The sequence below is a fragment of the Callorhinus ursinus genome, unplaced genomic scaffold (assembly GCF_003265705.2).
Source record: "Callorhinus ursinus isolate GAN/ISIS: 27379988/994484 unplaced genomic scaffold, GSC_fseal_2.0 scaffold1, whole genome shotgun sequence".
Classification (NCBI taxonomy): domain Eukaryota; kingdom Metazoa; phylum Chordata; class Mammalia; order Carnivora; family Otariidae; genus Callorhinus; species Callorhinus ursinus.
In genome coordinates this window covers 140,864,049-140,985,944 of record NW_027397063.1, presented here as the reverse complement: position 1 = coordinate 140,985,944, position 121,896 = coordinate 140,864,049, and the positions used below count along the sequence as shown (strand labels likewise).

The window sequence follows — 121,896 nt, the reverse complement described above, 5'->3', positions numbered from 1 at the left end:
AGTGGGAACTTCTACCCTAACTTTTATATGGTAATCTGCTTTCTTTATGCATTCCTAAACAATATATTTGTTTTTGCCTGTTTTTGAACCTCTTTTCATCACATCGTATGTGCAGTTTTATGTCTGGCTTCTTTCACTCAATATTATGCTTCTAAGATTCATCTGTAGCTATATTTCACCCATTTTCATTACTGCATAAAATTACATTTACAAAAATACACCACAATATATTGATTTATTCTACTGCTGGTGGACATTAAGTTGTGTTTAATTTGGGTCCATTATGAACAATATTGATAAGAAATTTTCTTGTACATGTCTCCTAGAGCACATGTGCATAGATTTCTCTAGGTTTCATACCTTAGAGTGGGAAACCTGAGTCATGGGTATATGTATCTTCAAGTCTTCTAGTAAACTGTTTCTCAGAGTGATTGTGCCAATTTAATTACTTTCCAGTGGTGCAGTTCTTGTTGCTCAACATCTTTGCCAACAGTTGATATTTGTTAGACTCTAAAAGCTTTGCAGATCTGATAGATACGTAGTAGTGGTATTTCACTATGGTTTTACTTTGCATTTCTCTGATTACTAATTAGGTTGTGCACCCTCATGTTTCTTGCTTATTCAGGTTTCTTCTTTTGTGAAGGGCCTTTTTAAGTCTCTTGCCATTTTTCTACTGTGTTGTCTATTTTGTATTGATTTGAAGAAATTAATAAAAGTCTCCTCTGAATATTAGACTTTTGTTGGGTCTAAACATTTCAAATATTTTCCACTATAAAGTTTGCTTTTTCACTCTTTTAATGATCTATTTTAATGAACTGATGTTCTAAATTTTAATGTGGTGAAATTTCTCAGTCTTTTCTTTATTCCATGGTCATGTAGATATTTTCCTTTATTATCTTCTAAAAGCTTTATAGATTTGCTTTTCACATTTGGATACACCTGAATTTGATTTTTTAAATACAGTTTTAGGTAGGGGTCCAATTTTGTTTTATTTCTCATGAAAACACTATTGTCCTATTACCATTTGTAGGAAGGTCATCTTTTCCTCACTGCTATGTTATGCCATCTTTGTCATATATTAAGTGTCCATATGTGCTTTTGTGATTCTCAGCTAAATCAAATTATGGTCAGAAAACACATTACATGCTTTTAATTTCTTGAAAACTTTCAAAATCTTATTCTATGTCTAGTTATAATGACTATTTTTTAAATGTTCCCCAAGTACTTGAAAAAAAAAAAACCACCATGTATTTTGCAGCTACTTGTTAAATATTTACATGGTATATCTTTTCCCCTCTTTTTATCTTTTTTGATAATCTTAGATTTTAGTTGTGTCTTTCTATAAATATTATTTATTGGAATTTTAAAATTCTGTCTTACAATCTTTGCTGACTTTTTGAAGCGCTTAGTCCATTTACATTTAATACAATTGTTGATATACTTGTGTTCAAATATACTACATTTCTCTGTCTTTTGAACTCATTCTTCTTGTTCTATATTTCTCTTTTATCTTCTTTCTTATCTTACTTTTTTTGATTGTCTAATTATTTATTAGCATATTTCTCCCATCCTAGTTTGGAATATACTCTGTTTCTGTCCTGCTAGTGGCAATCGTAGTAATTAATTCATGAATTCTTAACTTATCAAAGTCTAATAACAATACAAACTTTTATTTTCCTTTTGAATAAAAGTAAAGCTTTAGAACACTTACTCGACTCACATCTTCCCAACTTACATATTATTGTTGTCTAGTATTTATCTAGCATTTTCATTGTTTTTAGTAGGAGGGATAATTCAAATAACCTAGCTTGTAACTGTTGGAAATCTTGGGATTTTTTTTAAAAAAAATTTTAATTAAACCTCAGCCTATGTTCAGCTCCAGGCTGAGGATGTGTCTTACTAATTTTACATCCCCAGTACTTAGGAAAGTGACCTCACCTAAGGCAAACACTCTAGCAAACCAAGGCTCTGCTTACATCTTCCCATCTGTGTTGGCTGAATGTTCCTGAATGTTCTTGGCCATCTATGTCTGTGTGTTACACAGTTTAATGGATTAAAATGTCAGGGTAGGGGATGCCTGGGTGGTTCAGTCTGTTAAGCAACTGCCTTCTGCTCAGGTCATGATCCCAGGGTACTGGGATCAAGCCCTGCATTGGGCTCCTTGCTCAGCAGGGAGCCTGCTTCTCCCTCTGCTTCTCCCTCTGCCTGCCATTCCCCCTGCTTGTGCTCTCTCTTTCTGTCAAACAAATAAAACCTTTAAAAAAACATCAGGGTAGTGTTTATGGTGGAGACGTTTTAAGGATCCTGCAGTTTCCAGATATTTATATAGTCAAAACACTGTTCTGTCTCTTGTTTCCCTTCAGCACTTAGATATACTCACATAATCTCAGTCAGAGAGATTCCAGTGCCATTTCTTATGGGTGAGGCTGAGAAGCTAGCTCTGACTCTCCATCTGCCCTGGACCTCTCAGATTTGCTCCTATCTTGTAATTGGACCACCAGGTGAACTTTGAAACTAGACTAGTGAAATTTTCAAGGGCATTTGCACTGAATAAATTTCTGAAAACTCTGGGCAATGCAAGCTGTGTATATTGCATCACTTTTTCAGTGGTTCCCATGATAATTTGGGAAATGCATCTGTATGGAAGTAAACGTGGGGTGTGTTAGTTTGCTAGGTGCTGTAACAAAGTACTACAAACTAGGTGGCCTAAAATAACAGGAATGTATTCTATCCTAGTTCTGGAGGCCAGAGTCCAAAATCAAGAATTAATAGGGCTATGCTGTCTCTGAAGGTTCCAGAGAAGAATCCTTCTTTGCCCTTTTCTAGTTTTTGGTACTTGCCAGCAATACTTGGCATTCCTTGGCTTGCAACCACATCATTCCAATTTCTGCCTCTGTCTTCACAAAGCTGCCTCTCACTCTGTGTGTGTTTTCACATGACATTCTTCTCCCTGTGTGTTTATGTCCAAATTTCCTTCATGTTTTTATCATTGGATTAGGGCCCACTTAAAGCCAGTATGACTGTGTTTTAATTTGATTGGCCTGCACCCTATTTCCAAATAAGGTCACATATGCAGGTACCATGGGTTAGAACTTCAACGTATCTTTTCTTTGGTGGGGGGGGTGCACAATTCAACTTACAGCCTGGGGCAAAAAATGTATCAAGAATATCTCTGAGAATAATATCATTTACTTAATAAAACTAGTCTGATGATTGGGTACATTTAATTCTTCCACATAACATAAAAATAAGCCAGTCCCCAAGCTCTCTGTCTATCCAGCTGTCTTAGATGGCATTTTCATTGACTGCATGGGATTTAGATGTTGAAGTGACACCATTAATATCTGTGCTCCCTTGTTCAGTGGAACCAGTGAGGAAGAGCCATTTTGTTGAATTCATCCTTAAGATACAAACCAAACATCTGATTTGTGCTGGGACAGCCCAACCCTCAGCTATTCCATCATTGTCTTATTAACCTACATCTGTGGGTGCTGACAAACCCCAACAAACATCTTGACAGCCTTTCAGCCTCTAATAGGCCAACAGTAACAGAGAAAGGAGATCAAGACCTCAGAAAATCTGTACCCATGAGGCATGTATGGTGGACTAGTCTTTAGGCTTTGTAATCATATAAATGGGGAATCTTATGAAGTGATCAAATATATGTCAACAGATTGACCTGATCCTTGTCATTGTGGCAGGAAATGTACCAAGGGCTAATAGAAGATCATGGCTGTCACTATGATCCTTATGTCCTATGTTGTCACACAAACTCCTTGCTCTCCTTCATCTTAAAACCCACCACATTTTTTGGCCTGAATATTCTTTTCTGACAACCCTTTCTCCATTCACTGTATAAATCCAATTAATCATTTGGGGCTTAGTTTCCATTATCTCTTGTACTTAGAGTGTGCCTGTCATATAAAAGGTACTTAATTGTAGGATGTATTTAAGAAAATATTGACCATACCTTTTATCTTCCAGATCATCTTTTTCAAAATGTTCCTTTTCTTTTGATTATACTAATTATGGAATCTTGGCCCAAGGGCAATGTGAAAACTTTCCTTCTTAAAGTCTGACCATGAGATGTGAAACAGGTTCTGGAATGTATCCAAAAGCTACCTCTTTAGCTACACAGCAGAAAAGTCTGGCCATTGTAACTTCAGGAGAGAGTGTTTTCCTTTTCTAAATTAGGGCAGACCACCAATGAGTTCTACAACAAGAAATGCAAGGGCTATAGAGAATGTCCATTTTGTTTCCCACTTCCCACCACTTTTACAACTGGGGAAACTGAGGGTCAGAGGGGAAAGAGTGTGGTGCAAGCAGCATGGCAATTGGTGTAATACTTAGGATTAGAACAAACTTTCAGGACAGTGTTCCTTCCTGCTCCACCCAGATTCAAGCTCAAACTGCAAAATAATATCAGGAACTCTGAAAATGAAGAAATGATTTATGACACATGTCAGTATCACATAATTTTTAAAAATGATGCTTTAAGATGTAACATTGGTCTTGATATACCTTTAAAAATATTAATTTTAATGGATATCTCAAAGGCCTTTCATGACATAGACCACAGGTGTTACCTTGGGCAGGAGCAATTGTCTGGCAGCTCTCAACATGCAGTCATGCAAAAATCCTAAATAACATTGTCAATCTCAGTGTGGTGTTTCACAGAGGACTAACATGGACTTTCAGCAACATCCTTGCCATATATTTTTGGAAGTTCTGGTCCTGAGAAGTTTATCACAGTAAATGTAAGCTCTGGTCACAATTAAAATAAAAGGACCAGGGACATTTTCTGGAAAGTAAGAGAGATCAAAAGGGTTGCCACAGTGGAGATGCTCTTGGCTCCTGACTCCCGTTGGTTTTGAGGGCTTCTCCGAAGGTGGGCACCAAATGCATTCTCTGCCCAGTTCTGACACTGTGACCAGTGGCATGCATTGATGAGGTGGTAACTGGGTGCCACCTGCAATGGGAAAGAGTTATCAAAGAGCAGAAGGTCACATCAGAACTGGGTAGGTCCGTGCTGGAGTGTCCTCACTATGGCCCAGGGGCAATTGCTTTCTTATTGGTAGCTTCATCTTCATTCTGCATTAAGCTAGATGTGCTCATGTTGACTTGATCACTAAGGCCTCTAGTGACACTGTCATAGGATGGTGGGAAAGATGTGGTAGATGCAGTTTCAGATTTGTCTGGGAGTGTGCAATTTTCATTTGCCATGAATATAGCAAAGGCTTCACCTGGGGGTGACACAGCCTCCTCCTCAGCCCTGAGCACACCTGGGGGGTTGGAGATTGTCACGGAACGGTGTAACACATAGCTCCGATAGGCCTTTTGAATGACAGTAGCTGAAATGTCTTCCTGCTTCCACCGGAGGGTGGTTGCTATTGGTTCATAGGATGTTTTTGAAACATTAGTTGCCATAAACTTCTCTTCAATATTTGCCTTCAGAGAATCCAACTCCCCAGATTCTCCCAGAACATTCTTAGTGAAGGCAAAAAGAATGTCCAAACAGTGAATCTTATCTCCAGGGACCAAGGGAAGGTCCATCTGGATTAATATATTCCGATTGGGTTTTGGGATTCGCAGGGGGCCTGAAAGGGTGTCTGCAAAGTCTGAGAGGGCAGAAAAGGTAATAAACTGAGTGGCTTCTGGGTCAAACTTCTCCCAGGTCTCATAGAACATGTCAAAGTCATCCTCACTCAAAGGTTCACTGCTCTCCTGCGTGGCTACATTGAAGTTCTCCAGAATCACTGCAATGTACATGTTGACCACGATGAGGAAGGAGATGATAATGTATGTTGTGAAGAAGAGGATGCCCACAGCTGGGTTCCCACAGTTCCCCCGGGAGCCATTGCTGTTGGGCAGATTGGGGTCACAGTAAGGGGGTCCTGTGTTGAGGATAGGACTGAGGAGGCCATCCCAGCCAGCTGATGTGGTGATCTGGAAGAGGCACAGCATGCTGTTGGCGAAGGTCTGGAAGTTGAACATGTCGTCGATGCCAGCCTCCCAACTTACATGGGGGAAGCTTGCCATGCCGAAGATGGAGTAGATGAACATGACAAGGAAGAGCAGCAGCCCTATGTTGAAGAGGGCAGGCAGGGACATCATGAGGGCAAAGAGCAGTGTGCGGATTCCCTTGGCTGCTCGTATCAGCCTGAGGATGCGACCAATTCGGGCCAGGCGGATGACTCGGAAGAGTGTTGGGGAGAAGTAATTTTCAAGTGACGTAAGAATCACAGAAAATATCAGGCCTTTAGAAGAGGGGGAAATGATCTAATTAGTACTTGCAAGCATGAGCCCTGACAAAGCTGGCTGCAGTCACACTCTCCCATCTCTGCTCTCCGTGTAAGCATTTGTATTCAAGGACTCTGGGCACTCTGAGCCTTGCACAGTGGCTGGCATAAAGTTGGGGCTCAGGGTGCCTGGGTGGCTCAGTCAATTAAGTGTCTGGGTTAAGATGCCTGGGATTGAGCCCCACATCTGGCTCTCTGCTCAGCGAGGAGCCTGCTTCTCCCTCTCCCTCTGCCTGCCACTCTGCCTACTTGTGCTTTCTCTCTCTCTCTGTCAAATAAATAAATAAAATCTTAAAAAAAAAGTAGGAGCTCAGTATGTGCTCATTGCATAAATCTTTTCTCTCTCAAGTAAGTCCCACACTTCCCACCATGTTCTTATCTTTCTTTCCCTCCACCCAGAATGTCTTCTTAGTCAACTTCCATGGTCAAAACCCTATCTTCTGCAGCCTAGTTTAACTGGAAGTGACTGCCCCATATTCCACATGTACACGGCCCTTGTCTGTTTTTTGTCTATGACACAGGCCCTACTCTTCCCTGAGAATTCAGCCTTGGGACATGCCTTTTTCTGGTCCTGTGCTCTGTGAAGGCCAGGATCCCCTGTGATTCCTCTCCCCCTCTCCTACTGTGAAGATTGACTCAGTTCCTGGCACATGGTCCTGTGGATAATTGTACAGAGCCTGGTGTTAATTATAAGGGAGTCTGAAGAGTCAGGCAACTTGCTGACAGCTAAAGTAGACTGGCTTTGAATGGCCAGCTGTCTGCAAAATGGCTTTTATTTGTTTCATTCATCTCCAGCTGGGTTTGAACTCTATGTTAGGGCCTGGAGATGGGCTTGTTTAGGGTCAGTTATGGCCCTCCCACCCCCAACTATGAACAAAGTTGGAAAGATGAAGAATGTATATGTCTCCCTATGTGATATCTAACTTGAAGATTTGTGAAGCTTGATCTTGGGGCCTATTGGGACCACAAAAGATTAGGTGAAGCCTTTAGGTCAGACAGGATTCAAAACCTCTTAGGACAAATGGTGAGGAGTGTGGTGGCAAGCTCTCTCTCCTTGCCAGGTTTCCCTTGACCCTCTTCCCCTTCTTGCCTTTTGTCATATGAATATGGGTGGTCACAGTATTGTGTTGGAAGGAAGAAGGAAATGGGAAGAGATTTGGGAAATAATTATAATATTGTATTATAAAATCTTTAAGAAAGCCCCTTTCTTAAAGCTAGTTTAACAGGGATATTTTTCCACAGCAAGGGGTATGTGTCTGTATAATCTACTAAGATCCTGCCAGCCAACCAGTCTACATAATACTTCAAGGGAGTGTGAGTCTTCATACTTGCAACAGTTAGATACTCAATCCATGTCTTGCTAGTGGGAAAGAAGAAAGGGAGAGAGGAAGGGCAGAAGGATGAAGAGGTGGGTTCTTTCACTTGTTTTCCAGCTGTCTCTATGACTGATTTCTAACCAGTGGATGGTGTTGCTGTGTAAGTCATAGGAACTGGTAGTTAAGGTGTCCCCAGCATAGAATGGAGTACTTTGAGTATATTTTATTTCTATAGTGTTGATATGGGAAGTCACATAAGCAAGCTCTTTTCTCTACTATAAAGTCAAAATGACCTTTAGAGTTTCTCACTTTGGAAAGCAAACAAACAAAACAAATCTCCAACCAAAAACAGCCAGCAACAGGAAAACAAAACAGACAACAAAAATAAACATAAACCTCCCAAACAAATAAACACAACCCAAGGCTGTGTTTCAGCACCAGGGTGGGGAGATTGACTAAGAGCTGCCAAGTTTTATTTAGATGCTGTTAGCTCTTGATGGTAAATCAATGGAAAATTAAATCTACGGCTATGCTCTGACATGAAAAGTAAGCAGGTCATGATATAACAGGTCAGGATATATTTATAATGCAAAGTAAAGCTGGTGCACTGGGATTTGGCCTTTGTAGGGCCAAACTTTGCCTAAACCACAAGAAGGCTAAGGACATTCTCTTGGTTGTTGGTAGAAGGCAGCTAGTTCCTTAGAAGGACATTAGCCTGTACAATGGCACTAAATTCATACCTTTCAATAGTTACCCTGAATGTAAATGGGTTCAATGCCCCAATCAAAAGACACAGGCTATCAGATTGGATTAAAAAACAAGACCCATCAATATGCTGTCTGCAAGAGACTCATTTTAGACCCAAAGACACCCCCAGATTGAAAGTGAGGGGGTGGAAAACCATTTACCATGCTAATGGACACCAAAAGAAAGCTGGGGTGGCAATCCTTATATCAGACAAATTAGATTTTAAAACAAAGACTGTAATAAGAGATGAAGAAGGACACTATATCCTACTTAAAGGGTCTATCCAACAAGAAGATCTAACAATTGTAAATATCTACGCCGCTAACGTGGGAGCAGCCAATTATATAAGGCAATTAATAACAAAAGCAAAGAAACACATTGACAACAATACAATAATAGTGGGGGACTTTAACACCCCCCTAACTGAAATGGACAGATCATCTAAGCAAAAGATCAACAAGGAAATAAAGACTTTAAATGAAACACTGGACCAAATGGACTTTACAGACATATTCAGAACATTCCATCCCAAAGCAACAGAATACACATTCTTCTCTAGTGACCATGGAACATTCTCCAGAATTGATCACATCCTAGGTCACAAATTAGGTCTCAACCAGTACAAAAAAAGATTGGGATTTTTCCCTGCATATTTTCAGACCACAATGCTTTGAAACTAGAACTCAATCACAAGAGGAAAGTCGGAAAGAACTCAAATACATGGAGGCTAAAGAGCATCCTACTAAAGAATGAAGGGGTCAACCAGGAAATTAAAGAAGAATTTAAAAAATTCATGGAAACCCATGAAAATGAAAACACAACTGTTCAAAATCTTTGGGATACAGCAAAGGCAGTCCTGAGAGGAAAGTATATAGCAATACAAGCCTTTCTCAAGAAAGAAGAAAGGTCTCAAATACACAGCCTAACCCTACATCTAAAGGAGCTGGAGAAAGAACAGCAAATAAAGCCTAAGCCCAGCAGGAGAAGAGAAATAATAAAGATCAGAGCAGAAATCAATGAAATAGAAACCAAAAGAACAGTAGAACAGATCAACGAAACTAGGAGCTGGTTCTTTGAAAGAATTCACAAGATTGATAAACTCCTGGCCAAACTTATCAAAAAGAAAAGAGAAATGACCCAAATCAACAAAATCATGAATGAAAGAGGAGAGATCACAACCAACACCAAAGAAATACAAACAATTATAAGAACATATTATGAGCAACTCTATGCCAACAAATTAGATAACCTGGAAGAAATGGGTGCATTCCTAGAGATGTATCAACTACGAAAATTGAACCAGAAAGAACTAGAAAACCTGAACAGACCTAAAACCACTAAGGAAATTGAAGCAGTCATCAAAAATCTCCCAAGAAACAAAAGCCCAGGCCAGATGGCTTCCCAGGGAATTCTATCAGACATTTAAAGAAGAATTAATACCTATTCTTCTGAAACTGTTCCAAAAAATAGAAGTGGAAGGAAAACTTCCAAACTCATTTTATGAGGCCAGCATTACTTTGATCCCCAAACCAGACAAAGACCCCATCAAAAAGAAGAATTACAGACCAATATCCTTGATGAACATGGATGCAAAAATTCTCACCAAAATACTAGCCAATAGGATCCAACAGTACATTAAAAGGATTATTCACCACAACCAAGTGGGATTTATCCCTGGGCTGCAAGGCTGGTTCAACATCCACAAATCAATCAATGTGATACAATACATTAAAAAAAGAAAGAACAAGAATCATATGATCCTCTCAATAGATGCAGAAAAAGCATTTGACAAAGTACAGCATCCTTTCTTGATCGAAACTCTTCAGAGTATAGGGATAGAGGGTACATACCTCAATATCATAAAAGCCATCTATGAAAAACCTACAGCGAATATCATTCTCAATGGGGAAAAGCTGAGAGCTTTTCCCCTAAGGTCAGGAACACGGCAGGGATGTCCACTCTCACCACTGCTATTCAACATAGTATTAGAAGTCCTAGCCACAGCAATCAGACAACAAAAAGAAATCAAAGGCATCCAAATCGGCAAAGAGGAAGTCAAACTCTCACTCTCTGCAGATGATATGATACTGTATGTGGAAAACCCAAAAGACTCCACCCCAAAATTGCTAGAACTCATACAGGAATTCAGTAAAGTGGCAGGATATAAAATCAATGCACAGAAATCAGTGGCATTCCTATACACCAACAACAAGACAGAAGAGAGACAAATCAAGGAGTCGATCCATTTACAACTGCACCCAAAACCATAAGATACCTAGGAATAAATTTAAAAGGATCTGTACTCAGAAAACTATAAAATACTCATGAAAGAAATTGAAGAAGACACAAAGAAATGGAAAAACGTTCCATGCTCATGGATTGGAAGAACAAACATTGTGAAGATGTCAGTGCTACCTAGAGCAATCTACACATTCAATGCAATCTCCATCAAAATACCATCCACTTTTTTCAAAGAAATGGAACAAATAATCCTAAAATTTGTATGGAACCAGAAGAGACCCCGAATAGCCAGAGGAATATTGAAAAAGAAAAGCAAAGCTGGCGGCATCACAATTCCGGACTTCCAGCTCTATTACAAAGCTGTCATCATCAAGACAGTATGGTACTGGCACAAAAACAGAGACATAGATCAATGGAACAGAATAGAGAGCCCAGAAATGGACCCTCAACTCTATGGTCAACTCATCTTTGACAAAGCAGGAAAGAATCCAATGGCAAAAAGACAGTCTCTTCAACAAATGGTGTTGGGAAAATTGGACAGCCACATGCAGAAGAATGAAACTGGACCATTTCCTTACACCACACACAAAAATAGACTCCAAATGGTTGAAAGACCTAAATGTGAGACAGGAGTCCATCAAAATCCTAAAGGAGAACACAGGCAGCAACCTCTTCGACCTCAGGCGCAGCAACTTCTTCCTAGAAACATCACCAAAGGCAAGGGAAGCAAGGGCAAAAATGAACTATTGGGATTTCATCAAGATAAAAAGCTTTTGCACAGCAAAAGAAACAGTCCACAAAACCAAAAGACAACCGACAGAATGGGAGAAAATATTTGCAAATGACCTATCAGATAAAGGGCTAGTATCCAAAATCTATAAAGAACTTATCAAACTCAACACCCAAAGAACAAATAATCCAGTCAAGAAATGGGCAGAAGACATGAACAGACATTTTTCCAAAGAAGACATCCAAATGGCCAACAGACACATGAAAAAGTGCTCCACATCGCTTGGCATCAGGGAAATCCAAACCAAAACCTCAATGAGATACCACCTCACACTAGTCAGAATGGCTAAAATTAACAAGTCAGGGAACGACAGATGTTGGTGGGGATGTGGAGAAAGGGGAACCCTCCTACACTGTTGGTGGGAATGCAAGCTGGTGCAACCCCTCTGGAAAACAGTATGGAGGTTCCTCAAACAGTTGAAAATAGAGCTACCATACGATCCAGCAATTGCACTACTGGGTATTTACCACAAAGATACAAATGTAGGGATCCGAAGGGGTACGTGCACCCCATTGTTTATAGCAGCAATGTCCACAATAGCCAAACTATGAAAAGAGCCAAGATGTCCATCGACAGATGAATGGATAAAGAAGAAGTGGTATATATACACAATGGAATATTATGCAGCCATCAAAAGGAATGAGATCTTGCCATTTGCAGCGATGTGGATAGAACTGGACGGTGTTATGCTGAGTGAAATAAGTCAATCAGAGAAAGACATGTATCATATGACCTCACTGATATGAGGAATTCTTAATCTCAGGAAACAAACTGAGGGTTGCTGGAGTGGTGGGGGGTGGGAGGGATTGGGTGGCTGGGTGATAGACATTGGGGAGGGTATGTGCTATGGTGAGCACTGTGAATTGTACAAGACTGATGAATCATAGATCTGTACTTCTGAAACAAATAATGCAACATATGTTAAGAAAAAAAAGAAGATAGGGGAAGAATGAAGGGGAGTAAGTAGGAGGGGGAGACGAACCATTAGAGACGATGGACTCTGAAAAACAAACTGAGGGTTCTAGGGGGAGTGGGGGGATGGGTTAGCCTGGTGATGGGTATTAAAGAGGGCACATTCTGCGTGGAGCACTGGGTGTTATGCACAAACAATGAATCATGGAACACTACATCAAAAACTAATGATGTAATGTATGGTGATTAACATAACAATAAAAATTATTAAAAAAGAAGGACATTAGTCTGGTCTAAATTCAGCTCTACCCTTTACAAACTATATGACCTTGCATAACTTTCTTAATCTGTAAGGCTCAATTTTAAATGTATAAAATGAGGATAATAACACTCCTTCAGAGAGCTGTTGTGAAGATCCAAGGAGCCCAGCCCAGTCCTCAGAAGTACCAGCAAGCACTCAACTGTGGTGGCTCCATTCCCCACTTTAGCTTCTGACTTTATGAGTTTTCTCTGAACATTCATTGGACCCCAGATACTGGGCCTATCATTCAAACACCCAGACTAGGCCCTAAGAGCATTGATCTCTTGGCATTGATCTTTGACTTGTCTATCACTCACATTCCCTAAGTGGACAGTTATATAAAGATTTAATTGCAGATCCTTGACTTAAGAATCTCCTTTGAACATTCTTAGTGTTTGCTCACTCTTCTGGCCACCTCCTTTTCCAGAAAGTATTTAATGACTCACCTCACATCAAGATAAGGCCCACTGGAAGTTCTATCATCTTATATTCTCTGGAGGAGTGATTGTCCCCATCAGCCCCAAAGTTCAGGCAATGGGCTATGCATACAGTAGGTGCCTAAAAACACTTTGAGACAGCATGGAGAAGGCCAGTGGAAACTCTCCACTTCACAGAGAGGACAGGGCATTTTAAATCTGCCATTCTTGGAAAGCAGCAAATACTGGGATCCTCTAACATATAATGTGTATTGAAAAAGTTTGTTTGTTGCCCTCTTGGTTTTGAAAAAAAAAGCAACCCAAACAACCCCAGACAGAGTCTGGACTTCCCCACCGCATGTAAGCCCACTTACTCCCAATGGAGAGGACCACGACAATGAAGTCAAACACATTCCAGCCGTTGGTGAAGTAGTAATGCCGCAAGGCAAACATCTTCATGACACACTCTCCCGTGAAGACAGCCACAAAGAACTGATTGATTTTGTTAAGGATTTTTGTCTTTTCTTCACTCTGCTCATCAGTCTCCACCATCATGGTGATCATGTTGAGGCAGATGAGGACCATGATGACAATGTCGAAAGCTTGTCTGGTCACAATGTCAAAGACAAAGCCCTGGTACTTGTTCTGAAAAAACAAGAGTTGGTCCATCAGGGCCATTCTGGCCAACATACAAGAGGGATCTGGAGAGGCTGCATTCTCCATAGATGGCTTTCTAAAATCTGTCTCTTATCTTCCTCACACCCCATCCAAACAGAAGCCAAGTCCTGTCCTTACTCCTTCCAAAATCTTATTCTTAGTTGATTCTACTTCAGTGCCTCAAGTCCTCGTTGCCTTTCCCACCCCTTTGAAGTCACCGGGCACTTTTTCCTCACTGGTGCACCATTTGCAAGCTCTTCCCATCCCATCTCTTGGCTATCTAAATCCCAATAGTCCTGAGTGATCCATTTTTCTTAAGCCCCACTCCTTCCAGGGAGATCTCCCTAATCACCTAATCACATCACAACATATTGCCTATTTCCTCTCTCTTCCCACAGCCTTTGTAGTCAGTCTTGAGTTCTAGCATTTCATGTGTGCTTCTCTTCTTCTCTACTAAATAGTGAGCTCTTTGAAGATGGGGCCATGTCTTATTTAACATTGTGTTCCCATAGTGCCTGCACAGCATGAGTTCAAGAACCGCAAACTCAGTGGCTGCTCATTCTCCCCCACCCCAGGTACTCCAGGGCAAGAGGGTAAGCTTGGAGTCCTTCTTGTTTCCCACTGTAACTTCCAGACCTTTGCTCCTCCTGCATCTTGCAAAACCCTTCCTCCTTCAAAGCTTGTGTCATCTAAGTAGTTCACCATCACCTCCTCTTCATTGCTGCCACTTACCAACCTCCTGGTCCTTCGGCTTCATTACTGAGGAGTGAGGCTTTTGGCCAGACTTGCCCACTCTTGGCTACTACCTCTTGGTTCCTTAGCTAAATCTCTAATGACCTACCTGTTCCTAGCTTAAAGGAAAAAAATCTTCCTGAACCTTACTTCTCCCTCCAGCTACCACCCTACTTCTCCCCAAACTTTCACAGCCAAATTCTTGAAGGCATTTTGTGCAGTCATTGTTCCCACTTACTCCTCAATTCACCTCCAAATGGCTTTTGTCCCCATCCTGTCACTGAGATGGTTCTCGTTAAGATCACCAATGACCTCCAGAATGTAAGTTCGAGGACACATTTTTGGCATTGCTTGCCACACCTGCCACCTTGAAACTCTCCTTTCTTAGTCTCCATCGTGCCTTACTTCCCTGGTTCTTTTCTTGTCTTTCTGGCTATTCTGTTTTGAGTCTTCTTTATGCAACCCTTAGATGTTAGAGAACCTCAAGGCTCAGTCCTAGGCACCATTTGCTCTTCATCTCATTCTTTCTCTCTTAGGACTCTCTCCAACCTGTGAATTGGTATGTGTGTGATTTTCACTAATTTTTAAGAATAATTTTTTTATCATGTTATGTTAGTCACCATTAAGTACATCATTAGTTTTTGATGTAGTGTTCCATGATTCATTGTTTGTGTATAACACCCATTTTTTCCCAATGTCACAGGACTATAGTCTCTTTGAGGGCAGGAACTTTGTATGTGTTGCTCACTGCTCTATCCCCAGTGTCTGCAGAGTATCTGGCATGCAATAGATGCTCAATAAATAGATGAATGAATGGATAACAGAATGGACAGCTCTGAACTACCCACACCTCAAATAAAATTAGAAGGCCACTCTATTGTATACAACAGGCACTTACTGAATGTATACTATGTGCTGGGCTCTGCATGAGTGGAGGCAGAGAGGACCCTGTCATGAGTCTCATCAGGGAGCTCACAGGAGCTGCAAAGCAGACATGGGGGAGAAGGGCTGTGACAGACGCTGGGTCTTGCTTTCTGTTTCCTGGTGGGGAGAAGTTGCTATCCTGTGGGTTAGAGCAAAGAATCAGACCCAAGTGGGTCTGGTCTGGCTCTGGGCATAACTGCTGGCCCATGTCTTTTCTGGAGTGGGAGGGGTATTGAAGAACCACCAATAACTTCCATTTCATCACTGAAAATGGTGAAAAAATAAAGGGCCGTTCGTGACCACACAACCGTTAATTAAACAGAGCAGGTGACAACATTACTAAGTTGTAGGCATTGAGTTTGCCCTGGATATTTGGATGCTGGGGAATGGAGCAGCTTGCTGGCTGCTCTTGGCTTAACCTGTGAGCAGGGTTCATTTCTTTGCAACCCTCAGTGCTCTCAGAGATGATGAAGTGAGTGACTGATGATGTGATATTCTAGAGCCTATTATTTTCCTATAAAGTGAAGTATATGAAACCTGCTTTTAGTAATTTCTATAGCAGGGAATGTTATAGAATAAAATTTCCCAGTCTTGTGGAAGCTGTAGTCTTTGCTATGGATGAAGCATACAATTTAGAACTTGAGCTATGCCAGTGGTGAGGAGGAGTGTGTGTGTGTGTGTGTGTGTGTGTGTGTGTGTGTGTGTGTGTGTGTGTATTCCAGGTTGGTCCTGCTGTGAAATGGCACCCATGAATCTGTGGGGCAGAATTCCTGTGTCAATGCTCAGCTTATCTGACCAGCTCAACCTGTTGGGACTGCTAAGGGAAGAAGATGAGCATTCCAGTGCCAATAATCTAGTGAAAAGCGAGCTGGATCTGGGAAGATGAATCTTAGGTAGGAGTGGAAATTTCTCGTTTTCCTTGTGTTTCTTTCTTGGTTCTGGACTTTGAGGAAGGCAGATGATCAGGCTTGTCCCACTGGGTGGTGGGTGCCAAGATATTGCCTGCCATATGGATACTGGCCAGGAGCAAGGATGGGCCAAGATTTGTAGGCCCTGGAGATGAGCCAAATGCAGTTGCTGCTTGGGCCCCTGCTCTGCTAATCAGATGCATAGGGTCCTTTGGGACCCCTAAGACTTCAAAGTCTTGTTTAAATGTTCCAGCCTTGCCTCGGCTATGATAAGGGGAACAAAGGGAAAAAAAGTGTTGGTTATGCTAGGAATAGAGTATTAAGGAGAGAGCCACATTCCTCCACTAAAGCTAGTACAGTATTGATAGTTAATTAGTAATACACCCCTTCCCATCCAAAGGGATGATGAATCTCAGAAACACAGTTGGGCTGTGAGGTCTCACTTCCCTTATCTATGTGGTGGGCCTCCCCCATTGCCATCCTTGGAGGGTCTTGGTTATGGCTTGATTAGGAGAAATGGTGATTTTGTCATAGGTCTTCCTGCCCAACCATTGACTTCCACTCCTACTGTAGTGCCTGGAATTTCAACATTAGGTTCCTACCTTTGTATTAAGATAGTGTCCTCTCCAGTGTCACTTTTTGAAATGCAGTTCATCCTATCCCAGTGAAATTGTCCTCCTTGAGAGGAGGAAGCTATGGTGGCCTGTGGGGTTAGTTGATAAAAGAGGAGAATCTGAGATGTTATAGAGAGACTGAGCAGTGTGTAGGGCAAGGTATTAACAATTGCCATGATTTTGCCAAGGGATGTCCCTAGCACAGACTCCTTAGTGTCCGGTTCAGGAGTAGATTCAGCATCAGTCCAGCCACCAGTGAAGGCCAGCAGGGACTCAGCTGCTTGTTTCTCTGTAAGTCTCAGGATCCTCCTCCCCTGACTTGATGCTGATTGGTTGGACTCAGCCATTTACCTACATCTTTTAATTCTGAGCCTGTTCCTGCCCATTAGACTGGCTGACAGAGGGGTACTCCCTGAGCCTTAGGGCTCACTCAACCTCAGTTATCTTGATCTGATGGGGGATTTGGAAGGAAATCTCTGCCCCTACAGAGGTGTGAACGTCCTATCACCCCTCATTATAACACCTCTTATCAGAATTGAGCACAGTGATACATTTATGACCACTGTTTCCAAGTAAAGTATATCCAAAGGTCATAGCATTTTTTTTCTCCCGTAAATGTTTTCAAGACTATGTGCTCATGAAGTTTTTAGTAACTTAGACAAACCCCATGCCTTGATTTAGAAATCCTAATGCCTTGACCAACAGAATATATGTTTCCCTAATTCTAGGGAAAGGTCCTCTCCTTTGTTATAGGTCCTTAGGCTTTGCCCTGGTAGTGGTGGTGGTGGGGCCTAATGGCATAGTGTCCTAGACAGCACCTGTAGTTTTCTTCACAGATACTGCATCTTAACCACAGAAAGGTTACGTAAATGGACAAGATGTCAATTCCATTCTGATGGCTCAGAAATTCTTGGAAGAATTTCCATTGTACATTTCCTACATAGCAATACTCCCACTCTCAAACCTGTTCATCCACTCTCAGCAGAGGCCAACTAGAGGTTTGACATTTTCCACTGAGAAAGACTGAGAAGAACTTAGGTGATAATACATAAGGTTTGAGTGTTACATTTCATGGGGGAATAAAAGGGCATGTCTCTTAGGGTTTTTGTGAATAAAGGAATCAAACGAGTATAGCTCTAAGTTTTGGTCAATCTTTAAACACAATAATGGGATAACTTTTGGTTCCTATTGACCATGACTATGACTGGCCAGGATCCCAGGGGCCAGGATCCCAGGGGCTTGGGTTTTGTCCATTTCCTGTCTACTGTAGGCATGGTGTGGAATGTAGGGTGAGGCTGGAGATTTACTGCAACCTAGATCATGATGCATAACCACACAAACACTTCATCTCAGGGCTCTTACCACCTTTAGTATCATTTAGCCTAACCTTCAATCCTGTGATTTAAACTTAAACTGGTTGGGGAACTCAGTACTTCCCTAAACAGGTCTATCTGGAGTACCTGTGGGAGATATATACACTCCAGAAGACCAGAGTTTCTTCTTTTAGACTTCTCCTTCCTTGGGCCTGGGAACTCTCATTATGTCATCCCCAAATTCAACCCAGATTTCCCCCTTCACAGAGAGTGCTGGCTAACCCCTACCCACCATAGGCATAAGCTATTGGTTGGATTTCCAGACACACTCTGCTTCAGGGAAGCTCTGGGGCTCACCAGGGGTCGTGGGATAGGCTTCTGGGGCTTCTTGGAGCCCAGCTTCTTCATGGCATTGTAGTACTTCTTTTGCTCCTCTGTCATGAAGATGTCCTGGCCCCCTAGGTACAGGAAAGGATAACATACCACTGTTATTAAAGCAACAAGAACTCCCAGGGATACCAAAATCAGAGCATGCTGGAGAAGAAGAACATCTCCACCTTCTCCCTTTTCTGCAGAAAGAAATGTCAAGGCCAGAATCAAGCAGTGTCCTGCCCAGGTGCCACAACCAGTGACAGAGTGGGTGGGACTGAGCTTCAGCTCTGACTCCCTGCCTGAGTCTCTGGAACAAAGCCTGTTTGTTTCTCTTTGGCAGGAACCCAGAGGTGCTGCTTGGGCAGAGGGTGGGAAGAATTTGGGAGCAGAACCTAAGGGGAAGGTAAATATCAGTTTAAATCTGAGCCTTGCATCCAGCCTGATCATTTTAGTCAAATCCACTGGGCTTCTGGAAGCATAGTTCCTGTCAGGGGCAGGAGTTTCCCTCAGGGCCTTCTGCAGCAAAGACCTTGAGATCCAGACCCTTGACCCCTTCCTGGTGAGGAGGAGCTAAGGACAGTTCCTGCCTTATCCAAGGGTCTTGGGAGAACTCTTCATTGGCTCTCTTGAGGTCCTGCCATTTGCATTGCCTCTATTGTTAGAGTGCCAGAATTTCCACCATCGAAAATGCCTTCCTCCCTTAGTTTTGGGTTTTCTTTGAGGACCCTCTAGACCTCCTTCCAACCCCTCACTTTTCACTTCCTGGCATAATTTGAATTCTTCCCATTTCCATAGCATGTTTGTGTAACTGAGTTCACTGCAAATGCTCAGGAAATGGGCTGAGATCTCTGGGATTTGAGAGGAGATTTTAGAAAATCTGTGGATACAGAGAGCCTCCAGGGAGAGACATCTCAGTGGGGCAGGGGCAGAGGGTTGCGAGCACTGGGTGGAGCCACACTGAAAATTCTGGGCAAGGAGTCAGCAAATATAGTTCCCCCTCCCCAACTTCATCACTGGCTTATCTCATTCTATCACCTAACATGGCCAACTCCCTGTCAAGGTCTTACTCAATTTCCTCATCTATAAAATGGGAGAAGGGATTGCTTGAATGGTCTCAGAGCCTTCTAGGGTGCTGATGACATTGATCAGCACTTCACAGCTGTCTTGCTGAGCCCCTCTGGGGTAGAGAAGGGCTGCCCACTTCTTATGCCCAGAACTCTGGCCAAGGACTTTCTATAGGTGGGAGGCCTATGCCATTAGACATTTATTTTAAATTATAATAGTTTAGTAGCTCAGTCCTAAACTAGGTGCTTCTTTTATTTATTAATGTTTTTATTTATTTATTTGAGAGAGAGAGAGTGAGAGAAAGCGAGAGCAAGAGCGCACGCGCGGGCGCAAGAAAGAGAGAGAGAGAGAGAGCAGGGGGAGGGGCAGAGGGAGAAGGAGAAGCAGAATCTCTGCTGAGTGGGGAGCCCAACTCAGGGCTCAATCCCAGAACCCTGAGATCATGACCTTAGATGAAGGCAGACACTTAACTGACTGAGCTACCCAGGCACCCCTAAACTAGGTGCTTCTTGTACAGGTTTTTACTTTCCCCTCACCAGAATCCTATGAGTATTATTAACTCCATTGAATGGATGAGAAAGATTTTTTAGAAATTGCCAGGGTCAGCTATCTAGTGAGTGGCTGAGTTGGGAATGCAAGCCCAGGTTTGTATGATGCCAAAACCAATGCTGGGCTCTCAGTACTATGCTATGTGACTTATCCATATGACCCTGTTTTTTCCTCTGGATCTCAGCTTACATTAGTCCAAAGTGGTGCTTTATCTACCTCAAAGGAATGGAGGGTGTTAAATGAAAGGATTAATACAGGTAACAAAAAAGCATTTTACACCTTTAATGCCCTAATATTTTAATGTAAATATGAAAGGTTATCTGGGATTCGGTTCCTCTTCATCAGAGTCAGGATCCATGGAGGCAAGGGTCTTCCTCCCCATCCCAAGAAGGGTTGGGATTCTGCCAACACTGGAGCTCTAGCCCTTGCCAAGGCCTCCTGACCCAGTGCTTCTGGGGGTCAGAGCTCCAGACAGAGGCAGAAAGTGCTGGAGCCCTTTCTTTCCCTGTTGATGTTTTCCGAAGGTCACCTGGGATATACCCAGCACACCTGGTTCCAGCTGGGAAGACCTTTGGGCACTCTGGGAGAGTGGAAGGGGACCCGGACAGAATCAGGGATGTTGTTGACACAGAGAAATGCAACTCTTCCAGCAGCAGCCCAGGACACCAGGCAGGGGTGAGGGCTGCAATCAGGGTGCAAAGGTGGGTATTGGTGTTAAAGGCCAAAACTGGGCTCCTGGTCAGATGTGAGGGCTAGGAATAGTGTTGGCTTTAGTTATGAAGCCAGGGGATAGGGAGTGGAAGATTCGTGGAAACACCTGAGCCCCACTTATCTTTTTTTTCTGTTGATTGAAGTTGTCAATTATGACCCCAACGAAAAGATTGAGTGTGAAGAAGCCGCCAAAAATGATGAAGATGACGAAGTACAAGTACATGTACACATTGTCCTCCCACTTGGGCTGCAAGTTTACCTGTGAACAGACAAGGTGAAACATGAGGAGCAGGTGGGTGTATGTTTGTGTTCATCCCTGAGACAAGAACCTGGGTATGGGTGGGTGGTTTATTCAGGAGTCAGGAAGCAGGACTGAGGGAGGGGGAGGGTAAGCAGAAGAAAAGCCAAAGAGGGTGTTGATAAGCAGGCCATCATTGCGGGGCAACTGACGGTCCATCCTGTTGGGGTTCTCCAATGAATTGTGTAGAATGCACCTCAGAATTGTACCTCTAAGGGATTGGGAAGCTGGAGCATTTATCTATAGACTTCCCAAACTTATCTGTGAGGGTTGCCCCTGTGGACATTCAATCCCCCACCCTTGGGGGAGGGGCTGCTGAGCAAGCTCTGATGCACTGAAGAAAGTCAAGTCTCAAAGAATCAGAAGCACAGCATGGGAGTGAACTCAAGAGGTGGGCTGAGGGGACTGGAGCAGGGCATCAGCTCTGCCACGGCAGCAAAGGGTCTTTCCTCAACAGCACCCATCTCCTCGCCCTGCTGCCATGACATACCCTTGTTGTAGCCACCACCCTACTCCTCCCTCTGCCCAGGGAATGCCCTCACACACAGTCCTGGAGATGTTATCTGATATTTTCCTCAATGGTGAGCAGGAGAACTTGAAAAGCCTGGGGAGTGTGCCTGGTAGGGAAACAGGTGAGGTTGGCTTAAACATTCAATAGAGGGCCAGCTGGACACTGCTCTAGGGAGGGATAAAGCCAGGCTGTCAGGGGACTGCTTTTTCTGGTACCAAAGCCACCTTCAGTCCATTTCAAATAGACTGATATGAGTGGGATGCACCGAAGGGAAGGCAGTAGGCACAGCAGGCTGAGACTCACATCTCGGGCATCAACAGCTGCATACATGATGTCCATCCAGCCTTTAAAGGTTGCCTAGGAACAAGGAGCAGAGGCCACTCAGTGTCTGCGCATTGTCTACACTGAACTCTGTTTTGATTCACTTATTTGTCTGTTTTTCTCACAGAGCATGGGCCCCCCTGGAGGCAGTTCTCTATATCTGCCAGGGCTAAGCACAGCGCCTGGCCCACCACAGCTACTCAGGGATTATTTGTTGAACCAATGCATGAACAAACAGTGGGATGTAGGAAGGTGTGGGTAACTGCATGACAAATGTATAAGCAATTGCATCAACACCTGACTGGATGGAGGCAAGGTATGGATGAATGGGAGTGTGAATGTGTTTGCCTGTCATCACCACCAGCACTCTCTTTCATTATAATAGACCTGTAATACAATTTATTACTGTCTAGGAGAGGATCTGTAGTAGAAGACTGAACAGGTGGCTATATCATGTCTGTTTTGTACAAATAGTGAATTCTAAGTCATCACCTGATACAACTGCACTGCAGGTTCATCCCTTTATTCTATGCTGCCAGCCCACACTTGTCTAATTGTACCACTGTGACATTGCTTTCATGGGTAAGGTCCTTTAGCCTCATGCTAGTCTGTAGGAAGAGGTAGTGACTTCAGCTCACACTGATTGCTACCCCTTGCAAAGTCTCTACATAGCAACTTCTGGAAGACACCAGACCCTCTACATTATCAAGTAGCCAAAGGAAGAGACATGGTTGATCTCCAGACTTACCACCTGCAGAAGTGCTAGGTAACCCATTGCAACATTATCAAAGTTGACTTTCACGTTGACCCAGAAGAAGCTGCCAGTGTGGTTCTGATCTTTACAGTCAGATATGTTATTCACAATAGACAAAGGCACAAGAGAAAGGTATTCATTGGTTTTGTTGATGCACCGCCCAAACTTCCCCGCAAAGAAGTTCACACCCATGATGCTGAAGATGAGCCAGAAGATGAGGCAGACGAGGAGGACATTCATGATGGATGGGATGGCACCCACCAGGGCATCTACCACCACCTGTGCGGGGGGAATGCAAAAGGATCTGGAACCCTTCTTGCTGGATCCCACTTCTGTCTACACTCAATCTGCTTCATGAGCCAGTGGCCTTTGGAAGCAGCAAGAGAAGTGGGTTAATTAGGGCAATAATTCAGACTCAGAAGACTGAGAGATACTGGGCAGCTGAAGATGGGTTTCGATCTTCTCCCTAAACATTCTGGGCAGGTTTTAGGGTATTTTCCCAGGATTGAGAAGATGGATGAACTTATAGTACACACATGCTTTTTTAGGGGTATGAGTATGTGTGTTGTGCTTGCACATACAGACTTCTAGGACCTTGCTTTATTCTTCTTAAATACTATTTTAAAGGGACTTTTAAAAATATAGTTCAAGGTATGCCTTAGTCAAGAATCAGTGAAAATTGAAATCCATATTCACAAACTTGCTTATTTGTAAAGCAGCAAACTAGAGATAAAATAAAACAAATTTCAAACTATTTCAGTCATAAGTTCCTAGTGTTTGTGAAGGCACAAGTGAATTTTTAAAGTCCACTTTTATTTTTGAAGATAGAATGTCTTCTTTGAGTCAATGGTGGAAGAAAGCAAAACCTCATTTTTAGTACCTGGAGCCTTTTGTAATTAAGAAGGGGAGGGGGACAAATTAACAGTCCCTTGCCCCCCACCCCAGTAATTCAAGGGCCTGGCTTGTGAGCATTCCATTGTGAGGAAGAGAGTGAGGGCAAGGTGGAGGTGACAGTGATGGGCAAGGAAAGGGGTGGATGAAAGGGAAGAATCCATAGGACCTCATGACTACGTTGTGTTGGAGAGGATGCATTCCAGCGGATGGTGGCCATGTGCTGGAGCTGATGGTGCCACCACCTTTAAATGGAGTGTCAGAGGAAAGGCTCATTTGTCTTGGGAAAATGAAGGGTTTGGGTTGTTCTGGAGATTTTGGCAAAAAGGACAATAGGCAGGGTGGGGAGATGGAGGTAAGAGATGTTGAAGCAGGATCACTTCACTATGAGCAGGAAAGTGTGAGTCTGAGTGTTGATAGACATGATATTTGAGTTGAGAAGGGAAAGAGTGCTCATAAAGGGACACGAAGGAAAACCAGAGCATTAGGACACGGCAGCACCACCAAAATCCCAGCGGGAAGCGAGGACCCAGAGCCCACCTGTTAGGGTAGGTCCAGAGCTCAGGTTCAGGAGCATGGAAGGTGTGGGACGGGGGAAGGGTACCAAATGCTGCAGACCAGAGCAGTTTGGAGATAGGTCTTACCCGCATGCCTTCGAATCGAGACAGAGCCCGCAGGGGCCTCAGGGCACGGAGGGTCCGAAGGGCTTTGATGGATGCCACATCAGAATACTGCAGGATTTTCGCTATAAGGCTTGTCAGGGAGATCTGAGTGCAGGCAGAGAGAAAAGCATTACACTAGGTTCCAGAAGTTACTGGTAGAAGGAGACAGGGAATCCCTCCTATGCTCTACCCTGTCCAAGCCATCATCCTGGCTTCCATCTTATTTTGAACTCCAGTGAAAGGTCTAGAGAGAGTTCAGTCTCTTTCCCTTATTAAAGATTTCATTCATCACTTCTCTGAACCTCTGGGAAAGAAAACCTCAGTCTTCCACATCACCATGTTGAGGTGTGTAGGTGGTCAAGCTCCCAATGTATTATATCAGCCCTCCTTTTCCCCTCCAGAGGCACCAGCCAGACTTCAACAGGCTTGAAACTCTGATTTTCAGAGACTTGGAGAGATGATTTCCTTCATGGGGGTTATGCTGAAAGTCTATTTTGAAGAACGCAAAGTGAGTCTCAATTGTATTAGCTCATAAAAGTGGAGGGCAAAGAGTCCTGCTCTCAGTGGGGTCTAGTTCCCTCTCAACTCCTGATTTTTTTGTGTGGTTTTGGGTCAGTACTTTGCTAGTCCAGGTCATATTTTCCCCCTGTATAAAATGAGGGCGTCAAAGGAAGAGTGAGTGGCATGGGTTCATGAAATCCAGCTTTGACAGATGGCTGAGATATAATAACTGGGTTGTGATTCCCTGTTGGTCTTCTTTTAAAGTGTTGGACCAAGGACTGTGAAGGACACAAATTGACATGGACAAATGCTCACACCTTCCGGGAACTTTGAAGGTGCCGGGGTGTTACCATACACATGGGCTTGGCTTGCTGGAGACTGTGACCCAATCCTGGAAGGTCCCAACTGCACCTGAATTCAGGCTTAGCCTATCCTGGCAACTAGGTGAGGAGGTACACCAGACCTTCAGAAAGAAAGGGGTCTACATTTGGATGCTAGAGCCTCAAACAATGTCTATTCTCTGAATGGGCGGCTTATTCCACCAGGACAAAGAACTGGAATGGAAAAACAAAAAACAAAAAAAGAAACACCTTTCTTCATCCATGTAGGACTCCAGACACCAGCAGGTGGCACCTAGCAGTCTGGCTGACAGAAGGTGGGGAGGTTTGGGGCCAGTTTCATGCTGGACCCTATTCAGTCTTTTGTTCAGCCTCCTGGGAAAGCTGCCTCATGTGAAAAATCTATAGTTGGAGCAATCAGGGTCTGGGGTCTCTCCATCAAAGCCCTCCACCCAAGCCCAGATCCACTCCCTCTGCTTGGGCTACTAGCCTCCCAACTGGTCTGTAGTACTACATCCATTCTCCAATGCAAATTTGATTATAATCATGTGTGTCTCTCACTCCCAGACTTCACTGGTGCTTTATCACCCTCAGGTTAAGTTCCGGATTCCTTAGCCTGTGTTATGTGGCTGCAGACTGCTTTTTCAGCCATGTTTCACTCATATTTTCTACCCAAATAAAATTGTTCCTTAAACATACCTGTGTCTGTACTTTTGCTCAGGGTCATCTTTTAATTAAAATTGCCCCCCCCAGTCCTCTTTGCACCTCAATGCTCCTGCTCATTTTAAGCCCCACATTTAATGTCATTTCTTATATGAAGCCTTCCCAACTACCTCACCCCCACAGGCTTATGTCTCTGTGTCCCTAAGACACTAATTATTTTCAGCAGTGCTCACTACATCCCCCCTTATAATAGGTTTATTTCTCTTTGTGTGTCTGATCTGCTGAAAGATTATAGCACAAACTCCTGGAGACAGGGAGTTTTTGTTTCTTGGCTTCTGCCTCTTCCAGAGCATTTCATAAGACAATCTTATATTCAGTAGTCATAAATAAACATTTGATAAATTTAAGAAAAGATAGAAGCATGTTGGGATGGATGAGAGGAAGGAGAGAAAGAAGGAAGGTGGATGAAAGGATGGTTGAATAGAATCATGGATTAAACGGACACAAAGATGGATATAGGACAGAGAGTTGAAAGGAAGGATGAAAGAAAGAAGAAGGATAAAATATGGAAGCATAACACAGTGGATGGATGGAATGGCTGAAAGGGAGAAGAATGGATGGCTGGATAAAATGATTGATGTATGAATGGAAAGAGAGTTGGGTAGCATGAATGAATGGAAGAGATTTGAGAATGGATGGAAGGTTGATTGGTTAGGTGGAGGAGTGGAAGGAAAAGAGATGAACGGGCAGATGGGTGGAAGGAAGGAAAGATGGGGGCATCTGGGTGGCCCAGTCAGTTATGGGCCTGCCTTTGGCTCAGGTTATTCTGGGGTCCTGGGATGGAGCCACATGTTGGGCTCCCTGCTCAGCAAGGAGTCTGCTTCTCCTTCTCCCTCTGTCTCTCCCCCGTCTTGTGCATGCACTCTCTCTCTCAGATAAATAAATAAAATCTTTTAAAAAAGAAAGAAGGATAGGAGGATGATTAAAGGAAAAATGGGAAGACAGAAGAATGAATGGCTAGGAGGTTGCTTGGATCAAAGGTGCATGAAAGAGTGAATGGAGGGTTAGATGACTGAATAGTCAGAAAGGTGGACCAAAAGCTGGAAAGATAGAAGGATTCAGGACCAGCTGATAGATAGATGAAAGGAAGGTTAAGATGAATGGTTAGGCAGAAGAGAAGAGAGAAAGAAAAATGAGAATGGACGGAAGGAAGGAGAGGACTGACGGGATAGATGGAAGCAGTAAAGATGAATGGATGTTTAGAAGAAGGGAAAAAGGAAGGGTCAATGAGTGGGTAGATGGAAGGAAGGATATGTGGAAGGAAGGATGAATGATCAGAGGAAGAATTAGGAGGAAGATGGATGGAATGAGAGGGTGAGCATTTATGGTGATCAGGACTTAAACAAGTGAGACGTATGTAGGTAAGAGCGACTGTGCCCCTAACAGGGGTGTGAAGCCAGAATAAAACACTTTTCCTTCATTTATGAATGATTATTTTATATGCACAAAGTTAACACCTGTGACTCAGATTTCAGGCCTCACAGCTAATCCCTGTGATACGGGGATTAAAAAAGCGGTCTGCAGCTACATACAATCCCGATGCTGCCAGCACTTTGGTATCAGGAAAGAAGAGAATTGAGTACACAGACCTGCTGTGGGGGACCTGCCAGGACAGGAGGCTGGACAGAATGTTCTGTACTGGACCCCGTCCAGCTTCAGGAGGTGAGCACTGAATACAGACCCATTTCCTGACACCTCTGATGTGCAGACATTGGTCCTGGTTGGCTGCTGGAGTGTGGGAGGCAGAGACAAACACAGCATGAACCTCCCCCTGCCTGTGGGGACCCTCAGCTGTGCCACAGTGAGCAAATAACTCGGGCAGCCATCCTGCAAAGCCAAGAGGGCAAAGACCTGGACAGAGGTAGAGAATGGTCATGGGCAGGATGAGGGAGAGATCTCTCCTGGCTTTTGGGGGCTAGGAAGGGTCTTAGGAGGTTTCATTGAGGATGGTCTCCTCACAGCAGTGAGGAGAGGCACTTGGTCAATCCCCTTGTGCAGTGGTAAGTGGCCCCAGGTTAGTGTGAGTCTGAACACATGTGCTTCAACTCAGCATCTCTCCAAAGGGACCCTCTGTCCCTTTTAGTGCCACTGGGGAGAAGCTGGTTGGGCAAGCTCACTGATTCTCAATCTGGCTGCACACATATTGGACAATGCCCGGGAGCTTTTATAAGATACTGATGCCTGGGCTCCTCCTAGGACTGGAGAGATCTGAATCTCCGAGAGGAGCAGTGTTGGTTCATTGTATTTTTAAGAGGTCCCCAGGTGATTCTAAAGTAAAGCCAGGGCTGAGGACCACTGAATCAGCAGGTGTGAAGAGTCTCTGGGCTGTGCAGTCCTCGGCTCCCCTCAGTCCAGAGGCTCTATCAAGGGATGCAAGGTCATAAGACCCTTGAGAGCCTCACATGTCATCTTGCTTTGGATATAAAATACAGAAGGCAGTCAGTGGTCTTTCTGGACGGAGGCCTAGGAACCGAGGACTCACCTGAGCGTCACCACTGTGCCAGAATTGTGTACTGTCTGATCTTACCATTCACCAGTGTGCAGGCTATTCTCAGAGACCTTGCTAAGTGCTCAAGACTTTGGAGTGGCCCATGAGGCGAGGCCACAGCTTCCTTGGTGCTAGCTGCAGCCATCCATCAGATGTGAGGACCCCAAACCCCATGTGTGCCAATGAGCCACTCACGTTCACAATGAGGAAGTCCAGCCAGCACCAGGCATTGGTGAAGTAATTTTTGAAGCCATAGGCCACCCATTTGAGCAGCATCTCGAATACAAAGATAAATGTAAACACCCTGTCAGTATATTCCAGCAAAGCCTTCACTGTGGGCTTCTGGTCAAGGTGATGGTCTTCAAAGGCCTGGAAGGAAGAAAGGGAGCCGAATGGTCATCTGCCTGGACCCGCAGCCCTGGTGCCCAGTGATAGGGAAGGACCCTACCAGCCCTGCCCTCAGCCCCTGGGAGGGCTTTGGGAACCAGCTTGCCTGTATCATTTTGTTTTCTCCGCTTAGAGTATGTGTGTGTGTGGGGGGGCTCAGAGGGATAGTGGAAGATGCACTGTGACATACAAACCAGGACCCCCTAGAGCCAATGGGGCCTGCAGCCTGGCTCACTCTTTGCAGGGGAGCTGAAAGCAAGGGAGAAAGGAAACCTCAAATTGAGGTTTGGAAGTGAACCAAAGGGATCCTAACAGCAACTTGGTTTAAAAATAAAAGCATCAAAGGATGTTCACAGGCAGTTCCCAAAAAATGAAAGTAAGAACTGCCCATGAACCTCTGAAAAAGAATGTTCTATCTCACTGGTAATTAAGGAAAAGACGATACCATTTTTCTCTCATGAGATTGGTAAAGATAGAAAAGAACGAAGGCAAGGCCAGGGTTGCTGTGGCTGTGGGGAGGTCGCTCCTCTCATACCTGACCGGGGGCTCAAAACCAGTCCAGTCTTTTGGAAGACCAATTTGGCAAGAGGACTCAAAGGTTTCAGGAACCCAGCAATTCCACCTTCACAAATTTAGCCTAAGGACCCTGGATGTTCTTAGTGCCCCCCCCCCCCAGATGCCCTTGGAGGGGCCAGGGAGCTATCCCCCAGCTGCTGCGATGTTAGCTGCTATCAGCTGGCGGATGCCCCCTTTTCCTGAGGACCTCCCTGAGCTGAGGGGAACTGCCTCCACCTGCAGAAATGCCTAGGAGGTTAAATGCCTGGTCTGGGGGCAGCCGTAGCCAGTGACTGCCCCCTTTGCCTCAAGGTGGGACCGCTCTGTGACAGTCTTTATGCTCCATAGTCCTGCAACATCAGGCTGAGGTGGACTTCGTGGGATCTGCATCTTTTAGCAGCCGGTCCTCTCCTGGTCCTGCCTCCCTCACAGGCTCCAACTCAGAGCACGCCCTCCACAAGCAGCTTGCCCAAGAATCCCTGCTTCAGATTCTGCTTCTAATCAGACCCAAGACAGGAAAGAAGCGAATGTCCTCAAAGGAGTCGACACAGGCTATTCAATGCTTATTTGAAGGAAACACCGGCATTATTTACATAAATGGTGGTGCATTCTCGTAATGGAACGCACTGCAGTGGCTAAGTCAGATAGTAGGAGTATATTTACTGTGAGAATTTACTGAGAAATTACAGAATGCATAAATGTGGTTTCAGTTTTGTAATATTTATGTATTATATGCATAAGAAAGATGGGAAGGAAGTATACCAAAATGTTTTCAAAGTGAGATTCTCTTTGAGTGATAGGAAAATGGGTGATATTTTTTCTTTGCATCTTCCCATAATTTCCAAGGTTTTTTTTTCTTGCACTTTACTTTGTCAGATGAAAACTCATGTTTTTTTTTTTTTTTAAAGTACTCAAAGTAAAAAGCATAAGGAAGACTAAATTTGGTGCCAGCCTGTTCAGTCCCTTGGGGAAGGAGATGGGGAGGTGAGGGCCCAGCAGCTGGTGCCGGATCTGTGCCCCCTGCTGGGAGGGAGGGGAGCAGCTGGGGTGAGTGGAGTAGGGGAACAGAGAGAAAGGAAGGAGCAGGGGAGCATGGAGAAGAGAAATGAGGAGAGGAGGCCCATGGGGAAAGACAGGAGAGGAGGAGGTAATGAGGGAAGCACCTTGTCAACAGCAGATGGGACTATTGTCCTCATCAAGCAGGACAGGAAAGAGGGGAGGGGAGGGAGAAATCAGCACCCAGCCCCCTCTTGCCTGGCGATGTGCCCGGAGCACCAGAGCTATACAGAGCCAGTTAGGGCTGGGGACAATCGCCGCCCTCTGCCCAGCAGTGGGCCCCTTCAGATGCTGCCACCCCCTTCCCCCTCCCCCTTGGTGGCAGAGCAGCCCTGTTCCCAGAGACTCTCTTCGCCCTTGGCCTAGTGCCATTGCCCGCCTGGCCACCCCCACCCCAGATCATGTGGGCCATACACGGAGCGGTTTGGGCACCCTTCCTGGGAAATCTGGTGTTTAAGTAGGTGGCCAGATATCCAGTAGATTGTTTTTAGGGAGTAAATGACACATGAAGAGCAAAACAAGTGAAAACACTTGGAGCCATGAGTCAGGAGTGAGGGCTTCTCGTCTTCCTTTTAACTAATTAGTTGGGACCCCAGGCAGGCCCCTTCATGTCTTTGGGCTGTGCCTTCCTCATCCCATAAGAGGCAGACAACTGGGGATGATGAGTCCCTTCCTGTGTCTACAGCTGCCTTGGTCCACTGGGAAGATTAGTTGAGATTGTGCAGGGAGCATAAGCCATGGCGCAATCAGAAGCATCCTTCCTTGTCCTACAAAGCTGACCATTCAGCAAGGGGCTAAGGAAGTGGCTCCTAAGTCAGAATTTCTATGCCTGTAAGGCCTTGTTATTTAAAGTGTGGTCTTTGGAGCTTGTTGGAAATGCCAATTCTCAGGCCCCACCCCAGATCTGATTCAGAATCTGCCTTTTAACAAGCTCCCCAGGTAATTACATTTTGAGAAGTGCTGATACAATGATTTGCTGTGAGCTTTGAACGAGTAATAGCCTTTGCAAGTGGCTTGATAAGACAGAAGGATGGCAGTCTTTGCACTGGGCCTTCAAAGAAGGCCAGTGTTTGGGAGGCCAGGGGGTAGAAAGCCCAGGGCTTTGGGATCAAATGAGGGCAGAGGTAGGTTTTGCTGCTGACAAGCTGGGTAAACATGGACAAATGCCTCAGGCCCTTTGAGTGTCAGTTTCCCCATCTATAAAGTGGGAAGCATGCCCTCACCGCTTGAAATACTTGCAGCCAGGTTTAGCAGGCGGGGACACGGGACCACAAGAACCTACCCTCCCCTGCTGCTAAGTAGAGCCCGTGTGCTGGCCTGTAGATCTCCTGCCGGCCGTCGGCTGGGGGCTTTCAGGCTAGGACTCAGGGGAGCTCATTGCTCCAGCTCCAGGGCCTTGGGATTGTGCGAGACGCGATCTGGAGGGCTTTGGGGTAGGGACCCCACCTCCCCTTACCAGAGACCCACTGCTGAGCAGGATCATGAAGATGATGAAGCTCTCAAACCAGCTGTGTTCCACAATGCGGTAGCAGGCCTTGCGCACCTGCCAGCCCATGGCCCATGGGAACTTGCTGGCGTCCATTTTACAGCAGGGACAGTGGTGAAGACAGCCTGTGGGGAGAGGTGACTGATGGCGAGGGATGTCCCCCTGGGGAGGGAGGAGCATTTTTGCTCTAGCCCTGCCGGGAAAGCACTCTGCTGGGAAACCTATTTGCCACTCCATAGGAAAGGAAATCTCTGGAATATGAGAGAAGCTGCACCCCTCTCAGGTAGCCTCTCGATCCTGCCCTTCGGGTGTTCTTCCCTACCATTGGTCTCCCCCACTCTCAACTCCTCCCCGATTATCGTCCTTCTTGGAGAGGATATGGGTGACCCCTGTTCTATACCCACCCATTTCTGGAAGCCTGACAAGCTGTGCGGTCTGGGCCTAGTGCTGTCTGAGGGGCTATGTCCTGAGTCCTTGCTCACTTGAGAGGCCACCGCATGGCTGGGATGGGGCCTGGGTCCAGTCCAGCCCTGGGTTGTGTAGTACTGGAAACTCAAGGAAGAGTTAGTTGCTTTTTAATGTATAGATTTTTTAGTATTGAAGCCACAATGACTTTCCTAGTGTGAACTCTATGTATATCCCCTTATTGCAGGCAGATCTAGTGAGAACACAATGTGCCTCTCTATTCTAAACATGGAGGGAAAACAGACTAAGATGTATGTTGTGCCTTTAGGACAAGGTGGGGTGCGTTCAGGGTGCCATGGCCATGGATGGTTGTTCTGCCTTTCAGAGCTACACCAAAGACTGAGGGACACAGGTGTGGCCTGGCCCTCCTCTGCATCCTTTATGTCTCCAAACAAGAGTGTTCACCTTTATCCTGTTCAGCCTCAAGAGGCCTGGTTTTTAAGTCTGAGGTGTTTTCTAGCATGAGGAGGAAGGCCCAGCCCTGGTGGCCGCGTCTGACGTGGCCCTGCTCGGCTGCTGGAAGCGTGCTGTTTGTGTCTGATGCCGGCCCCTCTGGCTTGGGGAGGAGGCAGCAAGGGGCCCTGTGTGTCTGTCTCCCGTGGACCCCAGGCCAGGGCCCTGGACACACAGGTGCCCGGATGAGAGCTTGTTTTGTTGAGCGGGATTCCAGCCCAAAGGAAGGTCAGCGTGAGGAGGCCTGTGGTCGCCGCTTTACCTTCGGTGAAGCAGTCATCTGGTTCTTCAAGGCCGTTTGCCAGCTCAGGGATCTTCCTCAGGATCTCCTCAGGATCCAGGCAGTCCACTGTGCTGCCTTCTGAGGAGCTTGTCTCATCCCCTCCCTGCAGGGCAGAAGCCCAGGGCAGTGAACTCGGCTCTCTGAGGGGCCCAGTGAGTCTGCACACGGTCTCTACAGGTCTGCCCGGCCAAGGGCTTCAACATGCAGGGAGAGCCCGTCAGGGCCGGGCCCCACCCCCAGCCCCCCACAGTGATCCTTGTGTGTTTGGTGCCTCGCCAGCTGAGGCCCAGAACAGTGATGCTCTCTACGGAGCCCCAGAGGTTTAGCTGTGCGAGGCTTTAAACCTCCAGGCCCCTGATGGAGTGCTGGCGAGGGCCCGAGACACCATAATTACCCCCATAAAGACTCGTGGCATTCACTGGGCCTGAATATTTAATCACGGAGCAATGTTGCAGGAGCCCTGCTGCCCTCCTGGCAGCTCCAACCCTGTAATGTCTCCAGATGAATTCAATTAGGAGTTGAAGCTGCTCTCATATTAGTAAACCCGATAGCTCGGCTAATGGACCCAAATGGTGGGGTGGGTCCCCATCTGTCACTGTCAGGCCCTTCTCTGCCTGGCCAGGGTCGTGGACAAAAAAATACAAAACCAAACCAAAACCAAAACCAGTACCCAGCAGCTGTGTACTGAAAACACCGAGTAGAGACGACTAGCCAGGGGAATCCTGAGAATGCTCTGAAGGAAACATGATGTCCATGTGTAGAAGGTGGCAATCCTCGCCCAGCAGGAACCAAGCGGTTTCTGTTCACCCCAGGGTCCCCCAACCCCTTCTCAGCCCACCCTCTCCTCTCACCCTGCTGTGGTCATCCCTGCCCAGGGGCACACAGCCAGAGGCTGACATTCCTCAAGCTGAAGGGCGTGATAACTTTGGGCATGAATGATGTCTTCCCTATCTTTGCCCAGCCCGGTGCCTGTCACGGCGTCAGCTCTCAGAGGCTAGGTGTCAAGTTCAATTCCTGAATTTAATGCCGTGGTATTAACAATGCTAAATCTTTCTTGATGCCTCTTCCCTGTAGCTTGTTTTCTTCAAAGATTTGTAATGAAACCACCAAGTTTCCTTTTAGCTCTTGTGAGACACTCCTAAACCCCAGTTTTGCTTCCTGCCCGCTCTGTGTAAGGCTGTCAGTACAGTACTCACACAGACTGCCTCTCCAGAGCACCAGAATGTTTTGGGCTGGAAAAAAGGATTTAGGATGTGGACAAAAGAGAGTGGGGGCGGGGGGAGTCACAGGGAAGACCTCCTCACCCCCGAGCGACTCTGACTTTCATCTGCTGGCTCAGAAATATACTTTCTCCGCTCACATTGTCTTTTGTTCCCTTTTTGCTTGGCTGTCATATTCTGGGCACTTATTCCATCTCAGGCAAGAACAGAACACTTGACAAGCAGCATCTCATTTAAGCTTCAAAAGAATCCTACCAGGTAGGCATTACCATTCAGTTTCAGAGACGAAGACAAGGAGACTCAGAGAGGTGGAGGCTCTCGTCCTCATCAACCCCTACCCCCAACTTGTGGAACCACCTTCTTTCCAGTGAAATTGTGCTGACCAGCCCGGAGGTTAGGACGGACCTTAACACTACTCACAATGAGACGTGAGGTTATGTGGTTGACTGCATTCTGAAACATCATTTTCTGAGCAGCCCCATCCGCCAGCCCCTACCATCCCACCGGGCAGGGTCTGGCAGGCTGTTCAGCCTCTCCTGGAAGCTCACATACCTACCTCTGCAGGGGCCTGGACAGCAGCCTCGTCTTTCCACTTCTCACCTGCGTGGGAAGCCAGGGCCTCAGAGGACATTCCAGAGCCTGGGCTCCTGGGTGCCAGGTGGCCCTCAGACCTCCCAACTTGCTGCAGCTGCTCCTGCTAGTGAGAGAGGGTCCCATCTGGGCACCTGTGCCCACCCTCAGTTGACTGCTTCTCAGTTTGAAGACATCTTGCCCCTCATAGTCTGCCAGAGCTAAGGACCTAATCTCTGCAACATATGTACATGCATGCACACACACACGCTTGTGGGAAGTGAGCCTGGAGTCTCTATAACCAGATCTGTTTAATTCTTGGCTCCATTCCTTACAAGCTATGTGGATTTAGGTAAATACATTCAACCTGATCTCCATTTTTCCCACCTGCAAAATTGAGAAGGCAAGATCTACTTTATTCAGTGATTTTGATGACTAAATATATGGATGCTTGTAAAACACTTGGCATGAAGTGCTTGGCTCAATAGATGTTAGCCATGACCATTATTACTTGTCCAGAGGTCAGAGTGGTAGCAAACTTGGCCATCTGAAGTCCTCCAAGAACCCCAAAGTAACTGAAAATGCCTCTGAGTGGAGACAGTCAACACAGAGTTCATGTCCTTTATTCTGGGGATGGTGACGCCCTGCCCTCGGCTGTCACCCATACAAAGGCATGTAAAATATGGCAGCTGATAATAGCAGCTGCTGGGACACAAGAGAAGTGACAGCTGCAGGGGGAGAAGGCTGTGGTAGAGCTACAGACTCAAAGCACAGCTGTCTGAAGCCACTTAGTGGCCTGGCCAGCAGCCCTGCCTGTCTCCAGACCTCCCGGGAACCCCTGCCTTCCCATACTGTGCAGAAGTGCATGCCCTGAGGTACCAAGAAGAGATCAAAGAGGGTTGATATATCAGCTTAAGGTAGTAGGGAACTGTACAAAGTATTTAAAAATATGTATATTACCAAAAGGCTTAAATGTGCTTTAAGTTCTTTGGTGCCAAAAAGAACAAGTGTCATTTCCCTGTGACACCCTTTGTTAGGAAAAGCTGGATAAAGGAGTCACCTAATGAGCAGGACTCCCTAGGCTTCTGATGAAGATCAGATAAATCTCGTTCTTGGACAACATCTGTTCTTAGAGGAGTCTTGTTAGTTCTTAGAGGAGTCTCGTTAGCATCTTAGGCACAGAGCCCGAGCTGGGCAAAGTAAGTGGGGCAGTTGTGTGAAAGACAATCCCAAGAACGTCAAAATGGCCTGGGACTAAGGTGCTGCCCCTGGTCTCTGCTTGCCTGGGGAATTCTGACCCTTTTTTCTAGGCCCTGCTCAAATGCCACCTCCCCCAGAAAGCTTGGCATGCTATTTGCTTCCTGACATCAAGTGCTCCTGTGCTTGGCTTGCCTGGGGCTCATCAAGGCTATGCCAGTCCTGACGTTGGAAAACCTCCTTATTCTACTTTCCCTTCTGCCCCTGTCACTCCAGCCCTGAGGCTGTCCCATGAGAGGACTCTCACCTGCCCTTGAGGGATCACTTCCTGCTGGGAGCTCCGAGGTTCCTCTTCACCATCCTCCTCCAGGTCATCGAGGTCAGATTCACCTTCGGCAATGGGCACAGAGACCCATATGTTAGGATTGGTGATGAAATCGTTGTGGTCATCCCTGGGGCTTCTGGACACTGGAAGCCCTCCAGGGCTCCCCACAGCTGCACCAGCAGCAATGTGGTTCTCAGCTTTGGAGCTGGAGAGTGGGAGCTTCACCACCAGCTGGGGTTCTGTCTTGGGCCAGGGCAGCAGGCAAGGCCTGGTGAAGAAGCTGCGAATGGCCTTCCTGGTACGATGGCCAAAAGCCTGGATCCGTGCCAGGGCGACCTGCAGGTTGTTCACCTCCCCATCTTCATCTGGAGCTGCAAGGTTGTCGGCGCTGAAGGAGTTCAACAGCAGGGCGATGAACAGGTTGAGCACCTGGAGAGAAGGAGTGGAAGCAAAGATGGCTCGACCAACGAACTGAGTCCCTCCATAGTCTGCCAGGTTGGCAGCTGGAGGGCAGGACCACCACACCTGGGCCTCTCCCTGCCCACCCAAAGTGCTTTCCCTCTTGGGGGAATGGACATTTTGAGAGCCACTGAGGGGAGTCTTGGGGATGTCCCAAGTGACCTGCCTCATGTGGACGAGGCTTGGAAGCACATTTTCTGCCATAGAGAAGGATCACCCCTGCCGAACCAAGGACATTCAGGGATAACGGAGAGGAATACATATGGGTCTGCCCTGGGACCACTGTCATCTGCCAAAGTCCTGGGTTCTTTTCCTCACTCTGGGATCCTGGGCAATCTCCTTGCTGTTTCCAACTTCATATTCTTCCCCCATGAGCAGGGAGTGGGGACTCCCTCCCTTCTGGAATGGCTGTGAAGAGGAAACTACCTGAGGGCTGTAAAAGTGCTCAGAAAGGGAAACTTCCTGCCTGAGGGTTAGGAGCCCCTGTAGCTCTGCAGGCATGCTGAGCTCAGCCTGGAAGAAAGGATCTTCTGTTAACCCCCTAACTCAGGAATGGGGGGGAAAGGTATCTCTGGCTCCAATGAACTGGGTGGGAAAGACTGAAAAGTCTGAATTTGTTATTTCATCTCTCCTGGTTTAGCTTTCTTGTGTCTGTAAAACTCTTACAGGAAAAGAATCCAAGTTGGTTGACTTTCAGGGCAGTAGGAAAGGGGCTTCTGAGGGTCCATATGTCCCCCTACAGTAGCCAGCGCTGGTATAGCAAGAGTGCCCAGAACCACAGTGGGTGGGGGTAAGCTGAGGGCAAGAGGCCAACTAGGATAGAGAAGGGGTGCTGGGCCAATTGGGGCTCCCCCAAATGTGGGAGTGGATTTTGTTATTGACGCTGTGGCATTGGATGTTGTCCATGACCCAGCTTCTCTCTTTCATCTTGTCCCATCGTGCCCACCCTCCTGCTCATAGCTAAGACCTGTGTCACTTAGAGAAACCAGTCAGCTTTCATGCCCCTAGAGAAAAATATCTTCTGAGACCCCCTAGAGTGGGGAAGGAAATTTTTCTTCAACAACTAACAGCTAACATTTACTGAGTTCCTGCTGTGGCCTAGGCAATTTGCATATGTCATCTCCTGTAATTTAATTCCCTGGGTAAGCCTATGAGCAAGCACTATTTTCTTGATTTTAAGGAAATTAAAGCTGGAGGAGATTGTCTCTTGTGCTAGGTCTTCCAGCCTTACTAGTGGTAGAGCTGGGATTCTAAACAGGTCTTTCCACCCCTCTCCTATGTGCTCATGCCAGCAAGTCAGGTAACCTCCCAAGGGACAGTTCTTAGAACATGCCCCACATGACTTTGCAAAGTTTGAAGACTTACGGTCCAGGAGGCATGATGGGGGCATAAAAATGTGCAACCTCAAAGCTTTTTAGAATAACCCAGAAGTCTCCTCCATGGCCCCCAAGACAGTGCCCTCAGGGGGGCTCAGCACTTACCACCAGGTTCCCTAGCACCATCACTGTCAAGAAAAGGATGAGGCATATAGATTTCTGGCCAACTTCCATGCAGGCCCACATGTTCTCAATCCACTCTCCACACAGGATCCGGAAGACAATGAGGAAGGAGTGGAAGAAGTCGTGCATGTGCCATCGCGGCCATTCTTCGTTGGGTGCAGAGATATTATGCCGGTTGTCCCGGTAGTTATCCCCGAGTAACTGCTTGCCCACCAGAGCGAAGACAAAGACAATGATGGCCAGGATGATGGTGAGGTTCCCCAGTGCCCCCACCGAGTTCCCGATGATCTTGATGAGCGTGTTTAAGGTTGGCCAAGACTTGGCCAGCTTGAAGACCCGCAGCTGCAGAGAAACAGAGACTGTCACATCCTGGCTGCAGTTTTCATCACCTTTCATCTCCAGTCTTGACCTGAAACCGAGGGTCAGGGAGGAGCACAAGGCAGCTCATTTCATTAAGATGGGGGAGCTCCCAGGAAGCTGCTTTTTGAGACCTTTCTTTCTGTCATCAGTTACTCAAAGATATGACCAGCCTTCTGTGGGTCCTCATGTACCAACATGCTTCAACAACTGTGGCGGTCAGGAGTTTTATAGTGGGGTGGTGGTCTTGCCTTATGTATTCTATTCTGTAGCCACAGGCTTCCTGAATGTTGGCCTGTTCTATGGGGGTATGATGGAACTCACAAATAAATGAGAATGACCTGCTTTTGACCGGAAGTAAGCTTAGCCTTCTGCAGGGAGATCAGGACCCACTGTATTTGAGAGGTATTGGTGAATCATATCTTAGGGCATTTCTCATCTTGGGGCCACGGACAGCTTCTGCTGCCACCACCAACTCTGAAATGGCAAGTATATGATTTCATGGACCCAGGATTCACATGTTTGTTTAGTTGGCCAACCAAACTACTCACGTCATTGAATGTCAGCCACGCATGTGCCTGGCTCTGTGTGAACCTGTGAGGTGTACGGAGAGAGATATGTGGCCTCCTGCCCTCATGGAACTAATGGCTTAGTTACGAAGAATAGGCAAAGATCCAAAGAGCCTTCATTATAAACCCGAACGTGCTAAGTCCCACAAGGGAGCATAAGCCCTATGCATATAAACGTGTAGACATTTACAAAAATACATTTATGTGGTTCTTTAATTTGTTAGAAAGAAATATCTGGGTTCTGCTGTCATGGGTATTTATGGAGCACCTAACAGGAGTGTGGCTCTGGCCTAGGGGTTAAGATGCAATGCTGAACAGAACAGAGCAACAGTAGGTTTAGAAGTCACACAGCAGTAAGCCCCAAGGGAGGTTTAATCCTCTTATACAGGAAGTTCCATTCCCACCTCTCTTTGTGATGGTGGGGTAGGGGGCGTGCAATGGTCTATGTTCACCTTAGACCCAACCTGGAAGTTATTCTCCTCATACTGGAAGCAGAGTCTAAGACACCAGTTTCGTAGACTAAACATAGAGGCAGCACATAAGCCCAAACAAACACTGAGCGTTGGAAACTAGATGGAGCCGTTTTGTGGAGGGTATTGGGAGAATGCCAGTTTCCTTAGCAATATCATTGCTACAGGTTTCCACTTTCACAGTAAACTCTGGACAAGTACAAAGGCAGAGACTGGAGTAGGGCCCTTGTGGGGCACGACTAGGGACAATGAGGGACACATGGGCATGCTCACTGGCCATAAGCAAAGGACCAGGCCTTGACTCTTGCCTTAATCGAATAGAAGTTTCCACTGGTTCCTTAAGTTAGTTGGGGTGGGGGTGGGGAGTTTAGAAATTAATATTAGAGTCCTGTTAGGTAGCAATTTATTGTCCATAACTAAGCTTAGGTTAAACTGCAAGTAAGTTGTGTGTAATTGTCATTAGAGGGCATGAATCGAATGGTCCTCTATGAATTCTTTTATTGTCTTTACAGAAGGCAAGAGAACAAGGTCCCTTTACTTGCTGTTCTAGAGATATCTGGGCTTGGGGGCCCCTAGTGTTAGCTATCAGTCAACACACAGTTACAGAGTGCCTGCTGTAGAGTCCCCGAATGAGCTGTCTGGCTCTTGTTGGTGCCTAGAGTGAGTGGTCCAGGAGAGCAGCCCCACATGCGTCCATGATTCCCGAGAATCTCACCTCCACCCCCATGCAATTGCTTTCTCTACACTTTGCCCAGCTTAACATTACATCAAATTGACTTTCTTTTTTTTTCTAAGATTTTATTTATTTATTTGAGAGAGAGTGAGTGAGAGAGAGAGAGAGAGCACAAGCTGGGGAGAGAGGCAGAGGGAGAGGGAGAAGCAGACTCCCTGCTGAGCAGGGAGCCTGATTCGGGGCTGGATCCCAGGACCCTGGGATCATGACCTGAGCCAAAGGCAGATGCTTAATCAACTGAGTCACCCAGGGGCACCTCAAAAAGAACTTCTTTATAATATCACATAAGATTTATAAATTGTTGCTTTTATATGCTGCTGAATATTGCTTCGCATTTAATTAACCATTTCTGTAGTGAATCTCATAATACAAAAACTTCTATTTAGAGGGGAAAAGACTGGAAGGAAATAAACCAAGTTGGTAGCATGGACATATTTGTATGGAAATATATCCAAATATCTCGAATCTTAGAGTTAAGCTTTTCTTTATATTTTCAACTTACCTTAATTAAGATGCTTTGCTTTTAGAATAGAATGAAAAGTAAGTCTAAAGGTAAGTCTGTCCTCTCCTGGGGAGGTCACCACTTGGTGATGAAGTGGGCCTTATGACAAATATCAATACAGAGGGTAATATGGTAGACTATACTGGATCCCCCTTGGGTTTTCCTTTCCATCAAAAAGTTATTAAAAATGCTGGATAGGGGTGCCTGGGGTGCTCAGTCAGTTAAGTGTCTGCTTTTGGCTCAGGTCCTGATCCGAGGGTCCTGGAATTGAGCCCCACGTTGGGCTCCCTGCTCAGCAGGGAGTCTGCTTGTCTCCCTCCTTTTGCCCCTCCCCCTCTGCTTATGCTCTGTCTTTAGCTTTCTCTCTATCAAATAAATACATAAAGTCTTTAAAAATGCTGGATAATAAAATGTAAGTTGTGTTAATGATCTATCAATAAAGTAAGTAAATTCTTTAGCCAGAAATTAAATAAATATGGGAATTCAGATATATAAACAGATTGTTGAAGCTGGCATTTTCTCTGAAGACATTTGCAAAACCAAGTGAATCTAGCATAGGTTTTAATGGTCTCATGAAGCATGGAGAGCAGGAAACTTATCTCAGGGCCTGTCTAAGGTAGAAGGTCTAACAGGAATTTCTCCCCCCTTTAAGACTAGATCCCAAAGAGCTCTAACTTCCATGTAAAGACAAACCAGAAATAAAACCAGGAGAATGCCAGGAAAATTAAATGTCTGGTCCAGGTAGAGGGTGGGAAACTGACACTGAGAATTTGGACCCCAAAGTGGTGCTCACACAGGATTTTGGCTAGAATTCACATTACTAAGTTATTTCAACGTAAGAATTTAATTTAGAGCAAACCTACAAAGTGCCTTGCCAAAGTGAATGCAAATACTTTCTGAAGAAACCAGCCTGCATCCCAGGTCTCAAAGCACCCCCACCCAAAAGTGTCTATGAGTTGCAGTAAAACAAACAAATACATAATAATGAGTCATCACGAGGGACTGAGATCCAGGATGTGTATGTGGAAACTGCCATTCAATTTCCTTAGGTAATAAAATTATTAGCCAGAGATAACAGTATAATTAGATATAATATGCTTAAAGAAATAAAACACAAACTGGAAGATATGTGAAGAGAACAAGAAACTATAAATAATAATAAGTTTTGAAAAATAACTAAATAGAATTTCTAGAAATGAAAAATATAATACAACATTAAAAAACTCTATGGAGGAGTTTCACATCAGATGTGATACAGTTTAGGAAAGAATTAATGAATTGAAGATATATCAGAAGAAATTATCCAGCAGGTAGCCAGAAAAATATAGATGGAAAATATCAAAAAGACATAAGAACACAGAGAATAGAGTGGGAGAGTTTAATATACATCTAATAAAAGTGCAAGAGAAGAAAAAGAGTGGTATGGAGTCTAGGTTTGCCCATAGAATGTCTAGGGACTTTCTGGAACTGAAGAAAATCACAAATCTGTAGATTCAAGAAATCGAAGAATTTTAAGCATTAAAATGAAAAAATAAATAAACCCATACCTAGACACATGCTAATGAGATCATAGAACAGCAAAGACAAAGAGAAGATTTTAAAAGCATCCAGAGAGAAAAGAACAACAGTTAAATTGAAAGCTGATTGCTCATCAGCAACAATAGAGGCTAGAACACTGTGGAATAAATAATATCTTCAATGAACTGAGATAAAGTAACTAAGAACTATCAACTTTCTTTACATTCATTAGAAATTGCTCTTAAAGACAAAAGCAAACTGAATGGCAAATTTCAGACAAATGAAACTGAGAGAGGTTCCTGCCAGAAGACCTTCACTTAAAGAAACTCTAAAAAATCTACTTCAGGCAGAGGGAAAGTATCACATGCAAGAATGTAAAAAAAGCAAGGATGTGCTAAGCATGAGGGTTAATCTAAATAAGCATTGAGTGGATACAACAATAAAGTCTCATGGGGCATGGCAGAGACTGACTATATGGTCACCATTCACTTCTGCTCCTCTCAGACACAAAGGAAGACTGTTTTCCACCTTTAATTGCAAATAGTTGAGGTCATGTTATTGGATTCTGGCTAATGGAGTGCAGATGGAGACAGAAGTAGTATATGCTACTTTCAGGCATAGCCATAAAACACCAATGCACTTTCTCATCCCCTCCCACGGCCACTGTAGAGGTCACCCATTGAAGATGGTGACATCATATCATCCTGAATCCCTGAGTCACTCCATGGAGCAGACACTCCAGGAGAACTTCCCAACCAGCACTGAATATGTTGTGAAACAGAAACCTATATTATGTCAACTCACAGATGTAGAGATTGTCACAGTAACTAGTTGTACTTATCTTGAGTAATGTAGAAACTGGTACATTGAAAAGAGCTGTTGCCATTCCAAGACATCAAATGTGTGGCACTGGCTTAGTGGTCATGTTGTGGACAACAAGAAAACTGATGTAAGAAGAAAAGTGCTGATCTGTGTTGCAATGGCAGAACTATTGCCTGTGATAATTCTGGGGCTGATCATGAGCCTTGTGGGCCAGTAGCCCTAGGGGAAGGGTTTATAAAACAGAACCTTAGTACTGTGGGTCAGATGTAGATGGTTACATCTGTCAAGCTGTTACAAGAAAGAGATGAGCTTGGAGAATATTTGGCTGATTAATAAGAAATAAAAGGAAATAGAATCCAGAAATTTAGAGCCTTGAAGTTTTAGGAAAGTATACTGTTTTAGATCCCAATCAGTTAAGCAATAGGATTAAGTCTTTAAGTATTGAAGACCAATTAAATCTTTCAATTGAAATGAAGCAAATCTTAGCAAAGGTTCTCTAAATGCCCTAACCACCATTTGAGAGTCACTAGTTTAAAGAGAAAGGCATGGGGATGAGAAAGCAAAGAAAAAAAGAGGAATTGAGAACTTTGTCACAGACCACAGAAAGGTCTGAAGCCACCTAAGTTTTGAAGGAATTGCATTGCAAAAGAAACCATGAGCCCTGATTGAAAGAGCCTTTGACTGTTTAAAGCTGAAGACTAGTCTTGGCCATGTTTCCACAAGCAGGAGGCAAGCTTCGAAGAATGTACAGACCTTCCTTGGATGTGGCAACGTCACTTCTTGAGAGTCCCACCTGGAGCTGACTGGCTTGCACCAGAAGATGGCATGAGTGAGAAATAAACCTTGACTGGGTTAAGCTATGGACTTTTGGGGATTATTTGTACAACAGCTAGAATTATTTATCATCGATTAAGTCACATAGCTTTTTTTAAACAAGATAAAATTAAAATACTTAACATAATAGTAAGTTGGGAATTATTTATGATTGATTAAATCATATAGCTTTTTAAAAGCAAGATAAAATTAAAATGCTTAGCACAGTAGTAAGTTGGGAAGGGATAACTGGAGTGAAAAGTGGTCTTGGAAAGTAAAGGTCTTAGCTAACTTTTGACTTTAATTAAATAATCCCTAAGGTAACCACTCAAAGAATAAAAGCAGAGAGGTTTGCAAACCAATAAAGGAGAAAAATGGAACAGGAAAAATAAACAGTCCAAAATAAATCAGGAATTGAGGAAGAGAGGGGGCGCCTGGGTGACTCAGTTGGTTAAGCGTCTGCCTTCAGCTCATTTCATAATTCCAGGGTCCTGGGACCAAGCCCAGCAGGGAGCCTGCTTCTCCCTCTCCCTCTGTCTCCCCCACCACCACTGCTTATGCTCTCGCTCTCTCTCTCAAATAAATAAATAAATAAAATCTTAAAAAAATAATTGAAGAAGAGAATACAAAAATACTAGGACAGATGAAGCAAATAGAAACCCCAAAATATAATGATAGACACAAATCCAAACATATCAGTATTCACAATAAAGTAAGTGGGCTAAATGTTTTGGTTAAAAGACAAAGATTGGATTGTCAGAAGTAAATAAGAATCCAAAATCTGACTGTATGCTATTTACAAGACTTATACAAAAATCCTAAATATATACAAAGTTCTCAAGAAAAAGATGGATAAAGATACATCATGCAAATTCTATATCAAAGGAAAACAGGGTTATTTAATTAATATGAAGCAGTTGAGATTTTTTTTAAGGCACAAAGCATTTTTAGGGAGAAAGAAGGTCAATCCTTACTGATAAAAGTTTCACTTTACAGGGAAGATATAACAACTTAAAATATGTATGCATCTAATAACACAGCCTCAAGATAGAACCATAAGGAGAAACAGACCATGCCATAATCATAGTGGGAGATATTTTTATACACTACCATCTCAGTAATTGCTAGAACAGGCAGACAAAAATAATCAGGGATTTGGAATATTTGGACCACACAATGAACTTTCTTTACCCGATGGATATATGCAGAGAGTATTGTACCGTACAACCACAGAAGACACCTTTTCAAGTGAATAAGGAACATTTTCAACATGCTAGGTCAAAAGAACATTACAATAAATTTCAAAACATTAAACATGCAGTGTATGTTCTCTGACTATAATAAAATTAAGCTAGAACTCGATGGCATAAAATAACCAGAAATTAAAAACCGTGCTTCTAATTAACCTTTGAGTCAAAGAAGAAATCAAATTTGAAATTAGAAAATATTTAGACCCAAACAATAAGGAAAATTCTACACATTAAAGCATTTCTTAGAAGGAAATGAAGTCTTCAATGAATATATTGGAAAGGAAAATAGGTTGAAAATTCCATCTTAAGAAGTTAGAAAAGCGTAAAATATGTAGGATGGAGGATGTAATTAAGATAAGATGCAGGATTACTTGAAATAGAAAAAATCAATGAAGGAGAGGAGACCAATGAGCTAAAAGTTGGTTCCTTGAAAAGACTAATTAAATTGAGGACCTTTGGCAAGGCTAATAAGAACAGATGAGAGAAAACACAAATCAGCATTTTTAAAGAAAAAAAGGTAACATAAGTGCAGGTGATATAGACCCTTAAAATATAATGGCATAGCATACACGACTTTATGCCAAGAAACTTGAAAATTTAGATAAGGGAAATTTTTAGAAAAAGATAACTTACCAAAACCAATTTGAGAAACAGAAAACCTGACTAGTCCCACAGCCAGTAAGAAAATTAAGTCAGTCATGAAAAATCTTGACCTCAAATGGCCTCATTGGTGAATTCTACTAACCCTATAAGGAATAAGTAATTCCAATCTTACCCAAAGACTGGGGGTAGAGGAAGAGGACTACTTGTCACCTCTTTTTATGGAAATTAGCACAACCTTGATACCTAGATGCTAACACCTGGCAAGTGCAACGTAGGAAGGAAAATTACAAGCCAAATATTACTCATCAATACAGATGAAAAAATTTTAAGCAAATTATAAGCAAACTGAATCTTCCATTGTACAAAAATCATTTGATTATCTTAATACATGCAGGACAATTGTCTGATAAAATTAAACATCCATTCATGATGAATATTCTTAACAAAAGAGAATTTCCTAAACCGATAAGGTTTCTTTTTTATCTTTAAAAAAAAAATTAGACTCGGTGAAATATTGAAAGCATTCTCTTTAAGATCAGGAAAACATCAGCAAGGATGTCTGCTATTCACACTTCCTTTCAACAGTATGCTGGACATCCTAATCATCACAATAGTGTAGTTAAAAGAACCAAATGTTATAAGCATTAGAAAAAAAGAAACAAAACTCACTATTTGCATATGATATGATTGTGTTAAAAAATTTAAGAGATTATATAGATAAATCAGAATTAATAAGAAATTTCTGGATACAAAAGTACTAAGTAGCAAAATGTTAGCAAAAAAAAAACAACACTCAGTAAAGGACATTTAAAAAGAGATTTCATTTATAATAGCATAATGAACTAGGGAATATCTAGGAATAAATCTAACAAAAGATGGAGAAAATTCCTTATGGAAAAAATTATAAAACTTTAGGGAGAGATTATACAACTATTGAAAGATTAAAAAAACGGAAAGTGTGCTCTTTTCATAGGTCAGAAGACTACATAATGTAAAGGTTGTGTTTCTTCCCAAATTGATGTATAAATTATTATAGTCCCAATAGAAAGAACAATAGTTTTGTGTGTATGTGGGGGATGTAACTTGGCATGTTTATTCTAAAATGAATATATGGAGGTGCAGGGGCCGAGATATTCTTGAAGAAGTAAAACAAGATGGGTTACTTGTCTTACAAACACAGACACCCTCAAGGTAATGGCAGTATTTAAGACATGTGGTATAGCTACACGGACAGACCAGTGGATGCATGGAGCCAGGATTTCAACAATGGGAAGTTAGGCAACGTTACTTTGAGAGGGAGCAAAAAGCAAGAAAGAAGACACAGAATTTTCATTTCTTCCTTCTTTCCTTTTTTTCCTCCTTTCTTTCAGTCAACAGTGTTTATTGAGTTCCTACTACATGCTGGGCTTTGGGATAGAATGATAGACAGAGGGAATATTTGGTTTCAACTTCAATATTTGCTAGGGTTTTGCCAAATGTGAAGGGCTAGAGCCAAAAGGTAGTTGAGTTTCTTTCAAGGGTATAGTAATACTGATGAAGCATGGTATCTAAGTCAGGTAATGAGAAATGGGGAGATGGTGGAGGAGGAGGACTGAAGGCCCCCAGGAAAGCATGGGGTTGGTGGCCATAGTTAGGGAATGGTGAGATGAGCAGCATGTCAGGATCAGGAAGGTGGGGGTAGAGGGGCAGGTGCCTGGAGAATTCTGTAGGCCTAGGCTATGGAGTAAACCTGTCAATTTGTGGTTGTTTGAGAATACAGGCTTCATGGAATTGGCAAAAGAAGCATGTAGACTTGAAACACCAAGCTTGTATTTCTCCAAGTGTGCCAAAAATGTTCATATTTTAGTAGGAAACTAACATCAGGCCCTCCCAGGGCATAGGGAGTATGGAATCCTGCTCCCTCAAAGTTTGTGCATGGGTGTCTTACCCAGACCATCAACTGGTGGCCTGGCTCTTGACATCGTTTTCTAGATATTTAGAGAAATCTGTCCTTCTAAAAATGTCCTTCTAAAAATCTGTCCTTCGAAAACACTAAAAAAAGTGTTTTAATTCCTATCTTCTCAAGTTTCCAAGTTACGGGTAAAGGGCCCTGTAGGCCCACTATGCCCTTCTCTCCATAGGACAATGAAAGACATCATCTCAGACAGATTTCACTAACTGGTGGTCTATGACACAAATGTGTCCCAGGATGTGCTTCATTTTGGCTTTTAGAGTGCCTTTTTAAAAATTGGATTAGTAGCCAGTATTAAAATCTGGATTTCTTGTTTCTCATGAAAAGTTGCAAACTATGACAATGATGGATAGGGCCACCTCTTTGGCATAAGTCACCCTGACTCCTGTGTAAATGCCTCTCTCTGGAGTCATGCTCTGTGTTGGGTCTGCCTACCTGTGTACGTGGGACAAATATCCAGGGCCAAGATCTCTTGCTTGGCTGGCTTTATGTCATTACCTGCTTGATTCCTGCAGGCCTTTGAGTTTGCCACCCCCTGCAGGTAAACCAACTCGGGGAGCTCAGTGCTGCTTTGTGGCTCCCACAGGCCCCAAGCAGACTTTCTGGCCTAGAAGTGGACCTGATGAGATTGCTGGGCATTCTCTCCTTCACTCTGTCCTCTCTTTCCAAAGCTGGACACTGGACCCTAGTTGGCACTGAGAGAATACTGAGGATGGTCATTAGCCCACGCTAACAAGCCATGCCATGTTATGTCAAGGGGTTAGCACTGTGCCTGACACATTGTCAGTGCTCAAGAAACAATAGCTGCTATGATTATCATTGTTATTGTTATTTGATAAGAGAACAGGAGGGTGCAGATGAAGGGTCCCAGGCCCAGAAATGAGAAGGCATGCCCCCACTTTGAGTAAGTAGAAAGGATCAAGTCTCCAGCTTCCTGCACAGGGACAGGAGAGGAAGAGTTTGCTGGCTGGTGAGGTTCCCAAAGGACAGTATCTGTTCTGAGGGGTGTGGCTCCCTGAATGTGGAAGGAGTCTCCCCAAGTTGCCAAGACAGAACATTACCAAGCGGAATGTCCGCAGCACTGACAGGCTCCCCTTCTTGGCCGCACCCAGCTCTATCAGGCTCACAGTGACAATGATGCTGTCAAAGATGTTCCATCTCTTCTGGAAGTAATAGTAGGGGTCGAAGGCAATGATTTTGAAGACCATTTCAGCAGTGAAAAACACAGTAAAGACCTGTGGTTGGAAACAAGGATCCATCTCAGCAGGGTCTGTGGGGCCAGGGGGTAATAACAAATAGGGCAACAGGGTAATGTCTACTTTAAAAATAAAATAACAAATAATTTTATTTTGTTTTTATTCAGTTTCTGTATACTCTGTGGGCTCTTGAAGGACTGGGGATGGGAACACTCAGCATGACAGCATAGAGAAATCTCTGGACCAGTGCTTAGGAGATATGCATTAGAACCCATGCTTCAACGACGTGGATGGAACTGGAGGGTGTTATGCTGAGGGAAATAAGTCAATCAGAGAAAGACATGTATCATATGACCTCACTGATACGAGGAATTCTTAATCTCAGGAAACAAACTGAGGGTTGCTGGAGTGGTGGGGGGGTGGGAGGGATGGGGTGGCTGGGTGATAGACATTGGGGAGGGTATGTGCTATGGCGAGTGCTGTGAATTGTGCAAGACTGTTGAATCACAGATCTGTTCCTCTGAAACAAATAATGCAATATATGTTAAGAAAAAAAAAAAGAAGAAGATAGCAGGAGGGGAAGGATGAAGGCGGGGGGAATCAGAGGGGGAGACGAACCATGAGAGGCAATGAACTCTGAAAAACAAACTGAGGGTTCTAGAGGGGAGGGGGGTGGGGGGATGGGTTAGCCTGGTGATGGGTATTGAAGAGGGCACGTTCCGCGTGGAGCACTGGGTGTTACGCACAAACAATGAATCATGGAACACTACATCCAAAACTAATGATGTAATGTATGGTGATTAACATAACAATAACAAATTTTAAAAAAAGAATATCCTGGTAGACACATTTGTGTATTTCTAAAGACACTTAGAATGGGAATAATTGGTGTGTAAATTTAAAATTTAATTGACAATGCCATAATGCTTTCCTAAAAGGTGCTACTGATCTATGTTCCCATCAGTAATGCACAAGCATGTTCATTTTCCTATTACTTGCACATACTACTTAATATCAATTCTTAACATTTTCCAATCTGAATATTAAAGTTATCTTATTAAAAAAAAAGAACCCATGCTTCAGTGTTTTCATATGAATGGTGGTAGAGATGGATAATCATTAGGATAATAATTATTATGTAATTATCTAAATGAGAAGTCAATCTGGTTCAGTTATTTAAAAAAACCTTGGATTGTAGGGCAACACAGACCCAGATAAAAATCCAACTTAGCCATGTCTGAGCTTGTGAAAGCAGACACAAGTCAATTTCCTCATCTGTATAATGGGCATAATATGAGATAATGCATATGCAATTCTCAGCAAAGGTCCTGGCCAATAGTAACTCATTAATAAATAATAGCTGTTAAACTAGAACAATAATAATAAATTCTAAGATTCTTTCAGCTCTGAGTGTCTTTAGTTTGTCTTAAACAGGACAGGATTCTGACACTGAGAGAGGTCAAGCCCAGGCTCAGGTCACGGGAAAAGTAGCAGGGAAAGGAGACAAGTAAGGAAGAAGGGTTGGGTGCTATTCTCTCATTTGCTCTTAGCAAAGCCTCTCACCAGCCTGGGAAACAGAGGTGGTTTACAGAGAAGGAAAGGCTGGGAGTTTAAGTGATCTGCCTAATACCACAGACTGCAACTGTGTAATTCAAAGAGCATGCACAGAGTGCCCTTTGTAGATAAGTGAGGTGTGGTAGGGTAGCGCTGAGGTCCTGTGTCCTACTGAGACCTGGGTCAACTGGCTCCATCATCACAGGCTGTGCCATCTTGGGCAGGATACTCAATCTCTCTTAGTCTCAGTGCCCTCTTTGGGCTGTGAGAGTGGTGATAGCCTCATAGCATTGTTGTGTCGTAAAGATAACACTTAAAAAGCACCAAACTCTGCCTGCCTTTCTTGCTTTCTTTTTAAAACATGGCACTATGCTCTGTCCCAATGGTAAAGGCCTTTTTCCTTTCTTGTTACAACTTCTCCAGCTATAAAATGAGAGTGTGAGCTTTGAGGTCTCTTCCATAAGACCCTCTGTGGTCTATGCTGACTTCTTGAAAATAGACTCTTCCTTCTCTTTCCACTTCCCCTCTTCATATCAACTTTAAATAGAACGTGGCCTCTCAGCCCAGGTGCTGCCAAAACATAAGGCATGCTATGCTGGTTCCATAGTGTCCCAGGATCTGCTGGAATCCTCTTCACATCACTGGATTCTGGGAGAACGGGAGGTTTCTAGGGAAGAGTAGTCACATTTCCCCTGAGACTCTTCCTTCTACCTAAGTCTATAGCCTATCGGAGTTGGAAGAGAGGGACGATCCTGGCAGACCAAACAGGCCACCTCTAGTGGGGTGGACTCTGCAGGGGACATGGAGGCAGGATCCCGACCTTCTTAGCTTCTGCTTACCGTGTAGTGAAGTCCAGTATGGGTTTTATCTTTAAAAGCAAATAATACTAAAAAGAAATAATGGAGGACAACTTAAAGTAGCATACTGTCCAAACCAGATACAAAAGAAAAGTTTGGACTCCCTGGTGCTTTTGTTACAACAGCAACATTTCCATGTTCCCTCCCTCCCAATTGTCTTCCCCGCCCCACCCCCACTTTGTCTGCCCTTAAATGACATCATTGAAAAACCACCACCACTGTGTTTTGCAGTCATAAAAGCAATAGAACTAGGAGGAAACTCTTCAAGTTCATAGGCTGTCTTTAGGTGGGGAAGTGACATTTATCCTAATTTCAACATAGAGGCAGCTGAGATCCAGAGAATTCAAGGGCCTGACCTAAGTTCTATAAAGAGGGAGCTAGCTGCCCCTCAGTCAGGACTCTCTAAGTCCATTTCCCTGTGCTGGTTTGTCCAAAAGCAATTTGCACCAGCTTAGCCTGGCTCTCCAGACTTGACTTCCTGCTCTCAGTGCCACCACATGTCCAACACCACCCCTCTGCTCTCAGCTAGCTGTATCAACACTCCAGTGAATGAAGGCACGCTGCCAACCCACCCAAAGTCCCCCCTCCATGACAGCTGGGCCAAGGCTGCCAGTGTACTCACAATGTTGCCTATGTGGAGCATGGCTTCGAAGGCGGCGCTCATGCCGTGGTGCTCCATGGCCATGAAGACTGTGTTCACCACAATGCACAAGGTGATGGTGAGCTCTGCAAAGGGGTCTGTCACAATTCCAAAGAGAAGCATCTTGAGCTTCACCCACATGGGGCAGCACTCCCAGATCAGATACTTCTGAGCCAAGCTGGTCAAGCAGGGTGGGCACCTCCATTCAGACTCCTCGAATTCTGTATCACAGATGTGGTCGATGACAGCTGTCAGCCATGTATCCCCTCAGACTCCCATCCCCTGTTCATCCCCTAGACCTTGTCAATACTAATACCACTTGTAGTCTCCACCCCAGCACCCTGCTCTGATGACCATTTCCTACTTTCTGAGCTCCTTCAGTCCAGCAAGTGCAGCCCAATCTCTGTCCCCATTTAGTCCCCCAAAACATGGACCCTACACTTTTTAATTGCCCATCACCTATACATCATGTTCTTAGTTCTCAGTTTACCTGGCTTAGATTTCACGTCCACCCCTCCATATACCCCCTTGCAGACACCCTCAGTTCCTTTGCCCTTCTCCACTCCTCTTCTCCCCTGAACATGCAGACCCCTCTGCACCTACACCCAACTATGTAAACCTGGTTGTATAGAAAACTATATAGAAAAACTATACAACCATGCTGACTGGTCCCACTAGCAATTCATGAGCCCCAGTTTGTCACAATCCAGAAATCCTGCTGTTTCTCCATTTCAGTCCACTTCTTCAGTCTTCCAGACTAACATTTCTCATTTCCTCTCTCCCCTCCAACTTCCCCCTATCTACTCTCTCTTTGCTGACCAGCTCCTTTTGATTTCCCTCAGAATATAGAATCACTCACAAAAGAACTTCCCCTTCTTCCTTTCACTGAGTCTCCAAGGAATCTACAAGTCCATTCCCATGTTCTGTATCCTGCCCAGCACATGAGCTCACTCTACTCTTACCTGTGTACCTGCTCAAGGCCTCTGTCATCCCCTTTCTCTGCCCTCTAGACTATTCCCATCAGCACATGAACATGCTTTAAGTGTATCTCTTCAAAAGATCTCCCTGGAACCCTTGTTATTCTTCATCTACTGTCCCCTTCACAGCAAAATTCCTTGTAAGAGTTTTCTACACTTAACTTTCTCACTTCTGTTCCCTCCCTGACCCCTGGAATCAGGCTTTTACCTCTTCCACACTCAAATTATCAATTTCTAGTTATCCCCTTACTCTGCCTCTCACAGCATTGGACAGAATTTGTAATGCTCTCCTTGAAATCCCTTGTCTATCTTCCAAGACATCACAACCTCTTGGTTTTTCTCCCATATCAGTGACTGCTTCTTCTCAATTTAAGTTCCTGTCTCTCCTTTTCCTGTCTCTGAATGTTAGAGATTCAAGCATTCTTTCCTTGATATTTCTTTTTTTCTCTCTCTAGGTAATCCCAATCTTAAAAAACCTGTCCCTATGCTATCTGCCCCCAGATTATATGTCGAGTTTCTGATCTTTTCCTTAAGTACCAGGCTCATCTCTAGCTGCTTCCACTAAATCTCCATGTGGATGTGTCCTCAACAGAGGGCAACTATGTAGCTTTAGGTCTATCTATAAATTCCCCTGTAAGATATGCACTCTGCAGATATACCAGACCACGTGGCAAGGAAAGATGATGTCCATTGTTTATAAGAATAATATAATAATAATAATAGAAACAACTGGGGCGCCTGGGTGGCTCAGTCAGTTAAACGTCTGCCTTCAGCTCAGGTCGTGATCCCAGGGTCCTGGGATCGAGCCCCGCATTGGGTTCCCTGATCAGCGGGGTGTCTGCTTCTCCCTCTGCCTGCCACTCTGCCTACTTATGCTCTCTATCTCTGTGTCAAATAAATAAAATCTAAATAATAATAATAATAATAGAAACAACTGATAAAGTCCATTATGAAAAAAGATGAGACAGATTTATCTATGGAGATGTAAAAAAAAAACTATATATATGTGATGTGATGTGATGTGTGTGTGTGTGTGTGTGTGTGTGTGTGTGAATGCATAGAATATTGCATGAAGGATACAAGAGAAACTGAGAGTGCACTAGGATCCTGGGGAGCAGCAAGAATCTTTAGTAGGAGAGAGACATAGTTTGCATTGTATATGCATCTGTAGTATTTGAATTTTTTTGCTATATATATTTTTTCAAAAGAAAGGAATTTATACAAATAAATATATGCTCCCAAATTTTGCTGTTTTATTTTCCCAGAAGTAAATTAAAAAATTGTGTGTAGTCAAATTTATCTGCATTGTTCTTTGTGTTTTCTTGCTTTCATGCCTTGCATATAAGCTATTCTTACCTCAAGATTTAAAAAAATACCTATTCACATTTTCTTCTAGTTCTTTTGTAGCTTTACCTTTCCCTTAAAATTTTAGTGCATTTGGAGTTTATTTTGAGTAAGGATTAAGATATTGATCCAGTTTATTTTTTTCAAACCTCTGGTTATTTACATCCACACTGTATATTGCATAATATCTCATTTTCCAAAGGATTTGAAATTTCATTTTGGTCATAAGTTATTTCCATATAGGCCCATATACTTTCATAAGCAAGTGTCCATTTCTCTTCCATAGATCAAACTATTTATTTTTACTATCACACTGTTGTAATGACTTATAATCCTTGTAAGCCTTAAAAATCTTCAAAACATTTTGTCAAATAAAGTAAAAAATTAACTGAGAAAAATAACGGTGGCTCATGTCATAGACAAAATGCTCATTTCATTAATATGTAAGAACTCTTAAAAATCAATGAGAAAAAGACCAAACCAATAGAAAAATGATTACACAGTTTCTAAAGGGAAAATTCAAGTGGCTTATAAATATTTGAAAAGATGTCCAATAATACTCAAAATGAGGTAAATGCAAAATAAGAAGATATTATTTCATAGAACAGATTAACAAAGATAAGACAGTTGAAAATTGTGTTTGGGAGGATGTGGATTGAAAGCCAGTATCACGCATTGCTTGGGTGGGTGAAAGTTGATATATTTATGCAGAACATCCATTGCTCAAAACTAAAAATGCTTACCCCCTATGACAAAGCAATTTCACTTCGAGGCATTTAACCTATAGTACATGTAGAAAGAGATGTATTGACTGCAGAATTTACTTCCCATCAAGAAGGAAATGGCTAACTAAATTATGGTATGTCTATACAACATAATACTAACAGTTAATGGAAAGTATAAGGGTACTTACGTGGAATGGTTTTCAAAATATATTCATAGAAAAAAATTATGGCACAGAATAGCATATATGATATGCTACCATTTGCAAGGGAGAAGAAAGACTATATATTTTTTGATTGAACATAATAGAATATTTTTGGGAGGAAACACAAAACAACTGGTTTGGACATGTTTCTGGAGAGGAGAGTTGGATAGACAGAGGAATATTTCCCCTTTTTTATATGTCCTTTAGTATGTTTTAAAACCTGTATAACATATTGCCTATTCAGGGGCGCCTGGGTGGCTCAGTCATTAAGCATCTGCTTTCGGCTCAGGTCATGATCCCAGGGTCCTTGGATCAAGCCCCGCATCAGGCTCCTTGCTCCACGGGAAGCCTGCTTCTCCCTCTCCCACTCCCCCTGCTTGTGTTCCCTCTCTCGCTGTGTCTCTCTCTGTCAAATAAATAAATAAAACCTTAAAAAAAAAACATATTGCCTATTCAAACAAAAATGTTCTAAATAAAAATTTGATAAAGAGATTTTATTTAAAATAATGGAACAAAGAATGTGCTGCTCTTTCTACTTCCAGAAATCAACAAAAGCATCCAGGAGACCGAGAAATAGAAATGCAAATTCTTGGCAATGATTTTGTGGATTTGATACCAAAAGCAAGTCATCTAAGCAAATGTAAACACATAGAATAACATCAAACTAAAAAGCTTCTGCACAGCAAAGCAAACCATCAACAAAAGGAAAAGGCAGCTTATGGAATGAGAGAAAATATTTGCATGCCGCTTATCTGATAAAGAGTTAATATCTAAAATATACAAATAACTCCTACAAATCAGTAGCAGAAAAACAAATAACCTGATTTTTAAATGGGCAAAGGAACTGAATAGATATTTTTTCCAAAGAAGACATACAAATGGCCAACAGGTACATGAAAAGGTGCTCACATCACGAATCAGCAGGGAAATGCAATTAAAATCACAATGAGATATAACTTTACACCTGTTAGAATGGCTGTCATCAAAAACACAAGAGATAATAAGTGTTGGCAAGGATGTGGAAAAAAGGGAATCTTGTGCACTGCTGGAGGGGATGTAAGTTGATGTAGCCACTGTGGAAAACAGTATGGAGATTCCTCAAAACATTAAAAATAGAACTCCCATGTGATCCAGCAATTCCACATCTGGGTATATCCAAAGGAAACGAAATCACTATCTCAAAGAGACATCTGCACTCCCCATGTTTATTGCTGCCTTATTCACAATAGCCAAGATATGGAAACAATCTAAGTGTCCATCAATAGATGAATGGATAAAGAAGATGAGAGACACACCCACCCACCCATACACACCCCTCCGCCCAACACGGGAATATTATTGAACCATGAGAAAGAAGGAAATCTTGGAGTTTGCCCTCAAACTTGAGGGCATTATGCCAAGTGAAATAAGTCAGACAGAGCAAGGTAAATACTGATACTACACGGTATCACTTCTATGTAGAATCTTAAAAAAAAAAAAGATGAATATGTGAGGTGTGACAGATGTGTTCATTACCTAGATAGGGAAATCCTTTCACAATATATCCATGTATCAAATCATCACAACATACACTTTAAATATCTTACAGTTTTGTCAATTATTCCTCCAAAACTGAAAATAATAAATAAAAGAATGTGCTGCCCCTCTGCTTCCAGAAACCACTAAAGGCATCAAACCTGAGAAATAGAAATGCAAACTCTATTTTTGATGAAACTAGGAAACATCTGTAGAACTCAAATCATAAGTTCTGTGCAAAGGTTATCAAATAAAGCACAGGTCAGTCAGAGTACAGGAGAATGCTCTGAAAGGACACTTGAGATGATAGATATGTAAACTGGCAAAGCATAGTTTTCTAAAGCAGTTGACACATCCTGGGGGCAAAATCAACAATCTCTAGTTGAAACAAAAGCAAGCACTTCCCTGGACCTATTTTGGCACTAAAAAGCACAGGAAGCAGTGTTGCATGAGAAATCTTGCAGATGCGCCATTATGGCAGGAAGCGCCTGTCTGTGAGGCAGGACAGGAAAAGACTCAGCCTTGTAAACAGCCTTCACATTGCTGATCTTGAATGTCTGGGGAGATACAGAGTCTAAGAGAATCATGCACTTGCTAGCTTGGAACATGATCACAGCTCTTCCCCTAAAAGAATCTCCTGCAGAAAGCTAATCCAGAAAGAAATTTCTTCCTTTCCTTCTGCTACAATTAGAGATGCCATTTCTCCTATTAATACTCTCCACTTGTGCATCCTTTCCTGCCACGTCAGGAATCTATTGAATATTCTCTCTCTTTCCTTTATCTTCAGTCTTTTCCATTCTCATAGATCCTCCCCATTAGCATGTAAGTATACTTTTTTAAAACTCCATACAAGAAAATAAATAAGCAATGCTACTTACACCCTGGTGATGTTTTACTATTTCCTTCCCTTCACAGACAAACTTTTGAAAAAGTTGTCTATATACAGTATCTCCTTCTCCTCCCACCACACCTCCATTCGTCAACTCTTCCCCTACTCTGCCAATCCTCACTTCTTGGATCACCAAAGACATCCCTGTAACTAAAGCCCCTGGACTCTTTTTGGGCTTGATTTTACTTGATTTTTCTACAGCATTGCCTCTTTTGACTTTTCTATTCTTTCTGAAGGAATTCAGACCCCTGGGTCTGTGTTGTATTCTTCTGGGTCTTCTCCTATTTCTGAACATTCCTTCTCAGCTTCCTCTGCTGGCTCTGTCTCTTCTGCTCAATCACTAAACATTATAATTTCTTTAGAAATCTGCCCCAGGTCTTCTCTTCTTACTCAATTCCCTTGTCATTTTATCCACTTGCACCTTTCCAAAATTACCATCTACATTGAAACAGCTTTCAAATATGTATTTCTAGGTCACCCTCATCTTCTAAGTTCTAGACCCGTTTATTGCAAATCTGACTTCCTACTGGAAATCCTTACCTGAATTTCTCAAGGGTCCCTGAAACCCGCTATGTCCCAGACTCAATTTATGATCTTTCCTCTCATCTTTCCCCAGTGAATCCCCCTAAAGTATTCCTTTTATGAGCTGTTGCACCAGTATCCCTTCAGTTGCTTATGCCAGAACCATGTGAACCACCAAGTCCTGAATCTTATGTCCCTTAGATAGCTCTTAATCCCCCATTTCCCAACACTCCTACTGCTACCACCCCAAAGTCCAGGCACTGCCATCTCTCAGCTGGTTTCCTCCCAACTGGTTTCCTTGCCAACACTCTTCCCCTCTTAATTCCATTCTCTACATGTATTCGGAGTAACCTTTACAAAATGCAAATCTAGCTCCCCTGCCTCCAATCCTTTAATGGCACCTCACTGCTTTTAGGATGAAGTCCAAAATCCTTAATTTGGTATAGGAAGTTCTGTAGGTTTGGCCCTGGTCCATCTCTCCAGCCTTATTTTGAGCCCCTCTGCTCCTTGCCCTCTGTGTTCCTGCCATATCAGGATTTTTCATTTCTTCAAATATTATGCTCTTTTCTTCTTCAGAGATTTTGCTGTCCTTTCTGCTTGGAATACTTCCCCAACTCCAGGTTAAACTTACCATATTTCCTTTAGCATCCTGCACTTCTCCTTCAAGACACTCAGCACCCTGGTAATAACTTGTTCCAAGTCCCTCTCTCCCACTCAGCATGAAGGCAGAGACAGTGTTGTACTTACTGCTGTGCTCCTGCTTCTGGTCTTCCGGTCTGGACAACTGTCAAGTCTTAGCTTGTGTGCCAAGCATAGATGGTTCACATACCCTGAGCTCAGTGAATTGCCAAGTTCTTATTGGCTTGAGCCAAACTTTCTCAGGCACAATCACTCCCAAAGAGGTAGCCTCTGTAAATCCTATCACAACTCAGACAGTGCCATGTACTCTGTGAGTGTCGTGTGTATTATGTCCAGCCAGAGAAGAATGCCCTACACTCAAACAACTTTGACCTCTTTGCCCTAATGTGAAGTTGTCTTTACCCAGATTCTCTCAAAAATGTCAGTGTGTCTCCTGCTTTTCCTAGTCTATTCACACAGCATCTTCCTTGAGGGGAGTCTGTCCTACCTCAGGATATCTGACCATTCCTTATTCTCTTCCTATTTATCAGTGCAGGTCATTATAATCAGCATCATCCCCAAATGTCACTTTTGTGTATCACTCTCATTCACCATTCATTCAACAACTGTTTGTTGAATGCCTACCATATGCCAAGCACTGCTCTTCCAGGTACTGGAAATCTAACTGTGAGCAAAACAAACACATCTCTGCCCTCGTTTACAATTGAGTAAACAAGAATAGCCAACATCTGCTGAATATTTACTAAGTGCCCGTTGTGGTCTGAGCACTTTACTTATGCTAATTCACTTAATCCTCAAAAAACATTACAAGATAAATACATTTTCACTATTTTACAGGTGAGGCAATTGAAGCATAGAGCAGTTAATGGAGCTCCAAAGTTGCACAGCTTACCCTATGTGGCAGAGCCAGGATGCAAACCCAGGCAGTTTAGCTCCAGGATCTGTGTTCTTAACTATTATCCTCTGTTGTTTCTCATTGATTCTGAGACCTCTTTTGCTCTTACCTGAGTTGGGCTGTGTTTGGAACACTCATTTTTAAAATTGTCTCATTCCTGCAAAATACATTGCATTTGCCATTCATCTGTCTAGAACTCTCTTCCCTAGGTTCTCGTAAGTCTGAATCCCTTACTTCATTCAGATTTCTGGTCTCCTTAGGGAGAATGGCCTTCTGCACCTACCTTATCTGAAATAGCCCCTCTGTAGGCCTCTATTCCCCATCTCCTTCCCTACTTTATTTTTTTCCTGGTTCTTATTACTACCTAAATATCTACTTGTGTTTATTATCTGTATACCCTGGTCCCCAGAATGTAAATTCCATGTGTGCAGGCTTCTATCTTGTTCACCACTGACTTCCCAGCACCAGAATAATGCCAGACATATAGTAGGTGCTGAACAAATGCTTGTTGAAGAGTAAATAAATGAAAAAAAAAAAAGGAGGAAGCTTGATAATTCTGGGGAATAAATGAAAAAGCAAGCTGTTTGTATTTAACGTTAACTGTTTGATGGCTAATAGCAAAAAGAAAAAAGGATCCAAGCAACTCACCTGGCCAATAAAAAATCACAAGCATAGCAGCATGGTTACATTCTAAACAGCCATGAAAAATGCTAGGCATACAGACATTATTACAATGAAATGTGATTTTTAAATAATGACTAATGAGGGAAAATAATATGAGAGAATATGTATAATATGTACACACTGTTGTTACCGAAATGTGTGCACATTTCACAAAAAACTCACATATGCAAGAAATGTAACTTACAGGTTTTTCCCCCCATGATTGAATTCAATATATACTGCAAGTCCCCAACCTGGGGACCTTGTTTTAGTTAATTCAATGTCTGCTACTACTTCACCTTCTTAAGTTGTGTCTGAGTTCTGGAGGGCCCAGGGTTCACCAAGAGTGGAGTGTTGAGCTGGTCCTTGGTCATTGCCAAGTGTATTTTATGAGTCATCGTAGTTCCCATGTGGTTTCTGGTGGGAGAGCCGCCCAGATGGCTGTTCCCTCTTTGCCTCTTACTCACTTCCTTCTCCAGCCCTCAGTGGGGGCAAGGTCATCATCCAGCTACTCTCCTGCCATGCAGGTCACAGGGCACTCTCTGGGGCTGCTTCAGGTCTTTCCTACCCAGGTGGGTTATCTGCCTGCTCTACTGTACAGTTTCTGTGCCATGCTGGGTATGTGGGTCTTTTCCTAAGACTTGCTACCTCTCGCTTCACCTAGAAAGTAAAGCATAGATTGGTTCTGTTTTCAAATCCCTCAAACATCTTTTTTTTGTTTGTTTCCTTTTTTGTTTTGTCATACCCTCCCTCAAAGTTAGGATTCAGCCCAGGACTGGTGGGGGAGCACACAGAGAGCCCTTTCTTAGAAACACACCAGCATCCAAGCTTCCTCTCCCTCCTTTAGCCCAGTACATGTTAAATTTGTCTAGGGGAGACAGGTAACTGGACAGGACAAAGGCCATATTTTCCATACCCTGAGGCAAAATAAAGGCTGGATAAGAAGACAAGGCTTTATACTCAGGGTAAGGAGGGTGCAGTCATGCTCTTTGGGAACTTGAGTGTCAGGTGGCCTTGAACCAGTGCCACTGTCTTCCTCCAGCTCCTGGTTTGGTGTAAGCAATTGGAACACATCCCTGAGAAGGCTAAGTGGATTCCCATTTGATTGATGGAGCCCTGAATTAACAAGAATTTAGTTAAATTGACTGATTAATTTACTTAAATTATCTTCCAATGCTCAGCATAATGGGGGCTTGAGACAAAAATTAAGCTATAACCATAAAAGTTACAACCATGAAAAATGACAGGATAATTCTGCTGTATTTGAAAATTAAGGACTGTAAAATTTCTTGCATACCTGAAGTAGCTTGAAATTCTCTGGTGCCTGCCAGATCACTTTCTCAAATTTAGTTTTGTGAATACATATGAAGCAGATGTAAATTTGAACAAGAGATGAAACTAGGGCATTAAAAACTCATTGGATTCTATCGTTTTTGAAAAAATTATCCATACTTTTAAAAAAACACATTGATAAAGGGTAATGGGACCAAGGGCATAAAAAGGAGTAGTATTTAGGATCCAAGGACACAGATGGGTGACATCTTTGACACAGATTTGGGGCAACTCCTCTGCTGCTCAAATGCAGACTCATTGTAGCACAGTGGCTGGATATTCCAATGAGTGGTACTTACCCTCAAGGACAGAGGTCATGATGCTGACAACACTCATTGCCCTTTGGGCTCGGAAAGGTTCATTCAAGTATTCTGCTGATAAGAAAGTCTTCTTCTGTCCTGCATCAAATGCCTGCTGGGACACAAACAGTCAGGATATTCCTCCAACTTGAAGTCATCTGTGGCAAAGACAGGTCACTTAGCCTCTTATTGGCCAGTCTTGTGTGGTCACAAGTTGCCTGGTGAAGCTATGATCCTCTGCAGTTGTGCTTTGGGAAATGGGGCTGATTCTTGAACTTGGGGTAAGAGCTTAGGCATGAAGACAAGGACACAGAGTTGGGGGTGCAAGCAGAGTCTAGGTTTGTAGCTAATTCTATAACCCAGGCTCACCTGAGACTCTGCAAACTCCTGCTTGAGGACAGGTCCCTGGGCACCAGGGTGGGGATGAGGGCTATCTCACTTACCTTGGGTTTCTACCCAAGGTAAGTGCGAGCTGCAGGAACAGTGGACCAAGTAGTCATTCTAAGACTTCTTCTGCGCTGTGCATATGGGTTCACAAAGACTTCCTCTCCAGGACAGGTTTTCTTGACCTTTCTAATAGGCTCATTTCCCTCCCCAGCATACAACCCAGTTCTAAACTCCACACAGTCCTTTTTTTTCTGAGGGAATATTTGTGTGTCTTGATTCTCCAGTGTTAGTTGTCTGACACAATCCTTTGAGCCTTCCCTCTTCAGGCCTTCACTGGAAGTTCCACCTGGGTTCCATTCCCCTAACTTTAGTCACACACTACCTTGGATGTGGGAAGTCTGGGGCCCACAGCAGCTGATTTGGCACTGCACAACCATTCAGAATCCAAATCCAACAAGCATTTATTGAGCACCTGCCATAGGTGAAGCTCATAGGTATACAGTAATAAGTGCCTTAATACATATAAAAAACATTCAGAAAGTTTTCAACCATGAGGACTCAACAAGAGATGCTAGCAGCTATTGTTATTTGTCAGACACATGTGTATCGATGCAGGCACTTTATGATTCTATTTAACGCTTCAGCTATTTAGAAACCTTTTTAATGGGAGACTTGGGGGCTTGAAGAATTTAAGGAACTTGTTACAGGTGACTTGGCTGGTAAGTGGCACACCCGTGATTGAAACCCACAACCTTGTGACACAGAAGGGCTTAAAGAGTTAATCTTGCACCAGCCAAGTAATTTAACTAAAATGAATCAAAGTCAGAATATCTAGGAGAGTGGTAATCTAGGGAGAAATTCTTGAATGAGGTATTTTCTAGAGTGTTAAAGCACCTCTTTGTGTTGGTGATTCTCCTTTGGCTCCTGGAGACCCACTCTCCACCTTCTCTACCCTGCTCTGTGCCTGCGGAGGGTGGTCTGTACAAGCAGCATCACCCTCACCATCCTGTTCTGGTCAGGCTTGGTCAATGGGAGGCACAGACAGAAGATCAGAGTCTGGAAGGAGAGAGGAGTAGGCTGTCACCTGGTTTCTTCCCGGCTAGGCTGTGGCTGGGTAGTGGCTATGGTCTTCCACCTGGCTCACAAGTTCTGTTGGGCCACCCAGCTCTTGCTGGGTTCTGGTTCTGGTCCTTCCTCTCACTTCTTCAGCCTAAGCATGTAACAGCTCCCTACTATTGCTCATCTCTAAGTGCTTCACTGTCCCTCCTTAGTTCAGAGCCCAGTGTACACCTCTGTAAATACTTCAATAAACTCTTCCCACTTGCCCATTGGAGTGGTTCATCTGTTTCTTGCTGGGATCATATGGCATCCAGTCAGAGATGGAGCTAAGGTAACCCGGTAGGACTTGTCCAAGTCAGTAGAGCCATATCATGGTCGGTTTACAAGTCTTTTTGCAAACTGCTCTGTGTCCCTGGCTAGACAGAGAGGGCAAATGAAAAACACTAGAAGCATCATTACTGAAACTAAAGGGAGAGCTCAAATTAAATCACAGCTCACAATCCAATAAGGAGTCCCTGGTTTGCCATTACACTCTGCCATTATTCTATTAAGAGTGCTTGCCAGTTAGTCGCTGTTGCCTAATTTGTACATTTTGGCAAGTTATTGCTTCTCTGAGTAAAGCAAGGGATAATTTGCTTCTGCTAATATCTGTCCAGGGCAACTCCCAGAATTTCACTGGATCCCATGTGCTAAGACCAGCATAGTTTGCACAGAGCTACAGGCAGAAGAGAACTTTCCATTTTTCTCATATTCATCCAGGGAACAAGCAGGCCTGTCTCTAAAGCAGTGATAGTGAGTGGGGACAGAGGAACACTGAAAAAAAAAGGGGGAGATCAACTGGAAAATAATTTGTATTTATGTACTGCAGAGTAAACCACAAAACCTGTTTGACCTCAGGTAAACCCAATCCCTCCCTGGGTGACACTCAGGGTTTCTTGGTCTCTACCTGGAGAGCAGCCCAAGAATCTGGAGCATAGACAAACTTACCGAGACTTCGATGCCCCCAGGGGCAAGCTCACCGGTGGACAATGTAGAGTGTCTGTCTTCTCCATGTCCTGGGCCAGGGTTGGAGGGTTGAGGCAGTGGACTCCTAAGGAGGGGGCCTTGCTGGCCAGCACCTCCACCTAGGAGCATGGAGCCCCGATGGCTCTCACGGTCTCCAGGAAAGACTCCATCATCTGTGACTCCATCAGGGAATGAGGTATCCAGGCAAGGGGCACGGAAATGGAACACACTGCCATGGCTAGCCCGGCGTCTCCCAGAGGTGAGGCCTAGGAAAGACTGGGCATTGCCCCAAAGGAGCAAGAGATAAAGGCAGGCTGGAAGCTGAGCCTATAGGCAAATCTGGAGCTCAACACTTCTTCCACCCACGCCCATTTCCCTGCCCTTATTCTCATGAACTTCCAGAAGAAAATTAAAGACACAGATCTGAGGGTTATTCTAGGTAAACATGGGAAGAGAATGGAGAAGAATATTTTTGATGTAGCCTGGGAAAAGGCCAAGAGAGATGAGAGATTATAGGGTGCTTAAGATCATCAAATAGGTGATGACGGGCAAAAATATCAGAAGACAACCTTGTCACCCAGAAGGATCAGCTCTTTACCAGCATTTGCCCATAGGGCTGGACAAAGCTGTCTTAAATTCCCTGCTCGACATGTAAAGCTGAGACCTAAGGAGACTATTATGCACACCAGTACTGGAACAAGCCTGGTAAATGGTTGTGGAATGAACAAGTGCACTTTATTGTCTGAAAATTAGGTTCTGCAATTCATTAGATCCAGCCTATATAAACGTGAGAGTTTGTGTTGCAAAGGAGGAGACAAGAGCTTTGTAATGTAATGAGCTTCCAGGATCCCTTGAGGCAAACTTTGAATAGTCAACAATGGAGAGATTGAAGGGAGAGTTACAGCCTAATTTCCTGGAAGAATAATGCCATTCCTCCAAATCAATAAACATTTCCCATCAAAATCTCCCGCTGAGGGAACTGTGAGGCTTACAGTTGCCAGAGGAAAGGAGCTAATTCACAGGCCTAGAGCTGCTGGAGCCTGGGTTGGCTAGTACCCATGACCACTGTGGGAGCTTGACCATAACAAGTTGTCAGTTCTGTCCTAGGCCATATGAAGTATTTCTGAAGATCTACACACTGACTTCCTAGCAAACTCTGATCATACTGTTGAATGTTTCCCCCTTCCTTAATTTTATTTACTAAACTACTGAAGTTGGGACATCTTGTCCATTAGAGTCCTGTTTACTTATCCCCCTATCCCACGGAACTGACGTCTTCTTTCTTGATTATTTGGAGCCCAATCCTGTTCAGCAACAATCTTTGCAATCTCAGTATTATAAACAGGGCACTCTTTACTTAGAACATATGTCCAAGGAGTATGGAACTCATAAAAAATCCACAAATCAGTCCCACTTTTGCAGTAAAGAAGCAGATCTGGCAAATCTTTATTAAAAATGGGATGGCTGAGTTATTTGCAGTTGGGCACTAAACAAACCAATGAAGAGACTAAGAAGAAGATTTTGGTCCCATATTTGACGGCACTGCTTCCCTGGCCACCAGTTAATATTTCAGAATTAACCTATTTGACAAATGGTGGCAGTGACCTCTGAATCTAAGCACTAGACTTGCCTTAAAATGTGTCATCCAGGCAGACCAACTGGTGTCCTGTGGTTTCCGTGAAACCCTTGCTCTGTCTCTCCTAGTTGCTACCCCCAATCTCTCACTCACTGCTGCTGGTTAGAAAATGACTTTATATAAAAACTGCTTATGGGCTATTTACTACATGAACACACCTGGGAAAAGAGGAAGGGGATGCCCTCTTGAATGAATTCCAATCCATTAGTGAGCATTAATACGTACCCAAATAGTGCTTCCCTGCCTCTGCACATACATGTTTTCTTTTAGGCCTGAAAAATACTCCTCCTCCCCTCTCTTGCAGTCCTCAATTACTGGAGGAACCCCTACTCACTATTTACTATTCATTTCAATTATCTCCTCCTCCATGCAGCCTTTCCTGATATACCTCCACCCCCATAAGAGAGGGTATCTCTTCTATCCCCCAAACACCATGTATGTTTCCCTAATATAGTACATAACACATAGTTTTTATATCTGTCTCCTCCACCAAATGGAAGTCCTTGGGAAATGGACCATGTTTTAGTTATCTCTTTACAACATTGCACCTAGTATTGTTGAATTAACAAGACACAGCTCCTCTTTTGTCCACGTGAAGGTAAATCTAGTTGGAGAGTGAAGCACATACACACCAAACAATTATTGGACATCAAGGTGCTAATCTATGTGGGGTTGACTGAATGAGGGGAATTAAAGCCCAATTCACAGTATCATTGACATGGAAGCTGTGATTCATCCTGTTCTGTGATTGTCAGAGCCCTAGTCAAATCCTCTTTCAAACATCTTCTGATCTGTACCCTGTGCATGCCAGGTGCTGCTCAAAAGAGGCAGAGCAAGGAAGGGAAGGGCACAGAATCTGATAAATGCTGAAGTGTGTATGTCACTGAGGCCAGTGTGCATGTGAGCATGTCTGTGCACATATAGGCACACATAAGTCTGGGGACTACAGAGACTGTGTTATAGAAAGTAGAACATCCTTCAGATGAGCATAGGAAAAGAGATTGAGAGGGAAGTGACAGTCAGGAGGCCTGAAAAATAGCCATGTTGATTCCCTTTTCCATACTGTTAGTGTGGGAACTACTCTTCCACAAAGGGGTTATCATCTCTTAGGTCTCTGGAAAGGGCATGTTTGGAGTACACAGGACTTTCAAGGGAGAGTGAGGTGGCGGGAGGAACCTTGGTGAGTATAGGGAATCTTGGAGTAGGATGTAGAAGGTTTGGGTGGTGAACAGAATTGTTACAGGGTCTGAAGTGAGGTACTGAAGTTTTTCCTAGGCTGGACTGCATCAGAGATGGATCTGGAATCCTCTGTGCCAAAAACAGGTGAGAGTTTGGGTTGTGGGGGCTGAGGCATGAGGTTAGAAAAGGTTGTAAATGATTTCAGCACCTTGGACAGAATCGCAGATCAGCGTGTTAGGAGGAAGCTAACCCTTGATGTCCACAGGTCCATGGACAACTCAAGGTCAGTGTGTCCAATATGGGCTCACCACTTTCCCTACAAAACTGGGTTCTTCCTCCAGTGCTCCTGCCTTAGAATCACTACCCATCTAATTACCCAGTTCTGGAAACTGGGAGTCACTTTGGACTTCTTTCTCCTTTTTCCACATTCCACAGTTCCAGTCTTATTGTCCCCTACACTGAAAAGAAGTCACAATCCACCCCTTTTTCACATTTATAATGCCCCGTCCTAGTTTAGGCCACCATTTGGTGGGGGGTCAGTGTGTTGTCTGGATTACTATAACATCCTCCTAATCTTTGTGCCTCCAACTGTCTCCCTGCTACAGACATTTTCCCACTCCAATCATTGTCCATGGCAGCTGCAAAGGTGGGTAATCTTTAGAGAACAAACTTGAGCCTTTTACCATTCTGCGTTGGTTGTAAGGATCAGATTGGGGTGATTTGTTGTCGTCTGTGGAGCCCTCTGACACCCTTGGTCTCATTCTGCGCTTTCTCTCACTGGCATTTTTGGAGGCTAAAGGTGATCCATTGTGGGAATGGAGAGAGGCTGTGTCAATCCCTAGCGCTGCCAGCACCTGAAGAGACAGAACAGCAGTTGCAGCCGACAATATGTGACTGAGCTTAACATGAATGTGTCCCTTACACATGCGATGTCACAGAGATGAGGGTATCTGAAACAGAGGAGGTCAGGATTAGAACCTGGGTGGTAGTGGGATTGAGGCATGGCAGGAAGAGCCACCTCTGAGTTATCCCTTTCATTCACACCTTGTAGTATGCCCTGCTGATGCCCTGACCGAATCCATTTTACCAGGTCAGTATACTCATCTTCAGCTGCTTGAGTGTAAGCTGCTAATGGATCACAGCTACAGTATTCTGTAGAATATTTCCTTTGACTGTACATTTGGCTGGGGCAGGTATGGGGGTATAAAAGGCCAACCCTCTTGCCTCAAGGTACAGCTAACTTTGCGGTACAAGGCATGCTCCAGAGCTCCCCATGGGATCAGGCTGAAGGTCATCTCTAGGTGAGGCCACCTTCTTGTTTAATTCTTCTCCTGTCCCATCCTACTTCCTGCTCTCTCCTTTTCCTGAGAGCACCCCTCAATAAATCAGTGGCACAAGATCTTCGTTGGGTTCTTTTTAAAGAAAACCTGACCTGAGATGGTCCTTAAGGTACAATGAATCTTCTTATAATTCCCTAGAATGACAGCCTTAATCTAAGTGGCTCATCCAGACCTCTGCCCCAGAATTGCAGCCTGCAACAGACTTCACAAAGCATCCACCCCTCACAGACCTCCTGCTCCTTCCGGAGCATCTCAAGGGCCTCTTGGAACTTCTTCTCCTTGGCTTCAATTTCGTCAATTGTTGCCTGGTTCTGCTCCTCATATGCCATGGTGACCACAGCCAAGATCAAGTTGACCAGGTAGAAAGACCCCAAGAAGATGACAAGCACGAAAAAGACCATATACATTTTCCCAGAAGCCCTCAGGGTCTGCAGATTCAAGAGAAAGGAGATCTGTATCCAGAGTTTATGGGCCCCTGACGTTGCCAGGCTCCTCCAGGAAAAACGTAGGCATGCATCTGACTCCCCAGCTTCCAAACAAATCTGTAGGGGGACATGCGGATCAATACCTGCTGGTAGAGGCGTTCCCAGGAATCCTGTGTCATGAGGCGGAACAGTGACAGGAAAGCCCAAGCAAAGGAATCAAAGCTGGTGTAGTTAAAATCTGGGTTGTCAGATGTTTTAAGACAGAGATAACCTTGAGGGCAGTGGCTGCAGCAAGAATAGAGAAGGTCATCAATTGCATAGCCCCCCTGCTTCTTGGGGGCAAGGCAGCCCAAGGCTATAAGAAGACCATAGGGTTTGAAGTAAAGATTGGAGCTCAAGGCCTGGCCTCCCTCTTGTTAGCTGGATGACCTTGATCTCTCTAAGGCTCAGTTCCTTTTGCTCCTTTGTTTTTTATTTTATTTTTCTAAAGATTTTATTTATTTATTTGAGAGAAAGAGTGAGAGAGAGAGAGAGCATGAGAGGGGGGAGGGTCCGAGGGAGAAGCAGGCTCCCCACTGAGCAGGGAGCCCTACCAAGGGCCTCAATCCTAGGACTCTGAGATCATGAACTAAGCAGAAGGCAGACGCTTAACTGACTGAGCCACCTAGGTGCCCCCCTCTTGCCCATTTAAATGGGGATGATAATACTTTCACTTCAGAGTTTCATGCAGAGGGTAGTGGCCTGGGAAGGCCAGCTGACTGCCCAGACCTGATCCCATAAGGCGGCAAACTCTCTGCCGGTTCACACCAGGGGAGGGAGAGTCAGTATCAATAATTCAAACTTAAAACCTGAGCCATTTGGCATCATCTGCCAACCTGTCATCCAAGGAGGACTCACATTAGTCAAGTTCATTCACCAATTATATATAACAATGAAAACAACACTTTCCACTTACTGGGCACTTACTGTGTTCCTCTTTCTTTCTCCTAAGTGCTTTACAAATGCTATAAATTAATCATCTGAACCATCCTTTCTTACAGATGTGGAAGCTGAGGTTCAGAGAAAAGAAGTCAGTTGCTAAAACCACACAGATGCCAATGTATTCATTCAAAAGGAGAAATATAACTGTCAAGTAGCCTATGAAGACTGACTTATGAAGGAAGGCCAAATTTAAGATGACCACACGGTGAGTATTGGGGTGGGCAGTGCTGGACTGACTCTTCACTCTCTCATGATAAGGGAGTAAGTTGATGTCAAGAAGTATCTCTAAGCTAAAGGCATGTGAGGTGTTTGCATCTACCTCAGTGGGATGGCTTTGCTGAGAAAACAGTAATACCTTGTTTGTAGTTCGGGATGCTACCACTCCAGCATGCCTCCACTAACACCAGTCTCTGGGGCTGTCCTTATTCTAGACATCCATGTAAACACACAGTCCTGGGACCCATACAATTGATTAGGGTCCCAGCAACTTGACTATAATTAACACCAATTCTATCTCCAATCTTGATTGGAGATTTGTGAGTTCCTAGACTCTCTAGACTCACATTTAAAAACAGACAGTCTTTTGATTTGCTCTCCAAAGGAGCTAGTCAACACATTACCTGTAGGTTTGCTAGTTAACTCAAGGGTAGCCTTATTTCCATGCCTTCCATTAAACTCCACTACAGTTGCTACACATCAATAATGAACTGCTCTGAGAATTAAATGAGATGGTACTACAAAGCTTCTTGCATGGTGCCTTCAGCATAGTAAATATTATATGTAAATTGCAAATTAAAATTCCTGCTATTTTTAACCTGAAGGGACCAAAAGAATGGACTGGAAAAATACATGTGAAAGAATGCTGGAAATCAATAAGTGTTTCCTAGTGCTTGTGAGACCCCGGACTTTCCTCCCACAGTGCCACTGGTCAGTGAGGGCCTTAGCTCAGGGCTCTGGCTTCTGTGTGGCCCAGTACAGGACCCAGTTTCCATCTTCACGGTATGCCCTTCAGGGCTCCCTCTGCCCATCACCCTAAGCTGGCCTCCCTTGCCATCCCAGCCTTATACACTTATTTCCTGGCCAGGACCTGCCCAGCAGGATGTCTGGCCTATTTTGGAGCTGGGTTGTGGGCCATGCGTGGACCCCATAACTTTACCACAGATAGCACTTAGGCTACCCTGGAGCCCTTGCCATGAGAAATACCATTATCCGGACAGGAAAAAAGACACTGAGGAGGCCTTTTGTTTAGATTTAAGTCAAAGGCAAACCGACATCAGAACAGCCCTATCTCTGAACCAAAGAACTAAATGCCAAGAGCATTTGTGAAGAAAGAGGCCAAGGACCCTATGTTGATCAAATTCTCAGCTCTATCTGAGATTGTTTGTCTAGTGAGCTGATTAAGGCAAAGCTCCATACAGGTCCCACCCAGCTCCCCTTGGGCAATCGGGGGTAGTTAGCCATTCAGGGAGTGGGGTCATATGGGCTTTGGGCTCCAGACCCCCAACATGGAGATGGGAAAGATGAGCCTTGCTGATCTGTTGCCTGAACTTTCTGCTCATGCCTGCTCCAGTGGTCAAAGCAGCAGGCAAGCTTGAGGGGACATCAACCCCTTTGCTTTGTTTCACATTCTGTTCTGCCACCTGGAATGGCCTCCATCCAAATGATCTCTTGTTCAGCCAAACTGGAGACATCCTGCCTGTGCTTCAGTGCTCACCTCAACCACCACCTCCAGGAAACCTTCCCTGACCTCCTGCACTGCCTCCCATCATCACCTCACTGTGTCCCTTCAGCCCATGGAGCCTCTAGCATAGCACTGCTTCTTCACAGGTTAGCATCTTTATGTATATGCATCAGAGCTCAAAAATTGGCAGCTTGCAGGCTGAATTTGGCTTGCAGAAATATTTTGTTTGGCCCACAATATGTAGACATTTTTTTGGAATTGGTAGCCAATGTTTGTAGTTGGGAGATTTCACATAAAAATCTGAATTCTTGTCTTTCTTTTTCTAAAAGTTAGAAGAGCTGGAAGCAGTGGACCCACATTTCCATGTGGCAACCAAAAGCTGGGCTGAGCAGTGGCTGGCCCTTTTAAATGGGGCACAAACTATCAACTGCCTAGTTCCCACCCAGCCTAATCTTCTCATTTGTTATGTATCTAGCCTCTGGAAGAATTTGAAATGGCAAAGGCTGATGCACGTGTTTCTTCCTCTGTCATGTGTGGATAACAAAACCCATGTGATTGAGTTGTGGTGATTAAATGTAGAACATTTGACACAAAACGTATTTATATTAGTTCCTTCCTGGGGTAGATTATTTGCCAAAATGGCCACAACTCTTCTCCTACCTGTATCCATACCCCTTTGCCATAAAACTGCCATAACTCCTCCAGTCAAGAGGTAAATGTTATCTCTCCGTCCCTTGGATTTGCACTGGCCTGTGACTTGCTTTGTTCAATAGAATGCAGTAAAAGTGACATTGTGCCAGTTCTGAACCTAGGTCTCAAGAGACCTTGTACACTTCCACTTTCTCTTGGAACCCTCTCTCTGCCCTTGAGAACAAGACCAGGCTAGCCTGCTGGGAGATGAGACCACATGGAGCAGAAAAACTGCCCCAGCTGAGACTGTCCTAGATCAGCTGGCCCCTGCTAATCTGTCCATTGTTTGCAGATGTGTGGAAAGCTCAGGCAATGCCAGAACACCAGGCTGATCTCAGTTCAACATGCTAATGTGCAGAATCCTGAGCTAAATAAATGGCTAGTATTGTAAGCCACAAAACCTTGGGGCTCTTTGTTACATAGCAAAAGCTAACTCCTACACTCCCACCCCATGAGCCTGGGATGGCAAAAGCCATGACTTACTAATTTCTATATCACCCTTGGGGTCTGCAAACCAGTCTCTATCCAGAAAATGATAATGACAAAGAGAAAGGACTGCTGGGCATTCGTGCTTTGTCATGGGTTGAGCACTCACCCTGCATCAGATCCATTGCCACACAGTAAGGGATCTGAAGTGCCAGGCTTATTATAGTAGAAATCTGCAGGAGAAAGGAAGAAATGAAAGCCATGAATATAGTTCTGAATCCCTCTTGCTCAAGCCTTATGTGGTGGAGGCAACATCTCCTAAGTCTTCTGCCTGAGCAAGATGTGTTCCCTTGGCTATGTGCTCTCAGCAGGCATGCTGGGACATTTGGAAGTGGGAAAGTCCCATCTGGGAAGAGAAAAGCTGAGCAGTGACTGTAGCTCTGAGTCTCCCCCAGCAGAATGATTTGCCCCTAGATTTATAGTTAATTTTCTTGTAAAAGGGACATTGGACAACAGAAAATGGGGACCCAAAAGTAAAACATAGCTCAGGAGAAGCATTTCAGCTGGAAAGAGGAATGAAAATATATTTCTATATAGGTATGCAGGGGCTTCACACCCTTGCCAACCAGACCTTTGTCCCTATGGCAGAAGTTCCACTCTTGTTTTCCGTAAGAGGAGTAATTGCCCGTTTCGTTGAGAGTTGCACAATTCTTGACACATTTGTTCTTGAGATTGCCCTTGAAGAGCTGTAGACCCACCAGGGCAAAGACACTCAAGCAGAAGACAGTGAGGATGGTCACATCTGCTAGTTTCCTCACCGAGTGGATCAGAGCTCCCACAATGACCTTCAGTCCTGTGGGAAGATGACAACAACACTCCCACATGGATGAGGTACCACACAGAGCACACTTGCATGTCTGGCATGCCTGCATCTTAACCATTATATCCTTTCACTACATATAGGTGTGAGGTACTTTACAAACTTTAGGGCAGTTCCAAGCATAGTTCCCCATTTGAACCTTGCAATAACCCTGAGATGGAGACAGAGATTATTATTCCTTGCAAGAATGAGACAACATACCCAGATGATGTATTTCTTATCATTGTAAGGCTAATAATGATTCAGTCCTAGGAGGCAGCTTGAGGATGGAAACACATGGACCTCAGTGTGTGTGTTGAGAGAGAGAGAGATATGCAAGGGAGATAGAATGAGACAGAGAAAGAGAGACAGAAACACAAAGACACAGAGAGACAAACACAGCAATAGAATGAGACCATGAGAGGCATTAGGACAAGCACAGCTGGCCGTAAAGTTGGGGTCTCTGCTTGTTTAAGGAGGGAGGATTTGTAACTGTGGAGAATAATATCAGCTTCTTTCAGAGAGCAGATTCACAGTAGCAGAAAGGTCTCTGAACAGGGAAGCAGTCTGAGACTGATCTCAGTCATTTTGTCATTTTGGTTAACAAATAACCTATTGTGCACTAGCTCTGTTGGTCCTTGGGCTGGGAACTGAGCAGGGGGCTAGGCAAGGGCATGTGGTGGGGTTGTTTAACAACTGAGGGGGAATGCCATTGCATTATTGAGCAAGTAGGCACACATAGAAGCAACTCCTAACTGAAGCCTAGGGTGGGGATGGGATGGGGTGGAATGTGAGGAAGTTGGGAGAGACCAGGGAGTCTCCTTGAGAAGGTCAAAACTTAGCAAAGGCCTGAGGAATGAGTATGAGTTGAATGAAGAGACAAAGAACTCTCTTAGTAGAGAAGCAGCATGGCCAAAGCCTGGGAGATGAGCAAAGGCAAGGACTATTTGTAGAACCACAGGTAGATTCTGGAACAAGATACAAGGCAGGTAGAGGAGAGAGATGAGATTGGAGAGGGAGTCTGGACTGGACAGGTCTTATAAACAAGACTCAGGGTCTTCCTGGCTAAGACTAGGTGAGAGAGATAACAGGTGGCAGCACTGACTACTTCTCGCTATGGCTCTCTTCATGAGGAAGCTTGTCCAGTAGAAGTCCTTCACTGCAGAGCCAGACATGGAATGGTAGAAAGGACTTCCCCCATGGCTTGATTGTTTTTGTTTTCCAGATGAAAGCATGGATTCTCAGGGGTAAGGGAAAGGAGATAATCCATCAGGCCACAAGGTGGAAGTTGTCTCAATGGTTTGCCTGGTCTCTGGCCTCACCATCCTTTCCATCAACCCAGTGGGGGGTAAGGTGTATCCCTGATTTACTGGTGCCAACAGAAGTCTTGAAGGCCTGATAAGATAAACTCTAGTGGAACACTTTTGTTTCTGAATTCTGTAATCTTGATTTGTAATCAAGAATTGCCCAATTCTTTTCTCCTCTGTGGGTCCAAAGATAAGAGTGAGGCTCAAGCTTTCAGGTATATGGAAATGGCAAAGACACTCACAAGAGCCTAGGATTGCCTACACTCTTCCTCCTTATATTCAAGTTTATACCTTTAGTTTAGGGTATAAATGAGAACCTCCAACTGGAGTTTTGCCTGAACCCCACAACAAGAACATAAAATGAGGACATGACCTTCTTGTCATTTATTATGGTGATGTCATGAGGTATTATGCACAGAGCATTGGCCTAGGAATTGGGACACTAGATCTCCAGGTGACACTTTGCCTCATTAGTGGTGAGGACTTGGGATTGTGTTTTCTACTGTCTGGGCCTCAGTTTCTTTGTCTTTTAAATGGGGACAACAATTTATGCCCTGGAGCTTTATAGGACTCTTGCAAAAATCAAAGTAGGACATTAGGCTGTGTAAACCAGCATATGATCTATGAAAACATGTAATGGTTAAAGGAGCTCACCTGGGATCACAGAAACTGTCTTTAAAGCTCTAAGAACTCTGAATGTCCGCAGGCCTGAGATCCCTCGGAGATCTGTCGCTTCACCAATGTATCTGTAGGACCAGAAGTTGGTCAGTATCTCTGCAAGGAAATGGTCCTGGGAATGTATGCAGCATAAATAAGGACAATTTTGGGTAATAAGAGCCTAAGAAGGATCCAGAATAGACACAAAATCTAGTGGCACTTCCACCTATAGACTGACACACTGATTTAATTATTGCAATAGTTTTTAAAATGGCCCCTTTGAGAAGATGGATTATGATCCTGAGGGCTCTGTGCACTACATGTATGGATGGGCATTCAAGCATGTGGGCTTGGCCAACAAGTCTCCTCAAACACTGGTTCCTCAGGCAAAGGCCTTCAGGTCAGGTAGGTGCAAGGCTAAGCCTTGTCTGCTCACTTTGACAGGCTGTTTATTAGCTCAGAGTTGAGGTCTCTGACTTCTACCTGAAGGTATGGGACTAATCCTAAAGTGACCATCAACGTAACACTTAGAAGCAAGGAAACCCCAGGTCATGCAGTTTCATATGAGGAAGCTGGATAGAGATGAGGAAACATCCTCAGACTGTGAGCCACCCAGAAGCCCCATGCAGACATACACATCAGCATGGAGAAATACTCACGCCAGGGTAATGACACTAAAATCCAGCCAGTTCCAAGGATCTCGCAGGTAAGCAAACTCATTTAGACAAAATCCTCTTGCCAGTATCTTTATCAAGGCTTCAAAGGTGTAAATGACAGTGAAGACATACCTGAGAGGGAAGGGGGAAAGGAGTATTAACTGTGCCATAGAGGGAGTTCAGAGGGGAGCTACTAGGATGGCTCCATAGGGAAATGTGCAAAGATCATCAGCAAGGTGGGGAAAAGGAAGAAGTTAAGGTAAGGAGGCAAGACTGGGGAACTCAGAGAAGTCACACAGATGGAGACGGATGTGTGCAGCTGAGAAAGTTGGCAGCATCTTTGGCTTGAAAACGTGGGTAGAGGGCAATAGTAGGTGCAGAACCACCAGAAGGTTCAGAACAAGGATGCTCCTGTTTGCTGAGTTGCCCAGGGGGAAGCTGAAAGCTCCTCTCCCAACCGGCTGTTGGCTGACATGTGAAAGAGGTGGAGGCCCTGCTATGTCCTTCCTCTCCAAACTTCTCTACTTCCAACTGTCTTTTCTTTGCCCACCATCCTTGGTCTGCAAGTGTTTTTGGACTCAGGAATCCCAGTCTAATAGCCATATAAGGCAGGAAACAACTAGGTGTCATTTAAGAAAAAAACATCTAAACATTTTCTCTTGAGGATGGGTCTTGCCAGAGGAAGTCATCTCAAACAGTCCTTTGAGTCTGCTGGGCACTTTGTGGCTTTGGAGGTGAAGAGATGGATCTAGAGCTGAGGTTGAGAGTAAGGTAGTGTTTCTCAAATGTTCAGAATCCCTCAGTCACCTATGGCAGGAGTTTTCAAACTCTAGCAAGCATCTGAACCACCTGGAGGGCTTGTTCAAACATAGATTTCTGGGTTCTACCCCCAGGGTTTCTTATTTAGTAAATCAAGCATAGGGCCTAAGAGTGTGCATTTCTAACACATTCCCCAGCTGATGCTAATGCTGCTGGCCAGAGGGAACTACCCTTCCAGAACCAAAGGGATTCAGATGCACACATAATTTTGGGTACAGTTAATTTTTTAAATTAAAAATCATAAACATAAACACTGGTATTAAAAATGGAAAGACTTGATTACATATGGCAGATTGAACATATGTATTTACCTCTATCCTTTCTGAAATCCTTCTTAAATGTTAGTAGAAGGATTTTTCCTTTTTTATTTTTTTTAAAGCATAAACCCAGTAGGAGGGAGATAATGGAGAACACAACAACAGCATTTTGGGAACTAGGAAGCAGATGGATGGGTAGTAACTGAGAGAGCAGACCCAAGAAAGCTAAAACCTGAGCTGGAAAGTGGGGAGTTCCCAGAAGCAAGCCAACCCACATTGCAGGACTGCTGAGGACGTAGAGACACTAAACACTTCTGAAAGTGGGGTTTTGGGAGAGGTTGTCAGGTGGAGCTGAATACTGCTTGAAAGTCTTTACAAGAAACAGCTATTCACTGAGGAACCCATTCAGTGAAGAACTGCCTCCTCTGCTCTGGAAATAGATTGGATGTTCATTCTTTCGAGAGTTGAACAAGAGGGAGAGTTACATGCTGAAACAGGAGTGTAAGGGACACTTTATACACTGAAGGGCAGGCAACCCTCCACCACCTACTCCCTTCTGCCTTTCAGTTAGTTTCTAGAAGCCTGGCAGTCAGGTTAATAGCCCAAGAAGATGCTGTATTCTTAATGTGAACCACTAGGCAATGAGCATCAGGAATTGGAAGGATGCTTCTAACACCAAAGACCAAAGCAACCAAACAGGAAAGAAAGAAAAGCAAGAGACAATGCAGGGGGCAGAAGAAAAGTTAGGAAAAAATCATCATGAATATTTTTAGAGAGTTAAGAGATGAGAAGATATGGGATACATAGAACAAGAGCAGAAGGCTGTAAAGACTATTCAAGGAACAAAACAGAACTTTTGAAAAGAAAAATGTGATAGCAAAATAAAACATTAATATAAGAGCTGAAAAAAAAGGTGAAGAAATCTTACAGGAAGTGAGACCAAAAAAAATGATGAGAGGTAGTTTATAAGCATGAACACTAGAGAGTCAGACCAGCAGGTACAATGTCTGACCAATAGGAGATCTAGAAATAGACAGAGAGACTAGAGAAAATTATCAAAGAAATAATTCAAGAAAATTTCTGCAAACTAAAGGATCTAAGAATTCAGTTAGAAACACTCAGAAGTGTTCAGGAAAAAGAATGAATGTCAAGGCATAACATCACCAAATTTCAGAACATTGTACACAGACAGAAGACCCTAACTTTTTTGGAGGGAGTGAAAATCACAGGTTACATCCAGAGGATTAAGAATCAAAATATCATCAGGTTTCTCAATGGCAACTTTGGACAGTATCAGACAATGGAACAAATACCTTCAAAATTTTTTTTGAAGGAAAATAATTTTTAATATAGAATTTCTCCCCCAGATAAACTGTTATAATGAGGGCAAAATAAAGACAATTACAGATATACCAAGTCTCAAGAAATGTACTTTCCATCTACCCTTCTGAGAAAGTTACCATAGGATGCTCCACCCAAATAAGAAAGTAACCAACAAAGAGGAAGATCTGGGGATGCAGGGGAGAGAAAATGGAATCCAAAAGAAAATGGAGAAGGGAAAATCTCCAGAAAAGAGCTGTGCATCATGCCTCAAGAACACCTAGGTCATATTGAGTCAGGAGATGGAGGACTCCAGGAGTGATTTCCCCAAGAAAAATGGAACCTGATGGATAGCCTGATATGTTTGACTAAATTGAAGCAATGAATAAACTCTGGAGAAGAGTTGGGAAAAAATTAGGGTAAAGACATAGAAAACAGAGAAAATGAAGAAAATGAAGCAATGAGATCTTTATTAACTCCAGAGAAAGCAAAAAGGAGCATGTACTCAAAGGACATTGCATGGCACAGCTGTATGTAGTCAGAAGACGTACATATCATCTGATTACCTAACCCAAAATGATAGTATAACTACAATATGAAGATAAGTGTGAGCGGAATTGTGTGTGGGTATGTGCACCTAATTCTTTTTTTTTCCATAACAGAAAGCCAATAGACAACATCTAAAGTGGAAGAATAAAATATATAGTACGAGTATCTTATCAGAGAGGAGGAAGGATCAGAATAAAGAGGTAAAAAAGCTGAGAGCATTTGCCTCTGGAAGTACAGGATTAGGGGAGAGGAGATGAGAAGCATGAAATTGTTGTTTTTGTTAGGATTTTTGTAGAACTCTGAGACCTTTAAATCATAAACCTGTATGTCTTATATAAAAGTAAAAATCACATTAAAGAGAGAATAGCAGTAATGTCTTTTCATATCTGCGAGAGGGAAATAGTGTTTGAAATTATTCACGAAGATATCTATATCTGGCTGGATGGCTGCTTGAGCTGTCAGCTTTCATATCTTGTTGGTTCCCCCCCACCACCAACTCTTTATGTTTTCTAAATTAGAAAATCTTAACTCAGAATTATAGGTTGTTGGGAAGCTTTGACGGATATTTCTGGCTTTTCAGATCAAGTGCAGATCCAGAAATTATGGAGAGAGTTCTGAAGACTATTTTCAGTGTTTTACCAGAGGACGTGAGCAGAGGCTTTAGCACCACCTGAAGCTGGAGGGTTAAAGGTCTCAACTCGGGGGACAGTAGCTGACAGTCACATCCTCTTTCTGGTGGCATTTGGCTCACAAGGTATTTTTTCATGTTCTGTTGCAATGTTTGGATGCGATCTTTAATATGCAAAAGACACTCCTGACGGAGGAAGAAAATCACTGGGTATTGAGAAAAAGTCAAACTCTCAGCCATCAAGCCATTTGCCCCACTGTTCAGTTTTAAGAAATCCTGGTGTCTAATCATGAAAAAAATCTGATGTTTAGGCCCGGAAGTCAAAGATCCATACTGTTCAAAATCCTGAATGTATCACTGAGACCCACTACGTGTATTAGCAGAAATGGTAATTTAAAAATATTTTATTCCTTATTTTAAACACTATAAGCCTTTTCTGTTTGCCAGTCACAGCAACTGAGTGTGGGAAAGCAGCATCTTATACTCACTTTCATCTCAGCCCTGTAGGCTGAGGAGACTCATACTAAGCTGCCACAGTCAGTTTGTATTCACAATTTCCACTGTGTCCCTCAAAGGCAATTCAGGATCTGAAGGCATGCTATGGACCCCCATTGTTTTCCACAAATGAGGAACGTAGTACATTGGGAAGCAGCATCTTTCATTTGTATTGTGATGCCTTTCCTTGCTGACCCCATGGCTGGAGCTTCTTCAATACCAGTTCAACATATCTTTTCTTTTTTCCCCAAAAGTGGTGAAATATACATAATAGAAAATTTACTGCTGTCACCATTTTTTAAAAAAGATTCTATTTATTTATTTGACGGAGAGAGAGATAGCAAGAGCAGGAACACAAGCAGGGGGAGTGCGAGAGGGAGAAGCATGCTCCCTGCTGAGCAAGGAGCCCGATGTGGGGCTCCATCCCAGGACCCTGGGATCATGACCTGAGCCGAAGGCAGACGCTTAATGACAGAGCCACCCAGGTGCCCCTGCTGTCACTATTTTAAGTATGCAATTCAGTGGCATTAAGTGTATTCGCAATATTGTGCAACCACGACCACTATCCATCTCCAGAACTTCTTTACTTCTGTCTCATGACTTGTCTCAGATTCAAGCTTTGTATTTATGAGAGAGTCCATTTATTATTTTTATTTGTGACCTTATTTCATATTGTGAGGTTTACTTTTCTACTTTCATCACCATTGTTGTATTTCTGCAAACCACTTTTGATAGGATTCATTTTTTTTTGAACTGTGATATTATGCAATTCAACTGTAACAGTGATAAATGCAAGTTTAACAAATGTAAACAGGAACTGTCAGGTGACAATAAAGCATATTAGTTAGGATAAACTATGTATGACTAACTTCATGTTAACCACTATGAACTGTCAGTCCCTGAAACACATACATTGCTTTTAAGAACATAAAAAAATCAGAAATTCTATGAAAATTATGATCAATCTTACATTTCAGATTTTTAAACTATCTATGCATGAAAGGTTTGCATTGTTTTTCCTTCTGTATCTGTCAAATGATATAGAGGCTACTGAGGGACTAGGGACCAATAGAGATCCTTGGACAACTTACTGAGAAACATTGTAGGAGAGGGAGATACCTGAATTGCTATGCAAAACAGAGAAGAATTTGGAGTTCTGGGGACAATACAGAAGGAAGACAGTGAGGCGGAGAGGTGGAAAAGCAACCCAAAGGGACAATTTATGAGAGAAGATTATAAATCAGCCTCATTTACCAAGACAGATCAAATGAAATACTGGCAAGTTGAATCCAGCAATGATCAAGCTGGAACTATTAAAACTAGACTGGAAAATTCATTAATGTAACCTACTATGTTAACAGATGAAAGACGACATGATAATCTTAATGAAATAGAAATATTGATAAAAACCAATACCCATTCATAATAAAACTCTTAATAAACCAAGAGTGGAAAGAAATTTCCATAACTTGATAAAGGCTAATTATGAGATTCCTTTAGTCATCCTGATAATAGTGAAAATTGGAAGCATATTCTTTAAAATCAAGGGCAAAAGAAATATGCTTGCTATTGTAGCTTCAATTCAGCAATATGCTGAATGTCCAGCCAGTTCAACAAGATAAGAAAAATAAAAAAGTCATATGAGATGCATAAAGAAAGAAACAAGTTCATCGTTATCTGCAGGTGATATAATTGTTAAAATAGAAAACTAAGCGAATCTATAGAAAAATATTGAACTTGTTCAGTTCAGCAAGGTTGCTGGGTGCAAAACCAGTATGTAGACATTAGTAACACTAACATATTTTAGCAATAAAAATAAATATTCAAAAGGATAACCAAAATTATAATGTACCTAGGGATAAGAAATGTAAGAACTTTACATAAGACAATATTACAGAAGAATATAAAAGAAGGCCTGTATAAATCGGGAGATATCCCATGCTGATGTGAGGGAAAACTTGATATCATAAATGTGGCAATTCTTCCAGTGGTAATAAATAAATTCAGTAAATTTACAATCAAAGTTTCAACAGAATAAGAGAAAAGCTTGAAAATGTGACCCTTAATTTGATATAGAAGAGTAAAGAGAAGGACTAATACTTTTCAAGAGGGCAAATAAGGAGGGGTGTTCTGATCAACAGGTCAAATTTTATTATCAAACATTTAGACCAGTGTGGTGTTGACTGATGGAATAACAAATCAATGACCAGGAGAAACAGACCTGGTATGCACAAGAATCTCGTGCATGACAGAGGTAGTAGAAGGAATCACTCAGGGAATGATGATCCATTAAAAATGGTGGGATAATCCATACAGAAAAATATCAGAGCCTGTCTCAAGCCATGTGCATACACACTAAAGTCTTGGGGGGGGATGGGATATCTAAATGTAGAAAGAAACTAAGACTTTTAGAAGAAAATACAGAAAACCTTTATGGAATATTCTATAGCAGTAAAAAATGAATGAAATAAGTCTACATGTATCCACTTAGACCGATCTCAAAAACACAATATTGATTTTTAAAAAGCATCAGCTAGAGCGTGCATACAATATGATGTCATTCATATATATTTGAAAAGACACAAAACAGTACTTTTTTTTAAAGATTTTATTTATTTTTTGACAGAGAGAGAGAGACAGCAAGAGAGGGAACACAGGCAGGCGGAGTGGGAGAGGGAGAAGCAGGCTTCCCGCGGAGCAGGGAGCCAGACGTGGGGCTCGATCCCAGGACCCCGGGATCATGACCTGAGCCAAAGGCAGACGCTTAACGACTGAGCCACCCAGGCGCCCCTCAAAACATTACTTTATGCATGCAGCGCCAGGTACCCCTTCCCCTGTTCGCCACAGGTTCCATTTCATTTCATGTGTTCTTTTCCTGGTGAGAAAACATTTATTTTTCCACTGCACTTTTCTCTGCAACCAAATTGCTGTATTTTGTCAAATGTTTCTCCAGATTCTCAGTATGGCTAGTGATGGGTGTCCTAGGGCCATGAAAGGGCCGCTTCAGTGATTCTCTGTGAGCTCAGGGGATGGGGATGGTGGGATATCCCCCTGCATTTTTCATCTCCAACTGGGGCCCAATCTGATATATTCTTCCCCTCTTTGGCTGCAGTGAATCTCTAGTTTCTTTCAGAGCCCAAGAAGGGATTTAAAAATGAAATATGTATATGAAATCTTCCCACAAGCAGACAGAGAGGCAGGTAGCAGTGCAAAGCTAATGTTTCAGGGAGCGATCATGGCTGGGAGGGGACATAAGGGATAGGAACTGCTTGTGTCCAAAACACTGTATCAAGAACATGGTGATAGGACTGGCTTCTGATTCCTCGCTGGCTGTGATCTCATTTCTACTCAAGAATACATAGCATGATCTTTGTAATCCCAGACTGTGCCAGGGACATTTACCCCTTTCCTTTGGGCTTCCAGCAACGTAGTAAACAACCAATGGCTGTTATCAGTTTGCCTTTCAAAAATAAAATCTGGAATCTGATCATTTTTAAAAAATTTTATTATGTTATGTTAGTCACCATACGATACATCATTAGTTTTTGATGTGGTGATCCGCGATCCATTGTTTTCATATAACACCCAGTGCTCCATGCAGTACGTGCCCTCCTTAATACCCATCACCGGGCTAACCCATCCCCCTACCCCCCTACCCTCTAGAACCCTCAGTTTGTTTCTCAGAGTCCATAGTCTCTCATGGTTCATCTCCCCCTCCAATGTCCCCCCCTCATTTTTCCCTTCCTTCTCCTAATGTCCTCCATGCTCTTCCTTATGTTCCACAAGTAAGTGAAACCGTATGATAATTGACTTTCTCTGCTTGACTTATTTCACTTAGCATAATCTCCTCCAGCTCCATCCATGTTGATGCCAATGTTGGGTATTCATCCTTTCTGATGGCTCAGTAATATTCCATCGTATATATGGACCACATCTTCTTCATCCATTCATCTGTTGAAGGGCATCTTGGCTCTTCCCACAGTTTGGCTATTGTGGACATTGCTGCTATGAACATTGGGGTGCACATGGCCCTTCTTTTCACTACATCTGTGTCTTTGGGGGTAAATACCCAGGAGTGCAATTGCTGGGTCATAGGGTATCTCTATTTTTAAATTTTTGAGGAACCTCCACACTGTTTTCCAAAGTGGCTGTACCAACTTGCATTCCCACCAACAGTGTAAGAGGGTTCCCCTTTCTCCACAACCTCTCCAACATTTGTTGTTTCTTTCCCTGTCCATTTTTGCCATTCTAACTGGTGTAAGGTGGTATCTCAGTGTGGTTTTGATTTGAATTTCCCCGATGGCTAATGATGCTGAACATTTTTTCATGTGTCTGTTAACCATTTGTATGTCTTCTTCAGAGAAATGTCTTTTCCTATCTTCTGCCCATTTTTTGACTTGATTGTTTGTTTTTTGGGTATTGAGTTTGAGAAGTTCTTTATAGATCTTGGATAGCAGCCCTTTATCTGTAGTGCCATTTGCAAATATCTTCTCCCGTTCTGTGGGTTGTCTCTTTGTTTTGTTACCTGTTTCCTTTGCTGTGCAGAAGCTTTTTATCTTGATGAAGTCCCAATAGTTCATTTTTGCCCTTGCTTCCCTTGCCTTTGGAGATGTTTCTAGGAAGAAGTTGCTGTGGCCGATGTCAAAGAGGTTATGGCTTATGTTCTCCTCTAGGATTTTGATGGATTCCTGTCTCACATTGAGGTCTTTCATCCATTTTGAGTTTACCTTTGTGTATGGTGTTAGAGAATGGTTGAGTTTCATTCTTCTGCATGTGGCTGTCCAATTTTCCCAGCACCATTTATTGAAGAGATTGTCATTTTTTCCATCGCATGTTTTCTCCTGCTTTATCGAAGATTATTTGACCATAGAGTTGAGGGTCCATATCTGGGTTCTCTATTCTGTTCCATTGGTCTATATATCTATACCTTCAATGCCATCCTGATCAAAATTCCAATGACATTTTTCAAAGTGCTGGAACAAACAATCCTCAAATTTGTATGGAATCAGAAAAGACCCCAAATCGCCAAGGAAATGTTGAAAAAGAAAAACAAAGGTGGAGGCATCACATTGCCCAATGTCAAGCTATATTACAAAGCTGTGATCACCAAGAATCTGATCATTTTAATGGGGCCAAAGATGCTGAACATCATCCAGTAACTGCCACATACATTTCTAGAAATGAGACCAGATAGGTAGATTTTTTATCTTTTATATTTTTTCAAAGTGTGTTTATAAAGCAAATTTTGTCAACAATTCAGTTCATATAAAATCTGATGAAGAATGAATTTAGTAATAGCGGGAATGGAAATTGGCACAGCTTTGGAAAACAATTTGGTAATATGTCAAAAATTAACCCAGCAACTCCACTTCTGAGAATTCATCTCTCACAGGTACCCGTGTTATGTGTGCAAAGATGTGTGTGTAAGGAAGGATACTCACTGAAGAATCATGATTGAAGAATATGAGGATTAGGTTGACTAAGGCCAACAGAAATGCCTATCAAGAGGATAATAGTTAAATAAATTTTGCTTCATCCATATAAGTGAAACCTATTCAATTTCTATAAAACATCGGCTGCTAGGATTTTCATTAGGATTTCATCGAATCTATAGATTAATTTGGGCAGCACTGGCATTTAAACAGCTGGTGAGTTGTCTAATCCTTGAACACAAGATACCGCTAAATTTATTTGATACTTTAAAATTTCTCTAAGTTGTGTTTTGTTATCTTTCAGTATAAAAGTCTTGCACATATATTTTCTAACAGCTTTTGGATTCATTATTTCTACTGTTTTTCTATTTCTTTTTTTTTAAGATTTTATTTATTTTTTTAGAGAGAAATAGAGAGAGAGCATGAGCAAGGGGAGGGGTAGAGGAAGAGGTTGAGAGAGAATCCCAGGCCGACTCTGCACTGAGCGTGGAGGCCAAGGTGGGGCTTGATCCCAGGACCCTGAGATCATGACCTGAGCTGAAATCAAGAATCAGATGCTTAACTGACTGAGCCACCCAGTACCCCTGTTTTTCTATTTCTTAACGTGTTAAGTTTTTCTTTGAAATTGTTAATTCTTCTTCCCATTTTCCTTTCATTTATTGTTCTTTTTCTAGTTTTATATTAGGTGCTTAAATAATTACTTTCATTTTGTACTGAAATAAATATTCTCTGTCTCAATGCAGATTATTATTTTTATTATTATTTATTCGGATTGTCCCGTCAACACATCTTGAACTGTATTCTATAGGTTCTGACTAAAGTGCTTTTTAAATTTTTTCTTCCCTAGAAATTCTATAATTTTAATTTGTAGTATTTTTTTATTTAAAGTTGAAAGGTTTTTAACATTACCAAATGGAAAGGGCTTTTTTTCCCTCTAATTTTGTTTTTACTTTATCGCTGTGTGATCAGAGAATGTTTCCTGTATTATTTTTACTTTTTGGAGCTGATTGAGGTTTTATTGTGATTTAATATTTGGTCAGTTTGTATGAAGGTATATTCTCTATTTTTAGGGAATACAGTTTGATATAGATGAATCAGATGTGTCAATTATTCAGGTGATCTATATCTTTACATACCTTTTTATACACTTGATCTGTCATGAGCTGAAAGAAATTAATTACACTTTCCAATCCCTGTAATGTTTTTGTCTCTTTACCCTTATACTCTTATGATTTTCAATTTATGAGCATATTTTATGCCATATTATTTATTGCAAAGATATACGTTACTGTTTTGGATTGTCTAGCATTACAAAGTGTCATTTTTATCCTGTTTAATGACTTTGGACCTAAATATCACCTTCTTTGATATTCACATCTGACTTCCTGCTCTCTTTCTGTGTGCCTTGGCTTCTATCTTTGTCCATTCTTTAATTTTGACCTTTCCATAACAGTATATTTTGCTCAACATAAAGTTGGATATTGCTTTGTTATATATGAATATGTGTGAATTTCTGAAAACAGATGAGTCCAATCCATTTATATTTATTAACATGACAGAATTGCTTGATCTTTGTTTATATAACTTTAAGTTATGTATTTAATAGTTTTAAAAAATATTTCATTGTCTGGTATGTTTTATTTGCTTTTTGTGTGTGTGATTCTAAATTTAGAACAGTTTTTATTTTAATTCTAGCAGTTGCCTTTATAAGTATAAATTCGTAATTATAACTAAAACTGTGTAATGTATTGCCCTTAGTGTGCTATCTCTTTACATTCCATTTGGTAATTTTCTTTTCCCCTCTGTTTTAGGCATCATCTGATTGTACTTAGTTGTATCTTTCTCATGCTAACCTTTGCACTGTTAAATATAATTATTTTCCTTTCCTTGATTTATCTACTTTAAAGAATACTCTTTAACTCCTTGCTATTATAGAAGCAGCAGTAAGTGAGCATACTCTGCTCCCACGTTCTTTCCTCTTTCCTTTTATTGCTATTTGTATCATGTCCACATTTTCAGGGCCTCTGAGGTTTTAGGGGTAAAATGCCTTGATCATCATTTGTATCTCTCTCTGCAGGCACCTCGGTTAACAAGCCCCAATGTGCTGAGTCATTTACCAGGCCTCCGCCCACTTTTGGCCTTCCGAGATTGTTATGACATCTTTGTCCTCTGCGCTTTTCTTTCTCCTTCTCTTTGTTCTTGTATATTTATACCGTTCTTTTCCCATGCTGTCATTTTATTGGCGTTCTGAGAGGGTTGGGGTAAAACATATGCATGCTATCTTCCATATTTAACCAGAATCCCCAAATAACTCTTACTTTTGAGAGAAAATGCTTTGCATTAAAAGTTCAAAATAAGGATAGAGATTTTACATGCTATATGATCTCAGCCTATATATAGTTAAGAAAACTGCAGACCCAAAGTGATGCCACTTAGACCGAGTTCCCAAACGGGGGCTTAAAACCCAATCTATTGGCAGTTTCAGCCTCCCTGGGAAATGTGGTCTTGACTGGTCTGTCAGGAAATTGTTCTTTCCATTGACATCAAAGAGTTGGTCACTTGGGTCCTCTCCATCCCCCAAAGAAAGATGAGGTAATCTGCATGAGAAGACACCTTGCTTTTTCCCCTAGCAAACTGACCCCTCTGGAAGAACCCTTTTCCTTTGCTCACAACTTTCTTGCCCCCACCCTCCTACCTATAAAAACCCTCCATTTTGTACAACTCCTCTCAATGCTTCTCTACCTGCTAGATGGGCTGCTGCCTGGTGCATGAATCATTTGATAAAGCCAATTAAATCTTCAAATATATATAGATAGATAGATGTATATATCTATTTATATACATAGAAAGAGTGAGGGAGATTGAGAGAGAGAAAGACTAAGAGAGGGAGAGAGGACAATAAGCTAAAATACCAAAAGCAATTTCTCTACCTAGTTACTCTCTTCTGATTTATATTTTTCAGTAGTCTGCATTTTATGCAATGGCCATTTTTTTTTTTTAAGATTTTATTTATTTGACAGAGAGAGACACAGTGAGAGAGGGAACACAAGCAGGGGGAGTGGGAGAGGGAGAAGCAGGCTTCCTGACAAGCAGGGAGCCCGATGAGGGGCTCGATCCCAGGACCCTGGGATCTGACCTGAGCCAAAGGCAGACGCTTAATGACTGAGCCACCCAGGCACCCCAAAAATCATTTTGTTTTTAAGCTATTTATTATGATATGTAATGTGCATAATAGAAATGCATGTGCACCATAAATTCACTGTAAAACGAACACTTGTATATTAGCTCAGTCTACCATAACAATGTACCATAGACTGAGTGGTTAAAGCACAGAAATTGACTTCTCACAGTTCCAGAGGCTGGAAATTGGAGATGAGGGTGCTTCCTGGCCAGGCTCTGGCGAGAGCCCTCTTCTTAGCTTGCTAAGGATTGATTTCTTGCTGTGTCCTCACATGACAGAGAGAGAGAGTTCCGGACTCCGTTCCTCTTCTTACAAGGACACCAGTTCTACTGGATCACGGCTCTGCCCTTGTGACTTCATTGAACCATAGTGCCATCCTTAAAGGCCAGTAGAGTCACGTAGGTTAGACCTTCCACATGTGGATTTGGGGGGACATAATCCAGTCCATAGTGGCCATGTGGCAACTACTCATGTCACTAAATGGAACATTATAAGTACCCCACAAACCCCTTCCCAATTATGTCCTCTTTCCTCTGCCCTAGAGGTTTTATTTACATTTTTTACCTCCTAAGTAAGCATCTCTAAACAAAATAGTTAAGTTCTGCTTGTTTTTGAATTTTGCATAAATGGAATCATACTTACACAAACTTTTGTGTCTGGCTTTTTTCATCTTTGTTTTGTAGAACTATAGCTTATTCATTTTCATTGCTGTACATTATCCCATTTTAAGAATGTAAGAGAGATATTTAACATATGCAAAAATCTTTGGACATTTGGTTGTTTCCAATTGGGGCCTTCTATGGGCAGTGTTCGTAAACTTTCTCATAGCCATATCCCGGAGCCCACACATATTTCTGTTGAGCGTATGTACCTAAAAGTATAATTAAGAATCACAGTATATGTGTGTCTTCACCTGTATTTGATGATATCCACCGATCTCCAAAGAGGTTGTACAAATTTACATTCCCACAGCAGTATATGAGTTTCTGTTACTCCATATCTTTCCTAATACTTGGTATTGTCACAATTCAAAAATTTCCTCATCTGATGCATATATAATAATCTCTCAGTGTAATTTTAATTCACATTTCCTTGATTAAGAAAAAGATTAAGAATATTTTTATGTTTATTGACAATCTGAGTTTCTGCTTTTGTGAAATATCTATACAAAGTTTTTGCTCATTTCAAAATTAGTTGCTCTGATGTGTTTCTAATTGATTTGTAGGGGCTCACTCTTCTGGATATAAACACTTTTTAGGTATATGTGTTGCAAATATCTCCTACTCAGTAGGCTTGCTTTTTCACTCTTACAAAGTTGTCTTCTGATGAACAGAAATACTTAATTTTAGTATGCTAAAATGTATCAGTTTTTTCCTCTATGGTTATTGCTTCTTGTGCCACATGTAATAAATCTCTCCCTAAACTGAAGTCATGCAGAAATTCTTTTTTTCTCCCTAAAATCTTTATGTTTTTGTCCTTCACAAAGAAATTTAGATGTTAATCTACCTAGAATTGATTCTTATATGTGGCATAAAGTTTGGTGTTCAAAGTAATTTTTCTTTTTTTTAATGTAAATTCAATTTAGTTAACATATAGTGTATTAGTTTCAGGGGTAGAATTTAGTGATTCATCAGACATTTCTCCAAAGAAGACATACAAATGGCTAATAGACACACGAAAAAATGCTCAACATCACTTGGCATCAGGGAAGTACAAATCAAAATCACAATTAGATACTGCCTCATGCTGGTCAGAATGGCTAAAATTAACAACTCGGGAAACAACAGATGTTGGTGAGGATGCGGAGAAAGGAGGAGCCCTCTTACACAACTGGTGGGAATGCAAACTGGTACAGCCACTCTGGAACACAGTATGGAGGTTCCTCAAGAAGTTAAAAATAGAGCTACCCTATGACCCAGCAATTGCACTACTAGGTATTTATCCAAAGGATACAAAAATCTGATTCGAAGGGGCACCTGTACCCCAATATTTATAGCAACAATGTCCACAATAGCCAAACTATGGAAAGAGGCCAGATATCCATCGATGGATGAATGGATAAAGAAGATACACACACACACACACACACACACACACACACACACACACACACAGGAATATTATGCAGCCATCAAAAAGAATGAAACCTTGCCATTTGCAATGATGTGGATGGAAATAGAGGGTATTATACTAAGTGAAATAAGTCAGTCAGAGAAAGACAAATACCATTTGATTTCACTCATATGTGGAGTTTAAGAAACAAAACAGATGAACATAGGGGAAGGGAAGGAAAAATAAGATGAAATTTGAGAGGGAGGCAAACCATTAAGAGACGCTGAACTCTAGGAAACAAACTGAGGGTTGCTGGAGGGGGGCTGGGTGATGGGCATTAAGGACACTTGTTGTGATAAGCAAAGTAATTTTTCTATTGAGATTCCTAATTCTTCAGCATCATTTATTGAGAACTGCGCTTTCCCTACTGATCCACAGTGCCACCTTCAGCACAAATTCAATGTCTGTGTGTGTACTGGCCTGTTGATGAGCCAACTATTCTGTCCCACTAGTCTGACTGATCTTACCCTAGTCGCACACAGTTTCAATGATTAGAGCTTTACAGTACATCCTAACATCCCGTAGGGCCAGTTCTCTTCTCCCACCTTGTTTTTCTTCCTCAAAAGTGTCTCGGCTATAATTTGCGCTTTGCATTTTCATATAAATCTTAGAGTCAGGTTGTTGAGTAATGCAAAAAAAAAAAAAAGCCTATTGGGATTTTGATTGGGCTCATTAAATTTATTAATCATTTTGGGTAGTCTTACAATATTGTGACTTCAAATCCAGGAATATAATACATCTCTCCATTTATTGGGTTTTCTGTAATATTACTCAGTATTTTTCATAATTTTCTTTGTAGAGATCTTACTCATACTTTGATAATCCTGTTTCTAGATACTTGATATTTTAAAATGCCAGTGTAACTGGTATTTTTAAAAACCATGCTATTTTATGTTTGTTGCCAGTATATAGATATGCAATTAATTTAGGTATATTAACTTGTACCCAGCTACCTTTCTATTCTGTCTTGTTAACTTTAATAGTTTATCTCTAGATTATATTGGCTGTTGTATCACATAGTTGTATTAACTGTAAATCATGGCATCTTTGTTATTTTTCTTATTCTTATACTTTTTTTTTCTTTTCCTTGCCTTACTATGCGGGCTGGGCTGTCCTTTACAAAGCTAAATAGAACTTATGAAACAGATATCTTTCCTTTTTTTCTTTTTGTTTCTGATCTCAAAGGGAAAGTTGGCCATGTTTCACAATCAAGCATGATATTTGCTACCTCCTTCAAAGTAATTACCATTTATCAGAGTGCAGCAATTCCCTTTTATTCCTGTTTTTCTAGGTGTTTCTAATCACAAGCAGATATCAAACTTTATCAAACGATTTGTCATGATTATTCTTCTTTATTAATAGAAATACAACTTACAATGGACCCTTGAACAACTCCGAGGTTAAAGGCACTGACCCCTCCCATACAATAAAAACCCACATATAAGTTTTGACTCACCAAAAACTTAACTATTACCAGCCTAATGTTGACAGGAAGCCTTTTCGATAACAACAACAGTCAATTAGCACATATTTTGTATGTTATATGTATTATATACTGTCTTCTTACAGTAAAATAAGCTAGACAAAAGAAAATGTTATTAAGAAAATCCTAAGGAAGAGAAAATACATTTACAGTACTGTAGCATATTTATTTTTAGAAAAAATCCATGTAAAAGTGGACCCACATAGTTCAAACCTATGTTGCTCCAGGGTCAACTATATTTTCTATTGTGGCATGTATTAATGTTATGATCAGCAAAAAAAGTTCTTTAAAATTTAAAAGGTAGAAAAAGAGAAAATTCTACAGAGTTCCTATTCTTGAGGCAAAGGTATATCAGTCTTGCCCTGAGCTGGGGGCACCTCTCCCGGATGTGTTGGTGCAGGTGTTTTGGGGAAGTCCCCATGTTCCAAAAGTACAGAGGTTCCATCTGCTAACCCAGGGAATTGGAATTCTCTTGGGAATATTAAGGTCACTTTGAAGTATATGAGCCATTATAACATAAAGAGCTTTATTCTGGGTAATTTTCTGAATATGCTCCAGAACCATTTGTTCTTAGTTCTGTCTCAGTTTTGCTCCTGCCTCTCAGAGTAAGCTGTCCCTAAACTTGGTTCATGTGTGCGCCTAGCAGGTGAATGTGGGGGTATATGGGGGAAGCTCATCTGCCCAGACTACCCCAGACCAATGAAATCATACCCTTTGGGACCAAGACCCAGGCATTAATATTTTTAAAATTTCCCCAAGGGATTCCAAGGTTGAGAACCACTACTGATAGTTCTCCGCAGTTGAAAGTAATATGTGTGTTTATGCACCAAAGTCCACAGAGAAGGAAATATCTAACCACCCCAAAGAAAAATCAAAGAAAAAAGCTGCCAAGTGAAGGAAGAGAAGGAGAACAGAAAGAGGAGGCACAGGAATGACAGTGACAGCAAATCTACTTACTCGATTCCTTCTGGAAGCTCAGTTTGGGTCATGCCCACACAATTGACCAAAATAGTGACTGTAATAAATAAACTGAACCACCTGAGAGGACAGTGTTAAGGAAAAGCTAAGAGTCGCCATGTTTCTCTGATGTCACCTATGATCACCTTGACGCTGAATGATTAAATTCATAGCTTTTAGCTAGGATCAGCTTTTCGGTCTTGTCACATAACAGCTGCTAACATTTACTGAGTGCCTAACCTGGGCTGGTTACTTCATCCAAATTATTTCTAATACAACTGGACCTGCAGGTAAATATTATATCTACACTTTTCAGGCTAAGAAAACAGACTGAAAATAACTTAAATAATTTTTCTAAGGTCATACAAGCTAGTCAGCTATGGTGCTGAGATGTGACCTCAGATTGATAACAGAACCCTCAGCAAGATGGAAGGAAACAAGAATCCCTTCTCCAAAATGTCCTTCTGTGCTGACACCTTCACTTCACTATACAATATAGCCTGAAATTTCATCCAGCAAGTGTCTCTTTTTTCCTAAAAAATAAAGAGACAACTTCTAGGAAGTTAGAGGTAAAGGGAGGGTTACCTAAGCTGTCATGGGAATTAGTTGAGTCCGATTGTTTTCCCAACTTAGCTGAGATCAGTCACTTTGAGGAAATGGGCCCCTGGCTAGGAATGGTGGGGGCAGGCACAGGGAAGTAAAATGCTGGCTCAAGGAGAAAATTCCAGATGGAATTAGGCTGGGGTGGAGAACTCTGTCTAACCAGAGAGAAGAATTTTCAAGCTTGAGCCAAGGGATTACCACAGGGGGAAGGAGACACTGAAGAAGGTGAGTGGAAAGGGGTAAACTGATGGGAAGAAATGTTGGTGGAGAAAACCCAAAGAGAAATTTCTCCCACTGGACATTTTTCTCAGGACTAGCTTGGGTTCCTAACAATTACGTCCTAAAAAAAAACAAAACCTGAAGATAAGCTTGACCTACAGAGAGAGTGAACCACTCATCTCTCATAATTTCAGTTTGAGCAGAAGTATTTAAATCTATTTTAGTTTTCTGTAAATGTCTTTAATGTGCCCTGTTTTACAGTTACTTAGGAACACATCTATTTTGAAAAGGGAAATTCTGCTAATTAAACCACATTTTCCTGTTGACTTGCAATTAAATTAAGAAATGTGTTCACATGGGGGGAAAATGTTAACCCAAGGATTAAATTAAACTCATATCTCCAACTCCACAAACCTTTAAAAGTAATATATTACATACAATATTACTTGTGGAAAAATTCATAGCAAATTTGATTAGAATTATAATTTTGGTGAAATATTAATAATAGGACACTGAGAATTCCATACCTTGAAGAATATCTTTTGGAGTAGAGCTACCAAGTTCATAAGATTTAAATATATAAATGCAGGCTTTTGTGAGAAGACACCTAACAGCTTTTCTGTCCGGCTATGACTCCATCCAGCAATTATGATTCATCAAATCTCAAGATGAAAAGAATATTCACTGGTCACTTGGTTCTTTAAAGGGATTTTATTTCTAATTAGCTGTTTCTTAAAGCTAATTAGGATGTAACTCAACCAGGATGTGTGGAGAGGAGTTTGTATATATGCTATTTTTCTTTATTTGTAATTTTTATGTAATTGGATATATTTAAAAAAAAACACCCAAGTAGAGATGACATACTGAGAGAATAAATTACCTCGGTTCATTTCCATTAACTGCCTACTTCCTTATTGCTGATACTGTTCTAAGCAGGGTGCAGGCTGGACCTCTTAACTGGCTCTGTGACCTTGAACAATTTGTTTAATGCTTTTGAGTAACAGTTTCATCATCTGTAAGATGGGGATGCAAATCCCTTCTTCAAAGGTTTCTGTACCTATGACAGTGATGACAGTTTGGAGGTATTAGCAAACGGTAGCTTACTATTATCGTTAAATATCCTTCTATAGGATCAGAAAATCCAAGATTGAATTAAGAAAATATAACTCCCACTGCTTGGCCATAAAGATAAAATATGTAAAAGGAAAATGCAATGCAACTACATGGAGCAGTGCAGTTTCATTTTGAGATGACTCTTTGCCAGAGCTACCAGCTCACTGAGTGCCGTCCAGCAAACCAGCAAGCTTCCCCAGAGTTGGGGGGAGAGAGCTCCTTTTACTGGAGCCTCCCAAGAAGAGTCTGGCTACCATCTGTCAGGCAGCTGAGGCAAGGCTGTTCTTGCAAATCAACCTCCTGGGAGCCAGGGCTGAATTTGTCATTAGGAACTTCCAATTTGGACAGTCACCAGGGAAGATCCTTGGAAACTAAGCCAAAGTCTCTTTTTTGTCCTAGTTTGGCTTGCCTTGAAAAACAAAACAAAATAAAACAAAAACTGAAGGCAGATTCTGAAGCTACCTAAAGCCGTTGATATAATACAGACATTTGACCAATTTGTCTCTGATCATTACTATATTCCCCAGTGGCACGAACCTTGAACTATTAACATTTCTTGGACTACTGACCTGTGTAACCTGCTAGTAGTTGGGGGTAACTTGGGATATTGGCAGCGCCTGTGACCAATGTGATCCTGCTAAGACAATCTCCGCTCTGCCCATTGTGGTCTGTCTTCTTTGTCCTCTGTCAGGTGCTGCTCTTTTGCCCAATAAACAGCCAGTTCTCATCATGGCTAGATGTAACAGAGTAACAACTCATGCCTATTTCATCTGCCCAAAGAAACCTTGGGACCCTCTTATTGGTTATTATGTTGTGAGACAAGCTGGTCTCATATGGTAAGAGTGTACCCGGGTGCATCAGCAAAGCTTATTCATAAGGAGGACATTTTTTAGGTTGTGCATGCACAGGTGTATCCAGACTAGTCTAGGTGAACCCAAACCCACCTCTGGCTTGCATGAGCCCTTCCCCTGTCTTGGGACTGCTTTCAGGTGTTGGACACATTAAAGCCACAAACATTTTTCTTTCAATGTAATGATTTCATTGTTTCAGGATTCAATTAGAGGACATGTATTCTGCTAACCTCTGAAGAAGGTACTGGGCACAGTGGACAAAGCCTGATTCTAAAAGGAATCATGTGGAAGAAGCAACAGTGCAAAGGATATGAGTGGACAGACACTTTGATGGCTGTTCTTCTGATCAGGTTGAAAGGACTGAATAACCACAGGGCCCGAGTGGCACTAAACCGGGAAATTGTCCTTCCTTTGTTCAGCACCATAAATGTCTACAACAAAACAAAGCAGAAGGTGGACCTAAGTGAGAAGCATATATCCTCACACAATCATGTTTTTGAGCACAAATGGCATCATTTCAGGCTTATGAGCAAGAAGGGCTCTGGGAACCATGAATCCATCAGTGGAGAGCCAAGTGGAGGGGCAGAGTTAGTGAGGATCAGGGACTGGGAGCCATATCCTCACCCTCCTAGCAAAACCCCAGGCCCTGTCAGTGACTGTGCATCAAGATGAGCCCACTGAGAGTACTCAATGGGCAGGAATCTGACCTGGGGCTGGTAGGATGCATCAGCCCCAGGGCCAGGATTCTGGCAGCAGGGTGATAAGGTTCTGGCTGCATTAACTTCCTCTTCTGATTCGTGTATCATTCCTGGTGCTGGGATGCTCCCTCTGTTTTCCACCTTCTAGGTCTCCCCTTTTAAGCCCTCTATCTACTGGCTCCCTCTGAGCATCTAGGAAGGTGAGGGCTCTTGACCCGTGAGAGGAGGGAGAAAGACATTTTAGTGTCTTTTTATTTTCTCTACAAACCATATTTGAGACGGCTGATTCCTATCCCTCCCAACACCCAAAAATGCACACATCATTTTTTTGGGGGGTGCTGTGTGGAACATCTAGGACACAATACAAATGGGGGAATTGTCATGAAATAGCTCTCACTTAAACTAGTGGTTCTCAAATGTTTTGATTTCAGGACCCTTTTATACTCTCAAAAATTATTGAGGACCTCAAAGAGTTTTTGTTACTGTTTATACCCTTTTGCTTATACTGTGTGTGTGTGAGAGAGAGAGAGAGTGTGTGTGTGTGTGACTTCCTGAACCCACTAAAAGGGTTTTGGGAACCCCAGGGGTTCTGAGATCATACTTTGAGGACCACTCGTTAAATCATCCTGATTTTTGTTTCCCTTCTCTACTCTATCCCCAACCCCCAGACTCAGGATCTTTGTTCCCCATTTGCAAAGACAGCCAACATCTTTGGAGATCCTGGGCTAGTGGTCATCCAAGAGAACAGCCAACTTCCTCTAAAAATTTCATAGCAGTTGTTGTTGCTTTGAGGATTTGAGTTTAATTAGTCTCCACCATAAATATTATAAAAATGTGAAGACAATATCAAAGAGGTGAGTTGGATATATTTGTCATTAACTGAGTCTAGCTCACAGCCACATCATCCCGGTCAGGAGAACTCCCTAGGCTGAGTGGTACAGAGGCTTCCTCTCCCAGAGCTGAGAATAGCGTTCCCAGCCAATCACCCTTACCCGGTGTGTGCTGTAGAAGGGGTCCAGATCCTCCAGGGGCTCCCCAACTAGCTCTGCCGGGAGCTCACCATAGAACTTGGGCAGCTGGTTGCAAGCTTTCAAGTCTAGCTGAGGCCGAGGCTTCTCTTCTTGGTCCTTCTGCTCCCTGTGCTTATCTTTGGCTTTCTTTGCTGCCCGCTTGGCAGCAATTCGCTTTTCAATCTCCACCAGGGACTCCGGAGTGAATCGATGGAAGTTGGTAGTTTCCAGGGACCCAAAGGGGAATTCCATCTTCTCATTCTTCTTCAGGAAGAATTTATACTCTTATGAAAGTGGACATCACCACAGAGAGGTAACAGCCTGCCCACTGGCCCTCTCCCTCCAGGTCTTTTCCTTAACTCACACCTCCCTGATGGAATAGCACCCCCCCAACCCATTTCCTTCCTTAACTCACACTGAGCTCTCCCCAGAGTCTCACTGCTCCTGTGGCACTCTCAGGGGAAGCTGTTTATTCGATCCTCCTCCATGCACCTCGGGGTTGAGCTATGTTCTCCATGAGCTTCTAAGGCATGGCTCCTTCATCTATTGCTCCTTCACCACCACCACCACCAGATTTAGCCATACTGCCCTCTCTTCTCAATTCTATGACCACTGAGCAACAGGTACTCTCCTGCATTCATCAAAGACTCTTCATGTGGTCTGTGGCAAAAACAATGCTAGTAAAATTTTCCCCATTGAAAAGCATTTGTTAAAAAGTATGGAAAACATTAACATTTTTATTATTCTTTTATTATGCAATGATATGCTTTTAAGAAGTGACAACCATTCCTGGACATAACAGCAAGAAAGAGGAGAAGGCCCAGGACCTTGAGCACATGGCTGCACTTGCCAGCTGAGAGTGTGCTGTCTGCTGAATGCTCTAAGCTTGGCAGAATATTTGTATTTTTTTGTTGTTGTTCTTAATAAAATACATTATTTAATTTTCCTAACTGGTTGCTTTTTCTTCTAATGTAAAGTTTATCTTTAAAAAATCATATGAATAAGATTTTGAATTTTCCTTTTTCAAATGATTGATTCATGGGCCCATTTTTGCAGCTTATTTTAATCTAAGTGCACCCACATTTCCTGACAGCCTATCGATGACTTAACAGGTCATGATGATTTAAAAATTGTTCATAAGCTTGTAAAATCCTGATCTAATACATGGTCTCTAATGCTGCCAGACAGGGTCTTTGGGACTCTGGTCCACCATGGTCCATAACAAAGCCTGGAAGGCACTCCAATGACTAGGTTTTCTATGGGCTACAATATTCTCAGGAAGTTTATCACCCCTAGCACTAGTCTGGAAGCAAACAGGATGGCTTGCCATCACAGATGGATAGAGCAGTATCTATGTGGCATTCTCCTGACTTACTCTAGGGAAGTTTGATCTGAAGTCTGTAACAAGCATCCATCCTCTTAGTTCTCTGCAGTCACCACTGGATCTCTGGATAATGTAGTTTTCCCACCTACTCTAGTGCAGTGATCTTCAAATGCCAGTACACAGTGTGGTGCTGCACCAGCTGTGTCATTGTCACAGGGGGTGTGAGTTAAGATACAGATTGCTGGGCCCCTCTTCTAAGGTGAGATCTAGGAACCTGCATTTTGCAGGCTCATAGCTGAAGCTGTTGAAGGTGTTCTACTTTTGAGAGGTGGTGGAAGCCACTGCAACTGTGGACATGAGATGGAGTGAAGGTCAGGGTTACAAGATCAGAGTAAGATCTGATGACCTGCTCCCACAGCTCTAGAATCTGGAGGAACGTCTTCCTGGATTCTAAAGGCAAGTCAGAAGCCAGTGTTGGTTGGATTAGAGAAGAAGAGACCTGGCATCAAGTGGCTGGGTGTTCTTATTAAGTGACCATCCTAAGAAACTGACTCCTCACAGGTTTTGGTAGGGCAGTCCTTGGGATCTCCTCCCTTCTATTATCAGATTTAGAGCAACTGCTGGCCAGAAACTTCAGGGAGCTTATACTCAGGGGATGGGAACAAAGAGTGGAATTTGGTTGTTTCTGAGGATTAAGTTTCTGTAGGTATTTGTCCTGTATCTGGAATTTCTGGGCTACAAAACCCTACTGGATCTCCTCTGGATGGGCCATAAAGGCATCTTAACTTGGATTTCTGAGCCCTGGTGGTAGGCAGTTTCTAAGAAGGACCAAAGGTGATTGAACAGACAACAGGTGTTTCACATTTGTCATTTCACTGGTGATGGAAATAACTAGTTAGTCTTCAATCAAGATCTATGATCTAGGCAGGCCAGCCAACTCAGGGCTGCTAAATGGAGGTGAATGTAAAAAAGGGTACAAATGAGGGTTTCCTTGAGATTATAGTGGGCAGGGCAGATGCGATATCATGATTTATGATAAGAAATAAGTATTAGTCTTTGTCCCCATTCCTGGCACAGAGCTCTTAAAACACTTGGAATTTCCAAACTGAGGTCTTTTGTATGTTAATGAGGTACCTCTTGAAAGTCAACTAAGGATGGGGACTGATTGCCAGCAGAACCAAACATTAGAGGATTGAAACTTTCAGCTCCCCACCACACCTCTGACCTCCAGGAAGAGGAGAGAGGCTGGAAGTTGAATTCAATAACCAATGATCAATGGTTTAATCAGTCATGCCTATGTAATAAAGCCTTCATAAGAACCCACAAGGACAGAATTTGGAGAGCTTCTGGGTTGGTGAATACATAGAGATTTGTATTGTATGTATCTCATAACCTCAGAAAGGATATGAAAACTCCACACTCCTTCCCCATATTCTGCCCTATGCATCTCTTCCATCTGGCTGTCCCTGAGTTATTCTTTTTATAATAGACCTCTAATCTAGTAAGTAAAATGTTTCTCTGAGTTCTGTGAGCCATTCTAGCAAATTAAACCCAAGGAGGAGGTCACGGAAACCTCTGATTTATAGCCAATTGTTCAGAAGCACAGGGAACAACCTGGGCTTGCAATTGACATCTGAAGTTTTGTGTATGTGGGCAAGAGGCAGACTTGTAAAACTGAGCCCTTAATTTGTGGGATCTGATGCTAGTTGAACTACAAAACACCCAGCTGGTGGCTGGAGAATTGCACCTTGGTGGAGTGGGAACCCTTCCCCCCATCACCAATACACAAACACACACTGGAATTGGGTATTAGAACATCTTAGCAGGACAAAGGGTTCTTTCTTCCAGTCTCTGTTGTTGTTAGTAGAACAAATGTTTCTATGGTCATGCCCAAGTCTGAGTTGCTCACAAAGATGGCTGAGCCTCATGAGAAGAGTTACTTAAATTACCAATCCACAGTGACAAGAGTGGGCACAATTATCTCTCTCTCTCTTTTTAGAGAGAGAAAGAGAGAGCATGAGGCTGAGGGAGAGGGAGAGAGAGAATCTTCAGCAACACGGGGCTGCATCTCACAACCCTGAGATCATGACCTGAGCTGAAATCAAGAGCCAGATGCTGAGAAACAAACTGAGGGTTTTAGAGGGGAGGGGGCTGTGGGGATGGGTTAGCCTGGTGATGGGTACTGCATGGAGAACTGGGTGTTATACGAAAACAATGAATCGTGGATCACTACATCAAAAACTAATGATGTATGGTGACTAACATAACATAATAAGATAAAATTTAAAAAAATTAAGAAGAAAGAGTCAGATGCTTAACCGACTGAGCCACCCAGGCACCCCTACAATTATCTCTTTTAATCCCAACAAAAATCCTATAGAGTAGGTAGGAGGCATTTTCTTACATACAAGACAATTTATAACCAGTGATTACTATAGGTTATAAAGATATCTTTGGACTAAACAAGCTTGTCTCTGAGTCTTGATTCCATACCCAGTGCTCTCCTATTTCTGGGATGGGTCCCACTGGCTGGAGCAGTTCTGGAATCTTATTGACTGCGGCATTAATGGAGGGCTCTGGGTCTTAAGAGGTATGGATTGATCTGAATGCACTCAGATTTGCTGAAGTTTCAAGGGGTCTCAGAGAACAGCCTCTTTGTGTTATATAGTTCATTGATGCTCTTAAGAAACCAATGGAGGATTTTCCCCACTAATGTAGCTTTTGTCTCTGTAGGGCAGATATGATGTAAGCAAACAGATAATTATAATTTTTCCAGAACCTGATTAGTAGGTGAAAGTATCACCCCCATCCCATGTAGTATTGCATCTTCTCATGCTTCTTATGGTTGTTCTCATCTATTTATATACAACAAAAACATCATTTTTATTCATGTGAGTCCTAAATCTGGACCTTTCTTCTGGGCTCTGTACCCACTAATCCAATATCTTTGACATACATCTCTTTGAATGCTCCATAGACACCTCAAAGTCATTGTCCCCCATGATATCTCCATCCTCTCTCCACCCCAACTTTTCCTCCTCCTTGTTCCTATCTCAATAAATTACATAACCATTTTTCCAGAATGGAAACTTAGGGGTCCCTCTTTATGCCTCTTTTGCCCACAAGTCTTCCTCCCTTTTGTTTTCGACTCCAGGGATACGGCAATGAAAAAAAACTATAGACTTTTGGGAGCTTAAATGTAGCTCTGGGTCTCAGCCAACTTAGGCCAGCTTCCTAGAGAGAGACTTTCCAGAAAAGATTGAAATTATGATGACATCATGGGAAGTCTGGAGTCACACTGGAAACATAAATCTAAATCTATATCTCCAGCCGAGGCCTTTCACTTACATTCTAAATTGTTATATTTAGCTAACCATTCATTACCCCTTACAAAGATGTCTGATAGATGTATAAAGCCTAACTATTGATATCCTTATCCTAAACGTGCTCTTCCCTTTGTCATGACCATTTCAATAAATTGAGACTTCATCCTTCCAAGGGCTCAAACCCTGAGTCTTGAAACTTTGGAATTATCCGTTACTTCACTTTCTCTCTCCCAAATCTCACATTTAGATGACCAGAAAACTCTAATGATCTTGCATCTGAAGTACAGCTGTCTACTTCTTATCACAGCCACTGCTACCTCCATAGCCCAAACCACTATCATCCACCTCCATGGCTACTGCCATGGTCCAACCACCAAGACCCACTTCCATGGCTACCTCTATAGCCCAAATCACTATCATCTGCCACCACTGTCACCTCCATAGTACAAACTACCTCCATTGCTACATCCATGGTCCAAACCACTGTCATCCACCTCTGCTGCTACTGTCATGGTCTAAACTACTGCTACCTCCATAGCCCAAACCATTGTCGTGTCCTTCTTGGGCCACTATTTTATCTTCCTAACATGTTTCACTGCTAGGATTCTCTCAAATCTTTGCAGCCTACACTTTTGGAAGCAATAGGAGTGATCCTTTGAAGTGTATTTCCATAAAATTCATCTCTGAGCTCACCTCATATCATTCTCTCCCTTGCTCACCGAAACCCAGGCCCATAGACCACCTAGCTGTTTATTGGACACAACAAGCACACTCTTGCTCAAGGTGTTTGGACTTGCTATTCTTTCTGCCTACTATTCTCTTCCCATTTATGAACACAGGGCTCATTCAAATATCACCTGTTAGGGAAGACTCCCCTGACCATTCTTTCCCAAACAGCAGCCTTTGGACAGTCTCTATGCTTTTACCTCCCTTCACTTTTCCTCAAAGCACTTTTAACTAATATTAACATTTTTATTTATTCACTATTTCCTTAAACTAGTATTTTTCCTTCCTGAAAGTATGGATTTTGTCTGTTTAACTGTTGAACTCTTAACACTGAGAACAATGCTCAGCACATACTAGATGATTAACAAATGTTTGTGGATTACATGAATGAATAAACTCAAGGGATCCCGAATGGGTATCAGATATTTACAGAACATTGCTAGATTTTCATTGGCAAGCAGAATTGAGTTTGGGTAAAACAAGCACAACTGTGAGACCAGAGTGGGTAGAAACTACCAGTTTCCATGTTGCTGGGAAAAAAAGAAAAAAGATTGTCTGTTCAATAGCAACTTAAGGTTTAAGATTCCTAAAACCCACCCTGATTTGGATAAAATTTGTTCTCCAAGGTTAGAGGAGAAAAATGAAGGCTGGAACCTGGAGGGCTGTGGGGGCAGAGAAGCACTGAACACTATAGAGATGCTGTAACCAAAAAGGAAGAAAAACGAGGAAATATTGGTGTCATAGAAATAGTAGGAAAAAAAGTTTTAAAAACTGCTGAGCTTTGTTCTAGTACTGAGAATGGTTTTAGTCAGGGAGAGTGTAAATAATACCATGGAGTTGAGAGGATGTGACTAGATTGTTTGAGTTGTTGAAAGAGACTAACTGGGGTATGGGTGTAACTGTAAACTTGAATAAATTAATTACATGGGGCACCCAAAGAACAGGACCGTGAGAATGAACTGCTCCATCTTCTGCTTCCATGACTTGGCTGCCTGATGGAACAGCAAGCATGTTGTCAGGATGTCACTAAGGCTGAGAATGTAGTTGGACCTTTCATGGCACTAGATTGAGAGAATGATGAGTTGGTGGTGAGAAATAGTAACCATGCTACTGACACATTTGAGTGAAACTGTGTTGCACATGGTGCTGAGAGTGTGGTTAGGCTCTCTAGTTCATGGAATGAGCAACCAAGCTAGATTTTGCATTGGTGCTATTGCTGGACTCTCTAAGCTAATGGGAGCATGGAATTAAATGTCCCTGTTTGGGGGGATGTGGCCAGACTAGTCAAGACTTAGAAAAGTCCCTGAGATGTCAGCATTTTAGATCATCAGTGATATTGACATGTGCCTATCTGCACCACCCGTTACCCTGAAAATTTTAATAATTAGGAACCTGATTGGAGCAACAGGACACTGGACACGTGAGCAAGTTGGCCAGGGAAGAGATAGAATTTGAAGTAACTATGCCACTGGGAAAGTGTAATAAGCTGTTTGTAGTGATGAAAGCAAGACCACATTATCCATGATCCTGCCCAGTAGGCAAAGATTGAGCCTCGGCTATCTGTGGCACCAGGAAAATATCACTAAGCCATCTTTGAAGTTGAATAGTCCTGAGTTGCCCCTGGTGCTAGAAGAATGGAGTTATGGAAATCCTTGCTGAATGTAATTTACGTCCAAATAATTCAGAGATAATAGCTAGCTAATCTGTTGTCCAGGGATGGAGTACAAGTATATCTGGAGGGGGAGAATGTGCATGCACTGTCCATGGTCCTGAAAGAGCAAGACTGTCTGGTATGATCTTGAGCTGTCCGTGGTTCTGAACAAGACCAGTGGGGATGGGTGAGAGCTGAGTGGGAATGGTTTTCTGTGAGGTGTGGTGAATAACTGATATGTTTGTAATGCTGAATCGGTGTGCCAGGCTGAAATGCTGAGAAAACTGAGTTTCTGTGGGGGCTAAAATGGAAGAAAGGAATAATTAAAGGTAGAAAGATATCTGGGAGTTTTGGGAAGAAAGTGCCCCAAAAGCATTTAATCAAAACATCTCTACTCAACAGAATGAATATCCAAATGAAGTTACAGAGGAGGAAAATATTCTTTTGTGAATGATATTTGCCTCCCTACCATCTCCCCCAACCCGCTGAAAATGGGATTAGAAGGAGGAAAAATATTTTCATCACTAAGGGAGAAAAACAAGTTCCTTATCACATCACAAGTTCCTGGCAGTGTTGTGGACTTAGAAACTGAGGATGGTGGATTGAGTCAGCTTTAGAGACTTCAAGTTATAATTATTCAAGAAATCCAGAGAGGTAGTGTGGTTTTGTCAAAATAGCACTGGGCTTGGAGACAGAAAACTTTAGTTCTGACACTAACTAGGTCTTTTGAATTGTCTCTCTCAGTTCTATGATTTGTAAACTGGTGATGATAACATCTGCCCTGCTAATTTGACACTGTTGTTGGGAGAATCAAATAATGTATGTGAAAGCATTTTGTAAGCTAAGTGCTGTACAAATGCACAATATAGACTTTAATATTTCCCATTACACATGCTATTTAATAGCCAATAGCCACTTAGCCTGTTTCAATTTGACACCACTAGCTCTCAGCATATAAATGAAATAAACACGTGGGATCATTTACAATTAAGCAGTATAAAAGACTCATAATGTTGCCACTTTATTTCTCTATCTCCCATCTTCAATGTGTGAATACTTTTGAATATGGTTCTGCTGCCCTAAATAAAAGTGCTTATTTAATGGGATAATACAAATTACAATAGACTCAAGAATTTTAAGGGGATTTATGGTGTGGATAAAAATTTTTATTTAAAACATATAGAATCTACTTCCTTCCCCCTATTCTTAATTCTCTCCCCTAACAGAATTCCTGTCCTATTCAACAGGATTCTGTCAGAATATATCACTAACAGACCTTCAGAATTATTGCAGAAGGGGGCCTAGCAAGTGAGTTTCTTACAATTTTTAAAACTGTGGTTTAAGTGTGCCCAGGTATATTTAAATAAGCCAATGATTTTGTAAGAATAAAGTGCAAGCTTGATTTAACAAGAATATTAAAATCACCATTTAGACAATTTTTGCCATTGTAAAATCCTGGTGGACAGTAGAATTTGGGCAGTCAGTTTTATAATTGATTAATACTTTTAGGGATGCTGGAAATTCCTAGCACTAGATTTAACTAGATGGCATGATATCGCAAAGGACATGAATGACAAATGCATTCTTTAATACATGTCATTACACCTCAACATGCTCTAATATGTCTCTTCCAGCCTCTTTCATCAAAACTTTCATCTGCCAAATCCAGACAAACTTTTAGATTTCTATTTACTTGACTTCTTAGCAGTATTTGACACAGTTGACCATTCCATTTTTCTTGAAATCCTCTCTCTTTGTCACATCTGAGACATCATCGAAGGCTTCTTTTCATCTGGCTACTAAATACTGAACTTCTTTGGGTTCTGTCCTAACCCTCTTCTACACTCCTCTCATGGAAATCCAATCCTCTCCCGTGGTTTTAACTTCCACTCAAACCTCTCTTCTGTGCTAGACCTGACTACCTGACTGTTTTTTTTTTTTATTTCCTTCATCTAAATTGGCTTCTTTCCTGTTCCTATTTTGTTAAATGGCACCATCAAGCACCTTTATGGTTGCTTACATCATAAACCCATAGACTCTCCCTCTCCCTCACTGTTCACATGTACCTCAACCACCAAGTCTCAGCCATCTCTTATCTGGCTTCTGTGCTTTCTCATTAACAGGTCTCTCTGTACATTACGTTTTCCCTATATACATACCAACCAACATAATCTTTTTAAAATGTAAATCTGATCATAACATTCCTCTGATTATACTTTTCAAAGGTTTCCCAAGCCCTTCAGATAGTGTCTAAATTCATTCTCATAGCACGTAAGTCTTGGCATGATCTGGTTCCAGCTCATCTCCTCCATCTACATCCCCCTTTCCCTTGCTTTTTCCCTAGTAGTTACCCTGGTTTTCAGTTTCTCAAATTCATCAAGTTCCTTTCTGCTTTGGTAGCTTCATACATTCATTTTTTTTTCCTCTCAATAATTCCTTTTCTATCCCTTTCCCCTGATTGGCTTCTATTTTTCCTTCAGTTTATTTTAAATATCACTCTCTCAGAGCAGTCTTTCCTGACCCTCCGGACTAGACTAGTTTGCTTTGTTATTCATTTGCACAGAAGTCTGTACTTTCATTTATGACACATGTAAGTGTTTGATAAATATTTGTTGAGTAAAGGAATACTCGACAAATGAATGGTGGTGGCTCTCAGAGACAAACTATGTTAGACGAGCATCATGAATATGACCTATGATTGTTTAGTCTAATGTTTCTGTTGTCAGTGTACCTGATTTGACCTTAGAGTAAAAAAGATTATTCTTGTTTTTCCCCAGTGACTGAGCTTCTCTGTGTAGGAAAAGAATCCTGGAGCTGTCCATGGATGCAAGAAAACTGAAATGGGGGAAAAGATGACTGAAGGAGAATTCAGTGACATTTATTAAGAGGGAGTCCTTGCAGTGCAGTGGAAAAAACTATAACTGGGGAGTGAGGAGACCTGGGCTCACCCTTGGTCCTTCTGCTGACTTGCTTTTTCATGTTGCGTATGTTTTATTTGTTTGTTTTGTATCTGAGAAGCAGTTACCATACAAGAAGGTGAAGAAGTGCTCAGAGGCGTCCTTTGTGAGCTCTGGTGCCTTATGAGCTGGAAGTAATGCTATGCTTTGACTCGTTGATTCTGATCTTGTGAGGAAACTAAGGTTTTGTTTAATGAATTACTAGGTAGTTCCCATGAAGACGGATTGACTTCACAGCAGTAAGACTGGGTTTGATCATGACCTGGCCCGAGTATTTCTCCCTCCCATGATTGGTCGCTTCAGTTGCCTTCTGGTTGCAACTCCTGGAGGGATAAGAGAATTGCCCTTCATATTTATATTGATTCTTGACTCCCTAGGGAAGGAGAAGCAAAAGAACTGTGTTCTCTTAGCTACATTCAAATATGTGCCTGTAAGTTTTAGAGGTTTCTCTTTTCAAACTGCCACAACCTGGAAGTGTCCAGTTGAGCTGTCAGAGGTTGCAGTGTGAGTCAGGAACACTTAGCTCTCTCTCATTCTGTCAAACATTCAGAAATTCTTTCATTCCCAGTAATTGCTGAGGGCTCACTGTGCATTTAGCACTATTAGGTGTTGTGGGAGATGGTGTGGTGTAGAAAGAAGAGCAGTGGGCAGAAGTCAGAAGACTGGAGTCCCAGCCATGGGTCTGTAATAAACCACGTTCAGTCTTTGGGCATTTTCTGTCTCTGGACTTCAGTTTGTTCATCTGTACAATGAGGGGATTGGTCTAGCAGTATACTGAGGCCCTTTCATTTTGACAAGAAGCCATATTTCTTGTTTTGGAGGCCTTTGAGTCTTCTCAGGGAGAAAAGAAACTTTATGACAGGGGCACCTGAGTGGCTCAGTCGGTTAAGCGTCTGACTCTTGATTTCAGCTCAGGTCGTGATCTCAGGGTCATGAGATTGAGCCCCGTGTTGAGCTCTGTGCTAAGCATGGAGCCTGCTTGAGTTTCTCTCTCCCTCTCTCTTTGCCCCTCCACCACCTCCGTGCATGTGTGTGTACTCTCTCTCTCTAAAAAAAAAAAAAAAAAAAAAAGGAAATAATTAGAAAAATAAATAAGGGCTACATTGGGTGGTTCTGACCACAAGGTTTTAAGCAATAAAGACAAGTGTCCCAAAGTTTTGAAGAAGGGAGGGGCCAAATAGGTAAGAGAAGCTTGGTGAAGTCTTCCTGAAGGAAGTTGTTTGTAGAGCATCTTTATGATTGTATGTTTCACAATACAATCTAGCTTGAGAGGCATCAAGTATACTATGGATCTGGAACCCTGAAGAATATGCAAATGCATGCCCACTGGGGCACTTTCTGGCCTTGGCTGAACACCCCTTAAAAGCAGAGGCACCCATATGAGGCTTCTTTTCATGAGGAAATTCTATGGCTGTTAATCTTAAACATTAATTATTTTAGAACCAAATATGTTTCTCATGAACAATAATCTTCCTTTTTCTTTGCTAAGTTTCTAAAGAAAAAATATGCAAATTCTGACAGGTAAAAAATGGGTTTTGGACAAGGTTCTAAGGCAAGAGCACTGTGAATATTATGTGAATGTCATCCAATATAATGCAGCCCATCAGTTTATTTCAGGGAAGCAAAGGGTACTAGGAAAATCCGTTGCTGCTGCCCAGCTCCTGACATTGAAGGAATCGTCTTTTGTCCACAAATCACATTGTGATTTGGTCCTCAAAATCTGCTTCCAAATGGCAAATTCTGACAAAAATAGTGTGTCTCGTTTTAGGCTGCCACTTAAATGTCACTTCCTCAGAGAGACCTTCCTTGATCTTGCCTTTCTAAATTAGGAGCCTTTAAGATGATCTCCCAAAGAATCCTGGTCTTTCCTGACACTTGACACAGTTTATAAGTATATTTATTTGTGTGCTTATTTAATATGTATCTGCACCACTGGACTGTCAATCCTGTGAGGGCAGAAACAGAATTCCTTCTGTCCGTAGCTCTGTGTCCCCAGTGTTTGGCACCGTGTACAGCATGAAATGTTGTCATTAGGTAAAAGTGGGGTCTCAGTAACATAGTTATATGTTTCAGATCATGTAGCATATGCTTATGTTTCAGACCTTTTAAAATGCATTGTATGATTGCATCTAATATTTGCATCCTTCACATTTTTTTACACATTTTTACACTTATCATATCTCTCCCCCAGTACAACAGTTTTCCACTGGTTAAGAAATCAAAGTGTATAGTGATAACAGAGTGTAATGGTTAAGTTCTTGGATTCTGGATCCAGAACATCTGGTCTTAAATCACCACTGTGCAAATTACTAGCTGTGGGACATTGGGAAGTTTATGTAACTTCTCTGTCCTCGATTTCCTCATCCATAAAACAGGCATAATAACAGTACTATGAGGTGCTCATCAGAAAGAAATGAGTGCTTAGAACAATGCCCACAACATTGGAAGCATTATATTAATTTTGCTGCTAATATTATTTTTCCCCAAGGGAACGTGATGATTAAGAAGTTGACCCAGAAGTGTCACACAATCGGTCTGATTTCACATCAACCATACATACAGTCTTCCTGAAGTACAACTATCTCCAATCCACCAGTGAAGAATCTATGACCCAGGTGAACAATGGATCTTATTCAAGGACTTCAGCTAGAAAAAGGCAGAGCTGAGACAACAACCCAGATTTTCCAGTGCTTTCCATATTCCAGTATCAATGCTATCAGTCATCTCAGGATTCCCTGATTTCCCACAAAGATGGGATTGGAATCCATTTGGAGCAGGAAACACAGTGCAGTGTCTGGATGAGCACTGAACCAGTTGGTCAAGCAGGACATGCTGAGCCCCTCCTCTCCCCTCTCCTGGTTGCAGCTGGGCACTGAGCCAAGAATCAGCTAATATTTTCTGAGCGCCCTGATCTGTGCATGCCTGCCTGCCGACAAGTTCTGAGGCACTCTGAATGCAGCCTCTGAATGATGCTGACCCACACTTGACCTGTGATCACCCACTGAGCCAGCCAGTACTTAAAAAAAATTAATCATAACTTTGTTTTAAAATTGAACAAAAAAGATAATGGTCTTATTAATAAACATGTGTTCTTGTTTGCTTTCTATATGCAGGGCACAGTGCTGGGTATTTCACATACATTGTGTCATTTAAACCTCATAGGATCATAGGAAGTCTACCCTATTATTAACCCATTTCTACAGATGAAGCACTAAAGCCTTGAGGCTGGCTTGGCCAAGGTCATAGCCTATTGGATATCTAAGTCATTATTCTTATCCCTTTTGTCCAGAAGGTAAAGAATAAAAATATGAACACATATTATTCTTGGGGAGCAGTATTATTGGTGATTTTTTTAAATAGAGGGAGAATATACATATACAAAATAAATGAGCTGCAATAATCTTAAATTTAGAGTTTGATGCCTTCCCAGTGGCTACTCTGGCCCTGCCTGAAGATGACCACTATTGTGACAGCTGTCATCAGAGTCAGCACTTTCTAGGTGTCTCTGAGCTTTGCCCATGTCACCACACCCAGGGCACAGCAGCCTCCCCTCTCTTCTCCATCTCTCTAAAGCCCACCCATTGTTCAAGACTTTCCTGAAGGTTCCTCTGATTTGTCCGGCTGGTCAGCTCTGAAAAGACCTCAAAATAATAATAATAATTAATAATAATCATAATATCACAATTTACTCCATCTGCTTTCGCCTAAGACTGTCTAATACAAGGTCAAGCTCACAGCTAATGCAGGGCTTCAGTGCCTTGGCCTTTCCCTACAGAACGTGAACAAGGCATCTCCAACAGGCCTTCCTCTTGTCACTGAGGAGTCCGTCAGTGCCACATGGTGTGAAGGGTGGGACTGAGTCAGGGGAGAATGCCTCCCATCATGGGCAGGGGACCAAGGTTCCTGCTTCTTGTGCCAGGAACCAGCTATGTGACCTTGACTAGCTCACTGGAACTGAAACTCTAGGTCTCAAAGTTTCTTTATGTATAAAATGAGGGCATCAGATTAAATAATAATGGGAATAGAAGATAATTGGCTAAGCTCTTCATACATCCCCTGGTTTAAATCTCACAATTGTCTTGTGAACTGGGTATTATTATGGCCATAATCTGAGGAAACTCAGTTGAGTTGCAGTTGAGGAAACAAAAGGATTGTGGGAGAGTTGCCTAATGGTTTAATAAATAGCAAAACTGGGATGTTAACCAAGGCCCGGTCCAGCCCACAGGCTTATGGTCTTCGTCACTATGCTATACACCTGGCGGTGGGCATGCCTCTTCTTCCTGCTCTTCTGAACCAGTTCATAAAACCTGGCTCTAGTTGTCTTTGGAAAGCCAGGGAAAGCACAACAGCAAGTAGCAAGGTAAGAAGAGTGACCATGGGCTCTAATGAGCAGGATGGACCGGAGTGACATCTTGACTCAGGACAGAGTTCTGAGCCTCTCAGAACTGTTGCCAGTGGGGAAGGGAGAGATCACATTTTCTTGAAGGGGGAGGTGAGAGAAGGTGCTGTCTGTCATATTTGAAACTCCTTCCCATATGATCCAGGACACCAAGCCATGATTTTTATTCAGGAAGCACTTAGTGAACTGCTAATGTATACTAAGTTTTGATGGAGGTATAAAAATCAAGGAAGCCGAGCCTCTGCCACTCATAAATTCAGTTTGGTGGGGACAGACACCAGCAGAAGCACCACTCCAATGGGAGACATGCTCATACACACAAACATAGATGAAGAGGTGATGCCAGGGCAGAGAAGGGAGAGGGGGCACAAGGTCTTGCGGGAGAATGAGGTCTCTCTAGGACTTTGAAGGACAGGTAAAGTCTGGGAAGGAAGTGACTATGCAGAAAGGGTGAACCCAGTGGGTGAAGGATGTATGAGAAAGAATACAACAGCCCCAGAGGGGGAAGGGCAAGTGTGTCTTTCATGGGCTCAGGAAGCATGGACTCTAAGCTCATGGGACCCCAGGACTCTAAGGACTCTGGGAGGGAAGGAGAGAGAATGGGAAGCATGGGGTGCTGCTCTTGAAGGATCTGGGGTCTTAGGAATCTTCTGGACCTGATGGGCTTCTGACAGAAGAGAATGCATGGCCGTGAACCTGCCCAGAGTCAGTGGTCACTGGTTTTCCTCCTCCTAAAATAGCATTTCCTTGGCAATATTTATTTGTGAAAGACTCTTTATCCACCATTTATGATTACAGAATATCCTCAGCGTCCTTTTCCATTTTCTTCTTCTGATGATTTTCTCAAAGCCATCTTTTCGCATATATGTTCTTTCATATGCCAGTGTTCATTTTCAATGCTCGTTCATTATTTTTATTATTATTATTATCAAAATTAGTTGACTGCTAAGTGAGTGGACAGGAAACTAGGAAATTGCTTTTTAAGACCACTCTAAAATCTTCCTAACATTTCAAACCAACTTGATGCCATTTCAAAACAAATTTTTTTCCATCAGACTAAAAGCAATTCATTTCTCTGCATCATTTCCACCTTCTTCCCACACCATGTGGCTAGAAAGCCCAACATTTTGGCTTCTGCTACTCAAAATACATAAGTGCAGTTGACTCTACCTGCTTCATTTTGCAAGTCCAGGGAAGGTGACTCTAGCTACATTGAAAAAATCATAGCAGATTTTTCTTTTTCTGGCACTGAACCAATCAGGTAATCTCAAAGAGCAAAATCATGATCAGGAATCAATTTATACTAAGTGCACTTGAGCTATGGAGGGAAAAGCCAAGCAAAGCCAAAACCACAGAAATCTCATCTCTCAATGAATCATTCTTCTGGATTTCAGAGTTGGGCTAAAAACAAAGGATAGATGGCTTTGGCCCTACCCGTTGTAATCTTTCTGCATATGTATAAATGCTCCCTGCAGGTTGGAAAACACCCTTGGTCACCTGGATTTGTCTTGTTTCATCACAATATCTTTAAACAGGAGCCCCTCAACCTTGTTGCCCATTGGAGTTTTTGGGAAAGCATTGAAAAAAAAAAAAAACATAGATTCTTGGCTGTTACCTCTGGACATTTAGATTCAGGAGGCCTAGAGTGGGGTCCAGGAGTCTGTGTCTCTAAAAGTTTCTCCAATATATTCTGATGTGTGACCCAAAGTGGGAACCACTGCATTCAATCTTATCCACACTTTTCTAACAAGAGTACTTTTGCCTTGAGTTTGAGGCAAAACTTACCTCCGAAGGAGTATATCACCTCCTACCTGCACACTATGGTTTCTCTGCTTTCTATGTCCATTTTTTATTTAGCTGTAACATTTTCATCAATACTTCTAGGATATTTGGCCTCTGTTACCACAGCGTTGGTAAAATTTCTGAAATAGCACCTGCTAATAAAATATCTCTTTGTATCAATATGGCTCTTTGAAGAACATAAACTTGACATTGATCTGGCATGTAGAGATTGCTAATTTTTGGATTTGGCTATAATTTTTCTCCTTATCTTTCAGAGGATGGGAGATAATGGGAGTCTTCTATAGAAATAGATTAATAATACTAGTTTTCTAAGAACTGTGGGTGTTTGGGGAAGGTCATATATTCAAACAGCCCACAACTGTGCTTCATTTTTGGCTCATGGGAAAAACCTGTAATTCTTCCCATATAACCCCAAGCATATATCTTTACACCATTAGCCATAGACTGGCCCCCGAGTCCCGCAGCCAAACCTTTGCTGGCTCAATCTTGCTTGTCTTCTAGGTAAGAGATCCTCTCTTCTTATCCCAGCTCGCCGCCACTGGAATCCATGAGCTCCTGGAACACACGTTCAGCTTAATATTCAGGCAGAGCAAGAAGAAACTCCTCTTCTGCCAGAGAGACTAGTGAGCAGCTCTGGTAGGGGAAGTGAGTCGGAGACCCCCCAGCTCTGCAAGACTTACACTTGTTTGTGCCTTCAGTGAATGTGCTCCGGCCTGTCTGATAGGAATGTCCCTGGTGTTCAGGGAACTGCAAGGACTCATGCTTCCCTGGGTGTCATTCCCATTTCCCGTCATGAGTCCCACCCTGGCTGCTGGTGCTCCAGAAAGTGCACTCTTTGGACGGAAGCAGGGCGGGGGTGGGGGGAGGGGGCGTGGGGAGAAGCTTATGTGTGATTAGATGGTAAAGTAACAAATGTGATTTTAAATGGTCTCATGGGAAACGCTGAAACCCGAGGAAGCAAAGAGGCTGCACTTAGATGAGGATGCCTCCAGCATGCACAATAGACTCCCAGCCTGGAGCAGGGCTGCCTAAAAAGAGCTGGATGGGCTGTTTCCCACCATTGACCCAAGAGAGCATAGCTGCACCCATTCATACAGTGCCTTCCTTGTCTCTAGGTCCTTGTTCCAGAACAAACACTCATGTTTGCATTTATTTTCATATTCTTCATGCGTACTCAGTAATAGACTAGGTCATATGAAATAATAGTTTGAAATGAAATTATAGAAAAGGTCTCAAATCCCACATCTGATAGAAGAAAAGAGCAGGAGAAAATGACCTGTACACATGGCCATGGGACCAAGAGGGAGGGGAGGTAATGCAGAGGGTCACAGCCCGTCCTGACCCCACTGTGTCTGCCTGGTGCAATGTGGGCTGGCACAGGAAGTGTCCCTCAATGCCAGTTTATATCACAGAAGGCTAACTGGCTGGATGCTTTATTCAAAATCTCCCAAATCAAACAAAAAGCAGCTTCTTCAGGTCAGGATTCAAATCATATGAAATGTCAACCTCTCTCTGCAGGGACCACAACTTTCAAAGGGCCAGGCCAAGGAGGGCCAGTACCCCCACTCCAAGGCAGAGCTCAGTAGAAAGGGTGGAGGCTGGAGGGTTTGGGCATTGGGACAACATCATGGGAGGGAGGGGAGGGAGGATGGTCCTTCCTTGCTACTGGTTCCCTGCAACCTCCTCAAGACGCTTCTTCTTGTGGTCCACCCAAGCAATGGAATATGCAGTACCTCCAAAGACGATGCTTCTGAAATACAGTTATTCTTGAACAACACAGAGGGTTTAAGGGTGCTTGACACCCCTTCTTGAAGTCGAAAAGCTAGGTATAATTTTTGACTCCCCCAAAACTTAACTATTAATAGCCTGACCTGAAGCCTTCCCAATAGCATAAACAGACTATTAACACATATTTCGTATGTTATATGCATTGTATACTATATTCTTACAATAAAGTAATCTAGAGAAAAGAAAATGTTATTAAGAAAATCATAAGGAAGAGAAAAATACATTTACAGTACTGTACTGTATTAACCAAAAAAAATTCTGTGTAAAAATAGACCCTCACAGTTCAAACCTGTGTTGATTAAGTGTCAACCGTATTTATGGATGGAATGACATGCTCTCTGGGATTTGCTGCAGAATAATCAAGGGAGTGGGTAGGGTGGGGTAAAAATGAAACAAGATTGGCCATGAGTAGATAATTGTGGAAGTGGAGTAGGTAAGGATTTATCACACCATTCTCACCAGTTTGGTAGATGCTTGAATTTCTACAACAAAAAGTTTTTAAAACCTGATGCTCATGCAAAGGTATTAACTCTAGGCTCTTACATGAAAAGTGGATTATGACACTATAGGGATCCTAAAATTTATGAAGAAATACTCTAGCTTTCTGCAGAAAATATTGTTTGGAAGGAAAGACACCAAAAGTTTATTTATTCATATATATATATACATATATATATATACACACACACATATATATGTATATAGTGGAATTAGGAATGATTTAAGATTTTCCTTTTTTAAACCTCTCTTTGTATAATTTTTTCCACAATAAACATGGTAATTAAAGACAATATTTAAAGAGCATGGTTAGGGCTTCAGCTCCCAGGGTCTCTGTTCTGCAAGTCCTGGCGGGTAGGAGGGAGGGGCTGCTGGGAACACTGGCTGGGAGAAGAAAATCCTTGCACTTAGGGGGTGTTCCCTGAGCACCCCAGGGTGTGTGTTACACCCTGTCATCACTACAGGAGAGCATCTTCAGTGTTCTCAGGGGTGCCATCCTTAAGGGAAACAGCCCTGGGGTTGATGTCAGGGAGGATTTGTGTCCTTGGACAAGTCACCTGATTTCTCTGGGCCTCATTTTCACCACTACTGATTCCTACCCTCCAATACACTCTCCACACAGCAGCTAGAATGTTCTCTGTAACAGACATCTGATCAGAAGTCACCTCTGCCGGAAACCCCTGAATGAAGGCCACTGATGATACAATGAAATCCCAGATCCCAGACATAGCTTGTGAACTCTCTGTGTTCTCTTAGCTTAGTGGTAACAATGGTCCACCCACTCCATCTCTGTGCCCCAGTGATACTGGACTGCCTTTGGGTGCTTGAACACACAATGCTGCCCTCCAACTCAGGAGTCCTTGCAGATGTTGTTCTCTCTCTTGTTTCCTTTCTTTTAATTTCCTCCCCTTTCCTTCACTTACTAATATCTGGTTATCCTTTACTCCTCAGACTAAACATCACTCCCTTGAGAATACATTCCCTGATACTCACATTATACCCTCACATGAATTCATTCTCTCATTCATTCAACACATTTTTACTGAGAGCCATCTATGTACCAAGAGCCCACAGTCCAGTGTGGGAGAGAGATATTGAGCAAATAGTTCTGATAATGACCATGACAATGTGTCTTGTGATGGCATATCCATAATGCAAATTCAGACAGCAATGGGTGAATGCTCTCATTCTTAGCAGCTGGCTCATGAGCCTCATGATAATGCATCACACATCTGACATGAATGGATTTTTGGGGCCTCACTTAAGGCATTATGGCCAGATTCTACTGTGCAACCAGTTATAATAGAAAAAAGCAAAGGGAATGAACTGCTTATATGACCAAGGATATAAAGCACTTCTTCAAGCCATTTGTTTAATGTCTATCTTCCCTACTATTTACTTATTTAACTAGTGCTTAAGAAGAACCTACTCTGTGTCTATGCTGAGTGCTGAGGATACAAAAATGAAAAGATTAAGTCCCCTCTCGTGGAGCTTACATTCTAGAAGGGGAGGTAGAAAATAAGCAATTAAAAATTAGCGAATGCTAAGTCGAAATACTATGGTGTTTATGCCAGACAACTACCACCAGGACAGTTATTTCAATCATTAAACCTAATGTAAAAAGTTATGTTCACAGAAGGAGGTTCAAGTTTCTCATTAAAACAAAAAATTTAAAAACTGTATAAAACTATAATAAAAAATTAATGAACACATACATGGTGATGTGGTTTAGAAGAAATACATATATGGTCTTCCCCTGTTTCTGGCACAGAGCTCCTGAAAGGCTTGGAGTTTCCGGTGATGAGAGTCTGTTATAATATTAACGGCATGTCTTTTGGAACTCCCCAAAGAGGGGAGCTGGTTGCCAGGAGAACCTACCAATGAGTGGAAGGTGGGAATTTCTGTCCTGCCCCCTGACCTCCGGGGAGGGAGGGGATCTGGAGGTTGAACCACTTGCCAGTGATTTAAAGGCCAGTGATTTCATCAATCGTGCCTATGTAATGAAGTCTCCATAAAACCCAAAAGGGTGATGTTGGGAGGCTTTTGGGTTAGCGAACTTGGAGATTTGGGGAGAGTGATGTGTTAGGAGATGGTATGGGAGCTCCATGCTTTTTTTTCTGCTTCCATGTACCCTGCCCTATGCGTCTCTTCCATCTGGCTGTTCCTGAGTAATAGCCTTTTATAATAAGCTGGTAATCTAGTGAGTAAACAGTTTCCCTGAGTTCTGTGAGCCACTCTAAAAAGGAGGGGTTTGTGGGAACCTTTGATTTATAGCTGGTTCTTCAGAAGTACAGATGACAAGCTGGGCTCATGATTGGCATCTGAAGCAGAGGACGGTGTTAAAAAGGAGACAGGAGGCCCACAATGGAGTCGTTTTTGCTAAACTCCAAATCAGCAAGCTGAGACTTAACACCTAACCTCACTGCAGTTTCAGCCCCTTGGGAAGGTAACTTTTAGCCAGTCAACATGGAATTACCTGGTCAGCACTAGTGAGACAATCTGCCAGATAGACCCCCTTCTGTTCCCTTTAGGAAATTGACCTTGCTTGAAACAGTGCATTCTTTGCTAATAATTTCTATTTTCTGCACCCCTTGTTGCCTTTAAAAACCTTTCTGGTGGAAGGAGTGGGGTGGTGGCAGGATAGGTTAGTAGAGATCCTTTCTGTTTGTGAGATGGGATGCTGCCCTACTCATGAACTATTGAATAAAGCCAATTAGATCTTTAAATTAACTCAGTTGAATTCTTGTTTTTTAACGTCAGTCTTGGGGGTCTGACCCCTGAGCCATGGAATCTGCTGCCAACCCCAGGTACTATCAGAACTGAGCTGAATGGTGGGACGCCCAGCTAGTGTTGGAGGCTTGCTTGTTGGATGTGAGGGAGCCCCCCCAACACACACACACACACACACACACACACACACACCGAGTGGTTGGAATTGGGGGCTCAGGACACTCTTAGCATATTAAAGGAAAAGAATAATTTTTCAGAAAGCAACATATTTTGCAAAGATTTCTTCTGCCTCAGACAACCAAAGAATTATTTGGTGATGCAGACCCATTTTACTTCCTTTTACGCAAACTTCCTGTGCTTCAGCCTAGGGACCTTCCCGTCCCTAGTAAAGACACCTCTGAAAGTCTTCTTCCCCAGGAAGTTATAACCGCCCTCTGTGTCTTGTAGGTGTATGTCTTGTGTTCATCTCCCTTAGAAGTTCTTTTTATGTTCCTTGAGAAAATTGTGTCCATGCCTATTCTGGCACACCTCATAGTGCTAGGTGCACAATGCACCAAGAAGGAAACTTTCTGTGCTGCTAGGACTCCCTCCCAGAAAGGGCCCATGACTTACTCTTGGGTCTCCAGCACATGACACCATGCCTGTCTATAGAGTCACCAAGCTAATACTTAAAAGGAATTGTTCTTTTTAATCCATCAGCTATTTGCTATGCGTGCATTTATCTCATTCTTTTGAATACAGGTTATGGTCTTAGCCTGCTGTAGCAACAATTCCTTATCTGTAAAATGGCTTTATAGCTTACACTTTGATACCTGATGATGGCTGGTGGATCAAATGGTCCTTATTTTATATTATGTGGGAAACTGGGCTGAGTGTGGTTGAGAGGCTTCATGAGCAGCACCCAGCCATGCAGTATGAAGACAAGGAAGAGAACTCAAAGTCTCCTACTCCAAGGCTCTTGGCAACACAGATTTCCCAGATGTGACTCTTTGATTACTGCTCCTGGGGCAAACCAACTCTTTTCAGGCAGTAACTGTCCCCTGGAATCATGGCAGTGGTCAGATGAGTGGAAGGGAGAGAATCATTGCCAGTGTCATGGTTCCTCTGCTTTCCCTGCTCCTCTGAGCTCCTGTCATCCATCTCTGTGCCTGTGATGTGCCCTGGACACAGGTTGTGTGGGCGAGGGGGAGCCCAGGGCGAGGGTGCCCTGTGGAGTCTGGACTCCTTGTCAGAACTCCAAGCACCAGGAAAGGCGAGCAGCTTGGTTTCCATGGCAACCTGCCCACCCAGTCCTTGCAGCTGCAGCCCCTCTTGGGGCCCTTGAGGCAGGGGCTGCGGGTGGCCCGGGGGAGCCCTGTGCTCACGTCAGCCCCCACCGGGTTCAGGCCCGAGGCAGGCTGTTCATTCTGAGCTGAAGCTTTGCCTGACGTGGTTCCCATGGGGACGGCTGTGGGCACATGCTGCCTGCGGTCAGATCCCCAGATCAAAACTGCCCTGCAATTCAAGCAGCTCCTGCTCAGAGCCTTTGGAAGAAAGACTGAGTTTCAGGTGCCCTTGTCCCCCAACCATGGGTAGACTTAAGAACACAGCACAGTGGGCCTTTCTCTGCCATGCATGGGGCATTCCCCCATGCCAGGGCCTAGGGGCACCAAGGTGGCAGGGGCATAGTTCCCACCCTTAAGAAGGGGCAAGGAAAATGGCCCGTGGGGCTGGTAATTACAGTGCATCTTGGCCTGGCAACAGTGGAACTAGGACCAAGAGACAGGAGGGACTGACCAACTCTGGGGAAGTTTCAGAGGTGGGAGCAGGAGGAATTCCAAGCACAGAAAGAATGTGCTCTGTGAGATAACAAAGTTTGTGTGCTGTAGAAAAGGGGAAGGTGGAGGTGGGGCTGGGGGTATGTGCAGGCCTCCCCTGTGGAAGGCTGCAGAGCTTGGGCTGTGTCCTGTGGGAAAAGAGGAGTCATTTCACACAGGAAAACAGAGTGGCTGGATTAGTGCGATTTAGAAAGGTCACCATAGAGGCTGGGAAGGGCCTGGTTTAAAGAGGGGATGAAAGGTGGGGAGTACAGTGAGGTGGCTGCAGAAATCCTGGCGAGAGCCCAAGGCAACTAATCTCTCTCAGAGTCAGGGGCCTCCTTCCACGTGAGGTGGGGCCAAGGGCATTGATTCTGTGCCCTTGTGTGGAAATGGCAGGAACCAGGAGCCAGGAGATCTGGCTATTTGTTGTCAATGCCTCACCCAGCTGCTGTCATGTGTCAGGTTCTCAGGAAGACTCTCAGAGGGGGGAGTTAGCCTACAGAGGTTTATTAGGGAGATCCCTTGGGTCAACATCTGTGAAGGGAGTGGGTGGTGGCAAGATAGGGCAGGGGAGAAGTCAACCATGACACGGGCAGCTCAGGTGCTGAGGGGCCTGTCAGAGCTGTCCTGCATTGGGTGGGATGGCCGGGCTTTTATGACCCTTCTTCAATCGGTGATCAAATGTGGGCCATGCCCAGAAGGGCATGACTTCGGGGAGGCAACTGCCAGTAGC

The 121,896-nt window shown here is 42.8% G+C and overlaps 1 protein-coding gene across 3 annotated transcripts; it reads right to left on the bottom strand.

Moving 5' to 3' along the window:
* Nucleotides 1-5,043: 5,043 nt before the first annotated feature.
* On the bottom strand, nt 5,044-98,414 carry SCN10A (sodium voltage-gated channel alpha subunit 10). Of its 3 annotated transcripts, none has more exons than XM_025870888.2 (27): nt 98,145-98,414; nt 96,758-96,885; nt 93,669-93,749; nt 76,439-76,567; nt 75,777-75,868; nt 73,618-73,809; nt 73,126-73,192; nt 69,322-69,463; nt 68,984-69,181; nt 68,097-68,267; nt 64,581-64,874; nt 62,148-62,259; nt 52,127-52,365; nt 48,959-49,132; nt 38,292-38,651; nt 36,334-36,780; nt 34,816-34,956; nt 33,019-33,142; nt 31,809-31,963; nt 28,550-28,723; nt 24,287-24,409; nt 22,746-23,030; nt 21,980-22,033; nt 20,989-21,126; nt 18,528-18,632; nt 13,397-13,667; nt 5,044-6,257 (listed from the first exon to the last, which is right to left on the bottom strand). In XM_025870888.2, the coding sequence occupies exons 1-27, from the start codon at nt 98,412-98,414 to the stop codon at nt 5,044-5,046; spliced, it is 5,880 nt and encodes a 1,959-aa protein (XP_025726673.2). The 3 variants fall into 3 exon arrangements, with proteins under 3 accessions (XP_025726673.2, XP_025726682.2, XP_025726691.2); XM_025870897.2 differs by having other exon boundaries at nt 34,816-34,953; XM_025870906.2 differs by lacking the exon at nt 64,581-64,874.
* Nucleotides 98,415-121,896: the final 23,482 nt, after the last annotated feature.

Bases quoted from the DNA above. Each gene is read 5' to 3' on its own strand.
- SCN10A (XM_025870888.2), bottom strand. From the start codon at position 98,414: ATGGAATTCCCCTTTGGGTCCCTGGAAACTACCAACTTCCATCGATTC. The intron at 31,964-33,018 runs GTAAAGCGGCGA...CTCTCCCCACAG, and splicing joins AGATGACTGCTTCACCGAAG to GCTGTCTTCACCACTGTCCC. The intron at 21,127-21,979 runs GTGAGTCTCAGC...GTCTGTTCACAG, and splicing joins CAGCTGTTGATGCCCGAGAT to GTAAACTTGCAGCCCAAGTG.